Source organism: Melanostigma gelatinosum (assembly GCF_949748355.1).
Source record: "Melanostigma gelatinosum genome assembly, chromosome: 11".
Lineage (NCBI taxonomy): Eukaryota > Metazoa > Chordata > Actinopteri > Perciformes > Zoarcidae > Melanostigma > Melanostigma gelatinosum.
Window position 1 is genome coordinate 9,518,408 of NC_136644.1, and position 131,181 is coordinate 9,649,588.

Here is a 131,181-nt window from a genome sequence, read left to right on the forward strand (position 1 = left end):
TGTTTTGGTTCTATGGGGTTGACTCTTTTATCTCTTGAGCGGTAACGTCACAGCAATGGCACCGTGTTATAACATTTGCCAACAGCTCAGCATTGTACAGTGAGGAGAACACTGCATTACCTCATAACGATTTCACCTCCTTTTTTGTACTTATCCGGTTGTGATGAGTTTGATAATTCAACCTTCAAGCATGTAGGACTCTCGCTGAAGGATATCACAAAACTACAAGGGTTGCATGCGTGTGTGAGCGCCAAAGTAACCCCAGCCATTCACAGACTGTCCCACCTGGACGTGAAGAGGCTTTGCCACACACAAAGAATGTGTGTGAGAACAGACAGACATGAAACATAAGTCGCAGTGATGTTACCAACACAAGGCATAAAGGAGTGGACCCCTCGCTCTGCACCCCCCTGTCCCCTATGCCAAAATCAAAGTCCCTCCATCACCTCCATCCTGACCCTGCTGTTTGGTCCTCCCATCCCTAGGAGGCAGCGCAGGCAGTACATTGCGAGGAGCTTGGAGCTGTCTGAGGGGTTGCTGTCCAAGGCCTTGAAGGATATTCGTTCTGGGAGGCTGCAGGAGCAGCGGGCCGCATTGCTTTATGGGATACCCCTTCACACCCTGAGGCAAGGTCTGGACGGCTGGGCTGAGGGAAGGCTGGGGATACTACATCAACTTGCACCAGGAAGCAGAGATTTCAGGGATGAAGTGACATCATACAATGTGATGTCGTCAATGTTGGGCGGCGAAGCCCGCCTTGTTCTGCAGAAGGTGGCGGCGTGGGCGGAGCGGGCAGAAATCGGAGGAGCTGCGGAGGAGAACGGAGACTTGAGTTTCCCCTCTTCCTCTCTTACCCTTTACCAGCCGAGCGGTCTGCAGAAAACCCTCCCCCACTCGTTCCCCCAGCTCAGGGATGCTCTCCAGCCCCCAGCAAGCCCCACTCCCAGTCTGGAGCCACCCACCTCCCTGCGTATTCCTCAGGTCCGCTCCGTGTCCGACCACAACAGGTCCATCCCAGCTGAGAATGGCAGCGTGGCAGACAACCTAAATCAACGTACCTCATCAATGGAGGGTTTCGGCAGTTCATCGACAGCTACCGCGAGACCTTCGACCCTCTTCAAACTCAGACCTCCTATCTTACCACACGGCTGTCCGGGCAGTGCCAACCAGTCACCTCATCGCCTGGGACCACGCGGGTCCTCACTGGATGATTCAGAAGACGGGGGAGGCGTCCGGGATAAAGACAAGCAACCGAGAAAGAAGCGCGGGAGATACCGGCAGTACGACCACGACCTGTTAGAGGAGGCCATCACCATGGTGATGGGAGGTCGCATGAGCGTGTCCAAGGCCCAGGTGGTTTACGGGGTGCCCCATAGCACACTGGAATACAAAGTTAAAGAGCGTACTGGAACACTGAAGAACCCGCCCAAGAAGAAATCTGCCATCTTTTGCTCGTCCAACTCGTCTGGTTCTGGTACCATGACCGGTTCCACTAACTCAGGGACTCTCGCCTCAGCTGCTGGCGCTAAGATGTTCTAGACCACAGAACGCCTCTAGAACTCCACAACACTTGAACTCATCACCTTTGACAAGATACATGTTTTCTGGAGACACTTGTTTATTAACACAACACATGCCTTTACAAAATATATATGGATATTGATATTCAGGTCTTTTAACTCTGTGTCTGTAACGTGACAGCCATACTTTCAGCTGTGTTTCTCTAGCTCAGTCCTGCGCTGGGATCAGAGCGGCTACGAGGTCCAGTGGTGCCCATTGCAGCTTTTGTTCACAGGGGGCTGCCCAAGTTAGCTTCAGTTGTACTAAAGGATGTGGCTTGCTTTATATTATCTGCTTACACTTAACAACCCACTGAAAGACCAAGACCCAAACTGAATATTTACCCTACTAACCTGTATTGTCTGTGTAGCCAAAGCCGGATATGTTTACATTTTTTGGATGGGAAAGTGGCTGATGTGCACATTGTTGGCACAAAATGCGATAAAGTAGTATTTCTGTCGTTCGTCGGGTTTGACTGAAACTTTGCTGCTTTTATCCACGACTTTTTCAACCGATCATATTCCACTGCGCCCTGTGCTACAGGGTGCACATTGGATTGTATGTTTACAGTCCTTGGATGACAGTGGAGTTCAAAGGCACAGAGGTGTCCGCTGTATCAGTGGCTACACAGACCGTACTATTCAGGATGAGTCGGTGGTTGGCTTTGGTCTCGTTAGGGGGGTTTCAACAGGATAAAGTAACACCAGCATTATCCTTCAAGACCTTGTGGAAGATCCTAACTTTGTTCTCATGTCTCTATGATTTAGTTTTTCTTCAAAGAGAAAAACTGACATTGATTGTTGCCCACCAGACTGCCCGGGATGGAGTGTGAGGAACACACTAGTGGACGCCGTAGAGCTGAGAAACAAAGTGTGACTCTCACGTTTGCTCGCTGTTAGATTATTAGGTTATTCAGGTTTCAATTCTTAAGCTCCCTCTTAATGGAGCGTTGATGATTGTCATTTGCAGCTTTCTATCTCTCTCTGGGTATTTTACCTAGGCCACTGAAGTGACTTAGAGCCATTATAACAGATTAAAAACTCTTTGCTATCGTTGGACACCTCTGCAAACAGGGAGATTGTACAGTATAATCCGCTGTGGTGGCTACAACCTCCTTTTGAGTTTTTTTCCGTTGAAGAGATTAGCTTGAGGAAGCCATTTTTATGTCCGTATAGTTCTCTCTATTTGTGCTAGCGAGCTAGTCTGAACATTGTATCGGGTGTAGTTGGAATGCAACTGTGCAGCATGTTTTCTAATGTGCGCTGATAAGCTTGGGAAAATGTATGTTGTGTATGTGTTGCGTTTGTAAAAAGATGCTCTTTTATTACCACAGATATGTACTGATTCTGCTACGGTAGCTGTATTACTGTAAACCTCATACATGACTGCTGCTTAGAACGTTACTTTTACCGGAGCGTTTCCCCCGGGACAAAGAGGCGGAGCTACAACAAGCCTGTTTCAACGAGCCGGAATTCCAAAGGCGATGCGTATTGTAATGTGTGGAGCCGCGGGTTAAACGCTAGCGGCGGTTATTTTTGTCGGCTACTGGAGGTTCCAGTCGTTTATTTGGTGGGACAATGACTTGATTCAGCGCGAGGCTCACAGGCTTCTCTGTATGCGTCTGGGGAAATGCTAAATGTTGCATCTACACTCGTGTCTGCCACTGAGATGGGCCTATTTCCATTAACAGTGCTGCTACCAAAGCAGCAGTTCAGGGTTACCCACACAAAGCTGCTTGATTTGTTTTATTGTGATGTCTGCCTGTCTGTCTCTCTCTCTCTCTCTCTCTCTCTCTCTCTCTTTCTCTCTCTCTCTATTTCTATCTAACCTCGTTGCCACATATATACCTCTGAACTTAATCTGCCTACAGCCGCGTGTCAGGTTTCACATCAAGGCCTCTGGATCTGCTGGGCTTTAGCTTAGGAACACTTGGGAGCTGTTTGTCTCTCAAGGAAAAAGAACACAGGTGTAAATGCATTGCCGCCATCAACACTTACACTTCTGTCAAGTCAATTATTATACAGTCAGTCGGCCGTTTTGTTGTGGAAGATTTCTTTTCTTTTTATACGGTTGTAAATCTGCCATGTGGCATCTCCAGGAGGTGTGCCATGTTGTTAGTCTGCACCAGGAAGCAGAGACTCTGGGTGCAAGTATTTGTCTTTGTCGGTTATCTTTGTATGTGTTATTTGTAATTTTTAAGGCTAATGGTAACCGTGTTTTTTGGTCTGGTTGTTTTGGCGTTCCAACCTTTTGTAACTTTGGCAACTATACAAACACTGATGTGTGCGCTCCTGAATGTGTCCACTCTTAACAGTACACTGTGTCTGGAGCTACAGCACAGTGCAGCATGATGTGTCTACTCTGGGAATGATCTGCTATTTATATCAAAGAGCCCATTTGTGAACAAGCCTAAACACCTCTTGAGAAATAGAAAAAGTCTTTCATTGTATAAGTTTCACTGCAGTGTATTCTGGGAACACACTTGTTTTCAAGCTTGAGGCATTTCTAGTTCCTTTTGGACTGAACTGCTGGTGAATCTTTGAAAGGACTGGACAGAAATCTGCTATTTATGCATCAATCAACTATTGCACTATGATTTATAAGAAGCCTTTTTATTGTGTTGTTGCTGCCTACTTATTTATTGATTGTGATTTGACTACGGTAGTTGTTTGTAGCTATTGATTTGTAATCGGGCACTCTGATGAAATGTGAAGTGTGTATTGCTGCATGGACGCTTTTAAATGTTAGCACATATCATTTATTTCGTGCTAAAGGGACACCCTTGACTATTGTGGTTGTTTAGTGCTTATGTTGAGATTAAATTATTTAAGTGATTTCAGAAGAAAAAGAAGAAGAATAAAACATTTGGTGACAGTAACACTACAGAATGTAACCCACTTCTACTGCATCCAGTCCAGTTGAACCCTGACCAGGGCTGGACTTATACAGCACTTCAATTCTTGGACATATTATCCATAATTAAACATTTAAGCTAGTTTAATGATATTAAAATCAATTACTTGTTTCTCACAGAACCTGATTTAACTGTTGATTTGAAGATCAGAGGGTTTTTTGAGCTGTTAGTTTTGTCGCTGTTGAAGTTAACATTTAGTTTGAAGCGTTCTACAATCGTTCCTTCTGCTTTTAGCGGAATGTTATCGTTTGCCTTCAGCAACTCGTCAATAAAACAGTTCTTTAATCAGTGGCCAGCTGTCATCATTTTACTAACATGATTTGTTTCAGGGTCTTGCAGACTATTAACAGTTCACGAGGACAGTCGCTTCTTTTTGATTGTTGCTTTTTCATGCTGGCTCAGACCACAGTCTAATACAAGTGGTTGTGTATGTAGCACAAGGCACTCACTGTGTGTGTTTACTCCGGTGTTATTCTGATGATGTTAGCAAATGTAAACAATGCAGTGGGCTGTAGTTGGCTGCAAACAACTTTTATAATGCAGCAATAATAAAAACTTGTCAAATTAATTTATAGCTGGGACATAGTTCAACATGAAGTTTGTGAGTGTGGTGAATAGGTGTCTGCTGGAGTGTCTTTCTTGCTGCTGCCACTAAAGTCCAAAAATGTTAGCCTCACTAAACAGGCCAGAAGATTACAGAATATTTACATACAAATGAATTGCAGATGGTGCACCAGACCACGTGGGAATAACAATATAAAGTGTATCATAGGCTCACAACATCATCAGACCTGTTAGTCTGTGTGAGTATCTATGTGTTGTTTGTCCTTTTAAACTGGGCTCTGCTATGAATAAAACTCCAATCTTTTTATTTCTGCCTCTAGCTCCCTGCTGCCATCATGTGTGGGAGAATTGGGTGATGTGGAACAGCGAGGGACTCTTCAGAGCTCTGCATTGGGTGCTGTTCTCAGCTCGCTCTGCTCAGCACACCGCTCTCTACTCTACCAGATCCTGAAGCTGACGCGCCAGGAAAAATTGCTGTTGCTCCTCAATCACAGACCTGAAGGCCAAACTGAATCTCACTGCTGTCACTGTGGCGTAAGCCCACAGGATATTGTTAGCCCTAATACAGTCCCATTTAGTGACTGTAAAGGCCGCAACAGCAGCCCCTACTGCCCTTTAATTGATTGGGATAATCAAGGTCATGGCAGCACAATGTGTCATCCAGGAGACTCCAAGTCCAACCCTAGCATCCACCACTACCCTTTAACAGACTGTAAAAGTGATGCTCCTCTGTGCTCCAGCTACTGCTGTGTGCAGAGGTGCAGGATGGAAGCCTACACTGTTCTGTGCCCCAAGAGGCTGCACTGCATTTCCTGCCAAAGCCTTGCTGTAGGTCGTATCGACAACATGGTGTGTTCATTTGCATCCTCTCCTTCGCTGTCCAAATCCCCTTCACTGTGCACTCCCTCCTCTAGCTTATTCCCTTCCTCATCGATCTGCTGTAACCAACACAACCCCCACTGTTGTTCAAACAAAGCCTGTCTGACGCCGTTCAGGGACACGATAGAAAGAGGGGTTGGAGATGGGGATCCCCCTTGTCCTGTACTGAAGAGAGAGCAGAGCCCCTCTCCTCCTCCTCTGTCCCCTATCCCCTCCGACATCAATAAGAAAACTGATGAAAAGCCACCCTCCCTCCTTCACCATAGACAAGAGGAGGAAGCTGACCCAATGGTTAAAGATGATCTCGTGAATACAAGCCACCAAGAAGCAGATGTGGATACAGCTGCAAAAGGGGAGCGAGACTATCGAAACCCAAGAACTAGTCAGGCTGAGCAGAACCCAAGTGGGACGTCACTGCAAGACGTTGTGAATCGCTTCAGTGAGAAACTGGAGACAATCGGACCGATAGAGAAGGAGCCACCTCTGGTTGCAACAGCTGTTAATGTCTCTGAAAGGGAGAAGCAACAGTACGCCTCAACCAGCCAGGACCTGCAGTGTCAGGCTGACGCTCATTTGACTGAAATTATCACCACCGTGCTTCACACAGGCAGTGCTAGTGATTACAATCTCAGTGAGCTGTTCAATCGCCATGACAGTAAAGAGCCCAAGTCACCTAACACCCGCTCCCGACGTCGCCAAGAAGTCCTTGCTGCTATAGCAACACCTGCCGACGATGCTTCAACCAGAAGGCAAAGCTTACAAATTAAGCGAGATTTTGCCATGTTTGACCAGTGCTACAGTAGTCAAAAGGGACCACCAGCAAAGAGGGCCAGAGTGAAAGATGGAAATGTTACTGTAACTAAATCACCCTCTTCATCAGATTCAAACCTTAAAGAGGAGACTAACAGCGAAATGGAGGTAGGTTTGGAACCTGAAGAGAATTATAGAGTTAGGGAGGGACCACTGAACATCCTCACTGCAGGAAGTGAATGGGATGAAGTAAAAGAGGACATACAGACAGTTGTACTGACGGAAGAAGTTCAGATCATTAAAGCTGAAGCGACAGAGAAGAACATATCTGGTGAGGAAAAATATCTTACCCTCTCAGACCCTCAAATACCGACCCCTGAGCTGCAGAGAAATGATGGCAAACAAGATTCAACGGGTGACAATGTACAAACACAGGGGATAACAGTGAGTGCAACTCCGGCAATAGAGTGTAGCAGGCCCTGTAAAGAAGTTGGTATAGGTAGTGGACCTGAGGGAGATGGGAACCATGAAGATGCCCCACCTGGTCAAAGCCCTGACAGTGACAATAGACCAGGTAAAGGTTGCTATAGTTCTATTAGAGATGGGCAGAAATGTCAACCACACCACTCAGAAGACACAAGGAGATCCAGGAGGAATATAGTGCCCCCACAGCGGTTCTCCTCTTATGTCACACCTTCCTGCAAGAAGCACAATGTTGCATGTTTCCCTGAAAGCAGGGACTTTAACCAGGGAACAGAAAAGGACGAGGTTTTGACATCTAGCTTGCTGGGTGCCTTATCCAAAGATCCAGAGGCTGAGGACACCCAGTTTGAATCAAGAAGTGAAGCCCCTCTGTCCTCACCTGAGCACACATGGAAGCTGACCTGTGAATCAACACATGGAGAACAATGTGGGCCATCCCACACAGAGTCAAAAGGTCTCTCTGCAAACCAGGTCTTTCCACAAACTTCAGCTGCCAAAGACAAGAGTCCTACAAAACAGAGCCCGGACGATAAGACGGATGGCAGGCTTCGCTCCTCTCTAAAAAGACTACAGGGCTCAAAGGCAACTTCAAGAACTCCCCAAGACCCATCAAATACGGATGTCACCATGACGTCTGCTACCTGTGTCGGGGGCCTTCCCAACTCCCAAGTCCAGTACACTAGTCCGATAAAGCTCATGTTTTTTTCACCAGTAAAGGATAAGGAAGGGCTGAGATACAGTCTCAAGTCAGCATATTCAGGTTCTAGTACACATGAACCCTTTGACCCGTGTATAGAGTCTTCATGGTCAGGGACACTTGAGAAACAAAAAAGCCAGAGAACTGAGCCGGTCACTTTACGAGTAAAATCTGTTTCTGCATCACTAAAGTCTGCTAGCTCACCTGCAAGATCTGCAAGTCCCAAGTCAGCCCCTTCATCACCCAAGTCAGCCCCTTCATCACCCAAGTCAGCTTCTTCACCAGCCAAGTCAGCTTCTTCACCAGCCAAGTCAGCTTCGTCATCACCTAAAATGGGCACCAGAAGATCGGGCGAAGGTACTCCAACTAAGCGTCTAGCTGGAGCTGAGAGCCAGCGATCACCAGGTGACTCGATGTCTTTCCATGAAACCACTCCAAAAAGGCGTCCGGGTCGACCCAAGAAGCTGGGACCACAGCTTGAGCAAAAGGTAAAGAGGCCAATTGGTCGACCACGCAAGGAGAAGGCTGTGGATTCAGTAATGGGGGCAAACACGGTCGATGGAAAATCTGTTGTAGCGTCTGAAGTTGAGGAGAATGTAAACAAGAACCTTAAAATAACAGTGGTGTATGGCCGTTCAAGGCGAAACAACGGCAACAAACGTATGGTGTCTGAGGGCTTCGACCAGCTGCAAACAGAATTCCATGATGCTTGGCAAGCAGTGGGCCTGAACGGTGACTTGGGCATTTTAATGCACAACTCTAAGACAAGCTCAGGTGATGTCAAAGAAGCCTCAACAGAATCTCCCGAGGAATTGAATTTAGTCGGCCCTGTAAAAGAGTCTGCCCCTCAATCTAGCAGTAACATCAAATGTCAGAAGAGGGATGATTCTGCACCCTCAAGGAAACCAGGTAGACCTGCAAAAGTTAAAATCTCTGGGATCTCAGTCACAGTAACCACAGTGTCGCCTCGGCAGCGTAAAATTCAGATAAATAAGGATCCTCTGCAGTGTCCGGAAACACAAATTCATAGAAAAGTTCTACCAGATTTCAAATCTGCCAAAGAGCCCTGGACAATCAGTCGTCAGTCAACAAGCAAAATCCGTCAAACAGAAGGAGTTGAAAGAGAGGATGGAAGTAAAGGCCAACCGCAAAATCAGCCGGTAGCAGTGCGTCACTCAATGAGAGTGAGGAAGCCCTCGATCCACTTCCTGCACGCTGTTGCCACCTCTAGATCATACAGCCACAGCAATGCTCTGCTACGGCGCTCCAAAAAACTTCTGCTGAACAAGGCCAGCAATGAGAGGAGACACGGGGAGCAACAGAGTAGTGGAGAGACGCCGAGGGAGAAAAGACGGCTCCGCGGACAAGAAAGGAACAACATCTCTCAGGACCTGAGCAGAGTGGCAGGGGTGTCTGTGGACTCCATCTTTACCCCAAAAGAGACACTAAGGTGGTGGGCGGCATCACCCGAGGAACCGACTATGAACCAAGAGCTTGCCAGGCGAATACGACTCATCTCTGACACGTGGGTCTCAAACACTGTGGAGAACCAAGGAAAAGAAACTGCCTTGAAATCAAATCTAGGCACTGAAGGCAACAGTTCATGTACCAGGACTTCCAAACATTCCTCTGTCCGAATGCTGTTTGACTGTCCTCCTGACAAACCAAGGTCCTGCAGCATGCAGCAGCTCTGCTCCTGGTTCATGCAGACCACAGAGACGCAGTCTCTGGCTATTGTCAAGAAGACAAGCTCCCGCAATCCTTACGAACTCATGCACTTCCCTCGTTCTGCCAATAATAACAGTGCTTGCCACAGCCCTCAGGCAGAGCAACTCCGCAAACACATCAAGAAATTTGCTAAAACTGTGCCAAAAAGTCCTTTGCAACACCTACAGGCTCAAAACAGGTTGAGTGAAAGAAATGAGGCGCCTCTGGCAACGCACAAGATCAGGCGACAACTTTTCGCTCCCACGTTTGCAACAGGCAGGCTCAGTCAAGGAGCCCAATTGCGGAGAAGAGTATTTGGCAAATACCGGACCACTCTACGTAGAGCAAAGACGAGGTTCCTAACCCAAAACGAAAGGGAGAGGTGGCGACAGAGGCAAAGGAATAAGAAAAACATGCAAGTAGCTACACCTTGTTCCAATGGACATGTAGTGACTGGACCACAACCAAAACGTAAGTCATTGCGCAGATCAGCAAAAGATCAGTTGTCTGACTGTTTGGAGAACAGTTCTGTTGACCAAACTCGGGAGCCTGAGGATGTAACCAAAGAGCAGAACCTCTGCTCTAAAGCCTGGAGTCCCGAGACACTGAAGGAATGCCGGGTGTTTCTGAGGAAGATCAACTCTCCAGACAACGAGTCAACTGAGGAAGAGTGGGACTCCTGTACCGTAAAACTGGATGACGGGTCACCTTCCGCATACCTCTTTGCAGGAAGGGAGAGAGAACTGGTAGGAGTTGTTAAAGCTGTGAAAACTGAAAGAAAAAGGAGCACCGCCCCACGAGAGCTAGCAAGCTCCGAACCGAAATCAGTCCAGGAGCCGGATGAGATGCCAGCAGGGAGGCAGAAAAGCAAATCCAAAAGTCCTGGGGTTGTGTCTACTGAATCACCGCAACCACCACCAGCGAAGAGGTTGAGGCAATCGCGTATGAGGGGCCTAACCGGGCCACGGTGGCGCGACTTTGTGTTTGGTAACTACCTCTCTTTTATTAAGTATCAACTTTTATCAAACTTTAATCTCAAATCATTGCAAAATCAAGTTGTGCTCTTCCTTTCCTGACAGAAACCTAAATGAAGCACGAAGCCTCCGACCTGGGAAAGGGACTGTGGTTCAACGTGGTGCCTTTGGACATTGAGCTGACCACGTGGACTGACCATCCCGCTATGGTTAAGTCTTACACTCAGCAATTATGTAGCAGTCTAACTTAACAAATGCTTGATGTTGCACTATTTTTATCCATGGATATGTATGTACAGAAATGTCAGATTTTTTTAATCGTAAACCTGCCTTTGTCTTTCCGAAAGCGTTAGTAGATCAAATCATTACGTCAGAGTTTTATTGGGATCATTGCTTTTACCGTGAGCCCGGTCAGAGTGGCTGTATGGAAAGACGGTGCCATCTCCCCCCAAATATACCTCATTATCAAGGCCACCTTTTAATGTAAATCTTACCCTGAAACCATACAAATGCACAGCCCTAAAGTCCCACAGAATTAATTTAATACATTTTTTTAAAATGTTATTTATAGTCACCCTTACTTTGGCACTGTTTCAATTCCAAATTGCTCTTTATAAGAACAATATAATTGTTAAATTTGACCAAATTATATTGAAATTGAATGACTTTGAATTCTCTCAATCCGACCCTTGCTCGCCATATTTTTATTTGGGGCTTCAGTCACTGTTGTATTACAAGCCAGTAGCCAAAACCGTGGTGTGAATGAAGGACTCTTTTGTATCAACCAAGTCCCATCTTTCACCTTAATCACTATTTGTGTACGGGCCCAAACTTTAGCATGGTGTATTGAACTACAGTAATTGGCCATCCGGCTGTACTAAAACCAAATAGTTAATGTCATTCAAACATCTTCAAGTGTTGCCACCAAACAGCGGATAACCCCAACGTTCTGAGTGACTACGTATTCAGCCCCACAAAATGTAGAGGTGCATGTGAAGCGATGAGGGAGGCAGAGAGTAGAACCTGATTCATTAGTTGGTTTGTGGGATCCGTCTTCTTTATCTTTGTGTATCTTCTCATTTTCACCCAAAGCAGATACTGTATGTTGGTGTCGGATCTACTTCTTGCACTTATCCCATCTGAGATTATTAACCCCACTACACAGATTCCTTCCCCATATTTTGCACATCCGGTGTCCCACTACCAAACCCTACTGTAAAACTAGAGAATCGATTTGGTGCAATACAATCCCAGATGATTTATCCATATGTAGTAATTATTTTATTTCTGACAGACGAATGGATGTACACGAGTACCGATGGCCTGGGATGTTACTTCAGTTTTTTCTTTTTTTTCCATAGCCATGTAATGTGATCTTAAAAGATTTTGCTTTTTTTTCCCCACCTGCTTTGTTCTCCTCATTGAAGCAGAAAAATAACAGATCCCTAATTGTTCTAAAAGCATTAAATAGTTTTTATCATAAACGTACTAGCATTATTTACTGTTTAAATGCAGGTGGGAACCGTGTTGCTGTTTAGGTTTCCCGAGTTTGTGTTTCAGCGAGAGACTCGTACCTCCACTGGGGCCCAGCTAGGCCCACTGCTCTTTAAAATATCAACCATGTGATAGACAAAGAGAACACTAACCTTGGATCGGCATCACGTTAGAGGGAAAGTAGATCCAAGATGTCTGGCTGTAGGTCAAAACCTAAACCTGTAGTGTGTCTTGTGTGTGTGTTGCTATGGTTGCCATTTCAACAGGAGGGATGTGGGGGCGGCCCAGTCTTTGTGATCAGCGCTCTGTTGAAGAACCTGGTGCTAAACATCTGTTGTATATTTTCTTTGTTTTTATATACTGTCCATTACAGATGCAACAAAGAGGCGTCTGTGATTGGAACAATAAAGAGTCTTTTGAAATAACCAGCGATGAGTTTCATTTACAGTGACATTTCAATAAAAACCACAGCCCGCACCATTTCCATGGTGGTGTACACACTACTCACACAAATGAATCAAATGTTTTTTACAATAGCACATCTGGTCTACCATACAAGTTAGTTATGTCTGTGGCTCATAGCTGGAGGTCTCCTGCGATTACATTCAGTCCACGACCTTCCTGGAGGACGACGGAATGTCTGGACGGGCCGGTCTGTCCAGTGTGAGAGCAGAGAACGTCCTCCAGATAATGTTCAGAACCGTAACACCATAGTTGAAGGATGTCAGAACGCAGCCCAATACATCATACAGATCATCAAGAAGGTCACCTTGTTGGGAGGGGCGGCCCACAAGTTATTAGAGAACATTGGTGGCAAAATTGGTGCTAAAGATGTTTTCACATATGTATGCCGTTCTTGGAGTCTCAAATAAAAAATCAAACCATGCACTATAAAATATTTAAATTACATCTGTACCATCTAGATCTTTGAGTAGTGTAGTAAGATTTGCAAACAATCTGAGAGGAAATGCACATCTTTGGTTGAACGTACAGAGCCAACGAGGTTGGAACGAGCTTTTATTGACGTATAAAATGACAAAACTTGGAAATAAAAGAGGGGACCCCTTTGTAAGGGCTCCAGGTCAGAGCAGGCTCAGTGCCATTTACTGACTGACGATAAAAGAGGAAGAAACTAGCTCCACGTTACTGAAGCAGACTTCTAGGACACGTTGGCCTCCTGGTTGAGGCGGGTGTTGAGGTCCAGCTTGGTCTTCTCCAGCGCTGGAGTCTTGGCCCTCCGCGAGGGACGCACCACGGGAACCGACTCTGGAACATTTTCTCCATCGCTGTGGCCAAAACAAGGAGCAGATGAACATGAGAATGTCGGAATAATGTACGCGTCGTGGGTGTCGCGTGTTCCCTCACCTCTCCTCTGATGACTCGGCCCTCCTGCTCGGCCTCCTGCCCGCTTTGGCCGAGTAGACTTTCCTCTGACCTGTGCACACAAACGCTCGGGTTACCTCACAGTGCAGAGTCCACTCTGACTCTAAACAATAAGAGGTCGAACAATTAAGTGGCTCTATGAGCAACGACAGTTTCTTAGACGAGTGTTCAGAACCTGCAGTACCTCTTTTGGGTCTCTTGGCAGATTTAGATGGGTCGTCTGTTGAAGCCTCTGTGGACAGATAAAGACAGAACCGTTTGCAGATCGAGTAAGAAGAGTACCAGCGAGACATTAGTTACAGATGTTCAGCGGGACGTCGGTTGTTCTTGTGCTTGCGTGCGTACCGTCTGCGTTGACGTCCAGCGGTTGCAGAGCGCTGGCGCTGAGGAGCTCGGCCTGTTCTCTTGCGTCCACTAGCTGATGAACCATTTTCTCCAGAGCGCGGAGACAGACGCGATCCTTCACCACCTGAGAGGAGGGCATGAAACATCGGGCCTTAAAGAGGCAGATGCATAGATATATGAAGCAGTACGGGGGGGGGGGGGGGGTATGGCCCAACAACGATCTCCACACTCATTTTCAATGCAAGTCAGCATTTCTGCAAACTTTGCCCATGGGAATTACCCACAATTCATAGCAATGTGCCGTTACCACGCAGGGTTACCAGTGAAAGCATGGCGATGTAAAAAAAAAAAGAAAAAAAAAAAAAAGAGGACGGCACATCCATGGCTGTTCAGCCTGGAATAAAGCCTTCTGGGGAAAATTTGTGAGTTTGGGCGATACAAAAATTAATTGAATTGAATATTAAACTTACTCAGAAAAATGAAGGATTAAAGATTAATTTAGAGGAGTGAAACCTCTCATCTATTTGATGGATTGCCATGAAATTTGCTTCGCACATTTAATGTTCTCCTCTGAAAGAATTGTAATAAGTTCAGCAAATCCCGTAACTTTTCATCTGGCGCCATCGTCAGATAAACAATTTTAATGTGCACAATACTCTGGTTTACGATGAAATACTTGCAAAGCTCATCACAGCCCCACCAGCCTCAGCTGTTCTTGTGTGTTTGGTGCTAACAGGCTAAATGAACGGTTAACACGGTAAACTTGTTAGCATTTAGCTACAGCTGCCCGTGTGACTGTGGACCTGAACGAGCTGCTGCAGCAGCGTCTGCAGGTCCTTCCTGACGGTCTCGTCTCTGCTGAGCTCCAGGCTGCTCAGAGTCTTGGCGTAGAGACGCACCTCCGGGGCGCTGGGGTCCTTCAGCATCTCCCCACACATACGCACCGCCAAGTAGTCATGGACACACACCTCCTGCAGACACATGCACTCAGTCACCTCTATGTGTCGCTGCCTCATTCAGCGGCGTAAGAGCTTATTAAACAATTGTGAACTGGAGCAGTCAGGAGAAGTGTTTAAAAACTTAATTTATGCAAAGAAGGAGTTAATATGCATTTGTGGGAAGAAAGCAACGTGCTGAGAAGCTCAGAAGGCCAATAGAAACACGAAGACGTCTCAGGAGAAAAGCCGGATGGATCACTGAGTTTTGGGAGTTCACAGTGGTTCCTTACCTCTCTGTTGGTTGAGGGCTTAAAGAGAGCACTTGGACGGGTCAGGTCGACAAGTATCTCCACCACGTTGTTAATATCCACCTCAGCTAGTGGAGAGGTGGCCGGGGCGTTCATCAGAGTCCGGACGGTCGGCAGGAAGCCCTCCTCCACCACCTCCTGGTGAACCCTGATGACCACCAAGACTTTTACTACCATATACTACACAATATACTAGGACTTTTACTACTATATACTACACAATATACTAGGACTTTTACTACTATATACTACACAATATACTAGGACTTTTACTACTATATACTACACAATATACCAGGACTTTTACTACTATATACTACACTATACTAGGACTTTTACTACTATATACTACACACTATACTAGGACTTTTACTACTATATACTACACACTATACTAGGACTTTTACTACTATATACGACACACTATACTAGGACTTTTACTACTATATACGACACACTATACTAGGACTTTTACTACTATATACTACACACTATACTAGGACTTTTACTACTATATACGACACACTATACTAGGACTTTTACTACTACATACACTACACAATATACCAGGACTTTTACTACTATATACACTACACAATATACCAGGACTTTTACTACTATAGACTACACTATACTAGGACTTTTACTACTACATACTATACTATGAATTTTACTACTACATACTATGACTTTCTTATGACATAATAAAGTATGACACTTCATTTGATACTTCATTATGAATTATAAAACATCTTAACATTACTAACTATATTATGACAAAATAAATCATCATTTACAATACTGATATTTTTGGAGACTTTTTTTTTCATGACATTTTGTATGATATTAGTATTAGTTTATATAGCATAACCAATAAATTCACGAGGCAAGTAATCCTAATAGATAAATGACATCATGGCTGGCTTGTGCATGTGAGACCTGCTCTCGCGGGCGTAGAGCTGGAAGAAGACGCCGAGGCAGTGGCGTAGTCGGGTGTCGTCCTCTGTGACGGGGTTGTACCACAGCAGCACCAGGCGGGACAGCATCTTGGCACTGGAGATACGGCCGGTGTACATGAGCTTGGCCAGGCCCTCCGCCGCCTCTGTGCGCAGGTCAGACACCTGGAAACACATGATCCAATAAAACCGTCTTCGGCTACTTCACGTCCAGGTAACTAGATGCATACTTCTGTTTATTGAGTGAACGTCTCACCTCGCTGTCCAGGAACCGTGACAGCATCACGAGGATACTCTGTGCCGTGTCCTCTGCTCCCTTCTCCTCGGCCGCCGCAGCGTCCTCCTCTTGCCGGTCTGGTGATTGGGATTGCGGGGCCGTCTGAGTGGCAGCTGTTTCAGAGAGCAGCTGGAAGCCGAACAGCAGCAGCAGGTCGATGATGGCCCGCAGAGCACTGATACGGATCTTCACCTCGTCTAGCTGGGCGATCTGAAAACACACACACACACACACAATGTTTGCACCACCAAGTACGGGAGTCATGCGTTTGGAGATGAGGGAATCAAAATGACTAAAATATATTTTTCCACTTTGTAACGGGTCGCTAGTCGCTATGCATATCAATAACACAATATGTAGAATTCACATACTTTGCACTAAGATTAGGAGGTAAATTTATAAACTAAACACCCACATACAGTGGTTAGGGGGTCTAGTTCCTCTTGTTTATCAATGGGTTTGAACTGTAGGTGGGGGACATTACCTGCAGCAGCAGGACAATGTGTGTTTTGGCGAGCTCCTTGCCGTGCAGAGTGCACGTTCCCAGACAAACCACGGCCATGTTACGGACAGCAGGGTGAGCATTCGCTATACTGGGCAGGACCTGACGGACGGAGGAAACGGTGACATCAACAGACTTTTACCGACTCCACTTCAATGACGAAAACAAACTACGAGCAAATAACCAGGGATGATTCAAAGGAATCATCTGAAAATGAATGCTGTCCAACCAGAGAGGTGAACACAGATATGTGAATCAATAAGGAAGCTCATTGGACATGACTGTACATCTGCAGTCATGTCCAAGTGAAAGATCTGTGTGGGTTTATACCAGAGAGGACATTAAGGCGCTTAAGGTTGGACCGATTCGTGTCTTGATGCTCATCTGCTTCAGTAGTTCAGCACACATTATGAGACATCTCAGGAGAGTCTCTGGGTCATTCTGAAATAAAATAAAAAGGTGTTGAGACCGGTCCCTGTTTTAACCACACGGGGTAAATAGTGAATGACATGTTGGGACACTGCGGTTACGTACCTTCTCGGCGCGGATCTCCTTGTCGGCCGGCTGGCTGCTCTCTGCGGTTTCCTGGAGGATCTGGTTCCGGCTGTTCTCCAGCTCTGTGATGGAGTCCTTCAGCTCTGCGGCGCGGCTGAAGTCCTGGGCGGTGATGCAGTCCTCCAGGGATTGCTTGGCCTCCAAGATGCACACCTTCATCTCCGCCAGCTGGAGGGGAGGAGATGGGGACGAGTCAGTCCTCAGCTGAAATACACTCCAGAGGACATCTTGACTGATGAGCCGGGCGACTGAGTCTCCATTTACAGGACAAACAACATCTGGGGCTCTGGGCCAGGTGAGTCCTCTACAGCCTACTTTGTCTTTACTACAGCTACGCAGAAGGGAAGGACGCTGTTATACATATAGTATCTTCCTCTGCGCCCCCACACAGACCCGCTAGTCTGTTACAGAAGGGGACAGACAGCAGGTCAACGGTATACGCCACATAGAAGTGGTGCGTGTCCTCTGAAAGCTGGGAACCGCAAGATCAATTTAAGATAAATCTGAAAAAGAACTGTAATTACTTCATTTATTAAAATGTATTGTGGGAGTGTGTGAGGGCTAAGAACATGATGATAGAAGTCTGTGATGGCCATTCTCACTCACTTTTGTCTCAGAACTCGTTACAGCAATTCTTGGGTTTGATTTGGTGCTAAATTGAATCATTTCTTTACCACTTGACAATTAATAACGATCTTAAATACCACAGTTAGACACTAAGACCTTAAGTAACATCAGAGAAAAATCCTATGCCTTTATTTGGGATCAAAAACCTTTCGAATTTGGAGATTTCTGCAAGAATTTATTGTCAATATCGCTATATTAACAATAAGCCACACATCCTCTGAATGCCCTAGGTCTCACTACAATAAAATGGCTACATCACATGAATACAGTTTAGCTCATTGGATGCACAAGAGTGTCAGCGTTCCAGTCAGACCCAAACCATGGATTCCCAGACTGTTTAGGGACCCCCGTATGCAGAAATATTAAAATACACCATTCTTTGCATGGGCAAAAAATAACACGTTTTTTACTGTATGCAAAAAAAACAGCTTGGTTTTTGCTCTAAAACTATATGGGGTTATCATAAAGTAGGCGTGTACATAAAGAGGAGACTCGTGGGTATCCAGAGAAGTATCTTGATGCGAGATGTGACGGGAGACTGAGCCTCTTACAGCAAGTCATTTCTGCCGGCGATCCTTCGGGTCTCAGAGGGTCCAATAAGGAAAAATAAAGTCATGAAGACGACTCATTTTAAAAAGAGAAGACTACTGGACCTTTCTAGGCAAAGACCCGATGGGCATATGCACCTTCCACCTCAGCTAAAGAGGTTTTGCCTCCAAACACAAACCATGTGCTCAGCTGGAGGACCAGAAACAAAAACAGAAACAAACAGAGAGGGAATGTAAATAGAGCACAGAACAGGGAGGACTTAGAAACAACAAAAAAAGATAAGAACAGCGAGGTAATCCGGACGACATGTCTGGATGGCAGTGTGTCTGAGTGTCGCCCACCTGGACCTGCTGCCGGCGGCTCGTGTTCTCGTCCAGCGGCTGGCTGGCCTCCATGATGGGCTCCCTCACATCAGAGATGATCTCTGCCACCTGCGTGACGCAAAGCAGGCTCATTCAGACTTCTACCACCACTAGATGGAAAATCCCAAACAAAAGACCTTTAGTAGCACAGGACGGTTTCTTTCATCAGCACAACGGTGAGAAATAATCTCAGCTTCCGTGTTCAACTTTCTGCCTCACTGGTCTGTCGCTCGGCGCTATGAAGGGGCGTGGATACATGGTGTGTAGAGGAGCACGCTGGAGTTAGTGAGAGATGTAACGTGTGGAACTCACAGTCTGAATGCGTCTGTGGTCGTCAGGAATGAGGGTGAGGAGTTTCTCAGTGAGAAGGGAGACCAGGGAGGAGGGAGTCTGTGGAAGAGCCAACATCTCCTGCAGGACAGCCAACACGCGCTTCCTACAAACACCACGGGACAAGTCGGACGACAAACACCTCATGATCTCACACTGCAAACTGGACAACGTGAAGCCGTTTGACTATAGGGACGGAGCTGTTTTGAATTGTGGAGACGATACATCTCTTACCAAACTAAATGAACACAGATCGTAGATTTCTAAACATCGTCTGAAGCTCATATATTTAAAGAAAGAACAGCAGCATCTAACCAGACATATATATCAGATACTGTTGAAATAATTAGCACATTAATAGTCGATTAAAGCTACGGCAATGAACTCTCGATTTGTGTTGATGTTGGCGCCCCTGTGGATGAAGGTGGGAGTGTTTCCAAGAAGCAGAACCTGAAGAAAACCTCTCATTAAACTGCAGCAAAAACAATTAAGGAAACTAATTATATTGGCATATTTAAAAACAATGTCGCATTATATTTATTCTTATGAAGTCAAATGTGATCATTTGTCAATTAAGTATGTGCTCATTTGCATACATTTTAAAACCCCAAATCTGAACATTGGATAAAGCCGGGTTCAAGCGTTCATTACATTTTGTCGACATGTTAGAATCAAAAGGTTTTTAACGGAGGAAATATTTCTTAAATCGCTCCTTAAATCAGAAAATACTGTCGACAGCCATACAAATAAAATCTGTTTTCACCAAGTTGCTATTCTTGGTAAAATGTTGTGTAAATCAGACTGCGAATGATATATGAACTGTGTAGAAACCTTCAGAACACAGACAGGGATGAAAGGGGAACGTTTGGTGAAATAATAGAGATTCATGAGTCTTTACAGACGTGCATTGTAAATGTCTCAATAACGATATCCATTTCAATATAGACTTGTTTTCTGGTAATACAATAAATAAATTGTCTGTATGAAATAACCATGTGGTTTTGTATACTCTTCTGTAAATTACTTGAAAAATGAAAAGTATTTTCTCATTTAATTAAGAACGTTAATGCGAAATTATCAAATGTACTGAGAAAAAGACAATCGTGTATCACGATATTTCGACACATTTCATCACGCTATGATTCCATTGAAAGAGGACAAATCATCAAATTGAATTATACTCGAGCCATAACGTCAAACTTCCTCAGTTGACAGTAAGACAAATGGTTTTCTCATCACAAGTTTTCTGAAAATGTTATGTACATAACTGTCCCGCTCCTTTACATTTCACCAACACCACGCCGGTCCTCATCTCACCTGCCGCCCTCCTCGTTGGTGTCCAGACATCCGATGAGACGGATGAGCTGCTGGGAGATGAACTCCTTGGTCATGACGAGCTCCAGCTGGTTGAAGTCGGCCCTCTGCTCCTCTGACAGCAACGGTACTGCCTTCAGATATCTGCGACGGACCAGAGTCACACAACTCAGAGAATGCCAACAGCCCTCGGAGCAGTCATAGATCATGGCCGTCCTCTGGTACAAGAATCACAGCTACACATTAACCACTGCAGACTCTATTAAAAGGTAAGGTTCACAATTGTTCATGTCCGTCTTAACACATCAGTCAGGACAAACAACATGAAGAGGGTTTGCTTGTAATTATTTCTCTGTTCATACAAGACATTAAACTAAAGCCCTTTCAATATAAGTGATGGAGACAAAGGCCACAGCCCCCATTCTGAGAAAAATATATTCACTTCATCTGATGTAAAATGAGGCTTCGGCAGCCTTTTTAGTGGAGAATTCACTCTTTGAGTTTCCCCGTACTGTGCTTCCATTCTGAGCTGCAGTAAGGAACTATTACAAACAAAACAAAATAAAAAATGAAATAAAATTTAAAAAAAACTGTTAAGAGGCGGTAAAAAAATTCCCATTTCATTCACCTAACGCAGTCTGATGAAGAAACATATTCACTTTCGATGAAGGTTTTGCCAGACCCTCAGGGTCTGAAAAGTGAAGCCAATGTAGAAGCGCTTCAGTGAGAGAATTAGAGAGAATGCCTCTCTAATGTCCACCAGGGGGCGACTCCTCTGGTCATATAGAAGTCTATGAGAAAATGACTACTTCTCTCTTGATTTATTACCTCAGTAAACATTGTAAACATGAGTTTATGGTCTCAGTCTCTAGTTTCAAGTCTTCTTCAATACAGCATGAAGATCATTTAGTAAATTATGGTCTATTTAGAGTCAAATAGACCATAAAGCAGGGTATGCTTTAGGGCGGGGCTACCTTGTGATTGACAGGTCACTACTGCTACCACGGTGTCTCTAAGTCACTCCCCCGCAGTCCAAATATGGTCACACTCGCTCACTGGTTGCAAAAAACAAGATGGCGACGGCCACAACGCCGAACTTGAAGCATCAAAACGTTAGTCCACAAACCGATGGGCGACGTCACGACTACGTCTACCTTTTATACACAGTAGATGGTTTTCGCCTGTAAAAAGGACTGGATTTTTGTCGCACATCTCCTACAGTGAAAGAGCATTAGGATCTTTCAATGCCGCTTTTAGAAAAACCCGTTTCAGTGATCATATGGGCACCTGACTATTGTTTCAAGACAGACTTGGAAAAATTGTGAAACCATCCATTTAACTACAAGAATAAATCCCTCTGTGGAGCCTGTTGCTGCTAATCTGCAGCAGTGGTGAAATGTACAGCTGACAGCGAGAAAACTAGAAACGTAATCCAGTGAAGCGTCTCGTCTCTCACCCGAAGAGGTAGTCGCCATAAGTGGCAGCGTCTGGTAACACTTGGTCCAGCAATTCATCCCCGTTGTCTCCTTTAGCCTTGATGAACTCACACAGAGCTCTCCAGTAAAGCACATTCTCACAGGACAGAGAGTCCACCGGGACCAGCTTCCTGTTGACAACACAAGACATTTCACGAATGACGCAATGACACTCGAGAGAGAGAGAGAGAGAGAGAGTTTGAAGTTTACCTGTTGTCGAGCTGCGCTCTGCTCTGCAGCAGCTCTTCAGTAGGCATGCCTCTGAAGATGGCTTGCAGCGTGTCCAGAGCCGTCTGGGCACAGTTCTCTACATCCAGCCGGTGGAGCAGCTCAGTGACGTCACCATCCAGCCGAAGCATCCAGGCCGGCAGCAGACGAGAACGAACCACCTCCCTCACCGTTTCTACAACACATGAACATGTTCAGTGGGATGTACAGCTGAAACTAACACTTGATGGACAGCAGATTTATTTTAACCCACTCGCAGTAACTTTTAAACAACTCATTAAGGCAATAATTCAACAGATTAACTGACAATTCACAAAATACACTTTGTTTGTTGCAGCTTTTTCTTTTTGCTTACTAAAAGTTCAAGTACTTGATTGAAAAATGTGTCTGTATAAATGTGACACGGGCACAGAAATGCTTACCTGAGATGTCGTGGAGACCCTGCTGCAGCAGACCAACTCTCTGAGCGATGGTCAAAGCTTTAATGTGAACTTTTTCAGCCAGAACCTTGAAACAGAAAAACAAGATAGGGAAAGTTCCAACCCAATTCACAGCGTTTGAGCAACTTCGTTATGTTCACTCGACTGGGTTTGCGGCTACCTGGTAGGCTAGCTTGCGGACGTTCTCTTTGATGTCCCGGGTGCGTTTGAGTACGTTGGGGAGGGTGCGAGGGGACATCGCAATGCAGGAAAGGACGGCGCGTCGCACCTCAGCATTACTATCGTTTTCTAGAATCAACATGTATGCTGAACAGTGGAAAGAAACAGAGTATTAGACAACAGGTAGAGGGCCAAAGAGAACGACATAAGAACATACGTATTAAATCACAAAACAAAGGCTACTTCAAGGAGAACGCACTGACGGCAGCGTATTTTACAGTTGAACAGTGACAATATGTTCTGCATTTGCTCGAGTGTGTTTTGTCAAATCGAAAATAAAAAGACAACAACAAACCGTTGATGGTTGGACAGTCGGGATCCTTTGGCTGTTGCAGACGCGTCATGGCCAAAGCGGCCTGAATCCTCACATTGGGGAACTTGTCGGTGACACGGACCAGCATGGCTTGGTGGATGCGATCGAAGAGGTCGTCGTCTATCTGGGCGTTCTCCGCCATACTGCCCAGCAGCTTGTTGATCAGCTGGCACACGCGGAAACGCACCGCATGGCTACTGGCTTTGTGGGACTGAGGGGAAAGGAAAGGCAGAAATAGATGCAGCACACAAAAGAGTTTGGGAGGAGAAGTAAAGAAAGCGGATCAAGAAATGGGATGAGGGGGGAAAAGGTGCCGAAAAGAGACACGTCTCAAAGGGAAGAGGACATGTGGGGGGGGGGGGGGGAAGAGAGAGAGAGAGAGAGAGAGAGAGAGGACAAAATCTGATGAAAAGGCAGCAGACACGTCAATCACATCAGGTTTTCTTTGTACAGCACACAACATTGATCTCTCTATTTATTTAGCACACAATAATGTTTATACCTCCAACAGAAAGTTGAAAAGAAAACTCAAAAATGGATGATCGTCCTCAGCATCTTCTTCTTCTTCCTCCTCTTCTTCTTCATCCTCCTCCGGCCGCTCCTCCCCCTCCTCAGTCTTAGGCGGAGACTGGAAACTCGTGGAAAACCTCGCAACAAACTCCATGACATTTTCCACCGTGGGTTCACGCTTGTAGACAATCATGGCGTACTTCAGGTAGTGGACAAACTCCTCGTGGAAAATCGTCTTGTCCTCGAGCTGGTTGAGGAGATGGAGGGTGTCATCAGTCACAGGAGACAAGGGATGCCAACCAGGAGAAACAATAGCTACGTTTTAAAACAAGATGGTGGAAATGGGCAATAATTTAAACCAAAGTCATGAGTTTTGGCAATATTCATTCACAACAGAATAGATAAGCATCCAGACCTCAGTGGTCATCAGGTTAGCTTCATGTCCCCAGGGTGAAAACAGAGCACGGAGAAGCAGCTTTAACTTTATATTCATCACATTATTCAAAACTCTCCTTTGATTGTACTGATAGCTGGACGTACCTTGTTGTAGCGGCTGTTCAGGCTCGCCACCAGCTTCGCCTTGTTGGTGTGGCCGTTCTGCGCGCGCTGAAACGCCTCTTTAATGTCCATTTCATTGTTGGCGGTCATCTTTCTTTCACAGAAATCTAAATTAAAAGAGAGAGAATCTGTTAAACAGCAGTGTTCCTCATAGCGACTGACAAAGCGAGGTTTTAACTGGATGCTAACGGCAGCAGCTTGTTCGTCTCCGGTGTCTCATTAGCTAAAGGTCCCACGTCGCTACAACTCCCACGGAAACTAGCAGAAAAACAACGTCACCTGGCTGCGTCGTATGGAATAAAGTTCTCTATGGATACTCGACATCATCCTTTATCACTGCATTAAAGCACATATAGTATTATAGCGGATAATTATACGTCTTATGAGTTTTCGAAACGTACCTTTTCTTCAGTTTTCCTCTCTCAACACTGCCGCCTGTTTTCAAATTCAGCTGTCGCGAGAACTGAGACGTGATTAATAAATAATGACGTTTACGAATTTCAATATATCCCTGAGTTTAACCTGGCAGGCGCTACTCTGCTCAATAACGAACTATACAAAAGTAGGAGGGCGGAAACAAAACAAATTAATTGTATAATCAGTCAGTCTAAAACTAATCTGCAACTATTTTGATAATTTATAAACTGTTTTAGCATTTTTTGGAGGACAAATTGAAAGATATTCCCGGAGTAAGAGCTTCTCAAATGTTAAGATTTGCTACCTTTCTCTGTTTACATTGTGAATTCACCCTTCTTTGAGTTTTGTTCACTTTTATCAGTTTTCTGGCATTTTACAGATCAAATAATAACCAAATAATCATCATATTGACAATTAGTTTACAACACTCACATTATACTGTGTTTGGTTCGGTTTTCCATAATTTGCCAATTAAAAACCAGATAATCCTGTGCCTTCATTTCAGTTGGACGAAAGTAATCAATCACAACTCTGCTAATATTAGATATTACCTCTCTATTGGTGTTTTTATTTCCAAGGCAGACAGCTCACCCCTGGAGAGGGCAGGACCAAGCATCTCCACGGGTATATAGGGCACCTCGACAACAGCAACAGCACCTCTCTCTGGAAATCAATTGTATATAGAGGATGCTCTGTCGGGCATCTGCTTTGGGACCTGCGTCCATGTGGGCGTAGGATCATCTGAGAGGTCTATTATCATATTAAATATTTATGCCGGTGGATGCAGGGGCAAAAAGTCTCTCCATTAGTCCGTACACCTGCAATATCCTGAGCCAAAAAGCGGTGGGAAAATGGCTTTAGCGCTTCTACAAATCCATGGATACTGTACAGGGGGTGAACTTCAGACGTCCGAATGCTTTCCAGAGAGATGCACCCCCTGTGCTAAACTACCATTTTGCAGTACTGGATGTACTCACATGAACATACTCGCATTCGCTCTACTGACCAGTAGGGGGGCGACTCCTCTGGTTGCAAAAATGAGTCAGAAGTCTATGAGAAAATGACTCTACTTCTCAGTTGATTTATTCCCTCAGTAAACATTGTAAACATGAGTTTATGGTCTCAATCTCTAGTTTCTTCTTCAATGCATGATGTTCATTTCGTAAATGATGGTCCATTTAGAGTCAAATAGACCATAAAGCAGAGTATGCTTTAGGGCGGGCTTACTGTGATTGACAGGTCTCTGCCGCTACCAGAGCCGTATACGGAGTCTCTACGTCACTCCTCCACATTCCAAATATGGTAACTTCCGTTCATTGGTTGCAAAAAAACCTACATGGCAACGGCCGTATTCAAGATGGCGACGCCGAAATCACCCAACTCAAGGCTTCAAAAACGGAAGTCCACAAAACAAATGGGTGATGTCACGATGACTACATCCACTTCAGTCTATGGTTCAAATTAAATTATGCTGCCAAATTGCATTATGGGAGATGTAGGAATCAGTGTTTCTGGAGCTTTGGGGACTAGTGTGGTAAAGCTTGGCCTCCGCTGCATCGATCTTGAATTTAAATGTTTCTTGCAAGTCCCCCAACGTTATGGAACTACAAATCTTAAATTGCTGGACTACCCCTTTAAGCTTAGGGAGTGCCACATAGTGTGTATGCCAATGTGCTCTTGTGGTTTGCACTTTAAACTAAAGTGGGTCTAGCTGACTGCCTACATCTATAAGAGGGGAAATAACTGATCGTGTATGCATAGAGGGTGCAGTTTCACAAATATATTAAGTTCGGAGAAAAATTGTTTTGGGAGCATTTTGATGCTATGGCAGCACAGTCAATACTTGTAGTGGTAGTAGAAGATGTATCCAACCGAAATGTTTAATAAAAAAATAACTGGTCTCCGGAGCCCCCCCCCCCCCCTACTCCCATCCGCACGGTGATTGAAACAGCAGCGCCGGTAGGGGCGGGGCAGCACTGCAGCAGTGCGCCTCTCTCTCTCGCTCTCTCTCTCTCTCTCTCTCGCTCTCTCTCTCTCTCCGGTAATGTTCCTTAGGATACACACGCCCCTCTCCGCCCCTGCCGCGAGACAGGTGGTTGGACAGTACGCCTTCATCCTCGAGCGGAGCGCTCCCTAGAGTAAAAAAATAACAATATCTGTTGACAGCAGGGGAAGGGTCGGTAGGCGCGAGCGCGTCCCCGATGGACTTCCAGCGTGTGACCTCCGCGATCACCGGGCGGACAGCGGGAGAGGGGGGCAGCAGAACCGGAGCGCGCGAGGAGAGACCCCGCCGATCTACTGCCAAATGTTTCCCAGCGAATCGCTCGAAACGGGAGGGGGTCTACCGACGGACGAATGAGATGCGCGAGTGAGAGTGGTTGGGGATTTTTAATCTGAGAGGCGGCGGGATCATTTCTGACTATCCTACGGCGGTCTGGGAAGTTTGGTTTTTGGAGGTATAGGTTTTTTTTTTAAATTATGGCTTCAGCGGGCGCCGGTAAGGCTGCACAGCCCCCCGGGCCGGGCTCCGCGGTTAACGGGACTGCGGCAGAGTTCCCGAACATCGAGCAGGAGCTGTATGACTACCAGATGCACGGCAAGATGTGCAAGAAGATCGCTCAGCTCACCAAGGTAAGAGCCGCCAATGACAGGGGGAGAGAGACAGAGAGAGGCGCGCCGCCGCACGCGCTTGTCACCGGATCTGTCAGGCTGATTGGATGATCTGATGGCCGCCTCACTGTATCTGCCATCACACCGCTACATCATAACATATTGAGAAGGCAAACCTGTAATGAACCTGTGATGACATATGGGCCTCGAGGGACAACAACGGATCATCGCAGCAAAAAACAAAATGTAAATGCTTATATACATATAAAATGGATCCAGGGAGATTAAGATAATAAACAGCCTAAGAGAAGTAACGTTAACACAAACCTACAGCGTAAAAAGTATATATTTATGTATGTCCACCATAAAATCATACATGCTTGTTGTCTTGGTTGGTCTTCGTGACTGACACACTAATCAGACATTACTGAGAGCTTCAGGGTGTTTAGCAGATCTACAGCTATTTGAGAGCCAAACCTTTCAGAGCATCGATTAGGAGGGATGTAATTATCAGTTAATGTATGGATTATTTTCACCATGCATCGATTCATAGCTTAGATGGTTATATGTAAAAAAAACAATAATAATTATAAAAACAACTGCACATCTCAAAGATTGCATAAATGCCATTTCTTTTTGTGTGACCAACAGATAACAAAAAAGGTACCCGGTATCAATTGACAGTGATAGCTCACAGATAAAAGCAGAAAATGTTGAAGGAGGAAAAAAAATGCATCAATTGAGTAATCGATAACATTCCTATGAACCCGCGGAGCGTTGCTATATGGGGATCCTCTCTCCGGTGCACAATAATGCTTACAGAAGCAGGGCATGACCCATCGCTTGTTGAGCTATGACAATTACTGATGACTGTGCAGTTCCCATCCTCCCTCATGGGCTCACCTCTGTGTAGCCTGTAGGTGTGTGTGTGTGTGCGTGTCTGTGTGATGCAATGCATGCTGCAGTTGCATATGCAGCGTGTTGTTCAGAGAGCGTCTTCTCGGGACGCGCACAAACAAAGATGACAACAGATCGGGGGAGGGTCAGCACTTGTGTCTGTGCTTGTTAGGGGAATTTGCCAGCCTAGTCCTTCGACCTCCTCCATCCTGAAATGAAGAAGAAGCCAAACTTGCTTCTCTCTCTTGAAACTTCACGCACGCCCCGCCAGCCCAGCCCAGCTTTGGCTCTTTTGATGACCGCAGTGAATAAATCCGAAACCCACAGCGCTGATGAAACATAAGAATCATCAAATCCGATATTTGGTGTAAGCGTTTTTCTCGGGGCTTTGGGATGCCGGGCATGTGACACACGGTTTATTTGAGTGTTGCCGGGGCGGGGGTGTGGAGTGGAGAAGAAGCGGGAAATGGGTCAGCTGTGGTAGCTGTATATATTTACTAACCTCTGCTCCCTGTGTGCGCGAGGGAGGCTGTCGCGCGCGCACACACACAGTCACGCAGTCATGCACTTGTACTTAACAAACCTCCTCACGTCGGCCCGTCCGTCCCTCACTCCCCCACTCGCCCGTCTACACTTCTGCTTGAATTTCACGGCCCCCCCCCCCCCCTCCTCCTTTTGCCCCGGTTGAATGGGTGCTGCTAAAGATAAACCGGTAGCACACCGGAGTGTGTTTGCGTGGCGGAACAAGCCAACGGGAAGAAAGCGAGGGCCGACCACGTCAGGCCAGCTGTTGTGAATGTTCACATAAGCTTGCGCGTGCATGCACACGCCCACATGAATTCACAGAGGAGCGTCTTTTAATGTGACTCACGGAGATCAACAGTGGCACACTAAAGGATGCACATATATGCCAACACGTTTGATTGGCAGCTCTAATTCTGTCTGTTCGACTTCCTGTACTTATGAAGCTTAAGCTGTCACAACGGTCCCCGCTTTGTGATCCAGAACAAACGGTGCCCTCTTTGATATGTGTGGAGGCATGTGTGTGTGTGCGTGTGTGCTTGTCTCTTCGCTGAACCTCTCCTCTGTGCACCAACCATCCACTCCACATCTCACCCCTGTTTTAAAAAAAGCCTCATCCCGGCGCTCCTTTACACACTGTAGACAGAATATTCATTTCATGCTTTGCTGACTGTGAAGTTGTTGTCAATAAGCAGGGGCACTGGCTCGCGAGGCCACATGAATAACACTATCGACTGGCAGGATCAATATGGCGATCTTGGGGCAGGATTTACAGTAGCAAGAAGCTCTCGCCACTCTCTGACCAGAGCTGCCACGCCAATCGTCTTTGAGAATTTACACCCCAAAAGGGGAATCAAAGTGTGACACTGCCTTATTATGCTGTGTTCACACCAAACACGACGACATCACATACAAAGTTGATGCAAAGACGCGAATGGACGCAAGTAGACGCTAATTGAGGTGAATGACGTGACATGAATACGCGAAATTCGCATTACTGCTTCAGGTCAGGTACACATTGATATCAATGTAAAGTTTGCCAACGTGAGCTAGCATTAGCCATGAGGTTGTTGAACGAGAGTACATTCTGTTGCTTGTAATTTGAACTTTTCATTCATAAGAGAATGTTGTAAAGTCGTTGTGTAAGATATTTCATAAAATCTTGCCAAAAACAAAATCAAACTCACCAAGCTGTCTGCCCTAGGAGCTAGGAGCTCCGGCGCTATTCATTATTGAGATCATTTGAGGTATTGTTTTCATCACGCATCAGTCTGGCGATATGGGTTACAAAATGTGTGCTAAACCTTTGCGTTCCCAGTAGCAGCTGGTTCTAAAGCAAGCTGAAAAGTCTTATCTGACCTGTTCAGTTTATTTCTCCCCACAAAAGTTATCTCTCGACTATAAATGCAACACCATCAGCTCTGTGTCGTCTTTCTCCTGTTATTGGCCTTTTAAAATCCATTATTGGTGGACCTCTAGCTCAACATACATACTTTGTAGTGGTGGTTTGACCGCTTTTTAAAATAGTTTGTCTCTATGCTTGTATTAGAGTGTTTTATTATGTTGTATCCCTTAAAAGCCTAACCAGGTACAAGGGCTGCAACTTAGCCACGACTAGAGGTCCTATATACATTGTATCGGTTGCATTTTATTTAAACGTAATAATGCATATATGTATAGTTCCTGGCAAACAAATGGATACATAAAGAGTATTTTTGATGTTGTAGGTCAATCTGAGGGGTTTTCCAGTGAAATGTTTGTCAGAGCTTGGTGTGTTTGGTGTTTCAGAGGACTCGACCGTAAACCCCGTCCAACAACTTTGGGACGAAAAGGAACAACGACTAGTATCAGCGGGCGACCTTACTGGTGCTTTTATTGTGCAACCAAGTCTTTGGAGAGTCTTCCCAGAAAGGTCATGGACAGCGACGCTCTTGGATTGACCGCCAGCACAGGATTCCGAAATATGTCCCATCCATCATCGATATTTCGCTTATTTATAAGAAATACATCGTAGATTAAAGGAGCTTGACAAATTCTGAGACCATGTAAGTGTGTGTGTGTGTGTGTGTGCGTGTGAAAGAGAGGTGGTGACATGCTCACACACACACACACACACACACACACACACACACACACACACACACACACACACACACACACACACACACAGAGACACACAGAGACAGAGGGAATGTCCAGCAGTGCTGTGCCAGCTGTGTGCTGCAGACAGAGAGGCGTCCGGGTAAAATATGAGCCTCTGCGTCGCCCTGCGTACACCCATGGACATGCACACACACACACCTCTGCGGGTGTATGTGTAAGTGAGCCATCAGGGTCAGTAGCAGATGATGACACTGTAGATGTGGGGTACAGTGAATAGTGGGGGAGAAATGGGCCATATTTCAGGTGTTAGTCACAGACTATATCGGGACTCCACACATGCTGACGGGCTGGAGAATCACTGGACTGTATTAACTCACGGCACACTGTTTGCCAGTGTAACCTCTGTTATTTGTGTTTGGGGATTATTGTGTTCGGGTCAGTCCGTGTCAGTTTGATATTTGTTTTCGTAAAGCTGGCAGTTCTTATTATACTGGCTCCATAATGCCTTCTGTTTGTGATGCACTCCCACCACACAGAGTGGATCATCTGAATCCACGAGGGTGAGAACTGTAACCAGGTTGTTTTCCAGAGGAGATCAAGAAGGCAACATTGATAGCTATCACCACACGATGATATCAGTCCCGTAAAAAGGAAAACGGTGAATAAAATCAAAACTATAGTCCATAAAAAAGGACAGTTTTGTACTACTGCCAATAACAGGGACAATTTTAATCTTTTCTTCTCAAAAGGGAAACATCTATCACTCGGTCTGCAAGCAAATCTTTCAATGTCAGCTTAAACTCAACAATGACTGGCTGCTCCTGCTTTAAATTATTCTGCAGTTAGTTCCAAAAATAGGGGGAAGGCTACACAGAAGCACTTTTTCCTCAAATCTCTCAACCTGACGGACAGAAAACCTTAAAACGTTTCAGCTACTGTAAAAAAGAAAAGAAAACGTGAAGAAATCCCTGAATGACTTTCTAAAAAATATACGAATTAGGCACAGTAATTAACAAACAGTGAAAAAAGCATTGAAGGTAAAAGGCACGTCAGGATGAGATATGACCATAATCAGGAGTCAGTGGAGCAGAGTGGCTGCAGAGAAGCACGATGGCCGATCCCCGAAAGAGTTGATCAACAGATACAGTTTAGAACATACGTGTGCACTAACTGTTGAATCTTTCCTTGTCTGTTGTCGACGCACTCCAGGTGATTTATTCTCTGAACATGAAGAACGAGGAGCAGGAGGCGGTCCTGCAGGCCTTGAGCCACGCCCACCACGAAGAGCTGCACCGCATCCTGGTGGAGACGTGTCATGAAGGGGAGGGGTCGCCGCTGAGGACACGCCTCCTGGAGATGCAGGACTCTTTGGATGAGCAGCAGAGGGTTGGAGCCCAGGTGTGTGTGTGTGTGTGTGTGTGTGTGTGTGTGTGTGTGTGTGTGTGTGTGTGTGTGTGTGTGTGTGTGTGTGTGTGTGTGTGTGTGTGTGTGTGTGTGTGTGTTGTGTGTGTGGGTAAGAGCGGGAGACAGCATGATGTTCATTTAGTAAACTATGATCTCATTAGGAGTAAAATAGATCATAAAGCAGGGTATGCTTTAGGGCCTGCTTTATGGTCTATTTGACTCATTTATGGTCTATTTGACATCATTTACTAAATGAACATCATGCTGTATTGAAGAAGACTTGAAACTAGAGATTGAGATCATAAAGTCATGTTTACAATGTTTACTGAGGTAATAAATCATGTGAGCAGTAGAGTCATTGTCTCATAGACTTCTATACAATCAAACATCTCGTTGCAGGACTTGCATCCTGTCAGCAGAGAGTTTAAAGCACTTCCGGAGGTGTTCCGCCTGGTCTGTACACTGTAGCTAGTTTGCCTGTATGGCCACAGTTCTTGCACTTTTCAAATGTTTTGCATAAACACTGTTCCCTCCCGTGGTCTTAGCAGCTCCTCTGAGATGAAATGCTGGAGCATATTTGCAGTGTGAAAGTGCCAGCATGGAAAACAGTTGAACTCAAGGACGTTTTCATGTGGGGCAAAGCATCTGAAAGTGTTGTCCAGAGTAATAACATCATTTTTTTGGAATCAATGCTTTAAATGATTTGGGCCGTACTGAAAGAAGAGGGGAGTGTCTTTCAAGTGAGGAACTTTTAACTGTTTATGAAACCGTCTCAATTTAATGCTGCAGACCTAATATGACCTACATCAGTAAACGAGACCATCAGAGAGAAGATTGTCTATTTCTGTGTAATTATCCGGGCCACCGGTTCACATTCTGGTGAAATGACATACTGCAGGGTCACCAGAAACTCCTTTAGCTCAGACTTCAGCGGAGCCCATCGTGGACAGACCCAGAGCCGGCTTCGACCTGCAGTCGGAAGATCAGGCGGGAGGAGGTGAGCACAGCCCCCGGCACAAGTGTCTCCTCCTCCTGCCAGGTGCAGAGCTTCTCCACTCTGCCCCTCCGGTCCCCGCTGGAGGCCCAGGCCGTATTGCTGGGTCCTCTGGAGGGAACGGATGCACGGGAGAACCAGAACCACCACCGAGCGGGGCCGACTGCCAGACCCCTGCTGCAGTAAAATTAGAGGTTTTCTAAAGGGACCACTTTCGTCCACAGCGATTGGCAAAATCAACACAAAAGAAAAGTCCATTGTAGTGCACTATAAATGTATGTGCAGTGTGTAACACCTTCCCCTCTATGCCTCCAGGTGCAGGTGGACTTCGAGTGCTTCCGCATCCAGTCAGTGGAGAGAGAGCATGAGACAGAGGTGGAGCTGAGAAAACAGTTCGAGGAGAGGCTCCAGGCTGCGGAGGAAGAGCTCCAGGAGGCCAAGGCCCACATCGGCGACGCCCAGGAGGAGAACCTGCAGCTCAGCAAAGAGCTGCAAAAGGCCGGGGAGCAGATCCTGGAGCTGGATGCCAAGTGTGAGGAGCTGCAGAAAGCGTCCGACGAGGAGAGGCGGCGGAAGGAGGAGCAGAGGCAGAGGGAAGACGAAGAGAACAAGAGAGAGGAGCAGAGGCAAACGGAGGACCGGGAGTACTCGGAAAAAGTGCGAGCGCTCTCAGAGGAGCTGAAGGCGCTGCGCGAGGAGGGCGACCGGGCGGAGGAGGAGAGGGGGCGGGCAGGGAGGGAGGAGAGGGAGCGGTGGGAGCAGAGGGTGACCGACCTCAACGAGGAGCGGGAGGACATGAGGAGGGGGATGGAGGCGGAGTGGAGGGAGGAGCGGCGGAGGTGGGAGGAGAGGGAGGAGGAGGAGAAGAGAGGAATGCACAGCGCCCTGCGAGAGAGGGTGAAGAGGGCTGAGGCGGAGGTGGAGGGCCACCTGGAGAGGTTGGCGGAGGGCAAGAGGAACATGGTCAAACTGCAAGAGCGGATACAGGTACATACACACACACACACACACACACACACACACATATAACCCTTCCATTCCAACTGGAGGGCCGAAAATGGAGGTGAGAGGAAATTGAAATGTGGCAGCTTCCTGTCTCGGATGCGACCAGCTAATGATGGTGCTGACGGGAAAAGGGAGCGAGTTGGAGGCAGAGAGGGGGGGGGGGGGGGGTGGGGGGGGGCGGGGGGGGGGGGGGGAGGGGGGGGGAGAGGGGGGGGGGGGGGGGGGGAGAGGGGAGTGGAGTGGGGGAGGATCTTGCTCGTCTAACCACCGGCTGCCCTCCCTGAGTGCTGCTCCTGCTGCCAACTCTCTGCTAATGAGCAGTTTGAGCGGGATAGATCCGCCGCACCACCATTACCACCTCGCGCACGAGCATTAAGAAGCCCTGCGAGAGCTGGCATGGAGCTGACGTTAGCCCTCACACAGCAGACCATTAACCGCCCAGAGCCGGGAGAGATCAGCTCACTGACTCACCACATTTACCCCCCCCCCCCCCCCCCCCCCCCCCTATCGTCGTCCCTGACTTGCATTCCTTCTCTCCTCCTCATCTGTGTCAAAAGCTGCTTCCCTCACCTGTCTTCCTTTTTTTCTCCCCCTTCTTGTCCCCCTGTGCTCTTTTTGTCGATTCTGGTGGTGCCATCCACACCAGGACCTGGAGGAGGAGCTGGAGCTGGACCGGAGGCGCGTGTCGGAGGCCGAGGGCGCGGCCAAGCGGGCGGAGGAGGAGCTCGCCGTCGCCAAGGAGAGGCTGCTGCTGCAGGAGGACGAGCTGCAGTGCAGAGCAGGTACAGCCTCTCAGTCTGTGCCCCCCCCCCCCCTCACCTGTCGTCTCGCCTGTATGTCTCTCCACCGGGGAGAGAGAGCCGTCCGCGGAAACCCGCTGAGCTCAGCGCATTCCCACGAGCCACTCTGACTCAGCGTTATTTCAGTTTGTAATATATACAGGGAATGCAACAAACGCACGTGATTCATCCTCCACAATGGCAAACAGTTTCATCAAAGTGTCATCACACCCGGTCAGCAAAAGAAAGAAAAAAGAGATTTCCTCATTCCCCATTGGTTCCATTCTGCTGCTATTATGCATAATCAATCAGTGTGTGTGTGTTCACCTTAGTGTGTGTTGGTGCTTATTTGGTGTGTGTTCTCTGTGTGCGTCTCCCAGAGGAGCTGCTGAACCGCGGGGGCTGCGAGACGTGCGTGTGCACCGAAGTGGAAGAGCTGAGGAGCCAGGCGAGCCGCCTGCAGAGCCGGAACAGAGAGCTGGAGCTGCATAGCAGCGGCAGAAACAACGACCACGCCCGGCAGATACGCCAGGTAAGGCCCGCGGACGCAAATAAAGAGCGGCCGCGTCCAGTCGCATTGATCACATGTCTGTGTGTGTGTGTGTCCGCGCAGCACGCCGAGGCCCTGTCCAGTCTGCGCTCCGAGATGGTGCGAGCCCAGACCGAGGAGCTGCGTCGCATCCAAAAGCACGCAGACGACGAGCGGGAGAAGCTGCAGAAGGAGATGGACAAAGAGAGGGAGGACCTGCGCAGGGAAAGAGAGCAAGAGAAGGAGAAGTTCGAGAAGGACAGGAACAGACTGCGCCGGGAGAGGGACGAGGAGAGGGACGAGGTGGAGGGGATCAAGGAGCGTCTGAGGAGGGAGAAGGAGGAGGAGGTGGACCGGCAGAAGAAGGAGCTGGAGGTGGAGAGGGTCCGCATTCGTCTGCAGCTGGACAAGAACATCGAGCAGGTGGAGGCGGAGAGGGCCAATGTGCAGCAGAAGCTGGAGGAGGAGAAGAGGAGGCTGGTGGAGAAGGCCGAGGAGGACAGGAAGCGGTTGAAGGAGCAGGTGCGGAAGGCGATAGAGGAGGTGATGAGGAGGCACGCCGCCGACCTCCACGGCGTCCAGGAGGCTCTGAGCTCAGAGAGGAAGACCAACCAAGAGGTCAGCATCTGTCTGGGGAGGGGGCGTGATGGTAAAGAGGACACAGTTCTTCCATAACAGGCACTTGTATCAGAATCTTAAAATAGTTGCGGCAGCCGGCTCCTACAGGCTTCATCATTTTAGTTTCAGTCAGACTTTGGGTTTAATTCATTTGCGTACAAGGACGAGCCGCTCTCAGGAATAATTTGGTTCCTTTCTTCGCATCACACAGCTGCAGCAGTTATACTTTCCATTCTCTGTGTGTCACGCTCATGTACTCCGGGGAAAAAACAAACCCGTAGAAACTTTATTCCTCAGAAATCAGGATTCTCCAGGCGAGATCACGTTACAATAAAAACAACCATTAAAAACCGCTCACAACAAGGTCGGTGGGTTATTTTGAGTAACCAGGTGATGATTTCTGGAACGAGACCTTGATGTTGAGTTTATCAAATGTGATTTTTGGTGCTTTGAGCACCACAAGCCGATTGCCATATTTATTAATTTTGACATGTTGGAGAGAAGGCAGACACCTCTAAGGTCGATGTCTCTAAAACTAGGCAACTCACACAAAAACAATCTAAATTGATAAATAGCAGTACAGCTAAGAAGAAAAAAGAATATTTTAGATTTTGGGTTGAACTGTCCCTTTTAAAAAGCAACTACTATAAGCCTGCCCTTTGAGCCTTCTTATAATGTGCTCTCCATTGTCACACATTATGAATTCGGCTTAGCAATAAGGAGATGATAGCATGGTGGATTAAAGGGCTATAAAGAAGATAAGTTTGTTCATGTCATAATGGCGTTTCTTGGCAGGTGTGCGCGCGTTTGAATGAGGAGAGGAGGACCGGTGAGGAGCTACGCAGCGAGCTGGAGAGGGAAAGGGAGGAGCTGAGGACGAAGATGAAAGATGCCACCAATGAGGTTTTACCAGATGAGATACGTCCGATAAAATGATTCTCGTTCTCAGTTGTAATATGTGTGAAGTAAAAAGCTCTCGTGCCTTCAGGTCTGTAGGCTGCAGTCTGCGATCCGACAGCAGGACCAGAAGGAGCAGGCGGCCCCCGAGGCCGCGGCCTCGAGCGGGCCGCAGTGCTCCCGTCTGGAGGAAGAGCTCCGTCAGGCCCGGACTCGGCTGGCCCGGATACAGGAGGAGGCGGAGAGGCAGCGGGAGAGGCAGCAGAGGGAGACGGCGTCCCTGCGGGCCGACAAGCACCGGCTGGAGGAGAAAGTCCTGGAGCAGAGCCGCCTGAGCACGGAGCGGAGTCTCCTAGACCAGAGCCAGCGGCAGACCGAGGACCGGATCAGGTAGCAGAGGAAACGCTGCCAGAGCTGCTAAGGCTTAAGTTGAGAAGCAAATACTTCAAATTGTGGCTCGCAACAACCTGTATCCGATTCAGTTTAACGAGCTTCGTCGGCGGCTGATGCGTTTTACCAGAACAGAAGTTTTTCAGAAAACCAATTAGTCCTGTCCTAACTCATAAAGTGACTTTACACACCTTCTTCATTACTGTATCCTCATGTTGAAAACAGCCATTACCGTTATTTAAAGTTACTGTGAGGAACTCTTAACTGGTCAGTTTAATCCCGATCCTCTATATGACCTACATCAGTAAACGAGACCATCAGAGAGAAGCTATTTCTATATAGTTATTCTTAATGCTTGTCATTGCTGCCACCGGGTCGGATTCTGCGTTAAAAATGAGATGGAATCATGCAGGTTCACCAGAAACTCCTTCAGCTCCAGCAGAGACCAGCCCGTCGTTGACAGATGACGGGGGAGGAGGAGAGAGCATCCCCCCCTCCGGCCAGGAGCAGAGCTTCTCCTCTCTGCTCCTCCGGTCCCTGCTAGGAGCTAACACCGACACCGACACCACGCTGCTGGAGACCCAGGCTGTATTGCTGGGCCCTCTTGAGAGAAGGGGGGCACGGGAGAACCAGAACCAGGACCGAGCGGGAAAGTCTGTCAGACCCTGCTGCAGTAAAATGAGAGGTTTTCTAAAGGGACTCTGGTGCTCGGAAACATTTTCGTCCACAGGGACTGCCAAAATATACACAGAATGAAAGTTCCTTGTAGTAACTTTAAATTACTCCAAAGTACCAGTGAGCATGCAGACAACAATCATTTATTCTTAGAATAGTACCCCTCAACATGGCTTTTCCATGCAAAGGCACACATTTACAAAACCTGTTAGCGAGAGATTTACAGGTGTCTGCTCCAGAACCAACGAGGGAATTCCTAATCTCTGGATATATAAATAGAAAAAAACCATAAAAAAAATAGAGATGAATGCTGACATGAACAAAAACAAAGTGAGAAATAATCAAGTTTCTACCTCATCTACGAAACCTACTCAACTCAAAATGATTGTTGCAATGAGTGAGAAGCACAAGACACGGTCAAGTGGATTTGCATGTAGTGTTAACTCGCGTCCTTCTCGTCCTTCTTGTTTTCCGATGCGTGCCTCCAGGGCGGAGTGCGAGGATCGTCTCAGAGCGGAGTTCAGGATAGAGATGAACGCCGCCGTCGCTGAGAGCGAGCAGAGGTGGCAGAACAAAGAGCAGGAGCTGCAGACCCACATATCGGAGCTGCAGGGTCAACTGAGCGAGCTGCAGTCACAGGAGGTGAGTCTCCTCCACCGTCTGTGATGCTTGCTGCCTCCTTCATTAGAGCCTGATAACTGGACTGAATTGCTGTTGAGTTTATTTTTTTCCCCTGAATATCTGAAAAGAGAGATGGAGATGTGAACCCGAGTCTTCATTCGGTAAAGATACCTTTGTTGGTTCGTTGATCATTTACTCAAGTGCTGTACTTAAGTGTAATTTTGATGCTACTTTCTACTCCACATTTCAGAGGGAAATATTTGACATTTTATTTCACTACATTTATTTACAATAAATTAAATACAACAGTATTAAAATGAATACAATCATCTCTTTCGCAGCCAGCTGCAACATGAAAAACGCATCTTACATGTTTCTGCATCAATAATAATAATCTAATACTGTATTATATAATAATGTAACAACTTAAAAGCCCATTTGATTGCTCAATGAGTACTTTTTCTTTTATACTTTGGGGCGACTGTGGCTCAGTGGTAGAGCGGGTTGTCCCTCAATCAGAGGATCGGTGGTTCGATCCCCGGCTCTTCTAGTCCATGTCGATGTGTATCTTGGACAAGACACCTAACCCCAAATTTCTCCCGTAGCTGTGCCCATGGTGGCACCTTACATGGTAGCCCCTGTCATCAGTGTATGAATGATGACATAAAGTGTTCAAGTGGTTGGAAGACTAGAAAAGAGATATACAAGTACAGTCCATATACTTGGTGTGTATTTTCTATGAATGCAGGAATTTGTACTTGTAACAGAGTGTTTTTTAAATGATGGTATTGGTGCTTTTACGTAAGGAAAAAGAGTCTTAGTACTCCTTCACAGGAGGAGAAGAAGTACTGGTGGAAGAAGTAACACAATTTGGTCCACAATCTGGAGCCCTGGATGAGTTCACCATCATAACCCGGAGGAATAACCCGAATAATGTCACCGGGGTGTGTGTACAGTTCAACAGAAAGCCTGCGATGTGGAGGCGTTTCACTCCATCTCTCAGCGGCCTAATGTGGGATCCAGCGTTTAAAAACTCGACTCGAAAAAGTCTGGATGTTTCAGTTGACCAACTTAATGGCAGTTGCAATACTAAATCACTGCAGTGCTCTTTTAATTAGCTCCATGAAGCCCATTCTTGAGCGCACAATGAAGTCTGCGTTTCTATTTATTTATTTCAAGAGTCGGCAAATTGTCAAACAAAAGCCACATCTCACACTTCACTCCGGGCCTGATTGCAAACTCATCATCTCAGGATGACTGTACGCGTACCATTCTCTCGCCAGGCGGAGAAAACGAAGGAGTGCCCCGGAGACGATTGCCATGGCAACCCCGAAATTGACAGGCTGAGGAAGGAGGTCCAGGACACCAAGGAGATCAACAAGAAGCTGAAGGATCTGCTGAAGGTACCCTGCAATCTTTCACAGGTCTTCCACTCTCTGTGATGAATAATTGAGTGGCTTTGACGATGAAGAGGCATTGTAACGTGATCCCATCAGAGTGCACACGTGTCTGTTACGTACACGCGGCTAAGTGCTACTGTGTGTGTGTGTGTGTGTGTGTGTGTGTGTGTGTGTGTGTGTGTGTGTGTGTGTGTGTGTGTGTGTGAGGAGCCTCAAACCCAGTCTTTAGGAGAGGAGAGGCACAGCCACGGCAAGGCCCTGCAGGCGTTGGAGAGACAGGCGAAGGAAGACGTGTTGTCTGAGAGGAACAGGCTGCAGACGACGCACCACCTGGAGCTAGGTATGGCACACGTGCACGTGAACACACACACACACAGGCAGCGGGCAGACAGCAACGCATTCCGTATGACACAAAGAGCGATACACACATTGAGGTTATGAATTAAACAGTGGAGTTGCTATCGCCATGGATACACGTCACCATGGCAACAGCAGATGGGTACCTGTAGCAGTGGGCCAAATAGATTTTAGTTTTTTTTCGCTTGTGTGTGCGTGTGTGTGTGGTATCAGATAAGCAGCGTGCGGAGTTGACCCAGCAGCACACGGAGTGGAGCCGGCAGATGACCCAGAGACATATGCAGCAGATAGAAGACCTGCAGGCTCAACTGCAGGCACACACACAGATGATGGCCCTGCAACAGGTAACACACACACACACACACACACACACACACACGTGTAAATGTGAGCACACAAGCAAATCGCAGCCATTTCACAACTGATGTCTTTGTCGTTCACGGGAATCTTAGAATGAAGGCAGATATTGACTGTGTGTGTGTGTGTGTGTGTGTGAGAAGGATCTGAAGCAGCAGAACCAGTATCAGGTGTTCGAGCGACAGCTGGATGAGAGCCGCTGTGCCATGCTGGAGCTGCAGAGAGAAAACGCAGCACTGAAGAAGCAACTAAAGGAGAGGTGAGGAAAGTTATTATTTACTGGTCTATTTGAAAACTAGTACATAGTACAGAGAAAGTATATATACTGTAGTACAGTAAAAGAAAAGTGGCGCAAATGAACTTTTAAGATCCATTTTGTATCATAATTGTTATATTTTATTATAAGGGCCGCCTCCACTATTTCCAGCCGTGCCTTGTATCTACCGTGTCTTATCAGGTCCGTGCAAGAGAACCCCGAAGCCGAGGAGAAAAAAGAAGAGGAAGTCGTGGATTTGCGCAAGAAGAGGGACGCCCAGCTGGAGGAGGAAGCACAGCGCCTGAAGGAGGAGGTGGAGAAGCTGCGGGTGGAGATGGAGAAACTGGAGGAGTCGCAGAAACAGTGGGAGGAGAGGAGAGAGGAGGACGTGAAAGAAGAGGAGGTGGACGAGGAGAAGAAGAAGGAGCGCGAGGAGGACAAGAGGAGAGAGGAGGTGGAGGAGATCAGGAGGAAGCACAAGAAGGAGATGCAGAGCTTGGTGTCCGAGTACAGCAGCGCCCAGACGCACCTGCAGGCTCGCATCGTGGCCCTGGAGAACGAGTGAGTAGAGGGCGAGCGCGGGGTGGGTGGGGGGGGGGGGAGGGGAATGCAGCAAGTTTGGAAATGAAGGGCGGGTATGTGAGAAAAGTGTGTGTGTGTTTGTGTATATGATTTAACTGCAGACTGCGCGAGCGCGAGGAGCGGTGCAGGAGGAGGGAGCCTCGATGTGATGACCTGCAGCTGGGGAGACTCCAGGAGAGACTGACCGAGAGAGACCAGCTCATTAAACGATTAGTGGTGGGAGCGCACACGCACACGCACGCACGCACACGCACGCACACGCACGCACGCACGCACGCACACACACACACACACGCTACATACTCTAACAATAACCTGTGGAAGGATTAGTCCGGTGATATTTTATGTTATTCTTATTGTCAACAAATTCCAGAGTCTGATATAATATTTTTTGTTGCTATTATTATTGCACTGGGGGACCTGTTCCTACATCACGGTGAACAATGGGCGCTGTAGTTTATGTACGGCCCTGCTGCCACACACTAGAGCGCCAGATCTGTGGCTGGAAATATTCCAAACGAATGCTAATGTTTTGGTAGAATATGTCGTCTTTTATTTTTATGAAACAATACATCTGTAAACCGTTTTTTACGGGTCAAATATTCAGAAGTTGGAGCGCTATCTTTTATTGGATTTGTTGACAGTAAAGGAAATATATAGAATAACGCCAGACTTATCCTTCAAATCATGCACTGTGCAGTGTGCACTGCTAACAGCAACTGGTATCCGCACTAGGGTTGGTAATCCTGAGAAACTAAGAAGAGAAAGCTACATTTTTAAAAATTAAACTGACAGCCCTCCCGCCAAAGCCACTCCCCCAAAATGATCACAACGAACAAGCTTATTAAAGCTAGCATCTTGTGGAAGCTAGCAGCTTGTGGAAGCATTTGATTAATTGATTGCTGTCTGGATGTAAATAGAATTTTGACAAATGTATCAAAAATGTTTTTGAAGACGATTACCTACCCTGCCTTTAGCTATACCACGAGGCACAGTTTTCATGATTTGGTGAAAGCTTTGAACGTATTTTGTTCAAATCTTTCTTGCTAAATAACTCTTAAATCGCCCATAGTTCATTCTGACTTTGGAAGCTCGTGTTTACCAGTTTAGCAGTAATATCTTTCATTTGACTTAAACTCAAGGTCCACTTACTCGTTCGTTGCGCAGCTTTTGATCACATCACGCAGTCCTCATTAGCTCAGTTTCCATTGATCTGAGCACTTCTAGGATTCCCATCATGTGGAGCATGGGGGTCCTGGTGACACAGTGGTTAGGACATGTAACTGCAATGTCCCTGGCTTTCTCATAGTCTGTCTGTCTCGTAACTGTTGCGATCCAGTGAAGGCAAAAGGCCAAAAACATCCTTGAAAAAAGTAGGAGTTCGTTCAGAACCGAGTGACACGGTCAACAGCTCCAGAGCCGGCGATAAGGTGAACCTTGAGTTGAGATCCATAAAGACATTGCATCCTGCTAAACTGGAAACTGAAGAAATTCTTGTAGCCAATTAACAGCAAAGGGACCACGAGTGAACGAAAAACTTGGACCACTCGGACCAAATCAAACTAGACCAGTGTCTTCAGCAATCATTAGTGGAGACCAAGTGTCCTCTGCCAGAGTGCTGCGTGTGCCATCTGTGTGGCATGAGGCAGAGTATGAAACAAGTGCCCCCTCCAGACACAACTCCAACACAACAACAACAACACCAACTGTGAACTAGGCCAATGAAAGTCCTTCCTCATCCTCCTTCCCTCCAGGAAGAGAGGCATCAGCTGCAGCTCCACCCTCCGGTTGCCGGGGACAACAGTACCCTCAGGCCCCGCGACAGCAAGTCCTGCCCCGGGAGCGTCACGCCAACCATGAGGGTGAGTGCATGTGTTCATAATGTATTCATCAAAACGAGCCTCCTTCCAGCCAGAAGTGCTCGCTGGACCGGAGCCAACTTCCCACTGACACACTTCCTATTCACGCCCTCGCTGCGTTTAATGACAATTCATGAGAAGAAGTCAGAAACTAACAACTTGGACAGTAAAAATACAGCCTTGAAGGATTATTTTTGGGAGAAGGAAAATTTGGTCTCTTAAAAAAAACAAATAAAGTTGAATGATGTGAAAAAGATATATATATAAAATAAAATAATACATTCCTATTTATTTATTTCTTGTTTTTTTCTAATGGAAAACAAAAAGCATCTCAGCTGCATATGTGATGATTCTAGGCTACAACTGAGCGCAGGCTCTGCTGTGCTTTAACTTGCCTTCACTCATTATGGGATCAGTTATGGATGGGTTACCACAGACCATCTGGGCTGGCAAATCTAAGCACACGTATGAAATTACACTCCGCCGAAAATCTTTTTTTACATTTCAAACACACTCCTGCAGACTTGAAAGATGGTTGTGAAACACCTTGCGATGTATTCCTGACAGCTAACGGCTGCTGTGTTCAGCTTGGGTTTTCAATGGCAACGCAGTGAGTGGGAGAGAAAAGGTATGAAAGCATCACAAGCTCCTGCTAAATGCACACCTCCCCAGCTTTTCTTAGGTGGTGCATTTAACCAGACGTAGTGAGCATACAGTTCATTATGCTGCAGAAGTGTCTCCAGATTCTTCTCTCGAATAATATTGTGGCTGATATGATTTCATTCTGACCACAGCTGCTGCACAGCGTACAGCGGGTGATGGTTTGATCGTCATACTATTAAGTATTTCGGGCAGAGTATCATTTTGAAGTCAGACCTTCTCAGTGCATCTCTCACTGAGCAGCTGTGGCTAAAATGATGTGAGCTCCATATTAAATAAACTGTAGCATGTCCTGAGAAGCAATTAGATTCATCACATCCACACAGCAGTCACTAACAGCCTGTTTTAGAACAACTACACTTAGTTTGGATGAATGTGAGGAACCAGGCATCCACTTCATTAAAGGATAAGGTTGGTTATGTTATATATTTAAAGCTACCAAGATGGAATTTCATTTTGCGACAACTTATGCGCCCCCTGTGGACTAAAGCGGTAGTGTTTCCGAGCACCAGAGTCCCCTTAACAAAACTCTAACTTTAATGCAGCAGGCGTCTGACTGTCTGTTCCGCTCGGTCCTAGTTCTTGTTTCTCCCGAGCCGCCCTTCTCTCCAGCGGGCCCAGTAATACGGCCAGCGTGGTGTCGGCTCCCAGCGGGGACCGGCAGCATCAGAGCTGAAGGAGTTTCTGGTGAACCTGCATGATTTTGTGCTGAATCCGACCCGAAATTGAGACTGGTTCACAACCAGTTCAAAGTTCCTCACTGAAACTTTAAAATCAATCTTTTAAAACATCTTCAAAGATATAGTTTGATTTAAAAAAGAAAACAAATGGGTGTGTGACAATTGTAATCAGTGCCTTTGTTGGGGCCTATTTTCAGCTGCGGATAAATACACATTTTGTGCCCGATAGAATATTTACGGAAACAGGAAAGTGTACGTGGGATTGAATCAAAGTAAACTACCGTGCCCATGTTCATCATGAAGAATTGATACCTTGTTTTGGTTTATTCATGGTGTTTATTGACAATAAGGAGAATATAGAACATCAGCGGTCTTGTCTTTTGATTAAATTCCCGTAGAAACGACTGTATGTGACTCTGTCCTCCCAACAGAGGAAGCGCGTGGAGTCTCCTCCTCACGTCACCAGCATCCCCAACGCCGGCACCTACGACAGGAGCGCCTTCGTACCCCCGTCATCCTCCTCGTCCTCGTCCTCCTCCCCTGTCCATCAGCGCTCCTCCTCAACCCTCCCCCACCAGTCCACCTCCCAACCGCAGACCTCCCCTCACTACTCCACCTCCTCCCTCCCACACAAGCACACCTCCCTCTCCCTCGGCCAGCATTCCTCCCCCTCCCTCCCTCGCTCCACCAGATCCCGGACCTCCTGCGTCCCTCCCACGCCGGCGCCCACCGCCCCGCTCCCGGTCTGCCCCTCACCGCAGACGGGCATCCGCTACGTGGCGCCCTCCTGTCAGGAGCTGCATGCACACCTGCAGGGCCAATCAATCAGGTAGGAACATTTCTTCTATCTGGGCTGTGATGTTACAAATGTCAAAAGACGGGAACGGGACAGACTCAGTACTCCAATGAATGATCGACATTTATGCAAACTGCCTTCTTCTGGATAAGATACCACAGTCACCTGAAGCCAAAAACATAGAAACTCATAATAGAACTAGTTACAGCTATAAACAATATATCCTCACATAAAATAGTTCAATTCAATATTTAGGGTTCAAATAGGAACTATGTAATTATAAATCATAGACTGTACATAAGAAGCGGGCATGGTCACCATGACGTCACCCACTTGTTTGTGGACTATTTCTTTGAAGCCGTCCAAGTTCAACATTTTGGCCGTCGCCATCTTGGTTTTAGACCGTTCATCTTTGTTTTAGACCGTCGCCATCTTGTTTTTTTGTAACCAGAAGTGACACAAGAGGGTGGAGCTAAGTGCAACCGAACCGAAATTTTCAGGTTATCAAACTATTGCAATAAACGTGAGAATACACTGTGAACGGGTTTAAGTTGTATGACGAAAACACTTGAAAACAACTCCCAGACCGGACAAAACTGTGGTAGCCACCTGTCAATCACAAGGTAGCCCCGCCCTAAAGCACACTCTCAGGGTTCCCTTTATTTTTTCATTTTCCAGGTTTGGAAAAGTCATGGAAACTGAGCAAAAGTTAACACTTACATGGAAATTGAAACAGTTGTCCTGGAAAATTTTATTGGATGATGTGTAAAATAGTAATAAAATGATTGAGCGCAGAATTAAGATGAGTTTATAAAAACCCTTTATTTCTGCCGGAGACAGGCGGCGTGTTGTGGTCGTATTCTGACCGCGTAATAGGGAGAAGGAGAGGCGGTGGTGGTGTTAAAATGTTGATTGGAAAGGTATTTGTAATACGTCAATGTAATAAGTCAAACACAAATGTAATCAGGGAGAAAATACTTTTTTGGTCAAACGTAATTGAGAATGCATTTTAGTTTTGGGGGAATGTAATTTTTAGGAGACAGTCGGTGCAGTGAGGTTCTGGCTGTCTGGGTCTACAAAACACGTTTGTTGTTCATCTACAGCTTGTTGCATTATTTCATGCATTGATATTATCAATAAGACATAATCTCTAAGCATTTACAATGTAGACTTGACTGGCACATCTTTTAAATCAAGTAAGTAGTCAGGTGTCCTAGGGGGTTGTGTGTGTGTGTGTGAGGGGGGCGCGGAAAGATTCAGGGGCCTATAGATCATCACTTAATATGGTACCTGGAAAATCAGGAGGTAGCATGGACATTTTTTTCAAGGCAAGCGTGGGAACCCTGACTCTGCTTTATGGTCTATTTGACTCTAAATGGACCATAATTCATGAAATGAACATCATGCTGTATTGAAGAAGACTTGAAACTAGAGATTGAGAACATAAACTCAACTGACTGTGTGAAATGAATGGAGAACAATAAGCAAAACAGAAAAATCAAAACCTATACACGCTTCTAACAAAACATTTGGGTTGGGGAAGTATCATTGTCTTGTATTTAAGGCACATACATGTAAATGTGAATTTAATAAATAAATGTAATTGATTCCTGTCAGGTTGACTGTCCTGATTTGAAACACCTGTCTTGGTGACTGTGGCGTCTCAAAATCAGCCCCAACACTCAGAGCCATAGCATGGCGACATATTTAGATATGATTTTAAGAAGCCAATGCGTGTGTTCTTCTTCTGTGTCTTGCAGGGGCCCGTACCTGGAGCAGAGGGGGACAGATGGGCTGAAACAGGAGTGGTTCACCAAATACTTCTCCTTCTGAGCACAAACAAACGCACAGCAGCTGCAAGTACATTTCCTCATATACAGTTCATTGCTTCTTATACACATCCGTTTGTCACACACACACGCACACACACAGGCTCATCACCAGCAAGGCCATCCCAACCATTGCCTCAAAGCTCAACCAAAAAGTGCTTCTCAAACACATGCCTGACCTCTTCTCTGGAACATAGGCCTGCCCGGATCTTGTTTGTATAGTTTGGAATGTCTCCATATCTTGTTTTTTATTAAAGCAGTCTTCCTTTTTCTTTTTTTTGAAAATGCAACCTTTGCTCCAATCTCCACCACGCGATTATTCCAGGAGAACATCCCTTTCTTGAAAATCAGCAACCGGGTGTCTCTCAGAGTATGGAAGCATTCGACGTATTCACTCAAGATCCTCGTCAAGACGGACACACGCCACTCACCGTACCAAAATGAAGCTTGTCTCAATGCAAAAATGTATGATAATCTTGATGAACAAATTATATAAAATATTTTGTTTTTGTACTGGCTTCTTCTTTGTACACCGCCGCAGGAAAGACCAAGAATACATCGTAGGTATTACATTACATTACAGTCATTTAGCAGACGCTTTTATCCAAAGCGACTTACGATTCAGATCCTGTCACACCGGAGGCACAGCTGCGGGAGCAATTTTGGGGTTAAGTGTCTTGCTCAAGGACAATTCGGTATGAATTAAAGGTGGCTGGTGGAATGTATTACACGTGGGTGATGGGCATGAAGTCCTCCAGCACAGTGTCATTTTGTGTCACATAGTGATGATATAACCAGTTGGGCATGTCTGTTTTTGGCTAATTCAGCAAATCAAATACCTGACCAAAATGCAACCAATGCAAAAAAAATCAAGTAAAAATCCCAAATTACCTTTATAGCCAGACTGATGCAGATATTAATAGATATTTTAGATTTTTAAAAAAGAACAATGATACACTAACATTCATATCTTTCTTGTTGGTCAACACACAGTATATATATATATGTTTCACAGCAGTGGAACGTTTCACATACAGTCAGCACACTGAGCACAGACAGTGAAGAGATAGAACTGCTACTGTGTAAAGGGAATACTGCTGTTAAAAAGAACCTGATTTGTTGAAAGTGTTTGCAAACCAAATGTTATTGCACTTTTGTTCATATAGCAGTACTTTTAAAATAAAAGTGCGCAATACACTACTTTTGAATTCATTATTGAACTTTGCCACAGCAATGCGATTAATGGCAAAAAAGCCATTGCGATATATATATGTATATATATATATATATATATATATATATATATATATATATATACATATATATATATATATACGTATATGTATATACGTATATATACGTATATACATATATATACGTATATACATATATATACGTATATATATATATATACGTATATATATATATATATATATACATATATATATATACATATACATATATACATATACATATATATACATATATATACATATACATATATATACATATACATATATATACATATATATACATACATACACATACATATACATACATATACATATACATATACATATATACATATATACATATACATATATATATATATATATATATACATATATACACATATATATATATATATATATACACATATATATATATATACATATATATACATATATATATATATATATATATCGCAATGGCTTTTTTGCCATTAATCGCATTGCTGTGGCAAAGTTCAATAATGAATTCAAAAGTAGTGTATTGCGCACTTTTATTTTAAAAGTACTGCTATATGAACAAAAGTGCAATAACATTTGGTTTGCAAACACTTTCAACAAATCAGGTTCTTTTTAACAGCAGTATTCCCTTTACACAGTAGCAGTTCTATCTCTTCACTGTCTGTGCTCAGTGTGCTGACTGTATGTGAAACGTTCCACTGCTGTGAAACAGGAATAAAATGTTTCAGCACGTTTCAGCAAAAATGTCTGTCTTCATGACAGTCAGAGCATGTGAATGCAGCTCTACTGTTCATCAACATAATGCTGTAACTCAGAGGTAATTATGGTTACCCAGCGACCAAAGAATAAAGACACTTCACCCACAATTTAGGTGTATTTTCCCTTTAACTCACGAGATGCAGCATGTTTTATACTTAATGTGAATATAATTCATACTTTGTTGGCATCTTATTCTGAAAACCGGATGTTCGTCTGAAGAAACCGGATGTTACGTTCATCTTTCTGCTAACAAAGTCCTTCGCTCGCTCCTGATCTGCGCCGTTTAAATGAGTTTACCGTGAATTTCAGCATACAGGTGCACTAAAGTGTAAGTGTCTGCTGAGTTGACCACGGAGACCTGAGTGTCTGCTGACTTTACCGCAGCGAGAGCTTTTAGCATTTTTTGGTTTCTAATCAATTTGAATGATTTTGAATAAATGTTATTTTAATAACCGTTGGAAATTAATGTCTATAGACCTATTACAAATCAACAAATCACTTCGGTACTTGTCTAGAATTGCTAAAATCGGGATCACAATATCACTTTTATATTGGGTTAAAAACCAGGTAAAGCATTTATTGAGTAAGACCTTTTGTGTTCTGCATATATACAGTATTTAAATAACAGTTATTTAAAAAAATGTGCAGCTAATGAAACATGCATTAAAGAAGCTTGAAAATATAAAATGTAAGACGCATGAATACATCATTTTAAATTAGTTATTTTAATAACCTTTGTAAACACTACATTAAAGGAGATCACTAACATTCTTGACATGGATGATGGAGGCAGATGCTATCATACTACTGAAACATGGGGCAGGTCTGCAGCGCCTCGGTGGCAGAGCCGTACTGGAGGACGTTGTCATGGAAACCAGTGAGCTCCTTTAGCATGCCCTTGATGCCCCTCCCTCCCCTGCACCGGTACTTCATGGCGAGCAGCTTGGAGCACAGGTAGTGGAGCCACAGCACGTTGGTGTGGGGGTGGTACTTACTCCAGTTATTCCTGAGACAAGCACAGCGTTCACAAGTCAGAGATGTTAGTTTAACACACACACACACACACACTCACACACACGCGCGTACATATATTACACACAAGAAATGAGACTGATGAGGTCTGTTTACAGCAATAATTTAACATTTAAGGGAGCGATGCAGACGTCGTTATAAGTCTCTAGTAGAGACCTGCCAATCACAAGGTAGTCCCGCCCTAAAGCATACCCTGCTTTATGGTCTGTTTGACTCTAAATGGACCATCATTTACTAAGTGAACATCATGCTGTATTGATGAAGACTTGAAACTAGAGACTGAGACCATAAACTCATGTTTACAATGTTTACTGAGCGTTTAGTATTTCCTTACTAAACAGCTGATTTGTACTTCTTGACATGTTGACTGAGCCGAAGTCAAATCAATAAGAAAACAGTTTTTGGCTCCGTTACGCTCCACATTCAATCAATCATTACACGTGTAGAAGAAGATCTACCGGTAGTTATTTTTATATGTGCATTGTGACTCCTTCACAGAACACGGCGACTCCAGTTACATGGCTATCGGGTCAAGATCAGCCTCAATATTAATGCGCACAGGGATTCACAAATCTGACTCTGGAACAGACACTGACCCATTCTCCTGTCTCATCAGTCTGTAGATATCGAACTGGTAATCTCCTCGGCCCATGAAGAGCGCCTCGTCAGTGGCGATATCACAGGACACCGTCAGACCATCTGGTAAGAGCAAAACATGTTAGAATACCATTAGTATCATCAGATCTATTATTATTATTATTGTTGTTATTACTTTTCAGCGTTATAACAGGGCACAAAGACGAGAGGGAGGCTAAAAAAAATCTCTCACCGATTCCCAGTCTGGAGAGAGAGTAGTCGATGATGCGGACCAGCACCCCTTTGGTGTCCAGAGAGTGGGCTGTTCCATTCAGGAAGAAGCTCCCCGTCTTCTGCTTGGTGGTTTTGACCAGCACGTTGCCCCAGTGGAGGTCCCTGCAGTCAATCAAAATCATCGTTCAGTCGTAATAAAAAGTTATGGTGACACAATATCGTGAATCAAATTGATTTGATTGCTTCGCGGATCCATTAAAAACAGAAATCAAGTGGGGGTCATTATGAGCTTTGCCTGTGTGTCACGAACAGTCACAACTGTTGGTCATTCATCAATTAGTCAAACGACATAAAAACATATTCAGCAAACATTTGAACAAACTGTTTCATTGTTTTGGTCACTTTTCGAGCAAAAACTATTCCAGTTATATCGTCTGTAACGTGCACATTTGCTGGTTTTCTACATCTTTTATTACAGTAAACCGACATATGCATTCTGGACTTTAGGTCGGACAAAATAAGACATTTGAATGCATCACTTTGGACTTGCATAGACTGTATACACACTGTGTCTCGTCCTGCTCAGTGTGCCCAAGGCCTGATGCACACAGACAATCACATGTGCTACAATGTATATATATGTGTGTGTGTGTGTGTGCACTCTACCTGTGTTCAAAGTGTAGCTCCTGCTCAGCAACAGCCAAGGCAGCAGTGACCTGATGAAGGATGCTCTTGGCCACCGCCAAAGACGCCAGCTTGACGACACAATGAAGACTTGAATTAAAGACCCCACATGCACTCTCAGGCCACAATGAAAACTGAGATCAAATACAGCTTTTCATATACTGTATGAAGTTAAGCATTTCTTTCAGATGCTCAGCGTCTTCAATCTTTCAGCAGTTCTTCGGCATGCATATTTAACTTGAAGTTGTCTTTATTAATGTTTGAGCACATTACAGCTGGTGTACTAGTGTGATGAGAGCAGAGTGTTCTATTTGAGGGAAGAGTGCTTGAATCTCTGGCTACAGCAGTGAGAGAGTTTCTGCTGATGCAGCGTGCCTACCGCTCCATTGCTGTTCTCTAGGTCGGCGCCTCCGAACTCGAACTCCAGGATTATGAATAACTGATCCGTTTGGAAGAAGTCTAAGCAGAGAGACAGAGAGAGAGAGACAGAGACAGAGAGCTGATGAAATAAACAGACCTGATCCTAGAGGGACTTTTGTCCCCCGTTAAGGCGGACCATGCGGTGAAAGCATACACTGTATATTAGGAGTGGGCGCAGTCAGCGTACCGCTGCACGTTGGTTTGTGGACGGCCACTTTGAAGTTTGAGTTCAACATTTTGCCCGACATCATTTTGGTTTTTTTTAGCAACTAGAAGTGACACGAGAGAGTGGAACCAAGTACAACCGAACGCTGAACTCCACCAACAGATTACATTGTGGACGTAATGCTTCCACTCGGATACATATTGTAGTCTTTACCGTCTACTTCTCTCTGATAGTTCACAACAATTAACACAGAAATCTGCTATGATCTCCTTTGGAAAATCTCTCACCGATATCGCTCACATGCCATATTGACATGCTGGGTGGGAAAGCGTGACAGGCCTAGCAACAGTAACCAAGGGGAGGGACCAAATAACAACTCCCAGACTGGTGTTAGTAACCTGTCAATCACAAGGTAGCCCCGCCCTAAAGCATACTCTGCTTTATGGTCCATTTGACTCTTAAATGGACCATAACTTACTAAATGAACATCATGCTGTATTGAAGAAGACTTGAAACTAGAGATTGAGACCATAAACCTATGTTTACAATGTTTACTGAGGTAATAAATCAAGAGAGAAGTAGAGTCACTTTCTCATCGACTTCTATACAATTGGACTTCTTTTTGCAACCAGAATAGCCAGAAGAGAGAACGCTAGTTTAAAGCACTTCACGGACGGGCTTTTCTTTTCAGGCCCGAAGGTTGCTGCCTGGTAATAGTAGGGTTGGGTATCGTTTGGGTTTTTTCCGATACCGGTGCCTAAACGGTACCTGAACGATACTTTTTTCTTCAAATTGAACAATATATTAACTGTTTAAAGTACACTATAAATATAAATAAATACAAAACACTTGGCTTCAAACTACAGCTTCAAACTTTTTAACTTCAAACTATGAACAATATATTAACAGTTTACAGCATACTTAAATAAATATAAATAAATACAAAACACACACGCACTCTGTACATACACTACAGCTTCAAACTTCAGCAATTATTTTGCAGAAATATGAGCATATTTGACTTCTCGGGGAAAATACGACACCTATTTATTTTACCAGTTGGTGGCGGTAATGCGCCAATTCATCCACTACACCTCAAAGAAGAAGAAGACGGTTTCGCGTGCCGGATGTTGTGCTTGTTATGAGCGGCAGTGCTAAGTACCCGGATGTCGATGGAGTTAGTAGCCTGCCAGCCGTTTGACAAATCGTTTTTATTTTATTTTAATAAATCATGGCCGAAGCTTCGCCAGAATGATGGAGGGGTTTGTTTCTAAGCGCGCACGGCTTGGCCGGTTGTAATAATACGATGAGTGAGGAGCGGAGGACCGAGGCTATCGTTAGCTGCTGCCAGGACGGAGTCATCAGAGTAGTGTAAAAAAAGTATTTCAAATCAGCTCAGGCACCGAAAGGAAACACCGAAATCTGCATTGCGTTTCGGTCCGTTAGATACCGGTCGTATAGGTACCCAACCCTAGGTAATAGTCGAGGTGAAACAAAGAAACGCCTCTTTGAGTTCCATCAGCCACTGCAACCTCAAAGACATGTTGACATATGGGACCAGGCTTTCCTCTCACTGACCTGGTCGGTCATTCTCGGAGCGTTTCTGCCGGTCGAAGATGTCCCAAGCATTCAGGAACTCTGGAGGGTAGCGGCCCTGAACGCAGTGGAGTCTGTAAGGGAACAAGTCAAGTCACATTAACAAACCCACCGAGGCGCTAACGGACGAATAACAGGAAACCAGAGAGAGTCCTTACTCGTTGAGGCCGATAAATCCGTGAGTCTTGTTGTGCTGCTTCTCTTTGAGGCTGCTCAGCTCCCTGGCAGAAAAACAAACACACACAAACACACACGCAGCTGTTTAGCTGAACTGCTCTCATGCCGTTTCCCATCATTGGGTTTCACTTAACTGAAACATTCAGACCGTATGACTCCGCTCCCCCTTATATTATGGATCCCAGCAAAACTACTCCACCTACAACTCACTTTGAGATAATTATCTCATGGAGAATCTCTCCGAAGGTCTTCTGGTCCTCTCCGTTCACCTTCTCGCTGCCCTCTACTGGAATGATCTACCAAGACAAGAGCCACTGTTTTGAAGCACAATACACAGACGCTCATATATTTTCATTAAACTTCTAGAGCAAATAGCAAATATTTAACATTCTTTTTTTGTATTACTCTTTTCCCGGGAAACCCAAACACGTGACAAAATAACTCAAGGAACGCTCGCTGGGTTTTGCCCCCTGGAGCTTCTGAAACACACAAAGTAATGCACACCAACACATACATTGATGGAAACATACATACTTTGAGTGCTACAGTGTCTCCTGAAGCGTTGGTGGTGGAGAAGACTTCACCGAACGTCCCCTCGCCTATCTTCACACACTGTTTCATACGTTGAGGGAGAATGCACTCCTCCCACGGCAGAGGGCGCGGCTGGCCGCACTCGGCACACACCTTCTCTTCGTCCGACAGATCTGCGTCCTCACACGCAACCTGTGGCAACAAGACATGAGGGAGAAGACGTGTAACAACCTATTCAAATGGCCAAACGCCGAGCATGTACTTGAAAATCGGGACTCTTATGCGTGTGTGTGTGTGTGTGTGTGTGTGCGTGTACTGTACCGGGGAATTGGTGCCCAGCAGCTCTGGCCACAGGCGTTTCTGGAGCAGCGGTCGAAAGGGTGAGGCAAAGAGGTCCTGACTGACGTCGGTCAACATCGCTCGTCGAGATGAGCCTGGTGCCGCCGGACGTAAACTGCCCGGAGTGACTAGCACTGAGGAGAAAGAATTTAGCTGGATTGAAAACGTACCGAACCATGGCACCACTGTATTGTATTGAAACCGAATAACGTAAATGTGCACGTGTGTGCGTTACCCTCGTTCTTGCGATGAACAGAGAGGGCGGCCTTGAGCCGACTCCAGGTGTGTGTGTGGGGCGACAGGTCAGTCAGCAGAGACGACAGGTTGAGGTGACTGGCTTTCAGCGGAGTGGAGAAAGTCATGGTGTCCCCCAGACACTCCTACACACGGGACAGATATCACAGTTTGTCAACAACGCCACAGCTCCACCCGTCTCTTTACATGCCCCCCCCCCCCCCCCCAAGCTATTAACATTCAATTACAGTTGAAGTACAAGCACAAAACAATACACACCGTAAACCAAAAATATGTACAACAAAATGTACTTTGTTTACACTGTGCCAGTTAACTCAATGTTAATGAGGGCAATACATAGACTTTACTGTTAAATTGTGTCATTTAGGAACATTTTGTGTTGATTTTGGCAGCCCCTGTGGACTAAAGTGGTAGTGTTTCCAAGCACCAGACTCTCTTTAGAAAACCTCTTGTTTTACTGAAGCAGGGGTCTGGCAGTCGGACCCGCTCAGTCCTGGTCCAGGTTCTCCCGTGACCCAGATGACGAGCATTCAGAATAACTATATAGCAATAGACAGTCTTCTCTTTGATGGTCTCGTTTGCTGATGTAGTTCATAGACAGACAGTTTCATAACCAGTTAAAGATTCCTCACAGTAACTTTAAAAAGGTTAAAAAAAAAAAAAAAAGAACACGGCCACGGTTAAGGTTGTGAATGAGGTCTGAGGAGTAACCAGGGCACTTCATCTGGAAAATGTGCTTGTTGCTGAGGTACTTTTTATAAAATGAACTTTGAATGTCACAAAAGAAAATTCCATTCACCATCATTACTGTGTATGAAGAAACTGAGACGCAAACATATTAAACTTTAGTCAAACAAAACCAAAACTGTTGGCAACAGTAGTTAGAACTAAACATAAATTGGAACTGTGTTTTTTCTGTTTTGTCATTTGAGTGAACAAAAACCATTAGAACCGGTCTTGAATACGGCATCACATCAAATGCACATGTGTAAAAATCACTGATGAATTATTCTACTCTTTACAGGTACGTACAATAAGTCTTTCAGTATCGTCTAAGAAAAAACATATTTGATAAATCAGTTGGTGTTTAAACATGTATAACAAAAAATATTTTCACCATAAAACCTGCAGAAAGCCACAGGACGAAACATCAAAGTGATGATAAATGTCCTCTTTACCAGGAATATGCATATAAAGAAATACCACCACCTGAAAAGATGAATAGGGACCCTGCTGATGGAATTTGCCACAACCACATTGTTAAATCCTACAGGTGAACTGAAACACCTTTTCTGTTCAATTCAATTTCTTTTGTCAATCACCAAAACGGTCAATTAATGTGTCGAAAGTGAGTGAACGTGTTTGTGTGCATGCTGTTCTCACCCATGGCTGTGTGTGTTGTGTGGAGATGAGCTCGGTGATGCTGCAGTCCGCCGCCCTGCTCCTGAACTCTCTTGTGCTGGCGTTGTTCTTCCAGCGGCTCACACTCAGGCCGCTCACACACGCCTTCCTGGTCGTCCTGGGCCGGTCCGTCGACGTGATCCTCCTCGTCTTCCTCCTCGTCTTCTTTTCTTCAGCAGCCGGATGTGTCTTTTTTTTTCCTTTGCGGGGAACGTGGCAGGAGCTCTTTGCTTCCTCTTGGGTGATCTCGTCCCTGGAGCTAGTTGAGAGTTTCTTTGCGACAGAGACTGAAGTTTCTTTGCTGCGGCGATTGCCATCGCTCTCAGACCGGTGGTCGCCGGCCGAGCCCGGCGCGTCTGTGGGGGATTTGAGTGCGGCTTCTTTGAACTGCAGAATTTCCTTCAGCTGTGGCGGAGTTACTCTCTTCACCTCAACGAGGACTTTGTCAGTTAGACATTTCTCCTTCAGCGTCGTCGCGAGCGCCGCTGCCTTTCCCCCTGTTTCTGGGTGATTAGACTGTGTCTGCACCGCCAGACCGCTGGCGTTTGTTGACGTCATTCTCTCTGTGATTTCTCCTGAAACTATGATGTCTTCTGGGTCCTCCGAGTTATGTGTATGGTCATCTTCGGACATGTTTGCGTGGGACAAAGCCATTTTTTGGAGCTGAACTGTGCAGTTCTTAGAAAGACATTCGCCCTTAACTGCTACAGCAGACGGTGTTTGCACAGAGCTGCTGCTAATCGACTTGTCGGCTGGGAAATGTGCGCCCATGAGAAACTCAGCGCTGCAGTCGTCGTGGTGGGTAGATTTAACATAAAGTACTGATGCCGACTGCTCCATGGATTCCTGTGTGGGCGAGTGTTCGGCTGATAGCGAGGTGTTCACGCTTTGACCATCAGTCACCAAAGCCGCGTGTTCAGAAGACTCTAAACTATTACTACTGTTGCTCACAGATAAAAGGAGATGAAATGGTTCTGAAGACTGCGGCATTTCGGTCGAGCTTGAAAGTCCCAAACAGGAAGAGTAGGCCGTTTTGCCGCATAGCTGCAACGTGGCGAGCTTGTGCAACCGTTCCAGCTGCACGGTGCAGCTCCGGGTCAGACATCTCTCCTTCAGAGCATCTGTAAGCCACTCTAACCCTGCTGCTGCCGACACGAAACGACTGCTGCGTTCACCGTCTGTCGAGAGCAGAATCACACTCGGCGACCCACCGACATTCTTGGTTCTTGTGGCTTCCTCGCTGCAGTGACGTCTCTTGTTGGAGGTCGTGAGCTCCATAAACAAATCACCGGAGAGGTCTTTGTGGCGATGCAGGCCTGGCTCTCGCTTACCGAGGCACGACCGCAGCTTCTCCTCAGAACGAAGCCGGATGGGTGGTGCAGAAAGTGACGGGGAGCCGGGCTGCCCTGGCAAATCCACGTCTTCTTGGAATGTGCTGAAGACACCTATGCAACTCACGGACGTGGATGGTGGGCGAGAGGATTGGTCGTTGTAGGACGGGGGTTTAAGGCGTGGCCGTTTGATGAAGGAGCCTGCCGAGGGGGTGGAGCAATGGATGGGTTTCCTGGGGTAGGGCCCGAGACTGTGATCAGTCAACTCGTTGAGGGAAATCTCTCGGCAAGGGTCGGTGGCAAAGCTGGCGACCCCCGCAGTGTTCACAGAGTTCTCCGCACTAGACACCAAAAACGCTAGGCGGGCCCTTCTCCTGGTGGCCTGAACAATTCTCCTGGGTGTAAAGTCATCTGAAGAGTTGAGTGTGTTGTTAGATGATTTGGGTTGTTTGGGTTTGGTGGTAGCAGCACGTCTGCGGCGGGTTACAAAGCGGCCCGCAGAAGGAAGATGACCACTAAAGGAAACAGAAAAAAAGGAGGAAGAAAGCTAATGATTACAGCAATTACTGAGGACATTAAGCTGGCGTTCAGAAGGAATACCATCATGGTACAAAGTAACCCACCATGAATGTAGTAACCTTGCATGTTTTCAATAAGCCTCTTGCCTAATGATGTTGCAATGCAGCAAGATGAGCCAAGTTGAACTTAAAAAAGCAGCTGCCCTCTGGTTCAAACCATTGTTCGTATGTAAGAAGTGGACGTACCGGTAGTCGTCGTGACAACATTTGTCATTTAGCAGACGCTTTTATCCAAAGCGACTTACAATTCAGATTCTCTCACATTTCTACACCGTAGGCACAGCTATGGGAGCAATTTTGGGGTTAAGTGTCTTGCTCAAGGACACATCGCCATGCAACCAGCGGAGCCGGGGATCGAACCACTGATCTTCTGATTGAAGGACAGCCCTGCTAGCCACTTAGTCACAGTCGCCACGTCACCCGTTAGTTTGTGGACTGCGTTTTGAAGCTTTGAGTTGGGTAATTTGGCCGTCGCCATCTTGGTTTTTTGCAACCAGTGAACAGATGTGACCATATTTGGACTGAGGAGAAGTGACGTAGAGACGCCGTAGACGGCTCTGGTACCGGCAGCGGCCTGTCAATCACAAGGTAGCCCCGCCCTAAAGCATACTTCACTTTATGGTCTATTTGACTCTAAATGGACCATAATTTACAAAATGAACATCATGCTGTATTGAAGAAGACTTGAAACTCGAGATTGAGACCATAAACTCATGTTTACTGAGGTAATAAATGGAGAGAAGTAGTCATTTTCTCATAGACTTCTATACAATCAGATTTCCTTTTGCAAACAGAGTAGTCACCCCCTGATGGCCAGTAGAGAGAATGCAAGTTTCAGGCACTTCTGCATTTGCTTCACTTTTCAGAACCAGAGGTTGCCACCTGGTTCAAATGAAGAGAGAGATCTGCTTATTTTTTCATACAGAGCCAAAACTGATCTGAACGCAGCCTTAGGTGGCAGATACTCTTCAGCTGATTAATGAGGGGATCAAAAGACTGACTGGCTGAAGACTTACTTTTTATCCCTCTTCATTTGAACTGAAGACAAATGTGATTTAAAGGCATTGACATTTGATATTGATTTTAAATGGCAGCCCTAGATCGGAGATCCAAAACTGTTGCATTCACAATGAATGGTGGGTATTGTAGAAACCGAAGAAAACAGTTGGATCTGCTTGAAAGTCCTCAGTTATTACCAGTAATGTCAAAAAGATAGAACCACAAGTCGCTGTACATGCTGTTTACATAATGTGTTCTGCTCCGAGCACACACCTGGTTGTACTGCTCTGCTGGGCGGGCTGACGGCGGGGAGGAGAGGCCCTGCTGATGTTCCCCTGATCACTGGTGGTGTCCAGACATAACAGCGCTTTTCCCTTGGCAGAACGCACTGCCCGACCACTGGCGACACGAGTCTTCTTCACTCTGACAATAAAAAAAGAAGATTAAAACCAACTGATGAGCAAGAGAGGGCATTGAGCAAGTCAGGGGAAAAAAACTGAATACTGAGACTTTAAATGGCGCAAAGAATCTCAAGATCTTTTGTCTGTGCTGCGGTGCACGAAACATCATAAAACCTTGTCGTGTAATGAAATCCGATTCCTAAGTAACTGGCATGGTAAGAATCGGTGAATTATCAACAGTTTTCTTGTAACAAAATGCCTATTAATGAAATAATGACATCCCTCAAAATTGCCAGCTGCATGTTTGGTCACATACCTGGTGGTCTTGCTCTGCTGAGCAGGCTGAGGACAGGAAGGAGGGGGTGCGTTCTCCTCATCACAGCTCCTCTCAGCCAGACACAGCATGGCCTTCTTCTTGGCAAAACGGCTCCTTCTACGACTGGTAACGCTGGTCCTCTCTCTGTGAGGAGAACATCAACACGTCAGTTAGGGGCAGAGAGGAGGTGATATCCAACATGAGAGAACATAGGTTCGAAAAATATTTTTAAAACTATGATTCAAAAATAGATTAGATCATCATATCGTGGCAAATTTCTCTTCTTTTTTTAAATCATCACTTGGCAGAAACACGCATTAAATCTGGTTGGTTTAGGACAATTGTTGTGACAATTGTTGGACTTCAGCCAATCAATGAGCTGAGGAATGCAACTTTGGGGAGACAAATGTTTTGAAGCTCAGGGGGATTTCAGATCTTCTGCTGGCCACCGAGGAGGCAGACCAGCCTTCTGGGTGGCTCGGATCTCACATTTGATTTTATATATAAGTTTGTTTTGTTAATAATTGTGTGATTCGGTTTGTAACTGTCTGTATCTGTTTTTATGCTTCTTGGATAATAAATCCATTTGATTTTTACTTAAACCTGCTGTTGTGTTTTGGAGGAGATTGTGAGATTTTAGTTGTCAACTTTGTTGACATTTGTTGTCCTTGTTTTTAGCCGAATGTTCATATCTGTGTAACAAAACAAGGCCAGAAACCTTGTATTCTGATGTGAGGGTTAGGTAGAGTCTGACTTGAAGAAAGCCATTAAAACTCAAGTATTCAGCCTTAACCCTAAACGTGTGAAGCCCTTCCTGACTACCGTGGCTCGTGAACGTACCTCCTCCTCGTAGGTTTTGCGGGTTCAAACACTGAGTTCTCGACGTCTGTTGAGCGCGTGCTGTCGAAGGCATCGTTCTCTGGGGAGATCCAGGCGGACAGCTTTCGCCTCTCCTTACCATAAGTCTTCAAAAATAACGGCTTTAAACGCTTCATACTTGAAATTACAGACGTAACGGTGCCAATAATCCAAATGTATATTATATCGACGTGTTCAAGCGCATTTAGCTGACATTACTAACCTAGGAGAGACCAACGACGTTAACATTTGAGAGTCAAGTTTAGCCAGGTAGCTCGACCTTTTGCTAACTATATGAACGCCTAAACAGCAACACTGATCGACAAAACTCAATGACACTATTTAAGTAGCTGTTTAAACCATTCCGTTATGTATTCCGTTTTTCTGTATCCGTTTCATTATTATCCCGAAGCAATCCGAATCCGCTGCACCCGCTTCTTGTTCAAACAGCTGGGCACCGATGATGATTGGTCAAAAGCCGGTGAGGATATTAGCACAGCGCCACCTGGCGGATTGGAGTAGTTACAACTTGGATTATGAAGGAGAGAGGACGGAACAGCATCTCTTATTCGTGTATGAAGTTGAAGTTGTAGGCCTAAAATGTTGTTCAGCCAATAGTTATCTTAGTTAGTGCTCTACAATAGGGACTCCAATTCGACACAAAGGGGAACACATTTGTGTGGCCAATAGTGTGAATGTAATCCTCACACACAGCCTGACCACAACAGACAATGCAGTACTGACGTCTAACCACCAGGTGTCACCATTTTATTGTTGGAATGCTGTTGAGCATTCCAACGCATTTTCATCAGTTAATGCTTTTTCTAGTTAAACTCTACTGCCCTTTACTGTATGAGTGGGCAATTGCATCAGAAATGAAACAGGGTTACCTCTAACGCCAGTTTTCATGAATATTATTGGCCCCACGAGACTGTAATGTAAAATTACATGAGCATGCATATATTAGCAAGCACGGCTAACAGAAATGTGGTGGTTCGTTTTAGAGGTTATTCGGATTCATCATAAGGATCACAAATGTCTGTACCACTTTCCATTTCATATTTCCTTTTATGTTTCGACTTTAAAAAAAAAGTAATCTGTGATGTGTTTTTTAAATGCACGTGCTGGCTGCTTGTGTAATGCACCACCATGCACATACACCGTGCTAGACCTCTTCACCCTCCGTCCAAACTGGACTCTGTCCTTTCAGATTTCCACACGTTTCTAAAGCGTCATTACTTTGTGGTTTCTGCACTTTCAGGCGGTTAATTACAAATCATGTAGCCCATAGAGTGTAGCCAATTATGTTGTCAAAGCAAAGTGATTACTTTAATCCCTCTCCTCACCTCCCAGGCACCAATTGCTTCCTGTTCATTTCTGTATATGAAAATCATCTAGAGCAGACTTGAAAGAAGCTCAAAGGCCTCACCAAATCCCGGTCTCATATAGGCACACGTAATAAAATACCATACGCCTTTAAAGTGTTCGGCCTGATGAGATGTGATGCAACTCTTGTTTTCAGCAAGGAGAGAGCAGGAAAGATATTTATCATAAAGTGCACACAATGCATCCAGTCCAGCCCTTTGAGACTTGAATACCAGGTTTAAATTGTCTTCACTTTAAGTTCCTTTATGAAAGGGAGTAACTGAACAACACAGTACCGGTAATTCATTTCACCCTTTATTGCTGAACAGCGAATCATATTAAATCTAATTTCACCCAAACAACAGATGTGCTCATTTCATTGGGGAAATCGGATATGAATGTTGCTTCATCATCCATAAATGTATTAGTAATGCACAAAGGCAACACGTCAGCTTAATCTTTACATTAATATTATCATTATTAGATAACGCTGTTGTTACAAACTAATTATAGTGTCTGTCTGCGCTGACTTTGGGTTTGTCACATTGAGAGTGTGAATCCTTTGATGTTTTGGAAGACATTTCAATCTCCCGTTCCGACACTGATTGCTACTGACTTTTCTAATTAACAATATTTTGTTCAAAATAAAACTACAACAGCAACATTATGTTTCTATTGTGTCTTATCATCGCAATGCTGCTGCGTGTTCTACTGCTACTGTAAGTTGACTGTATTATGTTATCTTGTGTTTATATATTAGCCTAAATATCTGTATATCACATATTGATATCATATTTATAGTTATTTGTTCATATAATATCAATGTTATTGTCACATTTTGCTTGATTACAATTATTATACTCGCATACAACTGTATCTGGAAGAATATATTTTAAATACAGCTATATAGTGGGTCACTTTGATCTACCAGGAAAACGCTCCATTGATTTTGAACATATATTATACACACTGCTCCGAGGTAAGGTATTGTTTATGGATTTGTAACCTATCTGCTATTAATAGGCCTCATAACTCCTTTGTAACCCGTTACTATCTATCTGGTCTGCATTGGGATTAATGACGTTTTCTATCTCTATTTTTGATTTAATCATCATCTAGACTGTTAAATAATTGTTAATTTTCTAAATATTTTGCAAATGTCCTTCATTCTCTGTGATTACTTACATTACATTATTATTTTTTAGCGCCACTAGAAGATGAAGTACATTAGCAGTAGGCAGTAAACGGAGTTAGAAAAAAATGAACAGAGGAGCGTTTGCTTCCGGAGCAGCGTCCCCCGGTTCCCCCTGTCGGAGAACAGCGGCATCTGGGAGGGAGGAGAAAAGGAACAAGCCGAGAGAAAACGGAGGGGAGGAGAGATAACACAGACAGGAGCGCAGCGGACTGTGGAGAGGAGGTGAGCGGTGTGGTATGCCGACAATTTCAGCTCGAACACGGGGAGCTGTTGTGGTCGCAGTCGTCCCCCGCCTTGAATTGGAGTGGAAACGTGAGTTTAACTTTCCATATTCTTCCCGACGCGACGCATGGCTTTGGCGTCTGAAGGGCCCTGCTGTGTTGCGAACGAGTCGGGATGGTGGTGGTGGGGGGGGGGGACCGGGAGGCTGCGGCGGTAGATGGGGGCATTAACGGGACCCAGCGCGTGTGTACCTTTTTTAGTTAAAGCTTGGAAGATTTTGGCGACCGAGTTGTCACGCAGTGTCGTGGAATGCGATGGTTGGTTGAACACGGCTACTACAAGGTTAGCTACTACAAGTCCACTGCTATGTTGGGATTCTAATGTATGGAAACAACAGAGCTGTAGAGTGACATTTGTGAAAGCTCGAGATTATTAAACTGTGTTATGTGAAGGGCCTATCTACTAGTAAGTAGTAGCAAGTAATACACTAACTACTGACGTTACTTAAACATAAGTGAATCAAGCAGACAAAATATAAATCGTTTCATTACACGTCTAACCATCAACACCATCAACACCTTCATATACAGTAGCTACCTGTCATAAAAAAAGTAAAATTGGTTGTGTTCATTAATTGTCAGACCAAAACCGAAAGATACTGCAATTTCAGATACATGAAATAGTGAAAATCATTAAACCCCTTAAAATGTGAGAAGTTAGGGTGAAAAAAGAAATTGGACAATCAAAATTGATTGTCATTAGTTTTCTGTGAGTCGACGAATGAGAGTCGACTAACCGTCTGAGCCTGACAGGCCGGTTCACCCTGTCCTCTCTAGGCTCTCGTTCAGAGATGCTCCGCGGCGTGTCCTGTGTCTGGTCCCGTGCGGGTCTCCGTGCTGAGCAACCATTTGAGTAATAAAGAGGTTCATTGTGACACAACCCAGCATGACGGAGGGTGTTCTCATGACTTAACGTTAGGTGGAATAGTCTGGGGGCTACAGGGCGACACGAGGCTTGTGTTGGTGCATGGTGCTGACTGGCTGGACGCCGCGAGCTAGCTAATCGTTTCCAGCCTTGCTTTGCTAGTTTCTGCCAGGCCCTCGAGATAACACGCCTTGTTTGTTTAAAAAGAAGAGGAAGAAGAAAAATACACGGAGCCACTCCATGTCGTGTTTATGTCTCGAGAATGTTGTGGATAACTTTACGGTTTTAACTTCCACAATAACCGGGTATGTTGTAGTGAAGGATGCAAGGACGAGTGGAACCGTTAACGTAGTACGCACTACGGGTGTCTCTGTGTAGGGAGACGGAACACTTAAGTTGTTGACAATAACATGAATGAGCGAGGGAACCGTCTGGTTCCTCTCGAGTGCACCACTGGGGTTTCTCTCCAGGTGACACCTTGTTTTGCATGCGTAAAAAAAAAGCAGAATGAATGCAACCCTATCTAGTGCTACACAATACTGTAAACAGCTAGCACCTGCTGTTTTTTTGGGCAGCGGTTGTGGTGGCTTTACAGGGTTTATTCTGGTTTGCTAAAAGTATTAGCGTGGACCACAATGAGTGAATGTGTCACTGAACGCACCACCGGAGTTGAAATGGTGCACTGTCATCTTCTCTCCCTCCCTTCCTCCCTCCCTCTCCGTTCAGCCTCCTCACCCGCAGGCTTGCTCTTCATCCAGGCCTGGCCTCGGTCTGCAGTGTGTGTGTGTGCGCATGTAGAAACATGATGTCATTGCTAATTGCTCAGGGCTCCTGCCCTGTTCAGTTAAGGTTTATATTCTGCCCCTCTCCCCCCACTCCCCTCCTTTCTGCTCTTTTATTATTATTATTATTTCCCTCTTTATTTGCTGAGCACGGAAAAAGTGTGGGCCGAGTTTTGGTGCCAAGCGCTGCGGTTCTGGTGTGTGTGTGTGTGTGTGTGTGTGTGCATATTTAGCTTTGGTGTTCTAAAAAGTACCTCGGTTTCAAGATCCCCCCCCCCACCCCCCTCTTTTGCCGAGGTAGCCTCTATCACAGAGGAGAGACACGCATGTACACGGTGCATACGCATGTGGACAGAAATAGCAATGCAGTAATGTAAGCCGTCACCCTGTGGAGCCGGGTAGCTCGTCAGTCACCCAAAAATACCCAACGATATCTCGGCTAGCCCCAAAAGTGTTCTGCAGATTGGATGTAATTACGTTGGCAAGGCTATAAGTGTGTGTGTGTGCGTGTATGTGTTTGTGTGTGTGGGGGGTGTTGGGACTTTCTTGCCTTGCAGCACTAACTCTGTGTGTGGTCGAGGTCATGCACAACAGCTGATGAGAGAGGACGGTGAAACCGTGCATGTGCAATGCGTACAGGCTTGTGTGACTGTGTGTGTGTGTGTGTGTGAGAGCGATCAGATAAAGATCGTGGAGATCCGTTATCAGCACCCTGCTTCCCCTGTGAAACAATACCACGATCCGCCCTTGACCAAACTAGTGTGTGTGTGAGCATGTGTGTGGGCATGTGCATATTTGCACGTAGAATCCGACCAGGTTGGACAGATGATTGACGGAGCAGAGAGTGGATTCGTCCCAGGCTGTCGAGAAAATGTGTGTGTTTATGTGTGTTGTTGCCAATCTCTCGCTCTTCACTTTCAGCCCCCCCATCGATGTCCCTCAATAGGCGTATTGTGCCCACTGTCAGGCAGGCTGCAGTGTGTGTGTGTGTGTGTTGCATTGTTGTTGCAGGGAGCAGACAGCCGTGAGGTGTGTTTGAACAGAGAAGGAGCACAGAGGCCCATGTTCATCCTGTAGGGTGTGAAGCTGAGCGACGGGGCCCCCCCTTTCTGTCCCGTCTGTCAGTCTCGCTCACGTTTTTTTTGACGTGTTTTCCGGCTTGAGCCGCATCACCTTGTTGTGGCTCAGTTTGACGCTGCACTCTTTCTTCACGCTCACACTCTTGTGTGTGCATGTAAAGTGTCGGGCCCCTGGCAGCCCATCGCTGATCGGCTGTCTTCTCGCTGTCAAGTCTGTACACAGGTTATTCAGATGAGCTGTGGAAGCGGGCGAGGGCAGACGGAATTTTCTGCTCTTTAAGGGAGCTGTACGCACACACTCTCTTTTGTTTATATGTTTCTGCTGCTGATGTTGTCTTTTCCACTTGGCTGCACTTTCTCACGTACTGTACAGTTCATCACTCCCAGTTCAGCTGCATAAGGGTTTTCTGCCTCCTTCCCTGACTTTCAAACCCATCATCACACACTGTGAAAGCCCTGAAGTGATGGAACAGGCTGAAAAAGGACAGACTTGGTCTTATCTCCCACCATTGCTGCATTCACCAGGAACCATATGCCTGTTCCTGAGTACTCGTACTCGTCGTGACGTCACCCATTGGTTTGTGTATTTTTGGCCTTTCAAATGCTAAATTGTCCGATCAAGAATACAATCGGCAGATTATTAATAATTGTTAGTTGCAGCTCTACAATGTTCAGTCACAGAGTGAACTTTTCCAGATAAGAGATCAGTTTAGTCAGTGGATTACAGCCAAAACAAAGACATAGGCTGAGTGCTGTTTGCCGTGTGAAATAGTACCCCTGCTGCATTTCCTGGAGGGTCAAGTTTTATTTCATGAATTGTATCAATTTGTTCCTGTTTGTGGTGACGGTGCTCTTCTTCTCTGGTGGTATAAAACGCTACAGCAAGCCTTGCTCCTAGCTTTTGACAGACCCTCCCTTCTGTCGTAACAATGAACCTTGGGAGCTCAGGATTGTATGACGGTGGTTCCTGCGTGATGAGCGCTCAGGATGACGGGCGACAGGAATGTTGAATCATTGATCTCATTGGTTCCTGACAGATGCCTTATTTGGGTTCACATCCTGTGGGGGGAGTGGTGATAACTCAACATCTGTGGTGAGGATGTGATTCATGTGATTGCATGATTAAAAAACAAAAGTTTGATTAGTTTTGTAGACAAGAATTGAGATGACTTAACCGGTGTAACTTTGATGGAACACGCGGTGCTGGAAATGCTGCGTCATGCTCGTCCATGAGAATGCTCTGCTGGTATCTGGGGGAAACGACGACGTTGGCTTCCACCGGTTGGTCGGGAGAAAGAGACGGCCGCTGTGTGAGAGGACGAGAGCGCGGGAGGGGATGGTTTAAAGTATTGGCGAGGGAGCAATGATTGCAGTGGTGTCTGTGGTTCCTTTGGCAGTGAAGGGACATTCCTTTTCTGATGAGTCACCCTCTCGCTCTCTCTGATATGTTTTCCTTCCTCACATCTCCCCCCCCCCTCCCCTCTCTCATTCTCGGAGCGTCTCTCCTTCTTACTGTCACAATCTCTAGGCCTTTTGTCAAAACTTCCAGCCAATCAGATCGGACCGGGCCGCGATATTAGTGCAATCTCGTGGCGTTATCGTGGACCGGCTCGCCACAGGCATTTCTCATGAAATGCAAGATAACAAGGCCACGTTCAACTCACAGTAACACACACACACACACACAATCTGAGTTCGAGCTGTGTCGTTTGTGTCTAGACGTCCTCTCGGATGTCCTGTCACATCTCAGCTATATATAGGACCCACAGTCTCTTCACCGCTCCTGCCCTCGCCTCAGATCCGACGGGGGCTTTCTTCACTGAGAAAGGGAGAGGGGTTTAAAAAACAACAGACTACTGAAGGAGACAAGAGAGCTGTAATGCTTACAGTCCAATAAGAATCCCTCAGAAACTTTCTCTGCTGATGAAAGAAATATGGATAACAAGTGAAGAGGTATGTGTGTGTTTGCATTAAACAGGATGTGTGTTTGTGCGTGTGTTGAATGGAATGTTTGCAGATTGAAAGAGCAGTTTTCAAATCGCAAGAGTCGCTACTTTAATTCCCACTTCTGCTATTGACAATGCATTACTAAGAGGTAAGAGAAACGTTTTGTCTGGAGACCATTAAATGACAAATGTGTCCAAACAGATTTACTCAGCTGTAGCCAATTGGTGGTACTGCAGATCAAGAGGAAAACTCTTGGTTGTTTTGTGAATGCACTCCCTGCATGTCCATGTTTGTCATGGTACCCACACGTCACTTATTTAGAAAGATTGGCCGCTCCGCTATGATTCCAATCCTCAGTCGAGTAGCTCCCCAGTTTAACCCTCTGAACCCCAAAACACGTAGCCAAAACTACACCGTTTATCACAGCCAGAAGCTGTAAAAAACACCACTATCGTCAGGTTTTCATCTTGAACGTGTGTGACGAACGCTTCCGTCAGAAAAAGCAACCGAAGCTAAGCTTAAAATTAGATAGATGGACAGATAGATACTTTATTCATCCCGCAAGGGGAATTTTGTTTAAATTGTGATATTTCATCAACATTTTATTCTACATGTCTGATCAAATTCTGCGCTTGTCAGTGCAACTAAGTCACAACAGTCCCGTGTCATCACATCAGTGAAACTTGGATGGATCTTCAGGCTGTTGAGCACCGAGCATTGAGGAGAGGAGAGGCTGTAAGGAGAGGTTGTCAGAAATCTCAACATATAAAGCATTTTGTTTTTCCAACATCGGTTACACTTTTGGACACTTACCCACATTTTGGATATATGGATTCCATTGTTGGCAAATTTTTGTAAAATAAATGATCAAAGAAATTCAACTTGAGTTCTCTCTACCTCTAGCCATGGCTGTGCTGTTCTACTTTGCAATGAAGATTCAGGGCACAGAGAGGAAAATGTGACGGGAGTAAAAAACGCCCCCAAAGTGCTCGAGGTTCAGAGGTTTAATATCATTTTGTCACTATAGTGGAAAAAGAGGAGGCTGATGGGAACTGAGGAACTTCAGTCGAGTCGACCAAACTTCTTCTGGACCAGACGGCGGTAGGACCTCCTCCACTGTCCGGTGTGACGGACTCTCGGGCTGACAGCTCTGCCAGCGGGACACGCTAGGATTCACAACGTCATCTATGACCAGGACGTGCTCTTTTTTATTTATTCCTCCCACTGTGTGGATATCTGGTACGTCCACATCTGTGACGTTCAAAGGCAGGAAACCGCGAGTCTTACTCTCATTATTGTAGATGAGATCATCAGTAATAAACATTATTATTACATCACTATTAACATTATAAGAAAAGGGACCACATGCAGAAGACATGGTGACTGGTCATTAGGGGTGGGTGGGGCATGCAAATGATGTTATGTTATTCATTCTCAACGCTTACTATCTGCCATAATTTATGATCTATGAATCTTCCTAAATTTCATATAATGTGTGGTAGTATTTAATGTGGTCATCATGTTCAGTAGTCAGTGTCGTGCTGCTTCAGATGATCCGTGGCGTCCACAGTAGGCCTACGGTGGCCTGTGTGGCCCCTCTCTCACAATGCAACGTGTATTGTATGTGGGGAAAGTATAAATACGCATGCGCAGAGTGCTTTATTTAATGTCGATCACACAAATTTGATGACTGGTTGGGCTGACATTGCATGTTTCAAATTTGATTGGCTACCTGTCGGCCAACACTAGCTTGGAATTGACTGCTCGGCAAGAAGAGGGGAGACTCTTAGAGACCGCTAGCGAGTTTGGATTATATACTCGAGCACAGGTTTGAAACCTTTAATTTGGAGGAGAAATCGGAATTAAATTGTGTTTTCCCTGTCTGCTTTTTGGTGGAGATAGTACTTGGCCGATGACGGGGTTACAACGATTTGTAACATCTTTCTGAGGGGAGAGAGCAGCGGGACTCCTCTGGACTACGCTGTGAAACAGGGTTTACGTGGACGGGTGAACGCCGCTGCTCCACCGAGCAGCATGACCATCAGGTGGAGGAGAACCGGATCATGCCACGTATTAGACTGTGTGGAAAATGTGAAGCAGCGCTGCGGGCCCACGACCAGTCGCCGGAGTCTCTGAATCAGAGACAGAGAGACAGAGACAGCGAATCATTTGAATATCAACATGACACTCCAGAACTCTGAACTATGTAAAAACTCCACTGGACGTGGCTCTACTTGTTGCTCCCTGTCTCTACTCCTGGCACAGCTTGTGTGGCCTCAGCATCGCGTCCAGGAAGGAGCCGTCGTCTCATCCCGGTGAAGTCGCGCTGGCCACCTGACCGGCTCACGTGTGTCCCACGGAGGGACTGAAACGGGACTTCCCTCCCCTCGCTGCGCTCGGCTCTGTTTCGGCGGGGCATGCTCTTTTCTTCCCCTCCCTCGACCTCCCCTCACCCACCCACAGGAAGAGAGGGGCTGGGAACCGGGGTGGGGGGGAATAAGTGTGGGGTAGGGGGTAGGATTAACTTGCTACCAAGCTTCCCAAATCCAGGAAATTCATCCCTGGGCTTCTGTTTCTGAAACGTTTCTTTTCTTTTTTCCACACGTCATAGGATTCCAAAGTCTGTGTGTGTGTGTGTGTGTGTGTGTGTGTGTGTGTGTGTGTGTGTGTGTGTGTGTGTGTGTGTGTGTGTGTGTGTGTGTGTGTGTGTGTGTGTGTGTGTGTGTGTGTGTGTGTGTGTGTGTGTGTGTGTGTGTGTGTGAGAGGCTGTTACAGAATGCTCTGTTGCCCCCAGTGGTCTTCATTTAAATATAGGCAGTAACTATGTAAAGGCGGCTCACTCTCACCTTGTTTGTGTTTCACTGCCGTGGCCCTTCAGTCTGCTCAGGGTCAGTGGATGGAACCTGTCCACACATGCAACCTCCTATTCCAAGAGCTCTGTGTGTGCGTGTGTTTTGTCTGTAACCTTTGTTGACCAATTAGAGGTTTTTGCCTTGACCCCCCCCCCCCCCCCCCCTGAAAAGAGAGACATGCCTGAGATTCTTTTGGCACACCCTGGAAATTCCTCACTGCTCTCCTTTTCTTTTGTGGTCATTCTGTCTCTCGCTCTCCCGCCCGTGGAAACCGTGCCAGAGGAGAAATGATACCTTTCAGCAGTATGTGTACAGTACATCCACTGGGTGGACGTCAAACTGCAGCGTGAATAAAGAGGAATCACAGTAGAGCTATTTCTGTCCGTACACTGCTGCTGCGAGGACGACGTACGGCCACAGAGCTCCGTGTGTGTGTGTGTGTGTGTGTGTGTGTGTTTGTCTGAATACAAGACTGTTTGTTTAAGCTGCAGTCTCAGAGTTTTGTCACTGTGTCTCAGTAATTTCCCACTATCAACAATATATGGATGTTCTCTCTCTCACACACACACACACACACACTCTCTGGGCCTCCCCTTCCGCTGTTATTCTGGAAACCAGATCCTGTAGATGGTTATTGTTTTCCTCCCTGCTTCCTTGTTTTTGTGGTCACACACACTCACAAACACACACACACTGAGCTTGGAGAAATATATATATATATAATATATATCCAGAATAGACCAGTCACCAGCCATCTGTTAGCTTTGTGTCGGGCTGATTGATGTTTTTTTTTATGAATTAATTTTGATTTGCTAGCAGCTGCAAAATATGTAGCTCTTCATATGAGGTGACTAAGAATAACCCTAATATATAAACATACTCTATGTCATTTGAAAATGCTGCATCGCCACTTTTCTCATGGCTGTGCTTCTGGTCATAAAACAAACCTGCAGTTTGGGATCCGAGTGAACAAATAGGCACATAAAACAACATGGAGTCTGCAGTGGAGGCCGGTCCTAAAGCTGTTTAGAGATTTATATACAGTGAAACGGGCTTCAAATCAACTGTGATTGATACAGGGAGTTAAATACCGGTAGTCTGTGTAGACATAATGTGGCGATCTGCCTTTGTTTTATTTATTTTTATATTTTTTTTAGCCCCAAAAAGTGATAATAATAATAGCATATGGCCACACTAGTGGTTGGAATGTGAAGAGCTCTCCAGCTACATGTGTCTGGTTAGCAGTGTTGCTAACCTCTCAGCCTGGTTTGTGGAGGCCGTTGGCAGCTACATGAGGGTCCGACCCACTCTGTCTGCAGCCAATGACAATAAAGCCAGGGGAGATATGGGACGGTTGCCTGCTATTTTACGAGCTGGTTTACACGTTCACATCCTCATCCAAAAAAGTTAGAAAAAACAACAACACCCAGTTGCATTTTCTATTCTGCACGCCGTCCCTCGTTGATGCGAATCCGTTTTTGTTTTCTCTTTCTGACGGGCCCCGGCCTCTTAAGTTTAACTGTGACAGTTTTGCTTTTTCAGTCAGTCTTTTTTATTTAGCAACAGATGGGGTTCCTTCCAGGCAGAGGGGGGGGGGGGGGGCTGTAAATCAGGGGTTTGTAGAGCGAAACGGGTGGTTTTATGAGAGTTTACAGACCTTCTTTACTTTTAATGAGAAAAGACAGCAATTCTCTTCTAGACAAAGGAAAGAGGAGGTGTGTGTGTGTGGGGGGGGGGGGGGGATGAGAGGTAGAAGATGAACGTAGGAGAGGTAGAGGAGAGGAAACGGGCAAAGAGAATGGGATAAAGGAAAGAGATAAAAATCAAGTGGGATTAGCAGGAGTCCACTTGGCTCATGAATGTTCAAGAAAGCAATCCGCCTCTTCCTCGCTCGTCCAGAGTCTGGTGGTGGAAAAGAAAGAGAGAGAGAGTGGTGGAGTGTTCGCAGCTGCTCCCTCCATTCTTTGGTGGAGCCAGACCCCTCCCCCCCACCAACACACCTAACATTATAGACCACAGTAACAACACGCACATGCAACAGCACACACTCGGTGGGTTGGCCAGAGGGTCAGGAGTCAAAGGTCAAACCGTCATGCTGTGACACATCCTAGATCTGATTACCCTCCTTCCTCTGTCAGTTTCTACTGTTTACAGGTGAGTCCATGTGGAAGGGTCACCCTCATATTTACTACTCGTGTGTGTGTGAATGAGTGTTTGTCTCTGTATTGTCAGCGCTGCCCTGTGGCCCTGTAATCATGCATAGACCCCCCCCCCCCGTACCACCCCCCCGTCCGCCGCACAGGACTGCAGCAAGCCCAGAACAGGCACCACGATCACTGTCGTCCCGTCCAGTTAGAGGCCATGTCCAGATGCCGTCGGTACTGGAAGTCACAGCTTTAGTGCCTACTTGCCGTCGAGCTGGAGCTCCACCCGAGTGTCAAAAGCTTTACGTTTCACATCCGTGTCTGTAGGAAAAAAAACAAGTTCTTATGCAACTCCAGAGCGGTCTGTAGTTAGTGTTTGGACAGCGCCACACATTTGTGTCATCAAGGCTCTACTCCAGCACACTGGGCTCGCAGTGAAACAGTCGGGATGAGGTTAAAGTGGTAACTTTTAAAGGGCACCTCCACCCATTTTGCACATCAAAGTATGTTTACAGATCTCGGGGAGTACGACTGTATACCTGAATACAAGTCTTTATGAATATATACGAATCAAGATTCAGTCACTGCTGCCTTTTTCTCGTCTGACATGTTTTCAGAAAAATATTGAGTTGAGATGTAGAGTTGGAATGTTTGTGACCCGGCTGTTATGTTGAAAACAGTCGAGCCAAAAAACCAACCACCGCCCGACGACGGTAATCTTGTGAGTACCGATAGCAGCGTTTGTCTTTGTTTATACTTCTGCAGACGGCGCGTGAGCTCCGAGGATGCGTTAATGCTCAATGCCCTGTTTGTTGCATTACTCTCCAACACGACAGAGGGCGTACAAACAACATGAACCGTGAAGAATAATAAAAAATAAACTAGTGTAACCGGCCTCCACTATGCCGAGGAGGGATTGTAAGTATCTGTAAATTCATAGCTCATGTTCATGGACTACTTTATTGCCTTTCTACAATCGCTGTAAAGAAAGAGGTCAAGTGTTTTAGGTCTTTATTCACAGATTATCTGTCTCATCTACAACTGGCAGGATATAGTAACAGTCTGAGCAAATATAACAAAGTTATTGTTAATATTAGTCACCAACTGTAGCTATAAAGACTGCAAGTTTTAAAGTGATCAAAATCTGGACCTCATGTCTGCCTGAGGCCAGTGTCTTGAAAGCCACATTGGCTGTTCACTCGCATAACACACCCAAATCTCGGCAGTTGAGTTGCATCGTGGGTAATGTAGGTGCCAAAGGTTCCGAGGTCGTGGGCCCAACCACACACAAAATAGTTGTAAGCTGTGTATTAGAAGGTCTGGAGGACCGAGGTCATTTGTACTGTCGCCTCCACACCGGGCAAATCGGTCAAGTTGTTGGAAATATCGCTCTTCTTCATTTTGTAGGGATCACATCCAATATGTATTTCTGCTGCGTGCAGGTTCAACCAACCCTTATGTGTTCACTTTCCTCCATTTCCAATTCGCTCAGTCTATAGGTTCTTCACTTCCTGCCCTCCATCTGAATTACATCATAATAGTCACGTGATTACAAACAATATATTGCATGTTTTGGGGGTCTTTGTGCCTTCAGTTGGGACATCAGCAAGGGAAGCACATGCTTAGATATACTGAGGTCAGGTGGCTGACTAAAAACCTTCTATTATCTTGATACTTGATCTGTATGTACAGAATGAATGGGGGACTGGTTATAAAATAGCACTATAATTCCATAAACTGTTCACTTAATATGACTGTGAACACCCTTAAACACACTACCACCTGCAATGACTCTTGTACTAAGGGGAGGGTGGTAGACCGCGATTACACATACCACATCCAACCGGTATAGCCAAGTCAGCAGCAACATGTTATGGGAAATGATTCATAAGTTGTTAGTGTAGACAGACACCCCTTCATACAAATACTTTCTCGCTGTTCCCAGGTATTCAGACTTGTCGCAGCAGGATTCAGGGAACCGAGCTGCACGCCCTGTCATTTTTAATCCCAGAATGCAACGTTTTCATTGCTATTTTTCAGAATCGCTTTATACATCGTCCTTCTTTCATTGCCTCCGTCATTGGCAGTTTTTATACTTCAGCACTTTAATTTTTTCTGACATGACATGACATCTCTCTTGTAGTTGACGCTTAAACCATTAGAGAAAATTATAGTACACACATCTGGTTTCAGGTAAAAATTATACAGCTGCTCTTCAGATGGTTTACCTTTTTACCACAAGTCTGTGTAACAGCTAGTGTTGCCAGACAAACCAGATGTGTCTATTATATCCGTAAACAGTATTGGCTCAGTATAAGACCGTTGTTTTGGCAGATCAAGTGTTCTTCGGTATGTGGGATGAACGAACCAGCTGTGTGCAAAATGTAAGAGACTCTCAGAAAGCCTCAGCAGCAAAGTTCTGTGGGGTCTCTGGAAAATCTTCAATCTTTCATAATCTTTTAAAATCTTACTATGTCCAGCAGTATTCATTATTCATACTGTAAAACATTTATTAACAAATATACAGCGAAATAGCCTTGTGGTGTTTCCTATCTGGATCGGGTGTTCGATCCCAGACTCCTCCACTCCGCATGTCCTTGTGTCCTTGGGCAAGACGCTGAACCTGAGTGAGTGTGAATGGGTGAAACGGTTACAAACGTTAGGCTTAGGCAACAAAACGAATGTTAGGCTGAGCCAACAAAACAAACGTTTGGTTCAGACAACAAAACGAATGTTAGGCTTAGGCAACAAAACAAACGTTAAGCTGAGGCAACAAAACGAACGCTAGGCTGAGGCAACAAAACGAACGCTAGGCTGAGGCAACAAAACGAACGCTAGGCTGAGGCAACAAAACGAACGCGAGGCTGAGGCAACAAAACGAACGTTAGGCTGAGGCAACAAAACGAACGTTAGGCTGAGGCAACAAAACGAACGTTAGGCTTAGGCAACAAAACGAACGTTAGGCTGAGGCAACAAAACGAACGTTAGGCTTAGGCAACAAAATGAACGTTAGGCTTAGGCAACAAAACGAACGTTAGGCTTAGGCAACAAAACAAACGTTAGGCTGAGCCAACAAAACAAACGTTAGGCTGAGCCAACAAAACAAACGTTCGGCTTAGGCAACAAAACAAACGTTAGGCTGAGCCAACAAAACAAATGTTCGGCTTAGGCAACAAAACAAATGTTAGGCTGAGGCAACAAAACAAACGTTAGGCTGAGGCAACAAAACAAACGTTAGGCTGAGGCAACAAAACGAACGTTAGGCTGAGGCAACAAAACAAACGTTAGGCTGAGGCAACAAAACGAACATCATGTATTAGCATCAAAACCACATAGTTAGGTTTACGAAAACGGTCACGGACATTAGGTGTAGGCAACAAAACCACAACGCGGTGTGGAGCACTGGTCTATTCTATTAATTATAATTCTATGCTATGTCACTAGCTTTGACCAATTGTCGTCCATGTACACAAAATCAACAGATTGTATTTTGTGACTATTTCCCAACCTGTTATGCTGCCTCAGCATAACATTGGAGCACTAGGTAGGAGGGACCACCGGTCATTTTGTACACTGCTTACCAACACACAGTCAAATGGTTCAGTACTCATAGAAGTATGCACTATTCATAACTTTGAGTAGTTACATAAACTGGAAAAAATAAAGGTCATGTAGGCCTGGAGATTCATTGTTATTTATTTATCTTTAAGTGGACATTTTTGGGAGTTGGCAATAAAAACAATTATCATTTTGATTCTCTCTAAATGTCCACACCTTGATGACATGACACGTGGCCTGATGTTGCCATTCATCCACAGGCTTGAAAACAGGAGCTTAAACTGTATTTGCTTAGTGTACTTATGACAAGATGCGATGGATCCACTAACTGCATTCCACTTTGTGATCAAGCATGCGAAATGCCATAAATATATACATATATAGCTCGGCTAATTACGGCACATAGCAACATTATTGCTGCCTTATTTATTGAAGGGGACAAACTATTAATCACTAAACTCTCCTCCAGGGAAGCTCACGCAAAGCACTGCAGGTAGCTTGACAGATGAGGGATTCAAATGCTTTCCTTTGCCATTCTGTCCACTGACTAGAACTTTTAATTCCTTTCTTTTTTCATATGAATCATAACACTGAATTCTGTCACATCGTAGACAAATGAGAGCAATTAGTGTCGGGTAAATCTCCACTTTGCTGCATTTAAAACAGCTAGCTGATCAGTTTCAGTGTCTGGGCCATTAACATTCACTGCCGTTTTGCCAACTGAGGATTTGCCTGATCACCAAAACCCTGATGAAAGCTCGATCTTCGTGCACTTAAATGTCTGAATGTTCCCGCAGTCATCGGCACACTGTTGCGTTCACGGCTGCAGGGGATTTGTGGCCGTAATTGATTGGCTCTTTAAACAAGGTTGATTAATTACTCGTCATTTGGAGTAATATCCTTGCAATGGTCGGTGTCAGCTCATACTTTAGCTGACGGATCCATGTGATTGAGATGACATTTCATTCCTCCAAATTATTCCAGGTGTTTTTTTTCTCCAGCCAGTCTTGACTGCATTATGCAGTAGTATGTGTGTGTGTGTGTGTGTGTGTGTGTGTGTGTTTACAAGTCTCCTGTGGCATTAACTTTACGATAGTTCCAGTCAGTGAAGGGTTGCACCAAAGAAAGAAATATGAGCTCTATACAAAATGAGCCCCATGTTCACACACACACACACACACACACACACACACACACACACACACACACACACACACACACACACACACACACACCTTGTGTATTCGCGTTTGATCGAGGTTGTAAATAATGAATGCGTCTTTATTATTTGTCTCGCTGGTGTCCTGCAGTCGTCTTTCTCCCCCCCCCTCTCTCATTAATCCTGTTTCATGTTGGTCTTCTCCCTCAGGACAACGCTGCCTCGCCGAAGCCCCCGTGATTGGATGAGAAAAAGACAACCACTGGCTATCAGTATGGACGCGCGACATCCTGGAGTTTCCCACAATCCTTAGGTCTCCGGTAAGTCCGCAGCTGCGTAAAGGGCTTATTTCAACTCGGTATGTTTTATTTTAATGTAAAATCTAAGGTGGAGCCATTTAGCTAAATTGGGTCCTTGTTGTTGTTTGGATGAACTCCAAACTCCAAACTAAACGCATAGTATCATATCCAGGTTGGCAGCACCTTTCTGTGTGCCGCTACCTTAGCATCACTGCTAAACAGGGAAGACCCTGAAAAAAGTATTGAAAGAAATACTCTTGATTTGGATTGACAGGGACAACAGTGTCCTCTGTACGTTCAGTGGCTGATCACGTGTGTACAGTCAGATGAGCAATTCTTCACCGAACAAACAGCCCCCACCAATTGTTTACCTCTCTGTCTGAGGTCCTTGAATGCCTCTTTTTTCTGATTGTCACAGCGTTTGGAGTCCCTTCACTGTGTTATGTCGTTTCCATAGAAACCAGCTGTAGTCGGGTTTCTACACGGGTGGATGTGGTCTCCGAGGGCAACCCAAGGAGTACCAAGAATTCTCTGCATTCTTCTTCTGATCGTTATTTTCTTTATTTTTCTTCTGTGGTGTTCAGATCTGCAGCTGAGCACCACTGAACCCTGAACCGTGACCAGCGCCGGTCCACGGCTGACCTCCTGTCAGGTACGAGAAATGCGCTTTCACACACACGCTTTCACACACACGCTTTCACACACACACTTTCACACACACGCTTTCACACACACGCTTTCACACACACACTTTCACACACACGCTTTCACACACACTTTCACACACACGCATTCACACACACGCTTTCACACACACTTTCACACACACACACACACACATTGACACACACGCGTGCTTTCACACGCACGCTTTCACACACACACTTTCACACGCACGCTTTCACACACACGCTTTCACACACACTTTCACACGCACGCTTTCACACACACGCTTTCACACACACTTTCACACACGTGCTTTCACACGCACGCTTTCACACACGTTTTCACACGCATGCTTTCACACACATGCTTTTCACGCCTGCTGTTCTCAGCGGTCAGTCGGAATAGAAATATCCCTCCATACTCAGAGCTCTTCATGCTGAGTGGTTCTCCATCGCTGCTCTACGGTGACATTTCTCAGGAATGTAGAATGTAAGCCTGGCAGTAGTCTGCACTTTAGTTATCGTCAACACATCCCATGCAGAAGGCCAAAAACCAACCCTGCGTTCTCTCGATATACTCCCCTATCCCTACTTTGACCCCCTTTGTCCGTGGTTCTCCTGGAACAGCTGGGTACTGTAGTTTTTAGCAAACACTACTCAAACAGGATAAATAGTGTGTTTGTTGGGTACTATTTCCAGCTGTGGATTTGGTGCACTAGTATTTAGAGAACCAGGAGGGAAAGTATACACTGCGTCAGGCTTTGGCTTAACAGGCAACACGTGTTATAGTTTTGATCTTTTCATGGGTTTTGTAGTCAAGAAAACCCAACTTTTCTTGAAAGGATGTTTTCATGCGTTCAGCAGGCTTGAGTGTCTAATTACAGCTCTAGGATGAGAATTCACATTTCTGTGATTGTGCGAACCAAACCAGAAGAAAAACAGCCCCGAGGTTCGGCATCATTGTTTATCCACGACTGTAGCTTTTTTCTTTTTTCAACTGGGTTCAAAGATGTATAGTAAACACTGTATATTTTGCAGGCCAGCATTATATTTCTTTCCTTTTTGCCCCTTTAAATACTGTAAACTTAAACATCTGTTCTTTAACTCTTTCTCATGTAGAGAGCCAATAGTGAATATTTGCATCAGAAACGGTTTATTGCTAAATATGTTACGCATACAAAGATTTGGGCTTGGTGATTGGTGCATGACAATAAACAATAACAATTGTTCAACATTTTTCAATATTGGAACATATCCTCAGTAAGCAATGAGACTGAAAGCTGACTGTGTTGTGCTCATGTTCCCGCTCTCCCCCTCTTTCAGGTGACCCCGTCTCGTGCCGCGATGATGTCGGTGGACGTGACCAACCGCAACTGCCCGGCCGCCACGCCTCCCACCTCGCTCAGCCTTCGCTCCTCGCACAACCAGCTGCTGAGCGGCGACGTGGTCCGGCAGGGCTCCGCCACGCCTCCCAAGTGTCGCAAAAAGTACGCGCTCACTAGCATCCAGGCCGCGATGGGCCTCGGGGAGGCGGCGGCAGCGGCGTCTTCATCCTCGCCGTCTTCCCCATCGCGGTCCCCGACCCCGAGCAATCCCAAACTGGCCAAGAACGGAGCGAACCAGCTGCGCAAAGCCGGTCAGGATCACAACAAGAACACGACGGACCTGGAGCCCGAGGCTACCGCGGATGAGCTCAATGTCAACGCGGCCGAGGAGGATGAGGGTCACACTCTCACCAATAACGACCGGGAGGAGGACGAGGAAGTCGAGCTGCTCTCAAACACTGACGCAGAGCCCGAGCAGAAAAGTGAATCAGACATGGACTGTGACGTTAACGCGGCCGTGGAGCTCAAACTGAACGGCAACACGACAACAGACTTTGACTTGAACATCGACGCAGAGGAGAGCGACGACATCAGCATCCTGTCCGAGAAGGAGGTGATGTCAAAGATGAAGATTGAGGAGGACGGAGAGGATGCGGCGGCGGAGGAGGAGGAGGAAGACCGGGAGAAGAAACCTCTGCTGTCAGTGCGGAGCGAGTCTCCCGCGCAGAAGTGCGACGTCTCTCCGGGCCTGGAGCTCATCTCCGACCTCCGCTCCAACCTCAAGCTCCTCAGATCGGGCGGCAAGGACTCGCCGGTGCCCCCTCCGCCCTCGCCACCCAAGCACGCCAGCCAGGAGGATGCGCCCCTGCTCTCCGTGGCCTCCTGCTCCTCCTCCTGCTCCTCCTCCTCCTCACCAGAGACAAAGAAGGACAGACGGACGGGGGCAAAGACGGACTGCGCTCTGAACCGCATCCAGAATCTGAACCCCAGCGACGAAGAGTTGAGCTGGACCACTCTGTCCCAGGAGAGCAACTCCCCGGAGGAGACAGGTACAAAACACGCTGCAGAAAGTCAGTTTCACAGCCGCCGACATTTAGTTTTCATGTGAGTGTGTGCCGGCTACTCTGGTTTGTTATTTTCCCTCCTGTGTTGCAATGTACCATTCTATATATGGGGACCAAGCATGTGTGTGTGTGTGTGTGTGTGTGTGTGTGTGTGTGTGTGTGTTCCTGCGCATGTGTGTGTGTGTGTGTGTGTGTGTGTGTTCTTACCAACCCATAAAATCCATAAAATGTATATTTGAAACATTTCTAAAGTGACGTCTTGAAATTGCTTGACAGCACAAAACCTCAATAGATTCAGTTTACTGTCACATAAAACTGGAACGAGAAGACGCTAAAGGTCTATATATTTATCAGTGTCGTTACCTTGCATTGAGGATAAAATTACTACTCTACTTAGCGAACGTTGTGGCGAGTCGGCGTGACCTAAAGATCCGGATGTCCCGTTTAATGGGGCCCTTAAAACTCTGTTCCTCGGGCCTCGCTGCGAGACATATGAGGCACATCCATCTCCTCTGGAACAGCAGCAGCCCCCGACCTCTGAGCTGTAGCTCAGCTGTAAACCATCCCCTGCTTTTTCCTTTTTCTCCCAGAATGCTTCTCTGCTAGCTCTCTGATGACTCACTGTCCCCCTTTTTTGTGGATCTAAGGCTCTGAGCATCTGTGCGTTTCATTTCTCTGTGAGTGTGATTGTGCGCACGCTTGTTCAGAATTTGTCAGAATCTACTTTCCAGGTGTTCCTCTTCTTCATCTAAGTCATTCCAGAGGCAGGGCTCGACAGTAACGGTTGAAAGTACACTCTGTGTTTCGGGCAAGTGGAATGCCTCATGCAGTCGTCCTATCGGGCAAATGAAAGATAAATGTGATCTTTATTAGGGGCCAATGATCAGTAAAAATATGCGATCGGGTGATCCCCATTAATGCCTGATAATGCTACATTGTGAGCAACAAATCCTTTGAAATCAGCAACTTTATTTAACGTAGCCCTCCTCTTGCCCGTTGTCAGCAGCCGGTTGGCACCACAGTCCCGATTGGCTAAATAACGGAGCTAACATCATCGCAACATTTTCATCACACATAGAAATATTAAATTGTAATTCATTTCCATCATGCTGCTCAGAGCAATCACAGTGAACCGCTCTTCTGCCGACAGCTTAGAGTCTCTCCGTTATTCTGCTAATAAAGAAGCTAACGGCTAATGTGTGGAGGTTCCATTCGGTTATATTATGGGGCGTTCAAGCTCCAGACACAAACAAATGGGTATTGTGCGAAGGTTATTAACTGTAAATGTAATCTTGTAAAATGTAGTGGGGGCGAGAAATTTAAATAAATCCAGTTTTTTGAAAGATGTTTTCACAGCAATATAATAAATATATAATAATACATATTAGAGAGGGATGTTTGACTTCCTAACACTAGCTCTAAGCATCTTATGATCCATAATTAAAACTACTAATGCCTCCCAGAAAATGAATCAAAGCAAATAATAAAGAAAAATACAATTATTTATTTCCTATTCCTTTGAATTGTGTGTTTTATGCAAATAACCACTATAGATAACAAAGTTAAAGTAAAACATTTAGAATGTTTTTTTTGCCCAATTGTAAAAAGTCTCTTGTTGATTTTATTACGTAAGTTTGGCTACCGGGTGAGTAAAGCCCCTCAGCCACTCCCCCGAGGGGCTGCAGCTGTGGATAAATGCTGGTGTATCGACGAGCCGAGGACGGGGACAAACGTAGACGCTGCAGTCTCTTAGTCAAGACGTAGCGTCCTCTCGGGGGTTTTACCGAGGAGTCGACGGTCCTGATCCTGGCATCGTTCATGTTGTCGATATCTAACACCCCCCCCCCCCCCCCCCCCCCGCCCTCTCACATCGACAAAGCTGTGTTGTTTTCTCAGGTGTGTGTCACATTCCTCTGTGGATGTTTGTGGGTTGGAGGGCCGGTACGACGTCGCTTTCACACAGAGGAGCCAAAACACACACACACAAACACACAAACACACACACACACACACACACACGCACACACGCACACACAACATGATGAGTGCAGTACAGCAACATGTGAGAGTCAGCAGTTTTCTTTTGCCAGATGTTGAGCTACTTTTTTCTCTCTTTCTCTGTCTCGCTCACTTCCTCCAACATTTCTTCACCCTCACTTTATCGAGGTCCTCCTCTTTTCTTTTCTCACCGTATGCCTGCCTTCCTCTCTGCTCCTCATCCTCGCCCCTCGACTAGATATGATACTGAAAGATGATGTGTGTTGGATTGCCAGGGACAACCAAGCCAGGCTTAAGGGAAGGTCAGAGAAAGTGTTGACATTTCATGAGGAAGATTTATTTGTGTCTTTCTGTGTGCTTGTGTGCGCGTGTGTGTGTGTGCGTGTGTGTGTGTGCGTGTATGTGTGTGTGTGTCTCTCTCTCGGGACAGGAAGGGGAGGGCAGGCTTATTTGAGCTGTTTGTGCTCCAGATGGAGGGAGAGCAGAGACAACAACTGCAAACATAGCTCAGCTGCAGGGGGATACACATCCTCCTTCTCCCCCCCCCGCTCTCGTTCATTCACTCTTTTCTCTCTTCATGCTCTCCATGCCTTTCTGTCCCCCCCCCTCTCTCTCTCTCCTCTGTACTCTCTCTCCCTCTCTTTCCATCCTTGCCTGGGGTTTGCTCTGTTTGGTTACAGCGCTGGGCTTTGCTGTGTGAGAGGCAGCTAGCTAACTATGATGCTGGGGAAAGACTACATGCTGGCCATTGTGATTGTCAATTACGAGGGTAGGTGCATCTGTCGGGAGTTGGCTGCAAACTACAGTTTGAATGCTGCGTGCGTGTGTGTGTGTGTGTGTGTGTGTGTGTGTGTGTGTGTGTGTGTGTGTGTGTGTGCACGCACAAGCATGGGTATATGTGTCTCTTTCAACACAGGGATAAAGTTTGTCTCTGCAATGGTGTCGTTCTCTAGATATCTGTGGTCTGTGCATGCTGTGTGTGTGTGAGTTGGTGATGGTGGTGTGTGTGTGTGTGTGTGTGTGTGTGTGTATGCGCGGTGTGGCTTCACTGAGAGAACATGTGTATGTGTTTTGCACTCCCCTCCCCCTCTCCCCTCAACTCTGCTCTGGCAAGGAGCTGCATGCTAACGTAGGCTAACTGCTACGTAGCTCGGCTGTGGCACGTTTCCCCACGGGCTGCACGCTTCAGCTCTTCCCGTCTGATTCCACACTCGCAGAGTGACGCTGCTAACTTGGAGGCATGATGCACCATTCGAGCCAGTGGTATCTCCCTCCCTCTTTCTCTCCCCCTCCCCCCCCCCCCCGTTATGTACGTACATGCTTAAATCTACATCCAGTTCATCTCATGCTGGCACCAGTTCTCCGAGTCACCATCTTCCCCCTTTCTCAGCAGACAGACACTCTCTGGTTCTCTCTGTCGTAGTTTTTCTGACCTATTTTTTTGCTCATAAAAGACTGCAGCTCCCAGAAGGCTCAGCTTTACAGCTCCTCGCTCTAAAGCACAGCCTTCAGCCCCCAGGGGGGGATGTCTGCCAAGAGCGTATGTGCATTTTCTCTACACTGTATGAGCCATTTCTGTGTCCATTAAAACAACCAAACCTTTAATAACTGTGTGCGTCTGGACTCCCCAGTCGTCATGGTGACATGTGGCCTGCTGCCGTAGCGACAGGCCCGTGGGCTGCGTTTCATCTGCATGGTCAGCAGTTTGAGAACTCTTTATGTCACTCACACACACACACACACACTGCTGACCAGTCCCTCAGAGCATATATCACCTTTATGAGTCTCTACATCAACGTCACACACACACACACACACACACACACACATACACACACACACACACACACACACACACACACACACACACACACGCCATCAATAGTTCTGTGTATGTGTGTGTGTGTGTGTGTGTGTGTTTCAGCTGGCTTGACTGCCAGGAAACTGAAACCTTCAGATGAGATGACATTTAGTACACAAGTGAGAGAAAAAACTGATATAGTGATCTGTGTGTGTGTGTGTGTGTGTGTGTGTGTGTGTGTGTGTGTGTGTGTTTCAAGGTAAACGCTGTATTTCACCTCACATTCCATCACTGTCAAATAACTGATGGTATCTGCTCTCTGTGCTTCCGATGTATTAGAGAAAGGAAGTTTAGATTTTAAATTACAGGAAGTGCTGTGCTGAGCGAATACATTTTGTGGGTATTTGATTGCAGTTACATTCATTGTTGTTTTTATTTCTCGTCGGTCAGCTTCATTCAGTTGTACATGGAGTTATGTGTAACGTTAATAACTGTTGATTCTACATGTATATAGCAGGTGAATATGGGAAAAATGGACTCCCACACTGCTAAAGGTTTCCCTTTGTGCGAGTGATAAGCAGTATAAATTGAGTTTGCAACACTGATGCTTTCATCGCCATCGCAATATGGAATAAACTTTGTAATGCACATAAGAACGATAGGGTTGGAGTCAAATTCACAGGGAAGGCTGAATTATTAGAATCGACACGAACCACTGCAGACCTGCTGCTTTCTCGACCTGGAAAATGAAGTGGCACTGATGACGTGGTCCCTCATTTTTCTGATTTCGTTGCCTCTTAAAAATGATTTGCTGTCGGTGTTCGTGGTCTTCCATCTCATGTAAAATACAACAGCAGCGTTTACCAAGTGTTCCTCAGTTGTTGTCTGAGGAAAGACACGGCTGGTCGAATGACAGCTGCTGCTAATCCCAGTCAGCTGTTGATATTGTTCAGTGTATGTTTGTGTGTGTGTGTGTGTGTGTGTGTCATTCTGCTCTCCCTGTGTGTGTGTGGGGGGGGGGGCTCTAACTTCCATTTGGTCACATGGAGGAAAAAAACTTCTGTTTGTGTGTGTGTGTGTGCGTATGTATACAAGCATTTGTAAGAAAAGTACACAAGAGGTCTGTGACTTTTCCCGCCAGATATCTGGAGTGAGCAGTCCTTCCAGACCAACCCGGACCTGCCTCCAGGATGGAAGAAGATCACGGACATGGCCGGCGTCTACTACTGGCACATTCCTACGGGCACCACCCAGTGGGAGAGACCCGCCGCCCGCCCGGCACCCCCGGGACAGACCGAGTCCCAGGCCCCGGGCGAGCACGCGGCCTCCACGCCACGCAAGCACTCCCTGGGCTCACTCAGCCCCTCGCCCACTCCTGACCACGAGGTGACAGATGGAAAACAACAAGCTGACACACATTTTAGCTCTGACTTCAGTCTTATTTGTGTTTTTCTGTTTTGTGCTGTAATTGTCAGTTATATTAGCAGCTGTTCAACTGGGATCATCTGAGATGTTTCAAACAGGCTGTTAGTCGTCCATCCATCCACAATGTAAAGAGACGATGAAGTCACAGATTTAAAGTCTCAGTTTCATACTGATGCCTCAATATGACCTTCATAAAGTCAACACAAGAATGTGAGACAAATATAATGAAGTCGAAATGACATATGCCATAGTAATATTGTCGTATGCCTCCAATGCAATCCACTTGCAAATTAAAATCCTCTTTATTAGTCTCGTTTGTGTTTTTACAACCTCGGGTCATGATCGTCATTATTACAATTGGAGACGCCCCACAGCAGACAATTAATATGAGAGCAGCTGCTACAACGCATGTGGATATAGTACGCTCGGTTGCCACATTATTCAGTACACCGCGCTAAAACTAATGCAGTCTAACGCCACAGTCCTCCTGAATCCACTGTGTGTGTGTGTGTGTGTGGGCTCACTTGCAGGCGTGCCAGGCGGAGGTCTTCTTCAGGGGCTCGACTCGCTCGGGCAGCACCACCTCCGACAGCTCGGTGGAGCCGCTCTCCGCTCACGAGCCCGTCCTCGCCACGTGCGGGTTCGTCAACAGCTGCTACTTTGTGAGTAAAGCGTCTGTGGTATTGTGCACGTTTTTTAAGCCTCGGTATTTTATCGTATGTCCTGACTGAGATCAGCCGAGGGACTGGCAGACATAGGCAACGAGACGACTGGGTAGAGGGAGCGAGACAGAGAAGGGGGCGACGCCGTCGATACTCCGGTCGAGCAGCAGAGCAACAAGAACACAGTCAGTCAATCAGTCATCATGCAGAATGATGGAGGGATACGGAGAGAGGAAGGGAGAGTGATGGAGAGGAGCACGGTGTAGATAAGATATTGATCCAGTGACAATGGACTGATGTTGACAGATAGATGTGCCAAAATCGCATTCTGACCTGCCAACTGCTATCCAGTGATACCAGAGCCAAAATGGCAGTCATAATCTTTTTTTTTTTTTTTAAATCTTCATTTCTCCCTGGCTCCCTCTCTTTCCCCTCCTCAGCCTCGCTCCACATCTCTACAGGGGAGTCCTGATCCAGAGAGTCGCTCTCAGCTTCTTGAAGACGAGGACAAGGTAGGATACTTCAACACTCTTCTGTTCCCCTTCTGCTTACCGCTCGCCCGGTTCTCCTGTTATCGGCCCGTGGAGTTGAGCTTAATGTCTTTCTTTCTGTGCCGTGTGCCGTGGCACAGATGGCTAAATCAAAGAAGATACTCACAGCATCTCTGTGTGTGTATTCTACTGTATATTTGTGTCACCTACAGAGCAGGGAGTTCAGTGTTTGAACATGTCTTCTTTGGTTTGGACAGTTAGTGTGCACTCATGGACACTTTTCATGAGCAGGAACACAGTGAGACGTTACAGACGCACATGGCACACAGAGTCCACTTACATGTTTATCTTTAAAAATGTTAAATTAACATACTAATGTATTGTGGTGTTTTTATTTTACCATTGATTCTTTAGTGGCTTTCTATCTTGCAAACTGGATAAGAATTATTATTGTTGTTATTTGTATTATTATTAATCAGTTTTTTACATTTTATTTTAAATACGGGGGGGGGGGGGGCTTAATCTTTTTATTGGTTCGTGATCGAAAGGGTCCCCGTCCAAATGTGTGTAACTCTACTGTCTGTATTGTTCCACATCGTACTAATCAGGAATCAGCAGATTCTCAGCAGCAGGCCGATCAATAGCAGCATGAGGCATTTTGATCGGCAGCGTTTTTCCTTTTTAATAAAATGTCTCGCTGCGTTTCATTGCAGCAGGCGCTCTGTGTGGAGAGCTAGTTAGCTAACATCCTTCTTCTGTCTTTCTTCCCTCGCTCCCTTCCTACCTTTCCCCCTACCACGATGTGTGTGTTTCAACACTGTGTGTGTAGAAACAGCCGTGGAGTGATTTTGGCGGAAAGATTGATAGTGAGGTGTGGAAGGCAAGTATAACGCACTCTGCGGGTCTCTCTCGTGGTGCATTTCACAGCGTGGCATCATGTGCTACCAATTCACCGCCTTGTGCAGAGAGCATGCGTGGCTGATTGTTCCACATCAATGCAACCGCACCGACCACAGCATCTTCGTCATTTGGCTGCAGCAACACACACACACACACACAAATAGTTTTTTTTTTCCTCACTCACCTATGAAATGTTGTCGTATTTTCCCTTCCTGCCGGCTCAGATCTGAATGAACGTGACACGTTAACTCCCTTTCGTCCATGCAGCATGCCCCCATGTACACGTAACACGCCATCCCTCCATCCGGCGAGGCCCACACAACGCTGCATGCTGGCACGACATGCTGCGTGTGGTCAGAACATTTACTCTGTGCCTGCTTTAGCCCCTCTCTCACTCTCCATGTAACCTGGGAATGGTACGGCAGTCATACATGTAGGTATGGGGACGGCAGCTCTAGTTGGATGAAAAAAAGCACATTGACATGTTGAAACTGAGAGAAAGGCCCAACAGGAGGTGAACTAGAGCTTCATCTGTCTGGAGCCGTTACATCATGAAGGACCAGACTTCACACAGGGGACTGTTTTAGCAGACGGTATTACAGGTTACATGTGTGACACGGGCTTTAAGGAGGGGGGGGGGGGGGGGTTTCTGTGTCACGTTGCACACTCCTGATAATTTTGTCTGTACATGCCAGGACCTGCAGGCGGCCACGGTGAACTCCGACCCCAGTCTGAAGGAGTTCGAGGGCGCGACGCTTCGCTACGCATCGCTCAAGCTAAGGTGAAACGCCTTTATACAGACACACACACACACACACACACACACACACACGCAGATAGTACAACAAATCTAAGAGCATTCTACTACACCTGTCTGTGTCTCTTACCAGTCGAGCCTGGTTGCTCTATTCTTGTGTTGGAGTCCAATGAGGTCAGACGCAGCAGGATGTTCGTCGTTGTACTTCAGGAAATGCTCCATGTTCTCTGTTAGTGTAATGACTGGTAGCCTTCACAAGCGGGGCGGCTAAAGCAGCCAATGGTTGCAACAGTATCAATAGCTGATCATTTCATAACGATACATCCCACATTTTTTTGAAACCTTTTTTTGTATTTTCTTTTTTCAGGAACCGTCCAGAAGTGGAAGAAGAGCAGTCCGGCAGAGCCAACAGAGACCCGGAGACAAAGGTAAGAGCCTGCAGGAAGCATGCATGTGTTTTAGTCCACATTGTTCTGCTCTTCTGTTCTAACAATGTGTACACACAGTTCTTTTTTAAATGTCTAAATGCTAGATAAGTAAATGTTAGTACGGCAGCAGAATACTCCAGCAATGTTTGAGATCTTTTGCCGTATCTAAAGTTAGAGTTATCTAATGCTGCTTTAAACACTGCGGAACACAATCAACATTCCCAGGACACACAGGTTTTTGTCTGTTTATGTCCCAGGCCTGTTTGTTTGCTGGTGGTGTTTGTGGTGATGGTGGCTGAGTGAAGCTGAGACATTAATCAATGCTGCCCCCAAGTGGCGAGACCAAGAAGTACAGCTCAGCGCTGCACGCCGGTGCATCGATCCCCAAGGCCTCTGAAACAGAGATTCAAATGAGACATTTCCAGTTGGGCTCAATAAAACACATCACTCAGTAGAAGGCCAAGCCAGCATACCAGCTAATGACAGCGCAAGGAATACATTCATTGACAGTCCAACTGATTCAACAGAAAAAATAGATGACTTAATTATCAGACACAGAGTCATTGCATTCTATCACAAACTGCAGGAAAGGTTCAAATACACACCGAGGTGTGTGTGTGTGTGTGTGTGTGTGCGTGTGCGTGTGTGTGTGGCGTTCGCTCCAATCGCTGAGAAGATCGAAAGCGTCTCGGATTAGACTTTAAAGAGGACATCCAGCCTTTCTGTTTCCCTCTGTGTGTGTGTCTGGCAGTAATTCACAATCCTTAGCAACAGTGACATCGTGATGAATACCAGACACAAACACAGACGAACAGTCAGGGCGTCTGGTCGGTAGCGCGCACACACACACACACACACACACACTTCCAGCAAATAGCCCACTGCAGCATCAGGATTGGACCGTCCCCTTTTCTACCAATAAAAGAGCTGAACACAAGGAAGGCCTCACTCAACAATTTCCTTTCTATCTTAAGTCGAGAAACCGATAGCTGCAGTACACACACAGGTGCCATTTTACTCCCGTAAAATATTCCAATCAGGAGCGACGTCACGCAGAGTGAAACAATGATTTATTACACGTGCACGGAGGGAGTTGCTGAGGATTGTTGAGGATGGTTTTTGAAATTTGACAGCAGCGATGTGATTGGCTTCGGGAGATCGCAGCAGAATCGGGTTGGTTAACTTAACGCCCATAATCAGCTGATTGAGAGAGAGATTTGTCAATAAATGAGAGTAAAGAGAGTCTTCCTGACTAAACATTAGTATAAAAAGCTAAAACTCCTTATGGGCGCTCAGAGTGCTTTTTAAATGTGTCTAGTGACAACATTATCACCACCCTAACCTCCTATGGTAGAATAGCATCACACCTTTGCATTTTATCATCCATCTGGGCTACTATCTATGTGCTTGACACACACTGAGGACATGATGTTACTATATGTCCTGCTGTGTTACACTGAAAGTTAGTAGTCCTTCACTTTGTTTTGATTTGAGCATCTGATCCACAACCAATGGTTCCTTTGGTAGCGACTCACTCCATTAGCTGTCCTCTTTCATCGTGGACCTCCGTCGTCTGCACAGTACTTTCTGAACGGACCGCTGAAATGAAATGAATGTGTGATATGTGAGGACAGACGGACGTGTCTCGCTCCTCTTACAGTTTCTTCTTGTCCTCCAACATGCTTTGTTGTCCTCATCCGTTTGTCTGCATTCGTCTTTGTGCAGTTGAAATGATTTGGTTCGAAGCCTAAAACCGATCCCTGCTGGTCAGCCTTGTTATGTCTGTGCTCTCTGAACTGAACAACGTACATGTGTCGTGTAACGTGTGGTGGCTTTGGCGTGTCCTCAGTGCTTCGCCGTGCGCTCTCTGGGATGGGTGGAGATGGCGGAGGACGACTTGGCTCCCGGAAAGAGCAGCGTCGCCGTGAACAACTGCATCCGGCAGCTGTCCTACTGCAAGAATGACATCCGAGACACCGTCGGCATCTGGGGAGAGGTGAGGGGGGGGGGTTTCATGTGTATTGTTTTGCTCCGAGAACAAACGTTTCTTTACAAGGGAAGAGGTGCTAGGAGAGAGCCAGGAAGAGGAATTAGAAGGGGCAGAGCAACGGAAGAAAAAGACAGATGTGAACAGAACAATGTGTGTCAAAGATGGAGGGAGGGAGAGGAGAGTGAAGAGAGCAAAGTGGAGCAACGTTATGAAGTCTTTTCCTCCCTCTCCGGTGGTTGTGTTTAATGTGAAGCGACAGAACAGCGAGAGAGAGAGAGAGAGAGAGAGAGCGGGAGAGGGGGAGCATTTCATCCTTCTTTCAATAACACACAGCTTCAGGCAAATATACTTATAAAAGAAGAAAAAGTAAAAGAAAGCAGCTGACCTTTTTAGATGAATACTTTTTTCTTTCTTTGCAATGTCTTGAGCTGCAGGAAATAAGGATTTTGTGTGTGTGTGTGTGTGTCTCCAGGGGAAGGACATGTACCTGGTGCTGGAGAACAACATGTTGAACCTGGTCGACCCCATGGACCGCAGCGTGCTTCACTCTCAGCCAATCGCAAGCATCCGGGTCTGGGGTGTTGGCCGGGACAACGGCAGGTCAGTCACCGTTTCTTCTTATATTGATGAATTCCCCCCTTTTTGCTTGTCCTCATGAGTAATCATTGGCGTGTAAGGTTTACCCCTACTAAATCATCTCTAACATCTCTGTAGTGTGTTATGAGTGGGTCATGACTTAGTGAGGCTTCTTGTTGTTTTCAAGCACTTTAATAATTGATGGATTAGTCACTCATTTAAATGAAGTCGATGGCACATCGCTCAGTTAAACAGAAAAAGGTGGAGGGCAGCAGACGGCTGGTGTGGTGACGGGCAGAAGAGAGGCGCTAGTGATTGATGATGAAGGATAAATTCATCGGGACAAAGGAGAGGGCGGGACCCCCCCCTACCCCCCCCCCCCCACGCCGCATGGTCGTGCAAAGAGCGCTGCTGCTGGAGACCGATTCAAATGTAGATTATCAGGCACAGCCAGGTGGACTGGAGCAGTCGGTAGCTGCTGAATAATTGGAGCTGGCACACACACACACACGCACACAGCAACACCAACACACGCATAAAAGCAGAAGCGCACTCGGGGAAAGAGGTAAAGCTAAAAGCTCTTGGCATGTGCAGAACTGCAGAATTCTGTTGCCTCGGGGTTCTTTCTCACTCTCACACACACGCACACACACACACACACACACACACACACATACATCGCTGTAGCAGAGGGAAGAGGAGGAGGTAGAGGGGGGGGGGGGGTTGGCAGGAGAGAGGGGGAGAAGGGGGATGGAGCTGCCAGAGGGGGAAGGTATGGTTAGTGCTCTCTGGGTGTGGAGCAGGACAGGTTGAGGAGTGAGCGCACGGCCGCGGTCTCACCAAGGAGTCGACGGTGTGACGCTCCCGTACGCAGGATCACAGCCGCGTACAGCCGTGAGTAAATCTACATTTACCTTCTGTAATCTTGCTTTTTTGAAACCACCACTGCTGCTGTTTAGCTTGATTACAAAGTAGCAGAAAAAAGATCGGTCTGTGGGCGATTTGTAGCCAGTGTGAGCACGTGCATGTGACAGAAAAACTCAGGTGGAGTGTGAACATCCGATTGTGAGCGATGAACCGAGCGCGGCTGATCACAAATAGATGAAGGGAGTCCCGTTCATCTGAGTCTGGAGTCTGAAAACGGCAAACGTTCGCGATGCTGAGAAGCTCCAAGCGATGAAACGTGCATCAGTTCACGACTGACACGTGTCCGTGTGTGTAGGAACGCAGTGACGGCAGGAGCTGCTTCTATTCTTGTATTTACTCACGAGTTGTTGGACCATTTGCCTTTAAAGATACGAGACCTTTTTGATTTGAAGCCCGGTCGTAGTGAGGAGTCCTCCTTCTCCATTCTCACACACACACACACACACACACTCTCACAGTGGTCGTGTCGGCGTAGTAACCGTACCCCTTTCGTGGCACACATGTGCCACGAAACTCATTATCGGCAAAGAGATTACAGATTCTCACGGCAACCTTCACATTTTCAGGGGCGTCGGCATGATGATGAGATTATCGTGGGAATGAGACATCCCCCCCCTCCTTTCCTCTGACTTTTATCTTTACTCTTGATCTTTTTGTTTTGTTCTGCCCTCGTCTTCAGCGCTTTTATATTAATTGTGTACGTTGTGGCCGTTCACTTCTAGTCTCTGGTATTTCACTTTCCTCTCGTTATATTCACTCGCTCCCCTCCTCGAGGAAACTTCTTTTTTACATTTTTTTTATTATGTGTCTGTCAGACACTCCCACTCTATTTCCTTTATGAAAAATCAGCCGACAATGAATCCAGAACATCTCTCTGTCCTGCTGTTGCTCTCTTCTTCCTTCGCAACCTTATTCAAAGTTCTGTCCGACTTTTATGTATTTTTCCCTCGGAGCAAAAATATGAAGTATGCATAAAGATGACCTGCATTGCTGCTTTTCTGCACCGCTCTTCAAAGCTGCGTTTCTTGGGAAGTAGTTTCTGCACAGAACAAAGAAGTATGTAACTTGTGTTTTAGTGTGTGTGTGTGTGTGTGTGTGTGAGTTGCTGTTCACCTCCTCTTTGCCTCCTGGCCCCCCAGCAGGGGGGCTGGTATAAAGAATTTGGTTTTTGTTCTGTCTTTTATTTCCACTAACTGGCTTCCTTTCCTCCCTTGCTTCCTTGGACACAGAGAGAGGTAAACACATTCCTTCCCCTTTCATCCCTCCCTACATTATCTCTCCATCATCTCCATCCATCCCCTTATTGTTTAATTTCCTCCGTGTCTCGTTCGTCTCGTCTTCAAACTGGCTCCTGTGGCGAAGTGAAAGGTGACCTCCTCTGTCCTCGTCTGTCTACAAGCATTTTTTTTTTTTTTAAGTATGCACGCGCACACACACACACACACACAAATTACACTCTTTTCAGGAGAGTTCCCCCTGAGGGTCTGGGCTCAGAAATCTTGTTACCCATCAGGCCCGTGTTTCCTATTGCACAGCATATTGAAGCACGCAGCTTGAAGGAAGTTATTTAGATGGATGTTATGTGCACATCTGAATGACTTAAATCAACATGTGTGTGTGTGCGTGAGAGCTGGACTGGTTTCATTTGTTGCAGCTACATCTTCATTCCTCTCCCTCCCTCTGTTTTCATTCCCTCTGTTCAGCTTGGTAGATAGTTTTCCGGCTCCACTGGGCTCAGGGGAAAGTTCTCCCCTGCTGTCACTCATTCAACTCCCTCTTGGATCACGCTGCTCTGTTGATCTTGAGGGTCCATTGACTTGTGTGTGTGTGTCCTGTATTCATCAGACAGATAAAGGTCAGCTCATCTGACTCCAAGAGCTGTCCGTCTCAAAACTAGACACACACACACACACACACGTCTAGTCTCTGAGTAGTAAACTCGTAGTTTTCTCATTTCCTCCGTCCGTGTGTCTTCACTGACCCGGTGTTGTCCTCTCTTTCTCAGGGACTTTGCATACGTGGCGCGGGACAAAAACACCAGGATCCTGAAATGTCATGTGTTCCGCTGTGACACGCCAGCCAAAGCCATCGCCACCAGCCTGCACGAGATCTGCTCCCGGGTGAGTGGTTCAGACCGGAGGCACATGTGGACAGAATGCTGACGTCATGATCACAATACATTTTACAAACAAACTGAAGTGAAAACACCTCGGGACAGCATTAGAAAAGTTATTATTTCATAATAATAATGCCAATATTAATAATGTTGTTCGAAAAAAATAAGAATCACGATAAAGTAAAATTGTGATATTATTATATTGTTATAATTATATAAGAAAAATCGAATAAGATGTCGTAAAAGAGCTTTAAATTCTGTCTTTGTTTATGCAGACAGGGTTATTATAACTGGTGCTACCCACAGATCCCTCGTTATGAGCGCTGACTCGAGCATAGCATCTCCCTGAAATGTTATTCATTTGAGGAAAAAGGTGAAGAAGGAGCCATTTGTCCTTCTTGTCATCCTTCATGCCAATTCTAACTCCCCCTCTTTACTTATTATAGACCATGGAGTCTGTTTAATACAGAATTTTCACACGAGAAAGGATAAATAAGGAGAAGCAGAGACTGCCACAAACTCTCTGATTAAAGATATGTATGAAGTATGTGTGGTATATTTCCATATTGTGTGTGTGATTCTGGCTGTTTTTGTCCGTCTGGTTCTGTGTTTTTCCGGTTGTGTTTCTTTGGAAAGAGGAGTGTGGCCTGCTTAATGTGTGTGTGTGTGTGTGTGTGTGTGTGTGTGCGTGCTCCCCAGTTGAAATGAGTAGACAACATGACAGTATCAGGGTTGAAACTGCCCGAGGTTTTTCCTGAGCTCTTTCATCTTTTTTTTTTTCCATCCCCTTTCACTGTCACATTTTTCTCTTCGTCTCCTCAACCTCCTCCCCCGTGTCTCTGCCACGGTATTCTGATTGTGCGTCCGTTGTCCTCACACTTCTGTATCTGCCCGTCTCTCCATCCAGATAATGACAGAGCGAAAGAATGCCAAAGCGATGGCGGGCTCTCTCCATGACAGGATGCAGGCCGGACTAGATCTCCCTTTACAAGGTAGGCCTCACACATCCTCTCAGCGTGTGTGTGTGTGTGTGTGTGTGTGTGTGTGTGTGTGTGTGTGTGTGTGTGTGTGTGTGTGTGTGTGTGTGTGTGTGTGTGTGTGTGTGTGTGTGTGTGTGTGTGTGTGTGTGTGTGAGAGAGGGATAGGGATTGTGACAACTGACTTGCATCAATAGACAGTCATCACTTCTTGGGCACACTGCATGCATTTAAACTGGCTATTTCTAAGAGCAGAATGTCTCAAATACCACCGCAATGTCCTCTGTTAATGTTGCGCAATGTCACGACGACTTCTGAACACAAGCATCAAGACAGTTTGATTCATGAATAATTACATTTTAATATTTTTTCAAAGATGTTTTCTCAAAGATATCCAACCATCACTGTGAGTGAATTAAAGATTAAAGTGTGAAGTTTTCTTGTAAGCAAACACTTTAACATTCGGTGTTACTCACCAAAACACACTGTTGTGTAAACACGGCGCTGAAAGTGTGTCCCTCGCAAAACCATTGTTTTCCTTTGGTGCCTGACGGTGTTTAGATGCGCATAAACGATTGAAATATTCTCATATGGACCACTCGTCAATGTCACACTTGGCCCGGGCAGCCAATCAAATCAAGCAAGAGGGCGGGCTTTACTACTTTGCCACTCCCTTCCTGTCTTGATGTGGTCGGGCTAGCTAGCTTGGGAGGATGTGAGAGGGAAGGGGGGGGGGGGGGGTTTATATCTCACGTCGTAAAGGTTTCATGTAGGCTGCAGTGAGCAGGTTCATTATGCAATTATCTGCTAATCACATATGATCTTAGTGTCCTTGAAGCCTGACAAATGCATTTCATTCCTCATAAAATACTTGCAGATATTAGTACAGTTTTTAAACCCTGCATTATATGCATCCATATTTACTGACTCTGCTTCGGCTCACAGCTCCTCCTCTCTGTGCGTTATCACTGCCGGCTATCGATCAGTAGAACGGCGTGAAATGTAACGCTGACCCGCTCGTAAAAAACATCGCTCTAGCTCTGCCAGAGGTCGACAAACTCCACACGCTACATGGAACAGTTGTTGGCCGTTAACAGATTTAGGGGTCTTTGGTCCAGTGCATGTGACAGCGTTCAATTATCTCAAATTTACAGAGATGTGGAGGGAGCTCCTCAAGTTCTTATTAGTCAGACAGATGGGAGAGGTAGCATGCCAGGAGATGTTGGTGACAGTAAAACAAGATTTCTTAGACGGATTTCTTTGGAGCGAGACTGGTTCTCAATTTCAGTCCTAAAATAATGAGAACGTGCCTTTTCTATCATCGCTCACCATTTTCTCTCCCGGTCGCTGGGGAGAAGAATGATTGGCTGTGCCGCACCGTGTCATTGTGATCGGACGGGACGCAGGCAGGCTGACCGTCCGGCCTGTCGCTGACAGCTCGTCAAATCATGCTGCTGCGGTGCCTCTGCTTGAAATGAACTCGGAAAGAACTTTTTCCAACGCGACGAAACTGGAGGTGCAGCTAATCCAAAGCAGGCTTCTATTATAAACTGGAAACATCCAGTGACTCGAAGGCCACCCTGAGAGCGCTGACCTCTGCCGAGGCCACGCCCCTTTTTTCGCAGTGTTAATGAAAATGCCCACGTGATCCTCATCCGCTACAAAATGTAACATGTTCTTGCTTGACCAATGCTACACACTTCCACCAAGTGTCATGATAGTAGAGCCGGTAGTTCTGCATCTGTTAAACCAAACTGAACAAACCGGAGGACCAGAAAGACTTCACATCACATCCTTCCGCTTGGTTAAAACCCTCCACAGTGCGTCGAGGAAAGCCGTGACATTTAGATACAATGGAAGCCACCCAGAAGGTGGTCAGTATCCAGATACCTACTCTGCAGGCTGCGCGTGGACTCCCTCTGTAGGTGGGCATTGTAGGTTGTTGACATGGAATTGAAAATGCCCCTCTTGAACGTGTGCGTGGCTTCTCCCCAGCAGAGTTCCCCACACCAAAGACGGAGCTGGTTCAGAAGTTTCAGGTGCTCTACCTCGGGATGCTGCCTGTGGCCAGACCAATAGGTTAGTCCAACACACGAGCGCGCACACACACACCTGGTGCTGTGATGAGATGCAGTGTAACTTTAGGTGTGATTTTAATGTTTCTGTTTTTTTTGTTTTTTTTAACATGCTCTGCTCCAGGAATGGACATCCTGAACGGAGCTATAGACAGTCTGATCGGCTCGTCCAACCGAGAGGACTGGACCCCTGTGGCCCTAAACGTGGCAGATGCTACTGTCACCATCAGCAAAGACGAGGTAAAAACGCACATCTGCCGGAGCTGAACTACAACCCCACGACTTTCACTGGTTTTCTTCACTCTGTTCTTCTCAGTTTTCTGTATCAACAAGATAAAATATGATAAATCAAACTTCATACATAGGAAAGAACCGTAGGCTGTTTAGAAGAAGTGGACGTAGTCCATGGTGACGTCACACATTGGTTTATGGACTGCCGTTTTAAAGCCTTGAGTTCAGCATTTTGGCCGTTGCCATCTTGAATTTTTGTAACCAGTGAACAGAAGTGACCATATCTATAGTGACGTACAGACGCCGTATACAGCTCTGGTAGCACCCTGCCACTCACAAAGTAAGCACCCTGCTTTATGGTCTATTTGACTCTAAATAGATCATAAGTTACGAAATGAACATCATGTATTGAAGAAGACTTGAAACTAGAGATTGAGACCATAAACTCATGTTTACAATGTTTACTGAGGTAATAAATCAAGAGAGAAGTAGAGTCATCTTCTCATAGACTTCTATACAACCAGAGGAGTCGCCCCCTGATGGTCAGTAGAGAGAATGCAGGTTTGAGCACCTCCGCATTGGCTTCACTCTTTGGAGCCAGGGGTTGCCTTTTGGGCAAAATGTGGGAGAGGCATCATAGGAAAACAACCACAAGGTTCAATACATTCTTGCACTCTATGGCAGTGGGACAGAAGATGGCGGAGCATCCAAAGGCCTGTTGGTTCGGTTGTCTGTTTAGAGAAGCTACCGTTACTTCCGACAGACTAAACTCGTGAATGTTGGTCATCTTTGAGCGATTTACTTCAGATACATACCGCTTTGTTGTGTCTGGTGCAGAACATATCGCTGAGTCTGCCATTTATTTCCTTCAGCAGTCACCACACTTTTAAAATGTGTCCGCTGCTCGCGCTTCACTGTTGCTTCTAACACGTAAAACGACAGAAAATGGTGGAAAGCGCGTCACTCTGGCTTTTCATTGTCAGACCTCACTGACATTGTCAACCATGAAAGGCAGCAAGCAGCCACCCAGAGCAATGGGACAAATATGACGTTTTAACAGCGTTCGACCGTGCAGATGACATAAAATGCCTTTTTGAAATTGAAATAATTTAGCTGTAACATCAAGGCACATAAAGCCCGTCTGCTCCAGTGGACCTCTTTATTAGAAGGCTACAGTTTTACTGGGCGGCTCCCCTGTATGAACATGTGGAACTATATGCATGCCTCTGAGTGTAGAACAAAGGTTGTAAATTCCCTTCATAATGTGTTTTTATGATGTCTCTCCAGTAAAATCACAATCTGCATGTCTATGACTCTCTGATTAATCACCTACCGGTATGTTTCTGACCAGGCCGAAGAGGAAGTGCTGGTGGAGTGTCGCGTTCGATTCTTATCTTTCATGGGCGTCGGGCGGAACGTGCACACGTTCGCCTTCATCATGGACGCCGGCGGCCATCGCTTCGACTGTCACATCTTCTGGTGTGAGCCCAACGCCGGGAATGTGTCGGAGGCTGTGCAGGCGGCTTGTATGGTGAGTCACTTGGAATGAGGCTGTATTTCGGGCCTCTCTTGCTCGTGTTAGAGCTGGGTTATTCAGCCTTGACAGATGGTTGTGGCACTGTCCGATCCATAGGCTCTATGGATCCCGATCCCGATCCATTGCTCGGGTTGTAATGGGGCCCTCTGTCAAAACACTGTTGGCGTAAAACATGCATTCAAGCCGCCCGAAGTTAAAATATAGTCTGAGATCAGCATCAGTCGTCTCTGAAAGAGGAAGGTTTTCTGGTATAGATTTGGATTATGCTACACATTGTTTACTGCTTTACAGAATACGTTTTAAAGAGGAAACATGTACATTGATTTGATGTAACAAACTGTGAAAAAGCTTTCACAGTATTTTTTTATTTATCATTATAACGTCCATAATCACAACCCAGAATACGGTGTTTCTGCTGTAATGCAACCTATTCGTGGAGATAACTCTTCTCCCTCTGCCCTCTCTGCTGTGGGTGAGTCACAAGATTAGTCGACTGCTGGCTGGGCTATTGATCACACATCACGACTATGGATATATGGACGCACACCCACACACACACACACACACACACACACTGAAACTGATTCACGGTGACAGGAATCACCAGTCATTACTGTTGATCACAGCTAGCAGCCTGCACCAGTCTCTCCATCAGACACCTCCACAGTCGAACATCAGCAGCTTGTAACTCTCTTTTATATACAATACGTCTCTCTCTCTCTCTCTCTCTCTCTCTCTCTCTCTCTCTCTCTCTCTCTCTCTCTCTCTCTCTCTCTCTCTCTCTCAGCTGCGGTATCAGAAGTGTTTGGTGGCTCGACCCCCTTCCCAGAAGGCCTGCGGCTCGTTGCCCCCCGGTGACTCGGTGTCCCGTCGGGTATCGACCAGCGTGAAGAGAGGCGTCCTGTCCCTCATCGACACCCTCAAACAGAAGAGACCCGTCACCGAGTTGCCGCAGTAACCCGCGCAACCGACCCCCGCCGCAACACCCAGTCGCATGGTAACTAGTCGCATCGCCTCCAAAAAAACCCCGTCGCCACCGCAGACCCCAGTAACCTTGGAAACACAGCGAATCCCCGGGGGTTTTGGGGAAACACATTTTAGTTTGCTTCTCTGAACTAAAATTGGAATTTGGCCTCAAGAGTTTATCGGCTCTTGGGGCGGAATTCAAATTTGTTTCCGCAAAATATGACATACATAAAAACTCTAATCCCACATCGAGAAGGAACCACCACAGAGAAACACCCGATGTGGTGGTCGTGTACATAGAAGTGACTCTCATCCCCCCTCAGCGCAGAGAAGGAGTGAGGAGAAGAGAGCAAAACCTGAAGAGGAAGTAGGAAGTGCTCCTTCCGGCACAGCGCGAGCTCATTGCTGCCCAAACTGCTGATCTCTCCGTGCTCTAATTGTATTTGTGTCTGTGCTGCCAGCATGACCTTGCACACCTGGCCACCCCCCCCATGTCATTCACCTGGTTGTCCTGTTAGTCTGTAGTGCCCCCCCCCCCCGCCCCGCCCCTCTTTCTCATTTTCCCCTGTCGACTGTAACGTGAAGTGAAATGGAAGGACAGAATCGTGAAAGCCATCGCGTCTGATTTTCAAATCGGCGCGTAATGAGTGAAAGAAGGAAGCTGCTTCCGACTAAAAAGATTGGGTCGTCAGTCTACACACACTAACCTGATCCTGCATGAACTTTTTGTATCAAAGTGAACCATTCTAGACAATATCGATACACTGCTGCTGCTTACAGGAGGGTGAGAACGTCGGCGTGGAGGGTCTAAACGAGCGGTGACCTTTCACCCGAAACATCCCTCATACACTTCCTGTTTGCTTGTTGTTTTTTGTTCTTTCGTTAAGCCTTCGGGAAAACGACAGACGATAGCCATAATGGAGAAGGAGATAGGGATGAAGCGATTATTCCTTTAAATCCCACCTCTGCATCAGTCCTCAGAGACTTCATGTCCACTTGTAAAAAGAGGAGAAAGGCTGGAGGAATCATTCGTAGAAGACAAATGGAGGAATGTGTTTTTGTACCTGAGGAGGTGAGATGGAGAACAGACGGGTTTCACCTCTGGATTCGGCTGTTTTTTTTGGAGAGGACGGCCAAACAGAGAGACGTGTTGACTCAAACCAACAGGGCTCTCCCGGGCTGTTATCTATGTGTGTCCAGGGTTCTGTTCACTTGAATTCTCAGTTTTTTTCATTGCCTCCTTACTGCACCACTGTTATCATCAGTGCCACTAGATCACCTTTGGTCTGTTTTCTGTAGTTTTTCCTCTCACAAATCTCAATTCAACACTGCTAGCTCCTCATTATCGCATATCTGACAAGCTTGGATGTACGGTAATAACTAATGAAGTCTGACGTTTATTGCAACTAAAATCAGAAACATATTTGTTAACTCTGGATGCGAGGCAGAAGATGACTACCTAGCTAGTACAACTGATCGTTAGCTAACACCTCTGAACCAAACAGCGACTGTTTAGGGAGCAAGGCGTCTCCAGTCTGTCAAGCTTTAGGGTTGCTCCACGTAGGGAAAAATGTTGTCTGCTAATAATGTAAGCTGCAATTGTTAGCATGTCAGGCTAAATAGCTTACTGTAGCCAGTTAACTATATTTGTATGGGTTTACAGGTTACGTAAGAGAAAAAGCATAACCTTTACCAGAGTTGATGTGAGCATCTCTGTTCTGGATTTGAGGAAGTCGACACCCAGCAAAGAGCACCAAACACACGGTTAGTCCAGCTTCCTGAAAGCCTGAACCTCTGTCCCAAGTATGTAAGCTAAGCAGCCAAACAGGGCTATGTTAAAATGAAACAACACTAAACGTACTAATACTCGGACTAACTAGCTCTACGCTGCAACACAAGAACACCGTTTCTTTATTTCCATGTCCTCCAACCGGAACATCAACTGCTGAGAAGTGTTTTTGCTGCTAAATGTAGCGTTAGCCTCAGTCTGTTAGCATGACGTCATGTATGCAGCCCTCAAGTGAGTGTTTTCAACCGACTCCTGGATCTATCGTTAGCTTTGTTAGCTAGCTAACGAGTTGATGAAATCTGCTGGCACATTTTTGCCACCAAAAATTGACGGTCTGCGGTCTGCTTCTGAGTGAAATAGAAATAAATATATTATTATTTTATCGGTAAAACTCCCACCTTCATTTTGAACTGAATGTGATGAAGTAAAGCTTTGACAGCATAGCAGTATCTAAAGGAGGCTCAGCGAGCGGCCATGTTTACTGCAGCGCCTCGTTGCCTCCGTGTCTTGTGTCGAGCTGTTGAACCAGTTCACCGGTCGTGGAGGGAACCGGGAGTGTAATTGAGATTCTAGTGAGAAAATTCAGCCGCATCACCTTCTTTTGTCACGAGGACGTTGAAATGTGAATGAGATGACAAAATGTGCGTGTACATAACTTCAAATTTAATGTAACATTTGGCATTAATCATTGTTAAAAGCTATCTTTTCCTTTTTAATGTCTGTAGTTATTTTCTTGTAATGAAATGCCTTCTTCTTTGAGAACTCACCAAATGGCCAAAGTGTTAAATAGTGATATACATTGTTGTAGATAGGAAAAAAAATGCCAGAGCGAATAATTAAACAAGGAAAGGTGATTGGACATTTCCACAGTTGTCAATTCCGTTTTATGGTGAATTTAACTGAGCAATTATCTATGCATTATTTTGATCTCGAGAAAATGGAAAGTCGTGAAAAGCCTCGCATGCCCGGACGGTGGAAGGAACGACTGTATGTACTGAACAGTCTTGACTCTGTGTCATTGTCTCGGTCCCCGGTTTACTCACAATGCTCCAACAAGCTCCGCTTTGCAGGGGAAAAAAAAGGCAAATAAAGGAATATATCTTCACCTTGTACAGTGTACTGAGAGCCGGGGGTCCACTGTTGGTCTCAACAGTTTCACAGGAGTCAAGAGGAAGAGGTGGAGGATGATGATGGTGGTAACAATAGTGGACTCCCTGGCGTCTCTGTCAAGCTCACTCACATAAACGACAACAAACGCACACCTTTCCCACAGATGGATGTGTCGGCTTCTGTTTGCTGCTCACCGATTTGTACACTTTGTCAATGTAATCAATTGTGAGAATAAACAGCATTATAAAACCGAACACTGTGTGTCTGTGTATCAACGCTGCAGCTCATTTTTGTATTCATTACAGATGATTGATGAAGGTTACCTCCTACTCAGATTGTTCTTTTTGATAGAGTTTTAGAGGTCTGAGAAGATGACCGTACGCATTATTTCAGAAAAAAATGTGGGCGAATGAGAGAACAAAATAAAAAACATCAGAATTATTATATTTCTTTCCTTATGATTTCAGCCATCTTGTGACGGCTCAGATTTTTCTTGCTCCTGATCCACAGGTTTGGAGTTCTTGGTTTAAGATATACAATGTCAATGCCTATCACAAGACCAAGAAGACTTCTTTAATTTGCCTATTGTGTCTTAATAAGGGACTGTAGTAAAATGATTGGGGTGGGAAAGGGGGCCAAAATAAATGATTTTCTATGGACCCTTCCCATGACAAATATTGTAAAATTGTCCCCCCAGTATTTCGAAATACTATCACATAACTATCATGATAATCTTGCCATTGGTACAACTTCTAATATGATATCATAAATCCTCATGAGGAGGTGTGATTTAATATAGGATACCCTCCCTTCAGCAAAAAGAAACAATACACTGCTCACTGGATATTGTGCAGATTGCAGGTGGAGTATATCATATCAAATTTGAAACAACAAATAACTGCCGGAAAAATAAATCTTAACACTTTTTATGACGTCATATGTCTAAAATAATCATAATTTGCTTATTGTACGGTATCATTAGTTATAAGCACTCTTATAAGCACATAACCCCCGATTGCCACCAAGTATTTCTCACACTGCTTATAACACATTTTAAAATGCTTCATGATATTATGATTATCGTTATAAAGAATTATGAATAATTATGTGCGCTTTTACCTATAATTATACAGGGTCATACGCAGATTACAACACATCATAATTATGTTTATAGTGCATCCATAGATAGAAATGGATTCCATGAGGAATTTGCTTGTTCAAGGCAAACTCAATACAACATGACCCGTGTTTTAAAAAAAGTATTTTCCTGAAAAAAACGTCCCATTTCCTGTGATGAAGAATCATTTTTCCACACTGTCTCATTTGTTTTTAACCCTTAAACCAGCGGTTCCCAAACTTTTTAGGCCGCGCACCCCCTTCTACATCCCAACCGGGTTCACGCACCCCCAATCCCCCACATCTTAAAAAAGAAGAAGCAACAGAGCCTATTTATAGACGCATCATAGAAATCGGACCAATGAGAGAACAGTTTGCTCGCGCGTGGCGTTTGTTTACAATATTTAGTCCACTGTTAAATGTTGCAGTGTGAACACAAACCGAACAAAGGGGTTAACTGCAACATTGTATCATATTAATCCCTGAATCAGAACAAAGCAAACGAACTGAAGGTGTGACAAAACGCCCTGAAACACTGCAACAAAGTTTCAACAACTTTCAGTTACACAAGGCTTCACTTTTAAAGAGCAATAAGGATGGCGAGGACACACGCAGAGGCTCAGAGGCAGATTGCATCACATTTAATTTACAATTAACCATACATAGAATGAGACTGCAGTTGTTTTGGGCTGTTTTGTAACTCCTCCAATTTCGATATAAACAATGTCTCTCTCTCTCTCTCTCTCTCTCTCTCTCTCTCTCTCTCTCTCTCTCTCTCTCTCTCTCTCTCTCTCTCTCTCTCTCTCTCTCTCTCTCTCTCCTCTTTTATAACTGATAGCTTCAGATGTCCCACCTGACAGTTTCCCCGATTTTCAGCCAGTTTAGCATATTTGCATGAATGTTGCTGAATGAATGAAGTTAGCTGTTAGCTGACGTTAGCTGCACAAGCTAGGCTAGCTAGTGTACGTAAAAGAAAGGCAGGAGCTGAGGCTCGGGTTGCGCCTTCGCTACGGCATCCCCCAAGGGACATATCATCGTCAACACCAGAACGACAAACATGAGACAGTCTGTTACATTCATGTTTTTATTTTGTGAAAATTATATTTAATATTAAGTATTACACCATTAGACCACCATTACATTTTTCCTCTCGCGCACCCCCTAGAGGCAGCTCGCGCACCCCACACTTTGGGAATCCCTGCCTTAAACAATCACTTCTGATGAAAAACAGAAACGTTAAAAACAAAAAATGTGTGGAAGACGAGGAAATGGGAATACCAAAATGAGTAAAGGAGTCCTGCATTCAACAGTCCTCTTTGTAAGTTCACTAATAAATGTGGATGAATATTTCATTTTTTCATGAATTTCTACGATGCCTAAATCTGAGAGCACTTGTCTATGCCAAGGTTAAATACATATGAGTAGATGGAGCTTGTGTTTCACCACAGCAGAGTAAAATGCCCACCAGGATTACTGTGATGCTGTTTCGACCAACGAGAGAGACGGCAGGGTGTGGCCGACAGGGAGAGAAAGACACAAGAGTGAGAGAAACTGGTGGATGCCCGCAGTAGTCCGATCTGGGTATCGGGATGAAAGACTAATCAGACCAGTAGGGGCGTAACGATACGCGTATTCGTATTGAACCGTTCGGTATGAGGCTCACGGTTCGGTACGCATGACGAACCGAATACGTTTAAAACCTTTATTTAACCAGGTAGTCCCATTGAGATGAAAAATCTCTTTTGCAAGATGTAAGTAACAATACAAGATGTAAGTAACAATATAACATTAAGGAGCAATTTTTGTTTTTTATGCTTATGTGTTGCTAAGGAGATGGGTCACTCAGGTATAGTTCCATCATTGTTCAAAGTCAAAGAATAACTTTACGATGTTAGTTGTAATGAATAAATATATTTTAAAATCAAGTACATTTCTCTGGCATTTATAGTTTTCTACTGTACCGAAACGTACCGAACCGTGGCTCCACTGTATCGTACCGAACCCAACCGTGAGTTTTGTGAACCGTTACACCCCTACAAACCAGCACCTGGTTCCCTCCGAAGTTTCCTTCAGGATACGGTGTCTCGCAGTTTTTTTGTACTTGAAGTGAATATGAACAATGAAGTATTCAGAAAAGTAAAAGTAACGACACAGAACTATTTTGATCAAAATATACTTAAAATACTAAAGGTAATAGTCATTATGCAGAGTGGCCCATTTCGAAATAATGTCAAATTAAATGACTATATTATAAATGCTGATTCATATGTTCATCAATTTAATGTTGAAGCTAATTTCAACTACTTGATATACTGCTGGTAGTTTAATCTATACTTATACATAATAATGTATTCATTGTCAGAATCTTCAGAGGGAAGAAATCTTCAAAATAAATGTGGTTAAGTAAAAAGTACAACATTATAAGTATAAAGTAGCAGAGAATGAAAAGTATAGCAGCCTATAAGTAGCCTACCTCAAAACTGAAGAGTAACTTTACATGAAGACAAGTCAGCAGTGGCAGCAGGACATGAAGACATTTAACACTTCATTCAAAAAGTACTTTTTTGTTATTATCACATTGCCACGTATTTACACGATGTAGTATTTATTCATTCTTTAAAGTCTTTAACAGTTGGTCAACAACACGTCAACAACCTGAGGACATTTGAATAGATTGTAGGAAAGTCAGCCAGATGAGAAAGAGTCAATATCAAGTATTGTATGCTTGGAGCCGGAGGAGGGGGAGGAAATGGGTGGCAGGACAACATCTGCGTGCTTCAACACATCCTCTTTCCTAGGTCTGGCCACCTTTCCTCTGGCCTTGAGCGGGATCTCTGGTCTAGCTGCGTCCTTCAACGTTCTCTCTGCTCTCTCGAGCTCTGTGCTGGGCCTCTGCACCTGCTTGGAGGCTGCGTGGGGAGCGGCTGGAGCGGGACAGGCAGAGGACGGGGTGCTAAAGTCAGTCTGCTGTGATTTAATCGTTGGACTGTTACTTAGCTTGTGCGCGAGGGCCGTGATTGGAGACAAGTGGTTGGAGGGTTTTGCGGCGGACATTAACGTCAGTGTAAGACGAGGTATTCTTCTGGGTTTACTTCTTGTAAGCTGCTTCTTGTGAGGTGATTGGTTGACTTTAGTCTTTGTTGATTTCTTCTTGCGGCTTTTAGGGTTTTGCTTTGAGACTTCGGTCGTCCTGTTGGTTTGCCCCTTGACCTTTCGCTTACTTCCTTTTAGCCCTCGCCTCTTCTTTCCACCCTCTTCTCCCTTATCTTCCTCTTCTCCCTCCTCGCCACATTCGCCTCTCTCTTCTTCATGCTCCGAAGCTTCGACCGGATCTTCTCCTTTCACAACCTCGCTTCCCCGCTGCCTTTCTTGGCTCGAGGGGGATGAGGGTTTGCTGCCGGCCGACGTAACGCGATTCTTCCTGCTTTTTCCCCTTTTACCGGTTTTTGATTGTTCGGGAATTATTCCACCCAGGAGGCCCTTTGCTGCCGCCCTCACCAGAACATCTTGGACCGTCTCTACCTTGGTGGGATCCGCCTGCAAAAGCGAGGGCAGCTTAAGATTTGATGCGAGAATGCAACACACTAAAACTACGGGTCTCTGGGGCTACATAGCACCAAGGAGATCTATACAGCAAAACAGCATGCTGTAGAAATGAGCCATAAAGTTAACCTGCAGAGGAGGGAGAGGAGAGCAGAGAGTGGGGGATGATTTGAAAGGCAACATGGTCTCATTCAGCATTTGCAGCTACACCTGTGAAAAATAATGTGCCGCAATTCATAGATATCACACAAAATCATGTTATCCACGAAATGATGAAAAACAAACAACAAAGACGTTAATGTTGATTTAGTTGTCACGTAACTTCCGTCATTATTTTAACCCAAACAACAATCTTTACTAAACCTAACTAAGTCGTTTTGTTGCCTAAACTTAACTGAGTTATTTCCTTCGAGGACGGAAGTTTATTTTGAAAAGACCGTATTCATGTAAGGAGCAGAAGTTGACACGTGTTGATAGTCACAGTCACAAGTCGCTTATCTTTGAGCTAAATGCTAACTTTGTTGTCGGCACGCTAACATGATGACGTTTAGCAAGTAGAACGTTTATCATGTTCACCGTCTTACTTCGGCGTGTTAGCAGCATGCTAATGTTTGCTAATGTGCACTAAAGCACAGCTGTCAGGTTTGTCTTGTTTTCCCAAGATTCTTGGACACATCTGTTATCTGATGTCTCTTGTGTCTCCCTTTGATTTTTAAAAGAGAGATTGTTGCCTTACCCCCCCCCCCCCCTCTACCTCTCTTTGGTGCCCTGTTGTCTATTTCAGATCCCTTTAAATCGACCTCTAGCACAGTTCCACTGGCGTGGAGCTGTTCGTCTGAGCAGCGGTGTGAAACACTCTGATTTACTTTGACGTGGTGATCATTCGATTTTAAATGACTGCACTGCCACCGGACAGGTGAGCAAGACCTTGCCCCCCCCCCCCCCCCCCCTGTGTGTGTGTGTGTGTGTGTGTGTGTGTGTGTGCGTGTTAGTATTGGGAAAAAAATAAACACGCTCACACATACAGTTCCCTCCCTGCACCATTTTTTTGAGCTGCAGGGGATCAAAGGAGCAGCATTTCATTTCCTCCTGGATGTACGTTTTATGAGTGGAGCGAGAGGATAAAAAGGGGAGGGAGGGGGGAGGGGGGCAAACAGACAGAGCAGCCAGGTGATGCAACAAGACCAGAGGGCTGCAAGAACGATACAGATAAGAATTATCCATTCATCTTCGCTGTGAAGCGCTGAAATGTTTCAGCAGCTCGGATGCATTTCATCTTGAACTTGTCTCTATTTTTTATGGGGTGTTGGAATAATGCTGCAGTGTTTCAGGGAGAGATAGTCAATGTGTTTGTGTGAGTGAGTGAGTGAGTGAGTGAGTGAGTGAGTGAGTGAGTGAGTGAGTGAGTGAGTGAGTGAGTGAGTGAGAGAGAGAGAGAGAGAGTGTGTGTGTGTGTGTGTGTGTGTGTGTGTGAGAGTGTGTGTGTGTGCGCAGACAAGCAGAGCCGCCCGACCTCCCAGCAGACGGACAGTAAAAGAGTGCAGCCTCAGCACTACTGCAAGGTCTCGTCGCAAAGCAATCGCAACACACACACACACACACACACACACACACACACACACACACACACACACACACACACACACACACACACACACACACACACACACACACACACACACACACACACACACACACACACACACACGCATCACAAAAACTCTGTTCCCGCTTCAAACCTCCAAACCTTGCCCTCACCTTTTTTTTCTCCCACCCCCTCTCTCACCTGTCGGGACAGCCGCGCGACGAAGCATCCGTTGGTGAACTGGGATGCTTCGAGCCGGAAGAACTTGGAGTCCGCCGTGTCCCCTGACTGGGAGTCGTCTGGGAAAATGGGGCCGGTCACCCTGAGAGAAAAAATGAAGCATTTTCAACTTGAATCCATCACTGCCACATTAATTCAGAGACATATTGCTTACAGGACTGGGAGTGTTGCACACAAGAATCTGCGGTTTCAGGAAATTATACAAAGGTTCCATGAATTATGTTGACAACCAAAACTAAAAAATGTATGTACAATTCTTGAAAAAGCTACAAATCGACTGTTGACACAGTGGGCACGACACATTGGTAACACTATTTGGACAGCAGTTCCAGATGCAATGTCACTGCCAGCTGTCACTGCCGGTTCCTGCGTAATTACATCTGGCGTCCTCAACATTGGATTTGTTGGTAAACGCTGGTGAACAATTCTCAGAGGACCAAACGCTGTTTAAATATGGAGATGACGTGCTGATGTGACCTTCATTCACGTGAAGAATTCTCGATGCAAAGCCATTGTTGGAAGCAAGACAACTGTGAGAGCGTAACATTTGCTCTCACTTCCATTCTTCAGCAGCTGGATGGAAACAACAATTTAAGTATTTAATAAATTGAGGCCCAGAGCATGTGGGCTTAAACTTTTATTGTTTGAATAAACGGGCACAGTGAAGTGTATTCAATTTCTTTATAATAGATTAATGTAACAACAGTCTGGAGCAGCATTGCCCTGCCCTCTCTGGTGACAGCAGTCTGTAACCACACCCAACAGTGATGTCACGGTGTACTGAGAAACCCTGGCGTACACTTCCACTGTATCAAGGTGGGAATATTGTGGCCACCTGTAAAAGCTGCTTTTTAAAATGAATAGTTTTCTCCAGGTTGTATACATCTTTCGAGAGCTTTATGATAATTTTCTGGCATAACAGAGGCTAACAGTAAACTAATAATAATAATAACTAATAAGTATCACAGAAATACACAAAACAAACTCAAATCTGTTAAACTTACAAAACTTAAAAGTCAGTAGAAACCCTTTATAAATCCATGGATATGAGCTGTATCGATACCTCAAGTGGTCTGGTTTGTTAGGCCTCCCACTATACTTCAACACTGCATTTAACTTGAAATATATCAGAAAATAAAGAGGCAATGACACATATTATGCATAAAAACAACAGAGGCATACATAATGTTTGTTTTACTGCTAGGTCCTCCCTATCCTATTCTTTGAAAGATCCTTATTGAAGAAGTGCCAACAGGACTTCTTTAGTGCTGTAAACACAGAGGGGAAGCGGCTGCTGGTCGTCTCACTGCACATTGGTGAGTTGATAAAAGAGCTTATGTGACCAAATGTAATGACATTTGGATTGATGGCGAGAAATGAGTTGTGTGGAGCAGCAGGCGTGAAACAGACTCTCCACCCCATTACATCAACTCTAGGATTAACCACTGTCCCCACGGCAACCGCAGCTGATCCTTTATATACTGTCATCAGGCCTGGTGCCTGTAACCTCTCTCACACTCTCTCACACACGCACACACACACATGTACATACAGTATATAAAGTGGAGATGTGAGATATGCTGTCATATTTACACTAGTCAGACATTATCTACTCTCTCTCCTGCTGTGTGTAATTCTCAGAGCTGAAGCTCCTCACTCCAACAACCAACACTGCTCCCAGTAGACCACACATCCCAAAACAATTCCTCGTTCAGTTATTCATTCACGTGCAATATAAATAATATGTTCAATGAGTGGGTTCTGCAGTTAGATACGCAATACAGCATGATGTTCAATTAGTAAATGATGGTCCCTTTTAAAGTCAAATAGACCATAAAGCAGGTTATGCTTCAGGGCGGGCTTACTGTGATTGACAGCTCTCTGCTGCTACTAGAGCCGTATACGCCGTCTCTACGCCACTCCTCCTCATTCCAAATATGGTCACTTCCATTCACTGGTTGCAAGAACCCAAGATGGCGACGGCCATTCCGACGAACTCAAGGCTTCAAAACGGTAGACCAAAAACCAGTGGGTAACGCCACGATGACTACTTCCACTTCTTACATAGTCTACGATCGGCATGTTAGCATAGCGTGTTTCCTGCTAATTAGCAAATGCTAGCATGATAACACACTATGCGAACATTGTGAACATAAAAACTTTAAACTAGCCATAAACCTTATACCAGACATCAGCATGTTAGCATTGCCATTGTGCGCATGTTAGCTTGCTGATGTTAGCATTCAGCACAGCCTCACAGAGCCTCTTTGGTTTGTTTGGATTAAAGACAGGTGGGTTTTACAAGTGAACATCTTGTTGGATCTCAGTGAAAGTAATGGTCTTGAATTGAATGATCTGACAGTATCTCAGGGACAGTTAGAGCACAGTCGGATTCAAAGTGAATTTTTTGCTAAAGCAGGTGAGCTTCACTTTGAGCTGCCAATCACCTTTCGCTCTCTGGTCGGGTAGTGGAGGGAAAAGTGTGTAAATGCCTTCAGCTTGGTGCTTCCTTTAAATGCACCTAGATCTACTTTTTCTAACAGCACTTATTGTTTTATGTTTTCGTATTACATGTGTGGTTTGAGCCTGTGTGCAAGTAATGAAAATAACATCATTAAATACTTAATAGACAGATAACTAATACCTAAACAAAGGGAGAGAGCAGGTTTGTGTGTGTGTGTGTTTACCTGAAGGGCAGCAGTTTGGGGTGAGTGCGTGCTTTCTCGATCACTCTTTTCACCAGCTGTTCATTTTCCTCAGGATACACTGAGCGCGTGCAGTAGACCAACGTCTGGACCTTTGGGACTGACAGGGAAGACAGTACAGTGTTGTAGTGGTGCGTATATGCGTGCTGTGTGTGGTCACCTCCCTTTTAATATGTACTCACAGGACAGAGCGTGTGCCAGTAGTCGTGCCTGCTGGTCGGCCATTTTGTGTATTTTGCTCCGGGACACAGAATTGTGACACAAGTCTGGCAGGAGATCCCAGTCTGACAACAGGATGAAACGTACTCAGCATTCGTATCATATATGGGAAATGAAATGGGAAGACACTGCCTCTGTCAGTATCTCAGTTTCTACCGGTTGATTTGTACGTATACCTCCGTGTTCGCTGTGGATGGCGGGCACGGGGTCATTGAGCGCGGAGGACGAGCACTGGGGCAGCACTACGATGATCTCTAAGCGCTGGACGGCGGCGTGCCACTCGTCCAGACCGCAGAAGGCTTCTGACAGGACTCGCACGTCTACATTGGGCATGAATTTGCATCAGGAAATCATAAATGGAAATTGAATCGGAAATATTCCATAAAGGCTCACAGCAATGTCCACCCCACTTGCATAACAGGCCTATACTTTTCTCTCTCTAACGTGCTTCCATCGCTCACTTTTGATGTCCATTTGTGCGAGCAGTTCTTGCATCTCCTCTAGCTGCGCGGGCGTGTGATCGGCGGCACACACGAGCGCTCGGCCGGAGCGGGAGGCGGCCGCCACAGACACGTGAGCCACGGTCACGGCCGAGAAGGACCCCGCCACCAGGACGTCGCCTTTGTCGAACAGCAGGGGGCGTAACGCGCTCACCGCCACGCACAGGCTCCTGTCCTGCGGGGGGGGGGGAAAGAGACACACGGATGGACGCGTCGTTCACGCACACGTGGAGGATCGTCTTCCCTTTCTTTTACAAAACTGTCCTCTCCGGTGTTACAGATCACCGCGTTGCTAATCAGGATTAAAAGCAAACCGGCTTCTTTCGGTTACACAGATTAGCAACTTTAAACTTCATGTCATAAAAAGGGAATCCGACTGCAAACTTTGAATCTGTCTCTCAGCAGTAAAATGAAGCTATTCATGTGTCTAAGAAGAACAACAAGTCAACCCCTGGAGTGATTCATTACATTTACTCCTGGTTAACTCATTGGGCAACCAGTGAGTAGCATATTTTGGGGACTTTTTAATATTCTTTAAAGCCCATAATTCTGCTTTAAATGAAGTGGACAGACAGAAACACATGTGCTTGGTGCTCCATAAGTACAGAAACCAGAAGATTGGGGTCATTTGTGACAAATGGTTGGCCAGCAAAAATAAGAACATTGTTTAATTTCTTTATTATTTTCACTTCTTAGCTCACCTCTAATTTTAACTTCACTTCCTGGTAACTTTTCACTCACGTAGATTTATAAACCAGCATTTGTACTCTCTCCACCAGTCATCTTGTACCTGTCTTCTAAGATGATCTACAAAGGTCTATTATTGTGAAGCATATTTCCACACTTCACTCCACACACGCGTGTCCATGTAGTACCTGTGTTTTGAGTGCATGTGTGCTTGTGAGGCTGCTGTGCCGCAGCAGAGCATGAAGCTGCCGTGAGAAGACGAGTGTGTCCGGACAGAGAGGGTCTCTGCAGAACGTCGCCTCTCTGAGGTCTGTCAACAGCTCCACCTCACACAAGCCGGCGCCTCGCAGCGCTTCGCTCACTTCCTCAACACTACGGAGGAGAGGAGATGTTTTCTGCTCGATTGGACGCTTCATTTGAGGCAGTGACATAGTGGGGTTCTCCTGTTCTCAGGGTTGTCTGATGAATGGTGTTACCACAGGAACACATGCTGAACCTTTCTGTCTGAGATGCGCTCCAGTCAACTTCACTCACCATTAACCTCATCCTGCAATCCCCCCCTCCCCCAAACAGAGCCTGTCACGATAAACGCACAGTGTCACTTCATAAACGGCCACTGTGTTAAAGTTTAACACTTGTCTTTATACTGACGTCACCTGCTCCCATAGATCTAACAACCCTTGCTGGTTTAGACCTGGCAGAAGTGTCTTTAACTTACATTCTCTCAGCAGCAGCAAGTCAGATCGTATAGAAGTCTATGAGAAAATGAGTCTACTTCTCTCTTGATTTATACCTCAGCAAACATTGTAAATATGAGTTTATGGTCTCAATCTCTAGTTTCAAGTCTTCTTCAATACAGCATGATGTTCATTGAGTAATATATGGTTATATTAGAGTAAATTAGACAATAAAGTATTGTATGCTTTAGGGCGGGCTTACTGTGATTGACAGGTTTCTACCAGAACCGTATACGGTGTCTCTACGTCACTCTTCCGGATTTCAAATATGATAACTTCCATTCATTGGTTGCAAAAAACAACAACATGATCCGTGTTTACTGTTTACCTTGTCTTGAGAGTATTGACCCATGCATACAGTGGCAGACATTTTGCTCTGTGCTGTTTAGTCCTGACAGGATCAGACAGAAAACAGGAGATGCTCTGCAGATTCTGTTTCACTCTGCAGCGAGCAAGAGATGCTGCCAGCTTGGTTTTACACCTGTAATAAACACACACAGAACACACACACCATCATCGTAAACATACTTCAGGTCACATTTTCACGTCTCCTAAATTCAGATTGTGCGATATCCAGAATTAACTACAGTAAAAAAAACCTCTTCAACGCGAGAAGCAAAAACACGTTCCATCTCCTCTCACACACACACACACACACACACACACACACACACACACACACACACACACACACACACACACACACACACACACACACACACACACACACACACACACACACACACACACACACCTCTGCAGACTGCCCTCCAGGTCCCTGACTTCCTGCAGAGGCTCCTCTCCTTCCTTCGTTGAACGCTCACGCAGCAAAAAGCGTCGGTCCTGGAAGTCAAACAGCATCACCATCGCCAATGGCAACAAGTCGCCGCACTGCAAAACATGAGTGCTTCCTTCATCATCATCATCATCATCATCATCGTCACCATCATCATCGTCATCATCATCATCATCATTGTCATCATCATCGTCGGCGGCGGCATCATCATCCTCATCGTCATCATCATCCTCATCATCATCATCCTCATCATCCTCATCATCATTGGCGGCGGCGGCGGCATCATCATCCTCATCCTCATCATCCTCATCATCATCATCATCATCATCATCATAATATAGACAAGAAAAATTCAATCGCAACAGACCTTGTTCCACAGACATTCTGACTCGTCATAGAGAGAGAAGCACATGAAACTTTGTTAACGATGGCTCGGTTCCATCAGGTGTCCCAGTGAGTCACGACAGTGAGCCAGTATGCACAATCAGGACCCCGGAGCGAGCGCACTTAAATACCATGCAGTAGATTTCAATGTTATCCACTAGACCTGTACAAGCCAAAGCGTCCGCTGCCGATTGTAATCATTGTCACTCGGAGGCAGCGCAAACAAACTGTAAACACAACATTGCCATCTCTTAAACCCTGGGCTGGCTCATCATCCAGGCGGCAATCTCCAGTTCTGCTGAGTGAAGCCAATGAGGAAGTGTCTTAAAACTTGCATTCTCTCTACTGATCAGCAGGGGGCGACTCCTCCGGTTGAATAAAAGATTGTATGGAAGTGTATGAGAAAATGACTCTACTTCTAACTTGATTTATGACCTCAGTAAACATTGTAAACATGACTTTATGGTCTCAATCTCTAGTTTCAAGTCTTCTTCAATACAGCATGATTTTCATTTGGTAAATGATGGTCCATTTAGAGTCAAATATTCCATAAAGCAGAGTACGCTTTAGGGCGGGCTTACTGTGATTGACAGGTCTCTGCCGCTACCAGAGCCGTATACGGTGTCACTACGTCACTCCTCCGCATTCCAAATATGGTATCTTCTGTTCATTGGCTGCGGAAAAAACAACATGGCAACGGCTGTAATCCAAGATGGCCACGGCTAAATCGTCGAACTTGAGGCTTGAAAACAACAGTCCACAAACCAATGAGTGACATCACGATGAGTACGTCCACTTCTTAAATACAGTTTCTGTTCACTGGGTGTCCATTATTAATCTCTGTTTTTGGTCTCCTCCCTACTCCTGAGGGACAAATCTGGCTCAAAACAGCTAAATCCTCCACTATGTCCACTGCGTCCGTCTGCAGTTTGGTGCTGAAGATGTACACTGGGTTTTTTATAACTTTTTTTGCTGAACGTGTGGGTTTGTCACTACAAGTGACCTCTTTTCACTCTAGCTTACATGTAGTCATGTGATCCATTTTGAATATATAAATGCATATAAAGTAAATATTTCCCCTTCTTTCTTTTATGGCCACTAACACACCATCCTTTCCCTCAACCTCTTTTCTCTAGGTGTGTGTGTGTGTGTGTGTGTGGGTGTGTGTGTGTGTGGGGGGCAGAATATGTACAGCAGGCTATATTGTGGCAAAGCGGTGTGTGGAATCACAAAGAGCTGCGTGACCGGTTTTATAGTCACACTTTCAGCCTAATGATCTGTCAAACTGTTCTGTATGTTTCACCCATCCCTCAATAAAATCATTCTTTCCACACACACACACACACACACACACACACACACACACACACACACACACACACACACACAGGCTGTGTCCTTGTCCATGTGTGTGCCATCGCACTGTGTTTTATCGTGTCATTTATAGTCTCCCAGTTGGGGAGTGCGTCTGCCTTCTCTCCTGTGTGCATCATTTGCCATTTATAACCAGCCAGACTACGTACAGATCTGAATACAAATGACCTTTAACTGCATCCCCGTCGCCCTCACTCATTTTACCTCACACTGATGGAGTGCATCTATACGGAGAGAGAGAATACGGCTGCTTTATTAGAAGACAAATAACTCGCAGACATTTTAACAAGTGCTGAAGTGCTTTTTAGTTTTAGTTAGAGGCGACTGTTCGTTCTCAGCGACATTGGTGGCTCCTGAAGAGGTTAGTGTAGATACCATCAGTCATATCAGAACTGGAGGGTATTTCTTCACTAAAAAAAGAATAAGAACGACACTGAAGGCTTTTCACAATGGAAAAGATGTTATTCGCTCTTCTCCTGGTTCGCTTTGATAAGAGTCTGATTGACAGATGGTTCATCCAATCACCTGCCACGTGTTTTTTTTTTGGGAAAGTGCCTACCGTTTTCCAAACGGTTTCCTATGACGGCATCGAACCATCTGGCGGGTCAGGTTAGGGGTTTGAGATCACTCGTGTCAAATCTGGTGGGACTCACAATGTGCTGGGTCGTGTGGAAGCAGCTGTCGGCAATCATGTCCTCCAGTAAATCTTGATCTAGGAGGAAAACAATGTTGGTAATGGACAAAAAAATTATCAGAACATCAGTAAGATGCATTTAAGACACGCTGAGGCTAACTTCAAAAGCGTGGTTCCTTCAAATGACAAAAGCACGAACAAAAGCATTTTGATAGCACTGTTTCTTTAAGAAAAAGTTGTTTTTGTTACTCCAGATAATCCATAGACCTGGCCTTTAACAGTTAACATGGGGACCATTTCTTAAGACTCGACTAATCAGAGCAAGGGCATTGTCTCTGTAAAGAGATGTCACTACAATTTGTTTTGGTATCATGGTATCATTATTTGACTGTTTTTGGCCACTTGGGGGCAGCAGAAGGCACAAGACTGACATAATATCATCTGTTAAAGTTGTTATGTCAAATATGTTCGTAAGCAGTTGCCTACTTGCACATTCAGCAGCAACATTCTCTTTAATTTAGAGTGGCGGTTCTGGTCACCTGACGAAAGTCTGCAAATATTCACTCTACTTTTTGCTCTGATTTGGTTCTCCTGAGACAAAAATCTGTGTCTTTACCTGCTAAATGCTCCACTAACTTCACCAGCTGGTCAGTTACTCTGTTTGTGAACCACTTGCTGCTGGGCTAGTAGTGTACAGTGTGTTTATTAGAGTTTTCTTTGGGGAAATTACGTTGATTAGAGTGGTGAGAGTGAACCATAACAGTAAAGTCAAGGGTAAAATAAAAACAACAATTTAAAAGAAGTCAAAATGCTCTGTAAAGCTGAGGGTAACTGCAACCTGAGGTGATTTGTCTCTGTGGGTTCCACACTACACGTGAAAGTGTATGGTTCTGTGTATGGGACCCATTGATAATATGAAAATATTCATCAGTGCAGCTTTAAATGTCATTTTATAACTGCTTTTTGCAACACGGAACCACAAGTCCATTCAAATTCATTGTGCTCAGTGCAATATCTCCAAACCTGGCCAAATCAATTTTTTTAAACTATATGCAGATACCAGCCCCCCCCCTACACGTGCAGTCAAATACTGTGTGTGCTTGCTGTACGAGTGCGTACATGTACATTTGTGTGTGTGCGGGTGTGTGTGTGTGTGTTTCCATGACATGCACCCTCTTATCACCTCCCATACAGACATCTGCTGTACCTCCAACTCAAGTAATTTGCAGTCCCACGGAGGAATGAAATGTTCGACTACATACTATTTAATCTACAGTCCGCAGTTGAAGCCGCAATTCAAAAGTGAATATTGGGGTTGACACATGCTGGAGCTCCACCGCCATTCATTATAGAGATAAGGCCTCCCGTACAGGAGGTGGCTAAGGTTTCGCAGGGAAAGCGGCAGAATAGATCAAGTTAATTTCTCCTCCGACTTTATGTTTAGCCATCAGTCCGGCCTCTCGGCATGCGTGGTTCTACGTAAATCTCAAATCTGGTGACTTCTGTGATAAATACATTTGAGTGTGTTGAAGGCGAGTTGGTAGGCCCGTCTCTGGGCGGTTTTGTCTCTGCTCTCTGGTACCGGCGTGTCCGTCCTCCTCCCATAATGCAGGAGTTGTTGCGTGACCGGCTTCTCCGTGCGCAGCCGGCGGAAGATGGCTGCTGCTTGCAGGTAGGCCCGATCTGACGGAGGAGAGGCTGCAGAGAGAGGGGAGGAAGTGCATTGAGACATTAAAGCAGATCGTTGCCATGAGAGGAGGGACGAGACATCAGAGGAGGAAGTGGAAGGCGCATGCCCTTAGAGGTAATACTGTGTATTGACGCTGTAGGTGCTCCATCCGAAACAGTAAAAGGAGACGATGTTCAGGATACAGTTTCAAAATTGGGGCGACCGCTTTGTTTAGTTTTTTCTGCTTCAACTGGCGCGTTCAGCTCAGCTATAGTTGACTGCAACCTGAGGCCACACAGGTGTATTTGAGAGCCTTGTCTTTCCTTTCAAAATAAAAGCCATCTCCCCTTTGTGCTGCTGTCATCATCACACATCCGTGTGCGACCACGCTTCTCTTACTTGATGAATGTCTCAATGTTGAGAGAAACCTTTCACCAGAAAATGTAGATTGAAAACTTTTGAATATGATTAAATGTCTACCTGGTGACTGTAACAAGGAATGGAGACAAGGAAGAGGAAGTAGAAATGGGAGGGTCTCCTTGTGGTCTTGATGTGGGATGAAGATCTCAGAGGTTGTGTTCACGTCCTCGCTGGAGCCCACTGTGTGAGAGGGGGAAAACAGCAGCATATAAAGACCTCACCTATGTCTCTTTCAGTTCCTGCCATCTTGCATAACAAACAGACACAAACTCTGTTTGCTTACAGAGTTGAATCCGAGCCGAGCAAGTGTAAATCAGACGCGTAGCATTACTCGTGGCTGACATGCGATCCGACTTCCAGTTTTCTGTGAATGTGAGACTGTGCGGCTGCAAAGGACGCCGCGGGTAATTGGGCTCCTACTGGTGCAATTGGGCCGACGGGCCAGATCAGTCGGCATGAATAAATAATGTCCCGCTGTCTGACCCTGGACAAAGGTCCACGTCTCACTGACCTGTCTCACTCATCAGTGTGCAACACACACACACACACACACACACACACACACACACACACACACACACACACACACACACACACACACACACACACACACACACACACACACACACACACACACACACACACAGAGATATCAAGTACCATCTGTGTGTGCTAGTCTGGACAGTTTTTAGCTAATATTCCAATAAAAATCACTTGAAATAATGATATGATCATGTAATGTGTTCAGTTGATTTATTGTTGTTAAACAAAAGTTTAATTTGTTACTTTTCCAACTGAATATCGTTTTAATTATAAACTCTAGCTTTGCCTTTGCCAGAGTCGGTAAAAGGACGCGAACGCCGGTGAATTAGCCGCGCGCCGGAATTAGCCGCGCGCCGGAATTAGCCGTGCGCCGTCCTCTTCCTGGTTCGGACTAACTTCTATCCTCGAGGATATGGACTTGTTCCAGGGTCGCCAACATTACCATCAATGCTGTCAACACATCCCAGACCGTAATTCAAATATACACTCATATGCTGACTCATATTAGCAGTACTGTGAAAATACAGAGACACTTTTCAGAGTAAAAGATCATCGTCCGAGAGTGCAACTCAAGTATCCTTACTTTGATACGTATAAATTAATATCACTTACACTTTGATGGCGATCTCCAAAGAAAATGACAGCGAAAAGACCCGAAAATGCCTCTCACCCGATACGTCCAAACCAGGCCAATAGCGGCTAGCGCAGTCTGAACCAGGACACAGAGACGTTAACAGTATACAAGTCTGCAGGATGCGGTTTTGAACCTCGAACCCGTGACGTCCCTTGACTCGACAATAAGAATTGGCGCATGAGGATTAACAGTTGCAGGGACCACTGGCTTCTAATTAAAGTGGATTGATGGAGAGAAACACAGGCGGAGTGTGTAATCAGCTTTCACAGCACTCATCAATGTTCAAGCACAAAATTGGAATTGACCAGAAATGTGCAGCGTGTCCAATAAGGCCGGTGCAAATGGAATGAATTAATGAATATTAAACGGCGTGATTTAATGACTGTGGAGGCAGTTTCCTCCCCTCAATCTTAAGTCCACTTTAGAGGAGCAGGGCTGGAAGAAAGGGCTACAACAGCTTAGCAGTAATCTGCATGGGTGATGATGGGATGTTTAAAATTGCATGGCAGGTCTTTTACCTTTGTCGTTGAGAATCCTCCTCACGGGAGCGATGCAGCTCATCTTCACTCAAAAAAAAACGCCGCCCGAGCAAATATCCAAGACCGGCTGTCAAACCGCAAACTGGTAATTTTCTGCTCCGGGTTTGGGTATCACGCAGCCCCATTGAGTTAGATCACTTCACACACTCACAGCCTCTTTGTCATGCCTGGTTTCATCCTGTCCTGAGTTTGAAGTACCATGGCAACAATATGATAATGAGCCTTTCATCTCTGTGACTGATGTACAGTAAAATACTTGATACACTCTGTTTAGGACAACTATTAATACTAATGTTACGGACGTGTTATCACTGTGAGATCTCTTCTTAACTGAATACAGTCGACCTCCGACCAGCTGGAGTTGTTAACTTTATCACACTGCACTGTCTGCCCTAACGAGTGACAGGCAGATGAGACTGTCCCCTAGTGGGGACAGGATGTCCCACTTGGGATTATTATACTTTCATTCACCAAAGGGATCAGAGTGGAAGGAAGCCTCTCGGAGTAGAGGTCAAGTTGAAAATGCAGCTTTGGTTCGCACCTTGTCATCACATCCCGCCCACTCAGAGTATTTCTATTAGCCAAGAATTGCATGAGCGAACTCACTCCGAGTCGGTTAACCTTTCCCTCTTGCCAAATGAAAACGAAGATAATGTAATCTGACACGCCACAACAATGTTGGCTTTCTTTTTGTCTTTTTTTTTTGACCATTTTAAAATATACTGTAGTAGTGTCATGTAGAGCTCAAGAATCTGACGGGTTAATTGGTTTGAAAAATGAAAGTAAAAACTAACCAGAGGCCATTGGAGCTGTTCCTGAACATCATAGTAGCTCTTCTCATGCTAAAATAGTCTAAAATAAAAAAGAATGTGGTTGTGCATCCTGTTTCATCAAAATGACTTTCTTCGCAAAAAGCAAAAAAAAAGAGGCAATGTCAGCTATTATTTGTGACCTCTTTCTTTACATCGGCTGTTCTCAACCACTGTATCGGGCAGAGGAGGTACTGCCAAATTGTTACGTTTGGAATAAAAAAACATATTTTTCTTCATTATTTATAAATCTAAAATGTTAGCTAGCTAACGTCCCCTCGGATCCAGTGACACTAAATGGATAAGTTTTTGCTTTTAACGAAAAAGTGATGTGGGCATTAAAAGCTCCAAGCGGTGAGGAAATATGACACTACATTTGTAAATTTGGATTCATAATGGCAGCCAGTGACGGGTAAGGGTAAGCAGAATATGTACTTTATATTTATCATGACAGCTGACAGAGGCATGATGACACATATTCACATCCCCGTTTATCATTTTTTACCCCCTCATTTATTTAGGAAGGTGGTGCCTGGATTTTTTTCCTAAGTGGGCCTTCAATTACTAAAGCAGAGGTCTTCAACAGGGGGGTCCGCGACTCCTAGGGGGTCCGCGAAATTTTTGGTTGATTCGACAATTTTTTATTATATATTTTTTTAAACATGAATCTGTCCATTATTTTAACAGTTCAGTATTGTATGCAAGATAACATGTATGTGTATGCATGGCAGTGGCACTAATAGGCCATCACTCATTTCCGTTTCCACATTTATCTTTAAAATGAAAACATCAGTTTGAATAGCTTGTTATGCATGATTATCATGCAATTGACAGACAATGTTGATATTGGCATTGGTATCAGCTGACAAGGTGTTTATAAATGGCAGTGCCACGGACTCCCTACTCACTGTACCTTGCACATGTTTAAAATAAAAACATGAATATATGAACCTGTGTATTATTTGAATAGCTTAGTATTGAATGCACAATAAAGAGGCATGTTTATACATGGCACTATGCCCAGTTTAATATAAAACACAATTTTATGCAATATATATCGTCGGGGGTCCCTGCTCCATCTATCATTTTGGGGCTCCTTGGCCCTTAAAATGTTGAAGACCCCTGGACTGAAGAGTGAGAACTCTTGCTCGATATTGGTTCACTTTTCTCTGAATAAAGTTTTTTTTTTTCATCTGGCTATGACAAAAGCCCAATATATATATATATATATATATATATATATATATATATATATATATATATATATATATATATATATATATATATATATATATATATATATATATATATATATATATATATATATATATATATATATATATATATATAAAAAGATATTACCAGTGAATGTTATTTTTCATTAGATACAATTAAAACCTTTTTTTTTTTTTACTAAAAATTATTATAAAAAAATGTAATGTCTGCCATTCAGTGTTAATGAACCAGGTTGAACACTCACAAGTCTTTTTCGAACTTTCGAACTTTGCTAAAAGAGCTGCTAATAGTCATAAAACGTTACAGCTCAGTGGGTGATTTCCTTTAAACAGATATCATGAATCAAAGCTGTGTGATGTCTATATCAAACCAACAGGGGGAGACGCGTCACTGAGTTACGGTCCTGTGGCCCATTTCACAGCCACTTTCTGTAAATATGAAGCTGACTCTTCATGTCAGTCGTTCTGCTGCATGGACGGCGCGCAGACTAAACGCAGCACATGTACTACATCAAAGCAGTAGCGATGGGCCGTGACGGATCAACACAAAGTTGATTCTGGTAGCGTACTAGTGCTTGGTAAGCTTCAGAAAAAGCAGGGGGGGGGGGGGTCGTCAGTGTGTGGAAAAACCTTAGTGAGCTTTTTTTTGGGGGGGGGGGGGCGGTGGAATGAGCCTCACTCTGCGTACAGAGTACAGTTTGAGAGATTATCCCATCCAACACGCGTCATCAATGTCGCCTCACAACAGGCCTCAGGTTGCTCCATGTGTTGTGTTTGTGTGTGTGTGTGCGTGTGTGTTGTGCGTGTGTGTGTGCGTGTGTGTGTGTGTGACGGCGTATTCAATAATCGGCCCGGTTGGAGATGGCGGGTCGTGCGGCCATAAGCCGACCTGGAATTTGACTCAATAAAGGTCTTAGTCTTTACGGGAAGCTGTACGGCACTGGAAGGAGTTCCTTCTCTCTCTTTAATCAAATGTGCTTTCTCACACTCACACCGTCCAACCACTCAAAACCAATTCCGTTCGAACACATTCGGCTTTCACACTTTTCTTTAATGTGTGTCAATGTATGTTGTATACTTGAGTGACCTTGGGGGGCCTGGTTTCCAGCACGATGTGGCATGACACCCATTGATTGTTGGACGTTTCATAAGAGCCTCCACTCCTTTGGGAAGGTTTTTCCACAAGATTTTGGAAGCTGGCTGCAGAGATCTGCTCCCGTTCGGGCCACAAGAGCAGCAGTGATGTTGGGCAATGAGGGCTGGCTCGAAGTTGCCACAAAGTTGGAAACACAGTATTGTCTAAAATGTTGTGACCTGCTCGTTTAGATATCATATAACTTACCATCAAATTATAAAAATCAATTAACTATTCGGATTATATCCCAAGCTCTCTCTACGCTTCCCCGCATTGTAGCGTAGCAAGAAAAGAGTGACTGATGTTGTGTTACACTGTATAAATGTAGCCTAATTCATGGTGCTGTTTCTGTAACCGCAGTGAAAATGTTGTTTTTGAGAGGCTTAACGCCAAGAAATATGGATTGAAGCGGAATATTCCGTTAAATAAAAACATGTATTTTGAATACATTTTAACTTTTGGATTACAGAGACGAGGACACAGCACTGCATTGCTCGCTGTGTGTGTGTTTGAGAGAGAGAAGAGACGGGGAAAGAAGGTGGAGGCAGGTGAACTCTTGCGTTTCTGTACGTTTTTAATGATACTAATGTAAATGGCAGCATTGTGAAGGAAGCTTTGAACTATTCGGTACAGCCCTGGTAATTGCCCAAGTAGTCCTAACTCCAGCAGGAATGAAGTCCGCTCTCATTAGCAAAAGGATTGCAAATGTGCCTATTTGGGGATTCTTTGGTTTCAAACCAAACAAATAACGATTTGTAAGCTGTGAGTCTGCATTAAAGATGGAAACACCACAAAACTCACCATCAGAATGCGCAATTCTGTCATCGACTCCATCCAACGGGATGTGTGACCTTTTGAACCCGGATCAATAACAAAAAAACGAAATGGAACACCGGCCGGCGAACGGAACACCGGGCTGAATCTGATTGGATAAAAGCTCTCCTTAAAACAAGCTGTGCTGGAAGCAGAGCAACAGAGAAAGACAGGAGCTGTGCAATGGCAACAAAAATTATAATACATGTGAAAAATTATAAAATAGCTATAACTATGTGATTCTGTTTCGGCCAGCAGAGAAGGCTTAGCTGGCTCTGACGGCCCACCACTGCACAAAAGTAGCTGGACAGGGGCGTCCGCATACTTTTGGCCATGTAGTGTATTTATTGTGGTCGTATGTGTGTGAGGTTGGGTTTGATCTCTCTCACTCATCAAGACCCAATTAGAATCTATTAGACCCTCATCTCTCTCTGTCTCTCTCCTTCACATACACACACACACACACACACACACACACACACACACACACACGCGCACACACACACAGGTGGAGAATGCTGCTTTTGTGGAAAAGTACAAGGTCAGAACTTGACAAGAAACGTTGCTGCGATCTTATTTGTGTAACATGAGAGAGAGCCGAACAATGAAGTCCACAGCAGGGCCACAAACCAACAAGCCGACACACACGCACACACACACACGCACACACACACACACGCACGCACACACACACACACACACACACACACACACACACACACACACACACACACACACACACACACACACACACACACACACACACACACACACACACACACACACGTCATTCGATACAATCTGACATGATGAATCCAGTTCACCAGCAGATGAAATAGTAATACGATCCAAGTTTTCCTCCTTTCTCGGTTTTCCTTGCGGTGTGTGTGATGGCTTGATCGGGCCCACTTGCTGCAGGTGAATAGATACACTTTGCCCCGTCTCTTTGTGTGTCTTTGTCGGGCGTTTGGAGCACCAGCGGTGTGTTTTCATGGGAATCTCTGCCCTCTGTGTCTCAGGTCTCTTCTGTCCATTGTGTAGCAACCAGGGCAGGGTCTGAGCTGCTTATTGTGGGGAGAGTTTGCTTTTGTTTACACCCTGTGAAAAGGCTGCATGTGCACGGCTGCAAGTCTGTGTGTGTGTGTCTGAAAACTTAAAGTTCATAAAGCCATCATTAAAGGAACATTTTCAGTGCATTACAAATTGGCCCCATACTTTATTAGTTTTCAAAAGTTCTGTTACTGTTAAAGGAAAAGTTTAATATATGGGGGAACGGTAAATATAAAGCTAAACTGCCAGCAGACGGGGAGCATGGACTGTATAGAAGAAGTGGACGTCATGACTGTGACGTCACCCGTTGGTTTGTCGAATGCGTTTTTGAAGCGTTGAGTTCGGCATATTGTCTGTCGCCAGTTTGGTTATTGTCTGCCGCCAATCTTGGTTTTTTTTGCAACCAGAAGTGACACGAGAGAGAGAGAGGAGCTCAGTGCAACTGAATGCTGGGTATAATTTTAGACGACCAATATATTACAAATAACTTACATGACCTGAAAACACACTGTGACAGTTTTAAAGTAGTAGGATGAAAACACTCATAATGCCGCGGCAGCGACCTGTCAATCACAAAGCCCCGCCCGGAAGCATAACCTTCTTTATTGTCTATTTTACTTTAAACTGGACCATAACTTATGAAATGAACATCATGCTGTATTGAAGAAGGCATGGAACTATAGCCATTAAAACCATGAACACATGGTGGGAAGATGGTTAGCTTAGCATAAAGACTGGAGGCAGGGGGGAACAGCTAGCCTGGCTAGTTTTGCCCAACATCTCTGTAACGATTAAAGTTTGACTTGAAATTTTGGAAAATACTCTCATTTGATTTTTCGCCAGAAGGATTGAGACTCGGGAGACTTGTCATCACTGTGAGGTTACCAGCCAGCAAAAGAAGTTACCGCACCACAAACATCAGCAGAAAGCCAATGGAAGAAATATGACCTAAACTGTGCGTTGTAAACATCCATCCCAGGTTACAGTTGTACTTTGTGGCTAAACTTTGTCCTACTGTACCGACAGTCTTCCTCTGGGATTATCACTGACCTTCCAGGTGCGCTCGTTTTTCTGTTTTACCAACAAATAAAGCGACTTAGATCATCTTGCTGCGGGGATGGTGCCATGTTTTCAGTTCTCTGCAGTAACTCTGGTGAGCACGATGTCATCGTGATTAACAGACACAATGGTCACAACTACAAAATGAGTTATAATAAACCACAAGTATCCTTTAAGTCTGTCTTGTTTACGAATGCAACATTGGATTTCCTATTTATTATTGTATAATAAACTGCAAAATAGTTTTCCACCTAAGCTAATTTAACAATTTTTTAAATGCCTCCAAAATGACCGAACCGTGTTTTCTTGATATAAAATCGAACTGCTTTTATCTCCCAGTTAATGTGTGTCTTTACTGGTGACCTCATACTGTGTCAGGAGGTGTTTATAGAAAGTCTGACCAATAAAACAATCATGAATATTCAAACAATCCTGCCCCTCCCATCAAATAACATGACCTTTATCTCAACAACTGACATCCAACTGCTTTGTGAACGATGCCTCCCTGCACTATTTCATCCCCCATCATGTTATTTCGACAGATACAAATCCCAATACAAAGACAAGATGCTCTCGTGGTATTAAGATACCGCATTAGAATCAACTAAAAGACCAAGCTGCTGCTTTTAACACCTGCATACAGTGAAATGGAATATAAAATCATTCGAAGGTTTTCGGTCCAAACAACTCCAAACATGTGACTGGGGCCACACCGTTACTGCAGGCCTGTATTATATTACACTGAACCAACAATACACACTAAATACATATCCAAGAAACATCTCACATTACTGTATAAATGTTTTTATTGAACCATTGCACCAGATGTTAAAGGATCACAAGAGGGCTCAAGCAATATTGACATTTAACACTGCTGGTAACCGATGCCAAAGTCTGTGTGATGCCTCCATTCATGTCAAAGTTATTATAATATAGTCGTTAATGCAGATGACTTTCCAAAGCCTGCTCTGTATGAACATGCAACAATAATGCGACTCAATGTCCCGCTCTTCGCTGCGATGGATTGACGAGCAGGTCTCTGTGAGGGGATTTTGTCAATGGTGGCGAAAACAGTCTTTAGGTGATTGTCAGTAACGACGAGTGAATGCGATTCGACGACAACAAACTCAAACATAAAGACGTGAATATTGTTTGTCCCGCACATGTCAACAGGCCTTATCTGCCTTACACACTGTTGATGATGACCAACTGTGAACTCGGCAGCCTACCTGTAACAGTGCAGGTATTGAAAGTTGACGAAAGCAAAATGTATTGAGCAACACCTCCAACGGCTCCGGCCTCCTCCTGGAGCTCAGCCGCTGTGTTGAAACCTTATGTCTCTGTGTGAGCATGTCTGACTCAATCTCAGTTTCCTATACACACACACACACACACTAGCAAGTTCCCTACTGTGTGTGTGTGTGTGTGTGTGTGTGTGTGTGTGTGTGTGTGTGTGTGTGTGTGTTGTTACTCTAAACAGAAATCCTGCTTCCTCACTTCTCTCTTCTGTCCTCGGTGTGTCAGTTGGCTGACCACGGTTGTTACGGATCGACACAGCTCTCTCTCTCTCTCTCTCTCTCTCTCGCTCTCGCTCTCAACTGGCCGTCACGAAGACGTCGCACTCGCCGCGCACCTGAGTTCCGGAAGGAGGAAGTGCCTTTGCTCCGCCCACGCCAAATGCTGCAGGTATAGGCAAACAGAAAAAAAAAAACATGAGAGGTGAATGCTGGAGGTCTGGTGATGTTGAAACTGCTCTGCGTGATCAAACAAGTGTAGTCAGAAATGAGAGAGAATAAAAGAGAGTGTCTGTGTGGGGGGGGGCGGACGAAACAGGATGAGAAACCCCCGTGGAGCCACTGGTGTTTGGGTTATCTTCCACTGTTTTTGACTTTCAGTTCAAGTTTCACATTCGGGCCCCCGTCTTCACGCTGACTGTCCATCACTGACTGACTGCCTTGTTATTACCGTCCACTTAAGTCAGACACACGTCACGTGACGTCGTGACGTGTGTGAATTATCACCAAAAACAAAAAGGTCGGCCCGCGTGCGATCATCGGTAATCGGCGTG

The 131,181-nt window shown here is 45.4% G+C and overlaps 6 protein-coding genes across 11 annotated transcripts in view; 3 read left to right on the forward strand and 3 right to left on the reverse strand.

The window, feature by feature from the left end:
* Positions 1-1,728, forward strand: part of lcorl (ligand dependent nuclear receptor corepressor-like) — a 10,395-nt gene extending 8,667 nt beyond the window's left edge. Inside the window, exon 7 of the mRNA XM_079278620.1 lies at positions 486-1,728. Within this exon, the coding sequence (XP_079134746.1) occupies positions 486-1,539 (1,054 nt within the window). The 3' untranslated portion in view covers positions 1,540-1,728. The remainder of the gene's footprint in view (positions 1-485) is intronic.
* An 11,295-nt stretch (positions 1,729-13,023) lies between these two features.
* ncapg (non-SMC condensin I complex, subunit G) lies at positions 13,024-24,658 on the reverse strand. The gene is made up of 22 exons (XM_079279237.1): positions 24,613-24,658; positions 24,194-24,318; positions 23,646-23,900; positions 23,126-23,354; positions 22,772-22,917; positions 22,594-22,678; positions 22,154-22,346; positions 21,925-22,074; positions 20,472-20,612; positions 19,137-19,260; positions 18,804-18,893; positions 17,266-17,454; positions 17,062-17,172; positions 16,714-16,833; positions 16,209-16,439; positions 15,936-16,117; positions 14,979-15,144; positions 14,554-14,721; positions 13,751-13,874; positions 13,590-13,637; positions 13,388-13,457; positions 13,024-13,308 (listed from the first exon to the last, which is right to left on the reverse strand). Exons 2-22 carry the CDS (start codon positions 24,299-24,301, stop codon positions 13,182-13,184), a joined length of 3,057 nt encoding a protein of 1,018 aa, XP_079135363.1. The 5' UTR covers positions 24,302-24,318; positions 24,613-24,658; the 3' UTR covers positions 13,024-13,181.
* Positions 24,659-26,809: 2,151 nt separating this feature from the next.
* fam184b (family with sequence similarity 184 member B) lies at positions 26,810-47,987 on the forward strand. Of its 5 annotated transcripts, none has more exons than XM_079278653.1 (18): positions 26,810-27,259; positions 31,970-32,158; positions 33,474-34,145; positions 34,810-34,945; positions 35,323-35,474; positions 35,556-36,089; positions 36,885-36,992; positions 37,078-37,376; positions 38,540-38,693; positions 39,956-40,075; positions 40,280-40,412; positions 40,643-40,773; positions 40,930-41,045; positions 41,244-41,603; positions 41,714-41,840; positions 43,379-43,486; positions 45,255-45,652; positions 47,380-47,987. In XM_079278653.1, exons 1-18 carry the CDS (start codon positions 27,107-27,109, stop codon positions 47,450-47,452), a joined length of 3,963 nt encoding a protein of 1,320 aa, XP_079134779.1. In that variant the 5' UTR covers positions 26,810-27,106; the 3' UTR covers positions 47,453-47,987. The 5 variants fall into 5 exon arrangements, with proteins under 5 accessions (XP_079134779.1, XP_079134781.1, XP_079134780.1 ...); XM_079278655.1 differs by having other exon boundaries at positions 41,726-41,840; XM_079278654.1 differs by having other exon boundaries at positions 40,283-40,412.
* A 2,234-nt stretch (positions 47,988-50,221) lies between these two features.
* haspin (histone H3 associated protein kinase) lies at positions 50,222-61,745 on the reverse strand. Its single transcript, XM_079278621.1, has 15 exons — positions 61,334-61,745; positions 60,494-60,637; positions 60,050-60,199; positions 56,851-58,714; positions 55,448-55,592; positions 55,195-55,346; positions 54,877-55,065; positions 54,553-54,638; positions 54,324-54,386; positions 54,148-54,239; positions 52,363-52,442; positions 51,966-52,054; positions 51,319-51,461; positions 51,086-51,188; positions 50,222-50,463 (listed from the first exon to the last, which is right to left on the reverse strand). The coding sequence occupies exons 1-15, from the start codon at positions 61,486-61,488 to the stop codon at positions 50,262-50,264; spliced, it is 3,657 nt and encodes a 1,218-aa protein (XP_079134747.1). The 5' UTR covers positions 61,489-61,745; the 3' UTR covers positions 50,222-50,261.
* Positions 61,746-64,090: 2,345 nt separating this feature from the next.
* Positions 64,091-104,573, forward strand: apbb2b (amyloid beta (A4) precursor protein-binding, family B, member 2b). 2 transcript variants are annotated; one of them, XM_079278763.1, is made up of 18 exons: positions 64,091-64,223; positions 78,789-78,898; positions 79,462-79,529; positions 80,866-81,916; positions 86,872-87,116; positions 87,686-87,817; positions 88,258-88,329; positions 89,138-89,188; positions 89,904-89,989; positions 90,333-90,393; positions 92,243-92,389; positions 92,856-92,983; positions 95,892-96,006; positions 96,910-96,994; positions 98,978-99,058; positions 99,179-99,294; positions 100,637-100,816; positions 101,610-104,573. In XM_079278763.1, exons 4-18 carry the CDS (start codon positions 80,887-80,889, stop codon positions 101,778-101,780), a joined length of 2,700 nt encoding a protein of 899 aa, XP_079134889.1. In that variant the 5' UTR covers positions 64,091-64,223; positions 78,789-78,898; positions 79,462-79,529; positions 80,866-80,886; the 3' UTR covers positions 101,781-104,573. The 2 variants fall into 2 exon arrangements, with proteins under 2 accessions (XP_079134889.1, XP_079134890.1); XM_079278764.1 differs by lacking the exon at positions 89,138-89,188.
* A 3,915-nt stretch (positions 104,574-108,488) lies between these two features.
* On the reverse strand, positions 108,489-121,542 carry LOC306784591 (putative methyltransferase NSUN7; the record flags this gene model as incomplete). The annotated part of the gene is made up of 12 exons (XM_079278622.1): positions 108,489-109,340; positions 111,133-111,253; positions 113,859-113,976; positions 114,059-114,160; positions 114,272-114,415; positions 114,557-114,770; positions 115,471-115,654; positions 116,348-116,500; positions 116,774-116,910; positions 119,227-119,285; positions 120,723-120,905; positions 121,518-121,542. 12 exons carry the CDS (start codon positions 121,540-121,542, stop codon positions 108,489-108,491), a joined length of 2,292 nt encoding a protein of 763 aa, XP_079134748.1.
* Between the last annotated feature and the right edge of the window lie 9,639 nt (positions 121,543-131,181).

What these genes read in the sequence shown, in the direction of transcription:
- ncapg (XM_079279237.1), bottom strand. Translation starts at nt 24,301, where the DNA reads ATGACCGCCAACAATGAAATGGACATTAAAGAGGCGTTTCAGCGCGCG. An exon ending in TATGGCGACTACCTCTTCGG is followed by an intron (nt 20,613 to 21,924) that starts GTGAGAGACGAG and finishes GGTCCGTCGCAG; the next exon opens with ATATCTGAAGGCAGTACCGT. An exon ending in GCTGGACGTCAACGCAGACG is followed by an intron (nt 13,638 to 13,750) that starts GTACGCACGCAA and finishes ATCTGTCCACAG; the next exon opens with AGGCTTCAACAGACGACCCA.
- fam184b (XM_079278653.1), top strand. Translation starts at nt 27,107, where the DNA reads ATGGCTTCAGCGGGCGCCGGTAAGGCTGCACAGCCCCCCGGGCCGGGC. An exon ending in AACTGCAAGAGCGGATACAG is followed by an intron (nt 34,146 to 34,809) that starts GTACATACACAC and finishes CATCCACACCAG; the next exon opens with GACCTGGAGGAGGAGCTGGA. An exon ending in AGCTCATTAAACGATTAGTG is followed by an intron (nt 41,841 to 43,378) that starts GTGGGAGCGCAC and finishes CCTTCCCTCCAG; the next exon opens with GAAGAGAGGCATCAGCTGCA.
- haspin (XM_079278621.1), bottom strand. Translation starts at nt 61,488, where the DNA reads ATGAAGCGTTTAAAGCCGTTATTTTTGAAGACTTATGGTAAGGAGAGG. An exon ending in TGTTCATCGCAAGAACGAGG is followed by an intron (nt 55,347 to 55,447) that starts GTAACGCACACA and finishes CTTTCTCCTCAG; the next exon opens with TGCTAGTCACTCCGGGCAGT. An exon ending in GGATTTATCGGCCTCAACGA is followed by an intron (nt 54,240 to 54,323) that starts GTAAGGACTCTC and finishes GTTCCCTTACAG; the next exon opens with ACTCCACTGCGTTCAGGGCC.
- apbb2b (XM_079278763.1), top strand. Translation starts at nt 80,887, where the DNA reads ATGATGTCGGTGGACGTGACCAACCGCAACTGCCCGGCCGCCACGCCT. An exon ending in TTCTTGAAGACGAGGACAAG is followed by an intron (nt 88,330 to 89,137) that starts GTAGGATACTTC and finishes CTGTGTGTGTAG; the next exon opens with AAACAGCCGTGGAGTGATTT. An exon ending in TGCACGAGATCTGCTCCCGG is followed by an intron (nt 96,007 to 96,909) that starts GTGAGTGGTTCA and finishes CTCTCCATCCAG; the next exon opens with ATAATGACAGAGCGAAAGAA.